We start from the raw sequence: 137,507 nt of genomic DNA on the forward strand, positions 1-137,507 counted from the left end.
ATTATTAAGGAAAAGTAGTTATCTTACAGGAAACTTTTAATTAACTGGTATGAGGGTGTTGCTTGTTTGACAGGCTATGTTATGGTGCTTATGATGACAGGGGCATATCTGTGTGACATTAAAGACAACTTTCAACACTATGATCTCTCCTATTCCTCAAATTACATGAAGCCATGGTGACAAAGTCCACTGGTGATAGGACAACAAACAACAGCATGGCACACAGCACTCTTTGACCTATTAATCATCGCACACACACCAGCCACAAACTTTGTTATCCGTAAACTGAGATAAGTCTGTCTTTATGCTGTATGGGCTACTATAGATTACGCTGTTGCGTGGTGCTGCGTGGGTCCGTGAGTGCATGCACGCTTGCTTTCCATCGACTGCAGATTGACCGCGATTTAAAAAAAAAGAAAGAAAAAGAGTCACTGTCCTCTGTCCGCTCATGTTTGTTTTTCTTAGCAGCCTTTTGGTATCACCGGGACTGCAAATATGGTTTCTCTCCTGCCCTACACACACTCCTCTGTAACAAGCTCAGCGCAAGAAAGCCTGTTTAAATTGTATGCTGCAAAAACATAAAGAAAATAAAGCAGGACCCAGCAGAGACATCTGAAGTGTTAAGTATTCACATGAAGCCCTTTTCACACCCATGTGCCTATCACCATTTCTAAATCGATAAGGAAATACTAGCCTGTAACCATGCATTTGTGCAGACATCATGTCTTTATTTGCATATGTTTTGTTTTGAGGTAATCCGAAAGTAAAGGGACATTATCAAATCATATTGCCTTATATAAAAAAGTAACTCTCCCAGCCCTTGATATCATGAAACTAGCCAATTTTCTGCCGTGTCCCTTTGTCCCCCCTTTTTCTTTTTTTTACTGCGTTCACACTTCTTCACTAATTTAACCATCTCCAGTGCGCCGTCTTCACACTGAGTTGCCCTTTGATTCTGTCGGCCTTTCATGCTCTCTGCACCACAAAAGCAACTCGGCTACAGGAAGAACAGAAAATAATTTCCTCAGGCAGAAAACAATGCTAATAGCTGTCCCAGAAGTACCACAAGGAGCATTATGAGGATTGATAAGACAATAAGACATCTGTAAAACTGAAGAATGTACTGTATAGAGACTCTGTGACTGTGTGTGTGTGTGTGTGTGTGTGTGTGTGTGTGTGTGTGTGTGCGTGCGCTGAGTGATCTCCTCCTGGCAGGTGACCATTGAACTCTCAACCCTGTCCCCCCGCTGAGAGAGACAGCAGGGGGGTGAGGTCCACCTCCACGGAGACACACAACCCTCACACCTCCACCCCCCCGCCCCTCCTCCCCACATGGACTCATCCCTCGCCCGGGCACTATAAAAAGTCCGGTCTTGCTGAAGTTGTTCAGTCTCGTCAAGAACTCCACCAGGTAAGACAAACAGCTGCTGCGGCTCCAACAGGGACTGGGAAAACTTAGACTAGGTGGTGACAGAAGGGTATCTGTTGAAGAGCTTTTTTTTCTGTCATCTGCCATTGTGAGCTCTGCAAACTTTGATGAAGTTGTAAACTGGGGCCAGAAAGATGTTTTTCTGCTCAGAAGAGAAGCTGAAATATAAATAATTCTTTTTTTTTCTTTTTCTTTTTTTTTTTCTCTTGACTTTGAGATATTTCATTTTATTTATTGGAACTTTATGGCTAATGGTGTTTAGCCTGTTATGGTATATGAGTAGTTATCCTCAGTTCACAGAGATCAAGAGATCCCTAAAATGGAATTGCTCCTGGATTGAGCTCTTCTTTAAAACCAGACAGATGATTTGCTAATTCTATGACTGTAAAGCAGGATTACGTAGCAGTCCAGAGCTAATCTGCTTGAGCTGACTCTCTAATTTGTTGTCTGAACCTGATCTGCCCAGATTAAAGGTTCTTCTTACAAGCAGCCGTATGTTGAATGTGAACTCATCTGGGCCAGTATAGCATTAATACCATATTTGCACAATAGGACTTCTTTCTTTCAATCATCTGGCCTCCATGTTGCATTACTCAGGAGAGTCAAGATTGGGGGTTTCATTTATGAAGTGTTTTTTTCATTCATTTTGGAATTCAAACATGGTTGGAACACCTTTAACTGCATTCACTGAATAACCGTTTCCCCCTTTCTTTCCAATCTAGACCACCATCATGAAATTTGCGGCTCTTGCTCTCGCCCTTCTGCTGGCTGTCGGTAAGTACTACATTTGCTGTTTCTTGATTAAGGGGAACATTTTACCTGCATGGTCAACTTTGCTCAGGCAGTAGATGGATTTTACAAAAGATGCGTTTTTGACTTAAAATACATCATCTCTCCTACCCACCTTTCCTTTCCTTTCCTTTCCTTTCCTTTCCTTTCCTTTCCTTTCCTTTCCTTTCCTCAGGCTCTCATGCCGCTTCCATGCAGGCAGATGCACCCTCTCAGCTGGAACATGCCCGGGCTGTTTTGGATGTCTACCTGACTCAGGTGAAAGACATGTCCCTCAGAGCCGTGAACCAGCTTGATGACCCTCAGTACGCCGAGTTCAAGTAAGGCCTCATCATTCCCCCCCAACCCTCCAAGCATTCTTTCTTTCTGAAGCTGATACCTGCTCCCTCACTGGTTCTGTTATCCACTTTTCACATTTCTAAGCTAACATGGTTTTGCTCCCCACATCTCTCTTCTGTTCCAGGACCAACCTTGCTCAGCGCATTGAGGAAATGTACAATCAGATCAAGACTCTTCAGGCTTCCGTTTCCCCCATGACCGACAGCTTCTACAGCACCGTTATGGAAGTCACAAGGGACACCCGTGAATCTCTCAACGCTGATCTTGACGCTCTGAAAACATCACTTGGGCCCCAGCAGGAACAGCTGAAGGAGGTCATCGAGAGGCACATCAACGATTACCGCACCTTGCTGACACCCATCTACAATGACTACAAGACCAAGCACGATGAGGAAATGGCAGCCCTGAAGACCAAGCTGGAGCCCGTCCTGGAGGAGCTGCGCACCAAGATTCAAACCAACGTGGAGGAGACCAAGGGTGTCCTGATGCCCATGGTTGAGACCGTGCGTTCCAAGGTCACCGAACGTCTGGAGAACTTGAGGGAAGTTGTTCAGCCCTACGTTCAAGAATACAAGGAGCAGATGAAGCAGATGTATGATCAGGCCCAGAACGTCGACACCGACGCGCTCAAAGCGAAGATTACGCCTTTAGTCGATGAGATCAAGGTTAAGGTGAACGCCATCTTCGAGATCATCGCTGCCTCCGTCACCAAGAACTAAAGCCTCCCTACCTTGTTCCTGTAACTAACCTCACCCACCTGTCTCTCCTAGATCCGTTCCATCTTTCTCTCCATTCCGCCTTTGCTTACATGCACACACAGACCACTTTTCGAAATGAAGCCGAGGCCTTTCTGATGCACTGCAACAAAATGACAGGACTCACGCTCTCTTTCTTTCTTCCGTGCAAACACCTTCGCGCACGCCCGCTCAAGCACATGCAAGCAAAGACCCCATACAGACACGTACACAAGCACAAACACACATGCATCTTCGCGTTCGACAGCCGACTGCTTACCTTTTGTGTAGGAACTGTATGTGAATTGTCTAAATTGCCTTCAAGTCTGTGCAATGACGCTTGTCTGAAAACTGTGCTTTGATGAAATACAGCTCAATAAACATCTGACTGTTTATACTACTTTGCTCTCTGACTCTAAATGGTGTAAACAGTGGCACATGCCACCAGAATATTGTCTGTCACACACTGCAATTTACTGTGTTATTACGTCCGCGTCTGCCCCATTTGTAACCAACATCATACTATAGCTAATGGTATTTAAACTATTGAAAGACACTGTGTAGTTTCATAGAAAAAAAAAACACCTCTCAAATATTGTCAGCACACCTTTAGCTTTATGCAGCGTTTCTGACCTCAGTGAGCCTCTAAGGTCATATCACACAAACAGCACTTTGAAGGGGTCATCATTGATCAAAAGGTCCATTATAAAGGAGCAATATTAGTACGATCCGTTCTACTTAAGAGGGTCGTCCCATAACATATAATATAAATCTGCCCGTGGTCCTGAAAGCTGTGATTAATGAGCTGGTCGGTGTTGTGAACTGGCCTATTGACAAACTGAAGTCGCGTCGTGCTTTACTGGGGAAAAGTCTGCTTCTCTGCTTCGCAACCCCCCGGGCAGGATCCCCTCAACACTGTCTCATCACCAAGCCACACAAGGCTATACGCACACACGAATATAGACACGGCCCAACCCCACCGGTAAACACTCACATTTCTAATCAGGCAACCTCGATTTCTCAATTTGAGCATCATGAACTACGCTAAGGTCGTCAGAACCTCGCGTGACACACAAAGCGATGGGAAGACACTTTCTTTTTCACATTAACAGTCACGCCAACAGTGGAAATAAGTCCAGGACTCTATCAAAGCACCCCTGTTTATTATCACTCAGTTTCTTTGGCTTTGGACTTTTCATTGTCCGCAAATGATTTTTTCTTTTTTTTTTTTTTTCCGTCCGTCCACTATGCATTTTTATTTGATTTGTATTATTTGTTATTGATCTATTATTGTAGTCTGTCGGTTGCATACAGTATTCAAAATAAACATTTAAATCAATCAAGGTGGCCATTAAACCAAACCTGAAATAATACATAATAAGAGAATAACTGACTCTCTAATTAGTACGGTGTTGAAAACTTAGAGCCTATTAATAATAAAAAGCAGTTTGCTGCTGTCTTCATCTGTCCACACCCAGTAACACTGGGCTGATTAGGGATGTTATTAATGTCCTGCTGGTTGGTCAAGACAAGCTGCACTAAAGACTTCAGGCTATAAGAAACAATAAGAGACGCAAGCAGGGATCTCCAGATGCTCTAAAAAGGTTGTGTGTTGTGTGTGTGTGTGTGTGTGTGTGTGTGTGTGTGTATGTGGACGTGCACATTTGTGTATTCACAATTCTGCGCGTACAGCTTTGATTAGTGCATGTCAGGGGCACTATGAGTATTGTAATGGATGAGACAGGCATGGAGGTCCCCAGTGAGTGCCTCATGGTGTATAAAACCAGCTTGTTCCCGGACACAAACGGCCACTCCCAATGTTTGGATGTACAACTACCACAGCAACTGGCTGCGAGGAAGATTCTCCAGTTCGATGTGGGTTTGATTCTGCGCAGGCCTTGACGTAAAGACGAGGGTTGCCTCTCGGGGTCGGAAGCGGGAGAACAGGCCAGAGTGAGCAGAAGTGCCAACGGGAGGGACAAAACATCAAATTTGTTCTTTTTTTTTATCTTATAACACTTCAAATGATGGCTGGTAAGTGTGTTTTTTGAGATCAAAATTGTCTGAGCTTGGAGAAAAAAAATAAAAATAATAATAATTCACATGGCGATGGTTATAGACAAAACCTGTGATGCAAATATGAAGGCAATTTTCAACAGGCATTACTTCTCTCGTCCCCTCTCTTTAGGTCCTCAGCTGTCCCAGAGCTGTGAACTGTCTCTGCCCTGCTGTGCAGAAAGGGGGTCACTGTCGGGCGCCAAGGCCCCCCAAGTTAGTGGGGTCAGGGTTCAGCTGGAGATGCATGCACTTTGGCAGCAATTTGACCAGCTGGGCACGGAAATGATTGTTACCAAAGCCGGAAGGCAATAATAACTTATTATTATATTTCTATTCCTCACGACTTACCTTGCAACTCCACCTTTCTGTCTCCTCTGATGTCTTTCAACATTATTATGTACACTTGTGTGTGTTCACAACCAACAGGAGGATGTTTCCGACGTTCCAGGTGCAAATCTCTGGGATGGATCCCGCTGCTGAATATGTCCTGCTCATGGACTTCATCCCTGTTGATGACAAAAGATACAGGTAAGACACACAAACAACATAAGGTGTAGTTTAGGCCTATTCCTGATCTGTTCTGGTAGTTCCATCACTTTGTTTTATACCATCATTGTCCACTTATAACCTAGATCTGTGCTAGTTTGCCCTCTGCAAACTACATCGCACCTCACCGGTCACTATTTTAACAATTTGAAAAAATGTGCGTGTATCAGATATGCATTCCACAGCTCGTCTTGGTTGATGGCAGGGCGAGCAGATGTTGTAGCCCCGAGCAGGATGCACTTCCACCCAGACTCACCTGCCTGTGGCGCCCAGTGGATGAAGCAGACTGTATCCTTCGACACGCTAAAGCTCACCAACAACCTGGTGGATGACAATGGACACGTCAGTCAATGTCTTTAACCTGCACATACTTTTACTTATAAGAGACCAGGGTGTCTTTGTCTTCCACCATAGGAGAACATAAATAAAGTACTTCTGACTTCTTTGTTTTCTCCGACCCTCTCCTTGCCAGATGATACTGAACTCCATGCATCGCTACCAGCCACGCTTCCATGTGGTGTACGTGGATCCGTCTCCCAACAGTCACTTGAACGCATACAGGAACTTCTGCTCCTTTTCCTTCCTGGAGACCCGCTTTATGGCCGTCACTGCCTACCAGAACCACCGGGTAGGAAACCCAGGATCTGCAGGCTTTAAAGGCCCATCATACATTTTTTGGACACATTTGTATCAAGCACTCATATAAGCTGTATTCCTGACACATCTCCACTAATGGCAGAAATCTGTCGCTGTGATATGCTGATATGAATGATATGCTGGCGAGCAATTTCCTATTATCTGCCTTCTCTCTCTCTCAGATCACCCAGCTCAAAATTGCTAGCAACCCGTTTGCTAAAGGCTTCAGGACTACAGAGCCCCAGGACAGGTGAGTGTCTATCAGCATATCAGTCAGGTCTGAATACAGTTTGCCTGATGAAGAAACACATCTTTTAGCTGGAAAGACCAGTTGAAATCATGACTAGATCACAGTGCAGCTTTATCGCTGTTATCAGCTGGTACATAGTGATAAGGCAGCAGCCTCGCTGATAGCTAATCTCTGACCTTTGTATGCAAAGAAGGCAAGTTATGGCCACGTAAGGTAAAACTGTGAGAGATATGATTACGATGATTTATTGGCGTTTGTAAATGTATGCGTGGACATGTATACCCATGTCTAGGCTTGTGTGACTATATACGTCTATACATGTCTGTGTGGGGTCAATACTTTTGTTTGTGTGTGTGTGCGTGTGTGTGTGTGTTTAGGGTAGGTAAGTCCGGACATCTAGCAGTGTGGTGTCCACCAGAGGGCAGAGCTGAGCTGCTCATCGCCAAACCTGGAGAGCAGAAAAGCTGGGGCACAAAGACTTCAAGCAGTGAGTATCTTGCCTCACTACAATGAGTGTGAGTGCACCAGTTCAACAAAGTTAGTCACATACAGTTCATGGCATTTCATATCAGTCGTTTTACATTTCTGGAAATGTCAATGGTGAGTAGGCGGAAATTACAGAGAAACATTTCAGAAATCTACTGAAATTACATCCACATTACTTAAACAGTGACCTATTGAAAACTACCCCCATATGGTTTAATAATCATATTCTGCCCCCCCAATAAGAAGTTAATAAACAGCTGATTATTTCTCTCATACATTTCCAGGAGACTTTCAGCTGATCTCTGTTTAACTTCACCTCACCATCCACATTCTCACCAAATCAACAATCACTATCAGCCTCTCTCTCCCTCTCTCTTTCTTTCACTCTCTCTGTCAGACTCACACACACAAACACAGATATAATACGCAGGTACTCAAGCAATAGTAAATATTTGGGTTTTTTTTTTCATTTGTTGATTTATCTTTTTATGTATTGATGTCTCAAAAATATAAAAAGAGTTACATTCAACGTGTAACTTAACTGAGGTGTGTGAAGACATTATTAGGTCTCAATATGTGATTAGGGAACGAGGCTTTTAAAATGGTAAATTAGTCAGGAAATTGGGAAATAATCAAAGGAATTACGAGCCATTTTTTACAGCTGGAAATGAATGTCCACACCCAACAATATCTAATTTACAGACTCATCAAAAGCATTTCCCATATTTTCATCCACACCCACAATTTCCACAACAGAAACGTTTCAAATTATTTTGCAGGTCTACAATTTTCTCAATATGTTTGATCAATTTGGTGATCAGATGCTTCGTACGAGAGACTGGTTAAAGAAAAGACTGGCCAAAGTGGTTTATAATACAGATTTTTGAGTCTCCTGGCATATTCGTAAATCTCACCACTAAAGTGTTTGGAAACTGAATGGGTTGATAGGCAGAGTCTGATGATTTGAATCAGCAGTGGGCTAATGGTTTAGATTTGATAGATGATATAACAACTCTGAGTGCTCATCAATACCTGTCCAACTGTGCTCTCCTGCATCCTCAGGACAGGAGGACCCAGCTGCGCCAGTGGACCACTGTGGACTGTTCCACCACTGTAAAGACTCTCTGGGACTCAACATGGAGATGGAGGATGGCCAAAGCATATTAGCACCTGCTTCCTTACCCTTTGCTCCCTCCTACTGGGACTGTCCAGGATCCTCTCAAGAGAGAGGCAGTCTGCCATAGCTTTGTATTCATTTTGAACTACCACACATTAGATATGATACAACTTTGTTATTATTCTATAATAAATGAATATATACATAGTTTGTCATCACATTTACAATATGAATGCAAAGGGATACTATGTATCAAACAAATGTTCCATCAAAAGAATAATGTCTATTTCAACTGTGCAACCATATGTAATAATACAGCAGAGACAAAAACAAACAAAAAAAAAAACAAAAACAAAAAAACATGAAATACTTGTACACACTGCCGTCATTCCCATTAGCAATATCAAAATCATATGGTAATTTCTTGTTTTGACATTTGTGCAACTGCAATGCAACCGCTTGTCGGCTAATAAAATGACACTCTGAAATTTTGGTCTTTGATTTTCCGACCTTTTAGACATTGATGGCGTGCAGCTGTCCTGAATGAGAAATAAGGTAGCAATGCCACGAAATGTACAGAAGTGATACGGGAGTAGAAACCCCCGTGATCCCCCCTGAAATCACAGCGAAAACTCAATTACCCAGAATGCAGATCGTCGTTTACTGAAGAATCGGTCACCATGACATGCCAACGCTTTCAAACTAAAAGACGTCATGGAAAACGAACAATATACAGCAAGGCGTGCATAGGTTGTATTAAAGGCATGCGTGATGTTTTTCTGATGTAACATGTCCCATTCTATTGCACGATATATTTGCTGAGGTATGGGTGCCCCTAAGGGACAGTTAGTCCATAAAGGGAAACTACTTTGGCTGTTGTGGATTCCTATCGCCGTCTTATTTTGAAAGTGTTTACAGGAAGCAGCGTGGTTTCCTATTGTAACCTGACTGCGGTGATGCTCGCGCTCTCGCAGCTCTGAAGGATGCAGCGGGGTGGATGGAGGAGGAGGAGGCGGAGGTGAAAGACTGGGAGGCGGAGAACAGAATGAGCGGGTCGGGACAGCTGAAGGATGCGGATTACGGTAGCCCGCCGGCCAGCCTGCCTACCGACGATGGTTCCGGTCGTTTGACAAGAGGATGTGCGGAGAAAACGACGCGGGCCTGCGGTTTGTTGATGCACTGAGCCCGGTTGGGGGAGCCTGTGATTTACTACCCGTCGCCTCAAATTATCTGTGACACCGAGGGCTGCCTCATTTAATTAACTAGCTTACATGTTGCACTGTAAAATTCAGTTCTCCACTTAATGTCAAGAGAAAAAAAACACAGTGGACCCGTTCTCTCTTAATGTCTGGGGTTCAGCTGCCATCATGGGTTTAGCCGTCGTTTTAGCATCGTCGCCACCTGATCTCTCCTCCCGTGTCGCTGCGGACTGGATGTCAAATTGAACGGAGTCGAAACACACCGAGATTTACAACTTCAGCGCGTTTCAACATGGAGGCGTCGACGGCACGGCCTCGCTGGCTGACAGCTCTGTTTGTATGGACGACGCTGTGTCTGATCAGCAGCGGTCAATCCGCGCCGGACGCCTCGGGCCTGCCTCTAGCCATCCGCGTGCCACTGCGGCAAGGCGCCCGCGCCGAGCCGTCCCCGCAGCGGCCACCTGCCGCCGTGAACCGCGAGCGCGGCGACGCGGGGAAGTACCGTGCGCGCAGGCGGAGAGGGGCGGCAGCGGGCGGTGTCAGCTTCGTGGACATGATTGACAACCTGCGTGGGAAGTCCGGCCAGGGATACTACGTGGAAATGGCCGTGGGCTCTCCTCCGCAGAAGGTAACACGGCGTGATTAATTAATGTGTTGTCAGTGAACTCCATCATGGACAGCCCACATGAATCTGCTGTAGGGAAGCACTGGCTGACATATAAAACAGATCGATCATAACAAAATTAAACGAATTATAGCCAGGTACATTCTAAAACGTGATTTTGCAATTAACAGCGTCTCTGCAGTTGCAGGATGATGCACGTACAATCAAACAGTATCAAACCAAAGAAAAATCTATAGTACCTTCATATTTGCTTTAGAAATGACTTGTGAGTGTTATCCTTTATTAACTTCCTTGCAAAATACAGTTTTCACCATTGCTCTCAATCTCTCTCAGTTGAGTTGGATCCGGAATGTTGCATTTAATATTAGGTACACGTTGCTCTCTGTGTACCACCTTAAACAAATCAATATTTCTTTTTCTTGTTATGAAAGTGAGGCATTAATATTAAAGACATACAGTTTTCATGAGATGTTGTATCAGTGTGTCTGTATGTATATCTTACTCTGTTTTGAGCAACAACAGCTATAACATTATAAAAACAATAGCTAAATTCAAGTAATATGTAAGTACTACACACACACACTTTACTGTAACTCATAGAGAGATGTCGTCACTATAAACTTTTGACTCACGCTGGTAACACATGTAGAGTGTGTCCTCTAACCAATGGAAATATCCCCCACTTCTAATGTGAGAGTTCTACAATTAAATGTGGACTTCAGAATTAAAGTCAGTCTTGAAGTACTACTTCAAATATATAGTTGGATTGTCCAGTAATGTTGATGCCACTGCAATGACAGATGGCCTGTGTGTATGTGTGTGTGTGTGTGTGTGTGTGTGTGAGAGAGAGAGAGAGAGAGGACTGAATGATACAGACAGATAATGGAACCATTAATTCTGCAGAGTGAGGAGTGCCAGCTGGGTGCAGCTGCAGTGTACAGGCTGGCACACGGAGGGTGACGGGTAGAAGGAGGAAGAGAAAGTGATGAGGCAGTAGAAGAGGAGAAGAAGGAGAGGGAGAAGGTGACAGAGGGAGCGCAGGAAAGAATCAGCGGGGGGTGAATGAGAGTGAGAGGAGAAGACGATGGAAAGAGAGAGAAAGAGACTGAGAGAAAGGGGTGAAAGACTGAAAACCAAGTGTGGATGACAGAGGGGGGATTTAGGAGCGAGAAAGGGAGCTTTTGGTAAACAAAGGAGGGGATGACAAATGATAGAGAAATGGAGGGCCCTAAGTGGAGGTGTCACTCTGCCACTGATGTTTCCTATATCAGACAGATCTGCCTAGCTGGAGCATTAATGCTGGGCACCACATTGAGTACCAGCCAGTTGAGGCCAAGCGGCAGAGACAGACAACACACTGTTGGTAGACTGAGTGTCCTTCAACCAGTGGTCAGGGTTTCATCTCTTGTCAGCCATCATTCTGCTGAAGTGCCCACTGTCTAGACACAGGGTTTATTTTATACTTTCCATTGTAGTGCAGATAAAAGTTTTGGTAGCCTGCTGATATCAAAGCAATGTTTTCTATATATGACCTTGAACAGGCTCTGTGAAACTACTGTGTTGTTCCGGAGGCCGGTTGTTAGTAAGCGACTGTTTCTCCCTGTTAACAGAGCAGAGAGAGGCACTGAAGAACGTGCATAAAGTCACATCCTTTGGACCGTCACAGAGAAATCCACAGTCCAGGAGCTTTAAACAGCGTAAACAAACGCTGGGACAGGGCTGTGTAGACAACAAAAAAAAGACAGGGAAGTGAAATGGCAGAAAGTGACAGAAGCGGTGAACGCTGCAATTTCGGAGACGTGGACTAGAGGAGTTAAAAATAAGTGGTCTGATTTTAAGTGTGAGGTCAAGAGGCGCCGCGCCCAGACATAGAGATCAAGCTAGTAGAGGAGAGGGGATCCACGCGTTCTCGCCGCTTGATGAGCGGTCATCTTCATGGGCCTGAAAATCACTACGGTCCCTGAAAACTCGCTCTTGCTTAAACTAGGCATTAGCAATTCCCTCTTGCAACGCCAAAGCAACTATTGGCACAGCACAGTAGTGTCGTTTAACAGACCTGATCATAGTATTATCTTGAAATTGTATTGCATACTGACAAACATTTTGACAGAAGCCATTAAAAGAAAAGGATTACACCTTGTAGATCAATGTGTAATCAAAGTGAAGGTTTTCTAAAACTACGGATGTAATCCCAACACTCTTATCCTTTTCTGCCAACTCGCAACATCAAACTAACCAGACTGAAAAGACACAGATGTGAACCAGTATGCACAGGCCCAAGAACACTTTCCATGTGTATGCATGGTTTATATATTGGACCTCAGCTCTATGACTTCTGACCTGAACGAGACAATCGAAAAGTTAATTTCATTTTCAAGAATCTGGCAGCTGCTTAATCAAGTTAGTTCTCTGCCATCTCAGAGAATATAACAAGGCTATAAACTGACGGCAAGATGCAACTTTCTTGGATAGGATTCGAGAACAGCACAAAGACTGTAGTAAACGTTAAGTACCACACCTTTTTCAGAATTTCTTTTTCTATTTCGAATTGTCCAAAAACAATGTTTGGGTCAACACACCTTTCTGAGTGAGAGAGATAGTGAGAAAGCACAGCAGGTACAGTTGTGTCAGTGAAAACACAACACACGGATGTTTGCAGGCCTTTAATAACTATGTAGATCTCTTGAATCTATGTCTAAATGTATTTGAGTTTTTGAAAACGTTTTTGTCCCTGCAACTAGATGAATATAGCTTTATATAAATACGTTTGTCACTCTGTATGTAAAAATGATCAAATTATCATAAAAATAGAAGTCATAAAAGGCGTTGAGTTTGGATTGAGATGCTTGGTGGATGCAAAGTTGGTGGAAATGACCTCAAGTTATTGACTTACAACATCTCTCTGATATGTTGCCTTGTGTTCGGGGGCAGTATATTGGCTGGAAAAGACAGGCCCTCTGCCAGGGCTGACAGGAAGACAGAGAGAGAGAGAGAGCAGGGAAAGACATGAGTGTGTCAGGATGCAGCCTTTAGTGTGTGAGAGTGTTTGTGAGGAGTCAGCAAATATCTGGCCAAGAGAGGTAGACAGGGTGTATACAGGGTTGTTACTGACAGTGCTTTGTAGAGACTGTGTGTGTGTGTGTGTGTGTGTGTATATATATATATATGTGTATATATATATATATATATATATATATATATATATATATATATATATATATATATATATAGAGAGAGAGAGAGAGAGAGAGAGAGAGAGAGAGAGAGACAGACAGACAGACAGACAGACAGACAGACAGAATAAGTATATTCTAGGCTTTCAGGCCCTGGCCTTGAGACAGTAGCTCTTCTCTGGATATTTAAAGAGCCAATCCATAATTGAACAGCTTGCTGTGGCTCCATGGCTTTCTGTCTGTTCTGCAGTGTTCTGTTTGTGTGTTTCTCCGCCACACTGTCTTCTGTATGTTTCCTCTGCCAAGGAGCTGTCGGTTTACCTTATTTGTCAATCTGTAAATTATTACAGTAAGTGTTCTTACATCACTGCAACAAAAGAAACATAAATTAAACACACAACCACAACATTAGTACATGTTGGCTAGAACTATATGAATGAAAATGTATTAAGTAGACACAAGTAAAACTGAGCAGTTATGCTGGCATTTAAAAAGTATGGCTGACACATGCATACTTACTGAGGTATGTATCAAAGCAGAAGAACAACAAAGACAGAAAGAAATATATATGACAAACAATACAAGCGATATGTGGCATGCATCGGGTTATCTATGTGTAAGTATAATTTTGTGTAAAATATGATGCATGTAGAGCAGGTGTTGCATATTCCTGTCTTCATCTACCATTGTGCTCCATTCACACATTCAGTGTTTTGACTGATTGCGCAAAATATGATACTCACATAGAGATGCAGACAGAAGAGGAGGAGATGGCAGGGAGAGGGAGTAAAGTGAGCAACCTGAGAGGAGTAGAGGCTCAGAGTGGAGACAGAGAGGGGACGGAGAAGGACGTTTAGGGCAACAGGAAACAGCACGGGACACTACACGGAAGGAGAACTGGATACTGAGAATGACTGAGAGATGACAAAAGGAAATCTGTAAGATGCGAAGCTAGCTGTTTACTGTGATAGCTAACATTAGCCAATAGTCAGACTCAGTGTACAGGAAAGTAAAGCTACCAGTATTAGACACCAAAAAACCCCTCACAGAGGACTGTTTTACAAATGGCCACGTCCACGTCTCTAAGATGGCAAAGATAGATTCAACCTCTGAGACTGAACATAATCAATTTCACAATGTAACCCAATCGTCACTTTTACAAGCCTATTGATTCTTGTAAAAACATACTTAATAAATCTTTCTGTTCCCCCCCCCCCCAATCTGTCCATCTCATCAGTTGAACATCCTGGTGGATACAGGAAGCAGTAACTTTGCTGTTGGTGCAGCTGCTCACCCCTTCCTGCGCAGATACTACCATCGCTCACTGTGAGTAGAGACACGAGGAGAATAAATGCTATAAATTCTATTTTTCTGTATATTTGTTTGTACTCGTCTTTCAATTCCTTGCTTTTCAGTTTTTTACTACAATACAACAACAGTGGAGCCCCTCAAGTAACCAATCCATTTTTCTTGCTCCTCCACTATGTCTATCCCCTCTACCATGCATTCACAGCTCCAACTCATACCGTGACCAGGGCAGGAGTGTATATGTGCCATACACTCAGGGTCGCTGGGAGGGGGAGCTGGGCACTGACCTCGTCTCTGTCCCGCACGGCCCGAACGCCACCCTCCGGGCCAACATTGCTGCAATCACCCAGTCGGATCGCTTCTTCATCAATGGGTCCAACTGGGAGGGAATCCTGGGGCTGGCCTATGCTGATATAGCTCGGGTAAGAGCGACGCGTTGCTTAAATGTCACTTAGAATCCGAAAAACATCTTCTAATGAATTGATGTAATAAATAAATCACACTGACACCTCAGTTGGCAAAATATTAAATATCAGTGCCCAGAAAAAGGGTTCTTGTTTACGCGTCATTTACAAATTGATTTGTATTTTTACATTACTTGACATCTTTCCTACTGCATTATTGAGAAAGAAACAAGCACTACTACCACCAGAGTGAGAAAATTAGTGCTGCCAGAGAGGAAACTGTGAATAAAGAAGAACAGGTCAGTTTGCACTTGAGTGCTTTGATAAAGAGGTTAAACTCAACTTTTTTTTGTCCGGTATTTAAAATAACAAAAATAGCACAGTTAATTAAAAATGACCAATAATTGACCGATCACCCAGCGCTATGATGTTATGGTGTGCATTAACGTTCCAGGCATTGGAAAACTACAGTATTTACTTCTGGGTAAAGTAATATTGTATTCATTGGTAAGGCAATATAGAGCATTGAGATGCATTGCAGCAAGAATGCTGATAGGTCAGGAGGAGGGTGAGGTTCGTTCAATCTTTGGAAATGAAAAGCTGAGAGGTAAAAACCGCAGCTTGGTAAAGTTATCCTGCTCATTCATCTCTTTCCAGCCTGATGAGACACTGGAGCCTTTCTTCGACTCTCTGGTTCGCCAGACTCCTGTCCCCAACCTCTTCTCTCTCCAGTTGTGTGGAGCCGGCTTCACTCAAAACTACTCCCTGGGCAGCGCTACTGTGGGCGGCAGCATGGTGAGACACACGAAGGCACACACACACACATATACTGACTGAGAAGGAGAAGTGTCTGACACCTGTAGACACCCTGCCCACAGCTACAAATCATCTAATATCATTTTTCCTTTTTTTCCCATATGCTCTCAGATCATCGGAGGAGTGGACCCATCACTCTACGTGGGAGAACTCTGGTACACTCCCATCCGCAGGGAGTGGTACTACGAGGTTATTATCGTACGAATTGAGGTGAATGGACAGGACCTCAACATGGACTGTAAAGAGGTATGATGGATTGACAGCTGCAAAAATCGAAGAAAGAAAAAATTAATCATCAGTCAGTGATGCTTAAATATGTGTAAAAGATATCTAATGGGTGTTTTTTTCTGCCTTTGACAGTACAACTATGACAAGAGCATTGTGGACAGTGGCACCACCAACCTTCGACTGCCTAGAAAAGTTTTCCAGGCTGCAGTCAAGGCTATTGAAGCAGCCTCATCGGTCAGTCCTTTTTATGTTACAGATACCTTTATATCCTAAATAGAGTGTGTAAGACTTTTCTGTTTTTGTTTTTCTTCCACAATTGCTTTTGCTTCCCAAGCCATAACTGATATGCTGAGACAGCCAATGAAAGCAGATGATAGTATTTTGCCCAACTTGAAAAAAATGTACACTATATTAGATGGATATTTTTAGGAGGGACTGCTCTAACTTTTGTATTAATGCAAAGGTTTGGTGATATTGGATCTGATAAAATACCACATTTGAAAGGGAATTCCCCTTTAAGAAACTTAAGGTGTGTCAGCATTTCACTGTTTTCAAAAACATCTCAGGATAATTTGATCAAGTTTGCTTTCATTTCTGAAATACCTTGTTTTATGGATTTATAGATGACATACTGTTGCACTGACTGATATTTAGCGCTGAAGTTTTCTTTTTTTAATAACTTAATTAATTTAGCTTTATTTTAACAAAGCACATGAAACAAATTCTTATTTCCACTGATGGCCACTGACCTCATTTCTTTAGAGGAAACAGCTGCAATGATTTGTCAATTAATCAGTTAGTAAACTGAAAGAAGTATTTGGGAAATTAATTAATTTTCAAAGAAAAATGTCAGAATTTGGTTCCAAGTGCTTTTTGGCTTTATACTGTTGGCCGGCCAAGAGAAGCAATTTGAATACGTCACTTTTGGCTCTGAGACTGTGCGATTAACTGTGCAGATTAGATGTGGCCGTAGTCAAAATTACAGAGAGCAGTAATCATACACCATACAGTAATCCTCTATGGGTCTCTGGTGTATCCTTGGATTATTGGAGTTGGAATTTGGGGGAATCTCGTAGTTTTTTCTCACAGGGGATGGGCAGGACTTTTCAAAATCCTATTTTTGTCCTTTGACTATCCAGACACCACAGTGCAGATGAGAGACAATCTGAGTTGATGTGTGTTAATACACTCATCTTAGTCACCTTCAGTGAACTAAGTCATAGTGAGTGATGTGGCTAGTGCCTAATGAACTGTTATGACCTGGCTTTTGCCTCTCAGGCTACATACAGGCTGCCCTACTGGTGAAGGTTATTGGGGCTGTATGTAACCATTCCTGCAGACACTGCTCAGGGATTTAAAACAGAAGTGTCACTGTAGTTGTGTGGAATATTCTTTATTTATCTTATTTTTTTTTTTTGTCCTAAAATTACTCCCTTTGCTATTTGGTTGTTAAGATGCAAATACAACATTACTTATCAGAAACTATTTAATATTTAAGTTGGGTAGTGCATTAACATCACAAGGGCAAAGGTTTAGAACGTGACCATTCAACTGCCAAGGGGCCAGACTTTTACATTCTCTATGTCAGACCTGGAACCACACAATTTAAATGTTTTAAAACACTGCACCATTACCTTTTCCGGCCACGTTATTTCTTTATTTTCATAATTGTAAAAAGAAACATACAGAAAAGTACACGAATAAACAGTGTACCTTTTTAATCTTAGAAGTATTTTGTCAATTTGATTGTCATATAAAAAAAAAACAACTTTCGGTTGAAATAAGAGTATTATTTCACTTAGCATAGACATAACGTTATGTAGCGATCATGAATGAGTCGTCATGGCTCAGAACGTGAATATGCTGACGGGCTGGTGTGATCCCATAACTAGATGGCCTCTAGTTTTCTCTTCTTCTGTCATTATTGTGAGAGCCACAGTAACCAAAGTTATCATTTATTTATCATTTAGCACAGGAAATGAAAGTCTCCTGTATGTATGTGAATAATAAAATGAAACCTGGCTAAATGTCCTTCATAGAAAAAAGTAGGATGGAAAAGCTCTGCTGTTACGAACGTTATTAATGTGCCCTGCTGCCGAGATCAGCCTCTCTGCTATAACACTAATACCAGGGAAAAGCAGTATTGTAACTGGCAGGTGTTTGGAATCAAATAGAATGAAGAGATTCAGTGTGCCTGATCAGAGTCAAGTACTGCACTTTGCTTTATCTGTCTCATTTACTGGTGCTGAAGTTCAATGCTCCGCTCCGCTAACTTTGCTACAGTCGCTCTGGGTGATGACACCCTCACAAAAGACCTTCATTTTGTAAAGCATATTAGAGCGAATTCATTATTCCCCTCTCTTTACTGTACAGCCCACAGTCTCCCCTCACAACCCTGATTTGTAATGAGCATGTATAGGAAAAGGAAAGAATGAATGTTCTCTGTCTGTTTTTCAGACAGAACAGTTCCCCTCTGGGTTCTGGCTAGGGGAGCAGCTGGTATGTTGGCAGGCTGGCACCACACCCTGGCACATCTTCCCAGTCATCTCCCTCTACCTGATGAGTGAAACCCACAACCAGTCCTTCAGAATCTCCATCCTACCACAGGTAATCCGCACGCAGACGCACACACACACAGTCTCTTGTGCAGCAACTGAATGTGCTTGAGTAAAGCAGGTGTTCACTCTATTATCAGGTCACTTCTTGATCATGTATGCCCCATACGACCACATGAAGTGATATCACTTAAAATTCTGTCCAAAGGATCGGAGGCTGTTAGATTTTACTCCAGCTGGGTTTCTGATTGTTTTTTTATCTGGTGCTAAAAATGTATAGTGGCCCATTAAATATGATGAGGAGGCAGGTGTTTAAATCACCCTCTCAGCCTATAATGCATTTGGATATTCAGATTTACAGAAGTCTGTTATTACTATGAGTCATGTACATTCTCTGTAATTCTGAGGTCTTGGGATAAATGCAGGGTTTTCATTTCCCTGTGAGCCCTTAACAGGAAATCTGAACACGGTAAGTCACCTTCTTCTTCAGCTGAACCCTTAGAAATAGTCCTCAATAGATGGTATCCTGGTGAGGCACTATTATGAAAAATAATGGCCACATGTAAAAGGGAAATAACTTTTGAACATTTTTTTAGCAGTGCTTTTTATAAAACCCTAAAAGCTCATTAATTCTGTTTTATTCAGTGCCGCTCAGAAAGGCCTTGATGAAGGTGGAATGGTTTGAAAGTGCGATTTAAAAGCGAGGGGCAGCGCAGCAAACCTGTGGGAGGTTCCTGACTCCAGTGGAGTGAAATGGTTGAGAAACGTTTTTTTTCCCACTTCCCTTGCCTTAGGTTATAATTTCTATGGGAGGTGCAGCATTAAATCCCCAGGCATTAAATGCACACTGACCCTACTTGACTCAGCTTGAAGTCACATATACAGTGGTACCAATGGACTATCAGATTTGAGGTTGATACTGCTTGACTGTTAAAGGGTCTTTGGAATCTGATAGTAAATCAGATCACCGTCTTTATGACTGTAAAGAATTGTGACCGTGGTGCAGTTTTATTTTGACCACTACCCAAATGAGTAGTAAATGTTCGATTTTACCAGCCACTTCTTAAATTACTTTTGTTTATGTAGCTGCTGGGGTGAAGCAATCTACCAGTATCTTGCACATTTTACCAGCATTTGGCCAGTGACACTACCATGTGTGCTCAGTGGGACATCTTACAGATAAAATATAAGCATGTCAGTGCTCTCTGGTGGACAAACTATGTAATGACAGAACATTTCTGTCACGTCTTCGACATTCATCAACTGCAGTTTCTTGTTAGTCATCAGCCATCAAACAGTATATGCGAGTACAATATATATTTGTGATAAACTAAAAACAACCAATGATATCAGCAATGGCAAAGTATCGGTCAGGTTCTACACTGAACATGCAAATTAGCTTTCCACTGCCATTTTCCACTGCACCTTTTCCCCCAGTTTGAGTAAGGTGAGTCTGCAGGAGTCGGAGATACAGTCTTTCAGCACGTTAGTGCAAGCACCAGACATTGAAACAGCATAATTGCTGTGAAATTGTAGAGAAACAAATGATTCACAGGGTCTCTATTGCACAAATGCTCTTTAGTGACTTACCAGGCAATGGTTAAATTCTTGTTATTGTTTGCACACTGTTTGTTCGCTTGTGCTGCTGTGCCAAATTGAATTTATCCTACAGGGATCAATAAAGGTACATCCTATTTTAGCAGGCTTAGCTTAGCTTAGCTTAGCTTAGCTTAGCATAGCTTAGCTTATCGTATCTTAGCTTAGCTTTTATTCGCTCAATTTAACCAAAAGTAAATAAAGAACATGTGTAATGTAATATGCAAGGAGTACCAGGATGATTAACAGTTTTTCCCCCAAGCAGGTAGACTGCTCAAGAAAATCCCCGAGACCATACCTCTCCCACAGTTGAATCCCCCCATCCCTACACAACACCCTACACAGCCACAGACAAGAACTATGAACTACTATTTTTCAACCTATGCTTTTGTTTTTTATTCTATTTTTATTGCGATGCAGCATTGGACCCTCTGTGTGTCTAAAATAAACACTGATGCTGCTACATTTGATGCCAGTTTTATTCTTGGCAGTAAGTTTAACCACAGTATCTTCTTCTGTAACTATTTTATTTTATTCTATAGTCTTATTACTCCTTTTGTCTATATTCTGCACGACACAGCTCAGGGAGATGCTTCACTTCCTGTTTAAACCCAGAACATTTCATTTAACACTCAGAGTAAAAGCTGTTTTGGTGTTAGGCATTAGACTTCATCAACCATTTCTTGTTTGTGATATTCTGTGTCAAACACACTTGTTGATTTTACCCTTATCTTTATCATTTTTCCTGTGCGTATATGCAGCAATACCTGCGGCCGGTTGAGGATGTTGCCTCTGCCCAAGAGGACTGCTACAAGTTTGCCGTGTCCCAGTCTAGCACCGGCACAGTGATGGGGGCTGTCATCATGGAAGGCTTCTACGTGGTCTTTGACCGAGAGAAGAAGCGCATCGGCTTTGCTGTTAGCACCTGCCATGGTGAGGAGGAGAGGGTGGAGGGGATGGGGAGGGGAATCAGAAAGAGTTATAATGGAAGACAGGAAAAGGAAAAGAAAGAAGTATTGTGATTGATGTCACAAAGAAAATGAAGGATTTACTTTACATATATCTTTAAGACCTATTTATATTAATAGTAATTCACAGTATCTGTTATCCCCATCTTTGTGTTTCACGTATACTTACAGTCCAATCTTCCCGTTTTATAGTGCACGATGAGTTTCGCACAGCCTCTGTGGAGGGACCGTTCCACGGTGTCGACCTGGACGACTGCGGCTACAACATCCCTCAGACGGACGAGTCCACTCTCATGACCATCGCCTACATCATGGCGGGAATCTGCGCTCTCTTTATGCTGCCGCTATGTCTCATGGTGTGCCAGTGGCGCTTTGCCCGCTGCCTCCACCCAAACGGGGACTTTGCTGATGACATATCACTCCTTAAGTGATGGGCAGGGGGCTCGTAGAGACCCACACTGGAAATGTAGGACAGAGATGGATTGTGATAAAAGGGATGTACTTCGTTACAAAATGTTGGTTCTGTTGAAAGAGAGTTTTGAGAATGTTCTTCAGGAATATAATATTTAAAGTATAGAAAATGCTGACATACAGTGAATACACAGCAAACCGTGCGGCCCTCAAATTGGAAAGCACTTGAGGATAACTAGAGCCATCACTAACCCGGAGGACAAACAAGAGAAAGTTGGCATCAGCAGCGTCAACTTTGCCTGTTTAAGGCTCCTATGCAGATCAGCCTGGTGGAAGGAACTGTACTGGGAAAATAAAAAAAAAATCTTATAGATAGTGTATGAATAGAACACAGACGTGGACTGGATATTGAAAGATTTGTCTTCTAACACTGAAGAGCCCCACACAGAAAATTAATTTAAAAAAGGAAAAAAAAAAAAAAACATGGCTAAATGAAGAAAACGGTGAGCTGGATGTGAATACAAGATGGGACGTGGGTTGCAATGGTATGATTTGGACACGGGATTGTGTGGGTACATGTGCGTTTGTTTATAGACCTACTGTTTGTGGCTTCTGAGTGAATGAAACAAGGTCGATATGTGTGAGCATGCCTGTACGTGTGCACAGCTGTACTGTAAGTGAAGAGTATACAGACAGATTTAATGAAAATGATACTACTGAATATGAATAGCATCTATGAAATTACACTGTTTTGCAAATGCCAGCAAAGAATTCTGCAATGCAAATTAAGTCTGCATAAAGAGGATACTTTGATGAAAAAATCAGATTGTAACAGCATTTACTGCATAAAATCAGTTTTGCTTTGTGTGAAACTGTGACTACTGACCACAGTTCAGATGTCACATTTTCTTCTTTTGATTGATAGCTTAAATATATCTATTGAACACAAAATCTGTGCAATCCAGATCTTCTATTTGCTCAGGCACACACACACACACACACACACACACACACACACACACACACACACACACACAAAATACACAGTGCTTATCCTACTGCTGCACCATCTGATGATTTGTACATGTAACACATTACATGTTAATAAAGCAAGACTTAATAGGGCTTCTTTCACAGATACAGAAACAGCCTAACTCACCACATCTTTCAATGGGGACCATGTATGCTTGGACAAGGAAACCAGCCCAGAGTATGTTACACACTAAGGAACACTATGTATGTCTACAAGGGGCAGTTTATATTGTCTCTCAGCAAGCTGTAAATAGATTAACTCAGAACTGTATATTTATCTGTCAGGCGCTGGCAGCACTGTTGAACCAATAAAGTACTTATTGTAACTGTAACGTGGTGTTATTTTCTTTTCCTCACACAAACTATCACTACCACTAAATCTAACTTCCAGAATTACGTTCTTTATATTTTTGATTGACAGAGGACCAACATTCCACAATAAATTCTTGATTTTTGCTTGTGGTGATTAAAATAGTTTTGAATTCTGATGAAAACATACACCATTAATCTACAATATAAACAAGGTATGCAGACATTTACTGGATACTTCTTTAGTCCCTGTGTTAATAACAATAATAATAATAATAATAATAAGGATTTGTTTTTGCAATCTTTATGATAAAAAAGCAAAAACACAGACAGCTGTAACATTAATGGTACCAGCAGTAGTAGGAGGTGTAGGAAGAGTGGCAGTAGTTGTAGTATTTGTACTTTTTTCGAAGCAACTAATAAAAAGTAACCTGTGTTCCAAAATGTGTTCCCGCCTCAAGAAAAACGATGTCATACATTTTAAATTCATTACTGTACAACTACTATATACTACAAAATAAACACATTTGACAAGGAATTTAAATTTTCTTTCAATTTTTCTTTTTTTCTAAATGTTTTTTAAAATTGTCAAGAAACCGGAGCACTCCGGGGAAACCCACAGATGCATGGGGAGGGCATGTTAACTCACACACATATAGCCTGTCTGAAAGACACAGCATGGGGAGCATTTCTGATTAACTCCTCTTACTCTGTCTGCAAGACTGTGCTGCTGTTTGGAGGTATTGGTGATAGAGTGCCCCACCACTGCCTGACCACAGATGTCATGTGGTATCTACTGGCTGCAGTAGAGATGTCCTTGATGTTGATGTTTGATGGCGAATGTGACAGCTTGAGTTGTTGAAGCCATCTTACTTCTTCCACTTCTGTGGTTTCCTCAATCCCAGAAAGTGATGAGCTCTTTTCTAGGAAGACTGTTTTGGTTTGCCTGGGTGAGTCTCCTCAGAGACTTGAGTCACGTCCAGAAGTTCAGGGGCCGGGGCAGTACTGATGGACTCCTGCTCACACAGCTTCTCTTCGGGGACTTCAGCTTCCTTCAAGGCCTTCAGTTCTGTGGAGAGCTCAAAGCTGGCAGAGATCTGAGCAGCAAGCTGAGTTTTCAGCTCGTCCAGCTGTCTTTCATAATGTTCCTCCTTCTCCAGGGTGTTTTGCTGGAGGTGGCTGATTTACAATATAAACAAAGTATGTAGACATTTACTGTGTCCTCCTTAAGTCCCAATTTTGTTGATAATAATAAGTACTTGTTTTTACAAATGGGTCTATGGGTACAGTACCTATTATTCCGCAAGGCTCCAGCCCAATCAGACAGCACGCAGGACGTTTGCGCAACTGCGTGACGTAGGACGTTTGAGTTGAGACTTGTGTGGCATGGTAATGAGATGACAAGCTCAACGTTACTCACAAATTCCACGAGAAATAGGTGAGAACAGCGAATTCAAGTTAAAGGTAAGATGTAGACGTATACTTACATCGTTAATTAACCACGGATACTTACTCGTATTGTCATATTCCGCCAAAAAACAGCGAACTTAATAGACAGCGTCAGGATACTAGCTGACTTACTATGACAACAACATTGCTTCCGGTGAAACTGCAGTCACTGTCGTAGCTATCGCTAGTTGTTGTGACTTTATTCCGTTGTTTTTTAAGTTTAGTAATCATTCACTAATTTTACTATAGCTGTAACCTTGTGGCGGCAGTTCACGAAATAACTAACCTCAGCTAGCTGCCCAACCAGCTAGGCTAAATATCTGCTGGCTAAATAGAAACTAAGCAATCAGCAAAATTGAAAGCTAGCTGACATTAGCTGACCAGGAAGCCTACAGGGTTGATTAAAGCAAAGACAGTAACGTTATATTGTAGGAAATATCAGGCGTTTTCAGCACACGGCACAGGAAAGGACGCAGAATTTAAGCAGGTGAATGCCATTCAAATCTGAGCTGCTGTTGTAAATATTTGAAGGGGCATCTGTTGCCAAACACTCCCTCTTAATGCCATGTGTTTCTGATCTGGACCTATTATTATAACCTACTGTAATAATTACATATAGACAGATTTTTGGCTACTGAGCAGCTGGCAGAGGTTCGGCGTTTTTCTAAAGGACAGTTTACAAGGTAGTCGTTAGATATGACGCATGAGACCTGGTCCCGCTGGTCAACAGACTATTTCCACTAACTCTTTGAGAAATCCTTATTAACTCTATGTAATTAACTGTTCATATTTAGTAAAAGTAATCGTCAGATATGATGCATTTTCTTATAATACAGGTTACTATGTTACTGAGAATGAAAAGGCACTTTTTTAGGCACCTAGCTGTGGGTTGGGGTAGTTTTGACATTTATATGACCTTATTATGATCTTAACTGCCCCTCTTTATTTACTGTCCATAGTCAGGGTGTCAGAGGCCGGCTTATGTCATTGCTGACATTTGAATCCCATGTGAAATAGCTGACTAAACGACTATTCATTTTACTCTTACTACTATCTGTATCTACTATCTGCATCGCTCAACAATGTTGTATGGCTTGCATTCAACAATGGGTGTACTGGTTGGTTCGGTCCTTGAATCCACAGCTGTGCTTGATGGTGACAGGCTACATGCACACCCCTAACAGGTTCATCAACTTGCGCATTTGACTCCAGGATGACTTGGATCCTTTTTCCACTTTTTCAAGTCAGAACAAGGCCATGGGAGTGTCATTAGCAGACATTTGGGTATTTCACTTGAACTCAGGCTGTTCTATACTGCATATGAGATTTTCAACATTAAAAAAGAAACTATCAAGTATTTGCTTTGTAAAGACATAGTGGAGTAATGGCGTCCTAATGTCACACTCCCTCAATGTGTCTTGTAATCTGAGCTTCTGAGCTTCTCTTGTTTGTTATGGTAGGCAGTCTAGCCAGGCACGTGCTGGTGCAACATCGAAAAAATGGCAGAAAATGTCATATAGAAGCTTTAATTTTCTGGCCCGGCAGTGCTAATTGAATAGCATCCATCCATAAAAGTGTCTTCACAGTAGTCACTACAGGAACTTAGATTTAACCACAGAGTGTTAATTGGACATGCGATGGCCACAGCTCTCTGAACCTGTGTCCAGTTAGCGTGACACTGTGAATTTAATAAGTGGCCTCTGAATGCCGCGTGCAGATGATAATCAACCGGTCACTCGTTCTCAGATTGTCCTCACTACTCACAAGACCTTGTTTTCTCTCTTTATGTCTTTGTCCCACATCCAGGTTGCTGCTCAGATGAGGAGGGCTTGCCTGATTGACCTTGTGTGTTGCCCTCTGTTGCCATGGCAACACCCTATTTTCCCACAGTCCTGATCCTCCTTTCCCTGTCGTCCTTCACCTTCTTGATTCTGAGCCTCCTGCCCACCGTTTCCCCTTCCGTTCCCTTTTCTTCGTCCTCTCCTCCGTCACCTTGGCCATCGCCATCCTGTGGCCTGGGTCAGTCCTGGGCTGTCCAGCTCCATCCTGTCCCACATGATGAGGAAGAAGACAGTGAACAGGGTTCTGTACACCTTGATGTGATAGCCAACATGGTACAGAACTTCATGAACACTTTCTGCTGATACAACTTAATCTATAGATATGGTCTGAACAAAGCACAGGGGCATACTTCTCTGTTCTGATATTTTGATATTCAGATTTCATTTTGGAGAGCTACATTATTTGGTTTTCTTGGTACTAATGGTGAGACTGTGGTTCTTGATAATGGTACCATTGGTAGTTCCTATTTTATTACTTTTACAGACAGCTTTTTCTTTCAGTTTTCTTTCTCTAAGTATGTCTAACACAGTCATTTAGCTTTTTTCAGTCCAACAAATATTTTATATTTTTGTTTAATGCTTGTCATTTGTATCTTATTTTATGTGACAACCCACTTCTCAACTAAGAGGTTTCACCTAATCTATTCTTATAGTTGTCAAGGTCAGTGTAGCATGCTAGAGTACTTTTTTTGTCCTAAATAAATGTGGACTTATCATCAATATTCTCTACATGCCAGGTAGCAGAGCAGGCTGGGCTGCAGAACCAGGGCCAGATTGGGCAGCTGCAAGGCCACTATTTGATGTGTTCTGTCCAGCCTGGACCTGAATCTGTTTGGACCAAGGGTGTTCATCCTGGGGACGTCCTAGCATCCCACCCTCACGTCCTGTGGCACTCCCAGGAGAGAGTGCTTAGCCGCTCTAAGAGATCAATGGCCTTCAATGACCCCCGCTACCCTAAACAGTGGCACCTGGTGAGAATTTTTGGCTATTGTGTATCTATTTAACCATCTTACTCACTGACTTGTTGTTGGTATTACATGAGTACCTAAAGTTAACTTAATGACTGTCTGACAAAATAATTGGAATGTAATATTCATATCTATTTATTTGTTTACTTATTAACAGTGCTGTCAGCAGCCTGACATGTGTCTATTTTACACAGAGCCATTTTGTGTTTTAATTTACTTTTTCGTGCTTTAATTTACGCTGAGTTCTGATTCAGAGAAGAAGAAGTAGGAGTTGCGACTCACAAGTCAGTATCCTGATCTGGTATCCTGGAATTTTGGCTTTGTTCTGCAGAATGTCCACGCCTGTTATAAACCATATCCTGTTATTTTCCACTAGTGAAAATGCCTTTTGGAAGGACAAGTTAAATTACCAAGATGACTTCTCTTGGTGAAGCATAGATATATCAAACAAATGCAGGCGGTTTAGATTGATATTTGTTGATGCATTTGTGTTCTAATAACCATGTTTTCCACACACATTGTCGTACTCAAGTATTCCATAAGGCTTCTTTCAATTAGACCTGGGCAAATTTACATGTGACAATAATATCAGTGCTGCCAAACTAACCAAATTACTAATTTCCCCATGATAGTCCTGTTTACACGATTACATGATTACAGGAGGTTATCACATTTCCCACATACAGTGGTCTGTGTGTGATTGCTGAGGCAACAACATGAATGTGGTTATTTTGCAGCAGCCTGCAGATGGTTGTACATGATTTAGGTAAATGCGGTAGATGCTGCAGATGGAACACACAGATCACTTCTGCTGCCCGTAAATAGCTGCAGAGGTTTGAGCTACTACAGATGGAGACTTTAATGCAGTTTTAAAACTGTAGAGGACACAGATACTGTTTAGCATCACCCATTTATGTTGGACCCAGCACAGACCACTTTACAGGCATTCTGGTTATGGTTTATATTAGACGTGTGTTTAAAGCTTATTGTCCCTCCTGGTTGCACAGTGTGTGTCCTGTGAATACAAACACATCAGACAAACAAAGTGCATTTTTTTACATAATGAATATACTTTGAATGTGCTTATGCAAGTATTTGTGCTATCTCTTTACATGACTTCAACCGTTCTTTACTCTGCTTGTTTCTTGCAGCACAATGACCTCAATAAGGGTATGGACATCAACGTGACAGGGGTGTGGGAGCACAACATCACTGGCAGAGGAGTCACAGTGGTGGTGGTAGATGACGGGGTGGAACACACCCACAAGGACATCCAGCCCAACTATGTGAGTCAAACCCAGCTCCATTTTGCAACTGGAGGCCAAAATGTTGGGACAAACTAACTGTGTTTACCAACAACAGTTTTACAAAGTGTTTCCTTAGCTAATGTAGCAATGTTCATCATACAGATGTGTTTCACAAAGTGGTGAACCTTGACCCACGCTTGCTTCTGAGGAAATGCTCCTTTCATACCCAATCATGATACTATAACCTATTACCAAAGAACTTGTCTACTTGTGGAATGTGGAAAACAGGTTTTTTGAGAATTTCACCACAAAAGCTTGATTAATTGATCAGTCGATGGAAAGAAAATTAGTTGCCAATTACTCGATTTCTAACTAATTTTTCAAGCAAAAATGGAAAAAACAAAAGCAAAAACATTTGGCTGTTCCAGCTTCTTAAATGAAAGGATTGGAAAGAAGCAATTTGAAGATGTCAGTTGGGGCTCTGGGAAATTGAGATGAGCATTTTTTTGAATATATATATTTCATAAGATAAACGATTATTAATAGATGTGAAAACAAGCTGCAGATTAATCGGTAATGAACAATAACTGTCAGTTGCAGCCCTATCCACAATTCTAAGTTTTTTGTTGCCCTTGTCCTTACCAGTTTGAATATATGTCCCAAAAGGATTAGCAGATTTTAAATCTGTCTTTTTTATTATGTTTTACAGAGCCTCTGAACTTTTTGGGAATTGGATTTGTATGATTAATTGATTGTAGATGCTTTCTTCGCCTACTCTTAAACTGTGTGTCTCACTGTCATGGCTGAACTTTTCAAAAACAAAAGGAAAGAAACTGTTTCTATAATGCACAAGAAAGGAAAAGAATAGACAAAAAAAGGAAGAAAGTATAGACTGAAAAGGTGACTAAACTAGACCTCTTTATATTCAGTAATAATCACAGTGACTGTGTTGTGAGAGTTTCACAGAGCAGTTTTTTTTTTCCAATTGTGTCAGTACTGCACCTAATTTGAATGGGATGCAACAGTAGTTTTTCAATTGTTTATTAATTTTTCTCTCTTAGAGTCCAGAGGGCAGTTACGATCTGAACTCTAATGACCCAGACCCAATGCCTCATCCAGACATCCGCAGTGACAACCACCATGGGACGCGATGTGCTGGTGAGATCGCAGCCGTTCCCAACAACAGCATCTGTGCTGTAGGAGTTGCCTACGGCAGCAAAGTGGCAGGTACAGACGAGAAAATTGAATTTGGAACTGGATGTCCCAGTGATAAAAACCACTGAGGCAGAAGCTGACACTGTGGCTAAATGTGTTTGGTAAAATGTCCCTCGCTTGTTGCTGTCTGTTCAGGTATCAGAGTCCTGGATGGCCCGCTGACAGACAGCCTGGAGGCCATTGCCTTCAACAAGCACTACCAGGTCAATGACATCTACAGCTGCAGGTAACAAATGTTTCTCTTTCTGGTTCTATTAGAGGTTTCCAGTAGAAGAGTGGCATTTATAAACAGTGAAAAAATATCACAGATGTGTCTGTGTTCATGTGTGTCTTGTGTCTTTGACAGCCTTTGTTTGCCTACTTACCATTTAAAGTTTGGTTTGTATGTCCTGTGATTTGGTGTAATATTTTTCTATGCCATAATACCTTACAGTAAAAGTCATGCTTGGATTCTGATTTGGACTCTTCTTTCTTCTAGTTGGGGTCCAGATGACGACGGACACACTGTGGATGGACCCCATCCTCTGGGCAAGGTACGAGAAAGTCAGTCGTGACAGTTTGTGGTGGGCACTTTTTTTGTCCTGCAGGGGGCAGTGCACTGCAATGGATCAGAGCAACATGCATGTAGAAACACTGGAAGTACAGTTGGTTCACTAAGTTGACTGTTTTATGTTTCCTCCACAGGCGGCGCTGCAGCACGGGGTGATTGCAGGCCGACGAGGCTTCGGCAGCATCTTTGTGGTTGCCAGTGGCAATGGAGGTCAATACAATGACAACTGCAACTATGACGGCTATGCCAACTCCATTTACACCATCACTATTGGTAAGACACACAGATTATCAGGTGTTTGAGTATCTGCCTCTGTAAATTCATTTGTGTTTTGGGTGTGGACATGTGCACATGGGGCTATAAATGATGTGTGTGTGTATGTGTTTCAGGTGCGGTCGATGAGAAAGGCAGAATGCCATTCTACGCTGAGGAGTGCGCGTCCATGCTGGCTGTCACCTTTAGCAGTGGAGGGAACAAGCTGAGGAACATTGTAGGTCTTACCAAAACACGTAAACACATGCACTATCTTGTACTTCTTTCATTGTGAGGACCCCCATTTGCAATTCATTAGCCTAACCTTAACATTCACAAAAACCTACCCTAAAATGCTAACCTAAAACTTAAGACCAAGTCTCAACCCTCAAACAGCCCTTCAAAGCTGTGTCGAAATGTAAGGACTGACCAACATGCCCTCAATTTCCAAAGATATCCTCACTATGTTGGTTAAAAATGTGTTCGGTCCTCATTATGCAGGAAGTAGAGGTACAGGCAAACTCACACACACACACACACACACACACACACACACACACACACACACACACACACACACACAAACAATGGATGACTTTAGCTTCAATTAGCTGCAGGTGGACGAACAGGAGAGAAGGAAATCAATGATGAGCTAGTCTTTGTAAAAAGACATTAATAGATTATATCATTATATTGTAGAGATGGTCCAATCTCAATGAGTTAAGGAGCCTTTCACGCATAACGCATCGGATTTGGTTCAAACAAACTCTGACCTCAAAACGATGCACGTCTGATTCCTGTTGGACTCTGACACAGTTTGTGGTGTTAAAGCAAGGCAGACCAACCACAGTGTTCTGTTACAGTAGATATGTGATTTTAGCATAAATTCCAAAGCTAGACCATTAAAATGCTCAACCAGGAAGTGTCCAGACAATAGCAAGCTGTATATGTATCTGCCAGCATGTCTTTACTATTCAGCTGGAGGAGAACTCTTGAATCCTGCAGATACTCCACATCACATGTAAAAAAACATATCTAAACTTTAAGTGTTCTACAAGTTTTGAATTCACTGATTGTGGTAGATGTTTGAAAGCTCATGAAAGAGCAACTCCACATGAGGAGAAGCAGACTATTTTCATCTGATGAGAGGAGTAAAGGCCTATTGAAGCCACTGACCTCTATTTGCTGCTGTTTGTGGTTGTCACCATGGCAACAGAGTTTGGACCAGGGATGTCATCGCCTTGGGCAGAATAGCTTAGCCAGGATATGCTTTCTCTGGAGAGGACTTATCCACCATTGACCACAGTAGACACGAGGCCAAGTGCTCACCACACACTGCATGTTAGTGTATTATTCTGGTGAATCCATTTAGAGTATACCAAGAACATTTGCCTTCACTGATGCATTTTGTTGTGGGGCTCTGAGTCCACAACACTGGGAAAAGTCACAAAATGTGAAATTTCACAATTAGTTATTGATGTTTCAAGCTTGAGGTCTGGAAAATAGACAGTAGCTTGTGGATCTTATTTGTCCATCATATGTTTTTGTTGATTGATTGATTGATTGATTGATTGGGGTTATTCTAGAGACTAAGTTGTTGATGATGTAAGCCCTAAGAAATAACTGTTGCTAACCAAAACATGACACATGATTCTAGATTTAGCCATTTTCCCAAAGACTTTCAGTAGCCTGATTCGCATTGCCCCTTGAGTGTGGGGATCTCGCTCGACTCTTGATCACATTTCTGCCTGAAAACAGCCCTTCAGACCGAGACTTCAGTGAACTTTCCCCCAGAAAACAGCCTCCCTCCCTGCGAGTGAGACAGTGTCCTGTTTACTGATTGCGATTATGTAATTATGTCAAATAGAGTGAAAAACGTTTCCAGGATGCATGGTGGGTCAGGACCTCAATCAAAACATTATTATAACAGAATCCATATGATTATAAACAGTCAGCGGGTACATGTTTAGATTGACAAGATGACACCGGGGGAAAACAAAACACAGACGTCATCATCATGACATGTACCGTCATTGCTCCTTTGGATCTACAGCGCCAGCTTGTTGATGTGAATTAAACACTGGTGTGTCGTTTTGCTGTAGCTGCTTGGTTCTTTGTGAACAAACAACAGCAGAATATTGGCAAACCGCCGCTGCAGTGATAATGTAGAGTCTGTGTGAAAAGTGTTTCTAACTGAATATAAGGTGACTCTTATTGAAGGATTATATATGAAAAACTGAATATGAACCCACACATGTGAGCATGTTAGGTTACAGAGCTTGACTCCTGATGATACCTGTATACTCTAAGTAGAGCTGCAACAATAACTTTATTGGTTGTTAAGTACATTTTTTTAAATTGATTAATTGGTTTGTGTATTTCTTGTCAAAAATCTCTGATTTCACCATGTTAAATGTGAGTATTATATATTTAGGATCTGGACAAAACAAGACATTTTTAGCATATCATCTTCGGCTTTAGGAACACTTGGTGACATTTTTACCTTTCTTTCACAGCAAAACAAACAATGCAGAGCAAACAATGTAGATAAATGACGAAAAGTTGTGAGTTACAGCCCTGACTCTAATTAAATTGACAGCTGCTCTGGATGAACACGGCCAGCTCGGTAACCTGCTGCATGCACAACACTGCACACATAGTAGCTCTGAACTTTCTACATGGCTTGAACAGCTGTTGGGAGAGACCCACATGTCATCCGCATGTAAACACAGAGATCTGGGAATTCCTCAGTCCACATCTCTGTGGTCCTTCTGTCAGACAGGCTGTCATTTGTGTGTGTAGAAGCGGGTGGTGTACATGGAAGTTACTGTATAAGACACGTTTGCAGTTGAGTACCGGCATATGAATAGATTTGAATGTGCACTACATCCCATACACACAGTGATGAGAGACAAAGTTGTAAAACCAACATATGGTCTCTTTTCACTCGCTCATGAAGTTAATCTTCTCTATAAATCTACCTACCTCCTTTCTCGTCACCAGTCGTCATCAGGATTTCTAACTCCTCTACATTTCCATTCTCTGTGTATACACTCTTTTTCTCTTCAGTTCCTCTCATCTCTTTAAAAGGTGAACCTCTCCCTGGCTTTAAGCTGTGTGCACAAACAGTGTTGAACTCTGGCACACCCACAGTAAAGATGTCACTTTGTCATGATGGTTCTAAGACACTGGCACCTGATGAAGTGTTTAGTTAACAGAGCCTCCATGCTCAAGACTTGGATAGTTTGTGTTGAATATACCCTGTGGAAGGCCTGTGTCCACTCTGCTAATGTACACTTACATATGTGAGTATTTGGCCTCCTACCAGAGCTGTTACCACTGTCACACTGTTTGTACTGTACATAAATCTCCGTGGTCGTATCCTCCACACTCATCTGTCCCATCTGTCTGCCCATCTCTGCAGGTGACTTCAGACTGGTCTATGCAGAAGGGCACTGGCTGTACAGAAGGCCACACTGGCACATCTGCTGCGGCCCCCCTGGCAGCGGGAATGGTAGCTCTCATGCTGCAGGTGCGTCCCTGCCTCAGCTGGAGGGACATCCAGCACATTATCACCTTCACCGCCACCAAGGTAGGCCCGGTTGTATTAGTTATTGTTGTAAACAGGTCTGTGTGTGTAGCTTTTTTTGTTTGTTTAGTAAACAAGCAGGTAAGGTAAGCATGTTAGAAAACTTGACAGGGGAACCCTTAAGTCTGACAGCTGTTTATTTTTCTTGATTAACTGATAATTCTTTAAAGTTAAAAAAGATATTAAGATATGAGATTAAGGTGTGGATTTGCTGGGAAGTTAAAAGAATTGGTACTTTTGCTCAATAAATGACTTTGCGGGTCTGCTAATCAATTAATTGATTGTTTTAGCATTACTGGTACCATTGTTACGTACTGGTTAGTGTATTTCAGGAGATAACATGCTGCATTTAGCTCTTCTCCATTAAGTTGTTTTGTATCATTCCCAAGCAATAGTAATAGGTAGCAGAGTGATACTGATAAAATAAAAAAACTGATCACCCGGGGAGCACATGGGGGCTACGGTGCCTTGCTCAAGGGCACCTCGGCAGTAACCCAGGAAGTGAACTGGCACCTCTTCAGCTACCAGTCCACTTTCCACATTGTGGTCTGTAGCTGGACTTGAACCAGCCACCCTCCGGTCCCCAAGCCAAGGAGAAGAAGGTGAAGAAGATAGTATTCTCATTTCTTCCCACAGCCAACAGCCAGTTGGCTTTACTGAACTGCATAAAGACTGGAAACAGGGGAAAACAGCTACCCTGGATAAATGTTTCCACCAGCATCTCTGAAACTCATTAATGAACACATCTTAACCCAATCCAAAGAAAGACAGCAAACTGGAAATGTCTGGTGATGTCTGTTTTTGTAAATGCCATTAACAACGACGATGACGAATAAGGGTTTTGAGGGGTTGTCCTATTTCAGGGGCCCATTTTATTTTATATATATACTTTATATTACTGCATAAGGACATCAAAATAAAGTTAACATGGCTGTGTGTGTAATCTGTGTATTCAATCCAACAGTGTGACAACAGTGCAGACTGGAAGATGAATGGCGCCGGTTTCTATCACAGCCACCAGCACGGCTTCGGTCTACTCAATGCATGGAGACTCGTCAATGCTGCCAAGGTCTGTGCATGCGCTCACAGGAGCAGCTTTAACCACTCGCTGTTTTGATGTTTGATTGATCTGTTGATTATTACATAAATGCATCACTTGGTCTAGGAAATGACAAACATGATTTTATCATCCCCGTCACACGTTTTCTCTCTCTCTCTCTCCATTTTCTCAGGTGTGGGAGTCGGTACCGTTCCTCGTGTCCTATCAGAGCTCAGTGATAAAGGAGGAAGCATCCATCTCAACTTATCCAGACGAGTTGATCCGTACCTGGAAAGGTAACTCTCTCTGCTATTCTCTCATTCCCTCAGCTCTGTATTGGACAGCTGCTTGTGGATTTTACACACTGCACTACGACACTGGCTCCCTCCCTGCCCGCCTGTTCCCCAGTCGGTCTGCCTTTCCATATTTGGTAACGTTCTCTTGTTGGTGTGTTCTGCGTCCACATTGAAATACTGGGGGAGACTTTTCCAGATAGCCGCCGTTTCTTTCTTTTTTCCCCCCCTCCTTTTCCTTCATTTAATTCCCAAATCTGTCTCTGTATTCAACAACCTCTCTCAGTAGCTTTCATTCCTTTCTCACTTCTCACCTCACTGATCCTCTCATGTTCCCCTGTCTGTGTATCTGATCTGTGTGTCTTTTTCTTCCTCACACACGCCTTTCCACATAAGCTCATGGTGACCTCAATCTAGCAGAAACGTATCTACTGTCTCATTTCCTCTCCTCCCTCTATCTATATCTTCCCTCTTTCATGGCCTCGTCGCAGCCAGGAGCACGGCCCGAGACAAGAGTGTGTGTTGGTGTGTGTGTGTGTGATCTCATGCAGCAGGAGTTTCTTCAGGACAAGTCAAAAAGTTGCTGACAGTTACACAGTGTGTCTGGGCTTCATTTCAATAAGAAATTAAATCAAATGAAACTACTATAATACACATTTTATCACTTAATCCTCTATTCAATCAGTCTTTGTCAAATTGCAGAGAGGCTTTTTGTCACTGACAGAGCTCAGGTCTGCCTGTCATACTGCTCAACAGAGTTTGTTGTTGTAGTTTCTATGTGTTTTGGCTGTCTTATTGGCTAATGCGCTGCCCCTTAGGCATCTCAGACTGCTGGCTTCCCATGTGAACACAGTGGCCACAAATGTGTGTTCATGCACATGCTCGGAGTGATTGGCTTTGACCTAATAATGACCAGTCACTTCCCCATGGTACTGGCAATGCACGCCGGGTGGGAAGTGGGTTGAATTGTTTTAGGAAAATGTGTGGCAGTCATCTGTGTGTTTGCGATTGAAAGGCCTGTGTGCGTGTGTGTGTGCACAGATGGTTTCAGGTTATTGTGAAGTGAAGGAAAGCAAAGGAAAAAGAATTTCTTCTGTAAAGGGGGAAAAACACATGAGAACAAAATGTTCAGCTACAGTGAGCATTAAGTCCCTCCTCTACTGTCCACAAGTATGCTTAGAGTTCATATAGAATTTTTATGAGCGGCCAACCCATAGAAATTTCTCCCAACCCAAAAAATCCTTTGGTACAAATTTGGATAACTGTTTTTTTTTCCTTTACACATTTTTGCATATACAGATCGAAGTGATGGTTACAGATTAAAATGTTTACACACCTCCTCCCCACCCATGTCCTCCCTCCTCATGGCAGCACCCCCTTTAACAGCCTCCTTCAGTTTGAGCAGTTGACAGTTAATGTAATGCAGTATTCTAAAAATATGTCGGCAGGTTTGTGGTGCAAAGTTTGCCGGCACATTTTTATCAACAGAATTTGGACGCAAGTTTTTTTTTTTTCAGGCACCAATTTTTCCCTCATTCAGTTCTGATGTAGACATCACTGCGACGTAATTAAAGTCGCTTTGTGTGTCTCATGTCCTTGCCTGTCAACTCTTCAGATACTCAGTCCCCAAAGTGTTGAACAGATGACATTCCCTCCTCATGTTTTTATTGCTTCCCAGTAAATCATTTGGTTCATATTACAATTTGGACTCCATACTTACCTCATTTAAAACTCATTTTGTGAGAACTTTGTAACAGAACTTTGAATGAAGAAGCTGTTGGTTTTGGTTCTTCGAAAAGTGGACGTTTTCCATGCATTGCACTAAGATTAACAGACTTGTCAATGTCCCAGACAAATAAGAAGTATTCTGGTCAAATATTAGCTGTGATTACTAATAGTGTTTGTTCACGGAGAGTGCTATTACTGTCCATCACCAAACCAATGTGTCAGTATTTGACAACCTGGGAATGAGTCTCAACCATCCACTGTCTCTGCTCCGCCTCTTGTACAATTTAAGCTGTGCTTGTGGTCTCACAAAAAGTGAGTTTTACCACAGGATAATTTGTGTTTATTCACCTCAGTCAGCCAGAACACCCTACTGTACATTAGCTAGCAAAGAACTACAGATACCTAGACTATGTGTTTCTGTCTACGTTTACTCCAGTCCTTGACTAAATTCTGCACTCACCAGTCTGTTTTTTTTCCTTCCAGTATCTTATTTTTCTCCTTTCTGTCATTCACGAGGTTCAGTTCATTTCTGCTTCAGTCAGAGTTTTACAAGGATGGAGACAATAGGCTTCATTATGACACACGGCAGTGGATGTCTGCACCTCTGCAGTTCATGCTTGCAGAGAAGCAAGAGTGAAGTGGAATCTACTGTTTAAATCACAAAAAAGATCACAAAAAAATGTAAACACTGAACTCTCTTCCTGACAGTGAGCGGCTCCACACCAGAGCCAAGTACGCTGTGATTGCAGCTGTCTAACCTAATCCTAACCCAGCTCTACTCTCAGCAGCTTAACAGTGGCACTGTCTCTCTGCTCCGCCATGTCCTTCACAGACAACACTCTGTGAGAGATTTAAAAGAGTCAGACTTTAACATGTTTTCCTGGTAAAAACAAAAACTACCAGAAACCCTGGCCCGAACAACAGTTGAGAGTATGTTACTGATACTAATGCCCCTCAAAAGAAAGAGCTGAAATCCAGTTGTTTTCGTCTGTCTTTAAAACTGTAAAAGAATGGTGCATTCATAGGGAATCCTATTGAATACATTACTTTTAACTAGGAGTAGAATCAACTCTGCAGCCAATTCACAAGTATCAGAGCCTCTTGACATGCACATGAAGCCTCAACATACCGCCACAGTTGAGTCTTTTTTTCCATGTAGCTCAGCATCAATGTCAGAAATGCACCTCCAACAAATTCTTTCCTCTCTACTTCTCCACCTTCATTTCCCCTCTCCCTACAGTTAGATTTTCTTAATCCCTTCTTTTTTTCCTGTCCTGCTTTCCTTTTCCCCTCCACACTTGGCCTTCCCTTTTCTCCTTTCACATCCACTGCACTCGGCCTCTCAGTGCATCCCCTTCACTTGTCTCCATCTTTTGACCGCCTCGCCCCTCCCCCTTTCTCTGCATCTGTCCCCTGACTTAAGAGTCTTTCCTTCCACACCTCTGTTTACACTCCTTGCTCCAACGTCCCTTTGCGTCCCTCCCTGCCCCGAGGATGTGTGCAGCCCTACATGGTCAGAGAGCACCACGGCCCATTAAGAGTCAGAGCCCAGGAAATACCGAGAAATTACCAGACACTTACAGTGGGAGGTGGCCAGGGAGATCGACTGATAACAGTTTCAAGGAGAGAAAGTGGGGAAGAAAGATCCATAATCTGATGGGAGATTGAATTTTCACAAAATGTTTTAATTCTCATTTTCCAAGCATGTAACTATCTCAGTCTAACCCTGATTTATTCCTTAGCTAGCAACTTGTTTTGTCTCCTTATCACATTACAGACAACATACAATGTGTAAAATAGTCCTGTCAAAATAAGATGGGTGTAACAAATTCATTTTAAATTGGCGTATTTTAAGTATAAAAGGTTTATAATACATATCAGGCTGTGTGTATATTTTGAGAATTATTATTTCATGTTAAGTCCAATTTTATCTCATTACTGCATCAGTTTGAATATATTGCTTCTACAATTTGCAAATATTTGAAAAACGGTGTCTCTGCACGTCTTAAAAAGTCTTAACTCCATCAGACCAAGTGAGCACTGTTACTACTGCTACCTTGCCATGTGTTGATTTTATTCAAAATCTAAATGAAAAAGTTGTATATATTTTTTTCTATTTTTTTACATTGCTCATCTGGATTAAGATTAAACAAATGAAGCAAATTACAAATTAGAGGAAGTGCTAAATAAAGTGATAGGATAATAACAGATATTTGTCTCTACTTTCCATCACACTTTAATACTTAGTGGCTGTCATTGTTATTCCGATGTTAAGTTGCATCCCATGTGGTATGAAACAAGGTCTTTAAATTCCTTAATTTAGCTGGGTCAGCCCTGCAGAAGCCATGTTAAATTGTTCACATTTTCATTTGTTATCATGAAGGGTCAAATTCTCCCTTTCACAGGCACATGACTACCCTCATGAATCCAGTAAATGGTCAAACACACGCACAGACACACACACTGAACTGCTCTCTCTTCTCCCTCAGTCTCTGCTGCTGACCTGAAGCGGTCTGGAATGGAGACACTGGAGCACGTGGCCGTCACCGTGACGATAACCCACCCTTGCCGTGGTAACCTAGAGATTGTGTTAGTCTGCCCCAGTGGTATGACATCAATCATCGGGGCACGCCGTGCCATCGACAGGTACAGCACACACATACAAATCCATGGATTGGTATTGAGCATGAAATTAGTATTTAATAAAGCAACTGCAAGTTAATTTTATTTTGTATTGATTTTGGCGGTCCTTGTAGACTAAAGCAATAGTTTTTCCACCACCCTGTGTTATAAAGATCTTGATCTGGACAGCATGTGCATTTGGTCAGGAATTGAGCATACATACATACTTAACAGTACCTCAGATGTTAATTATAGTCATATAAGAATAATACTTTGACTGTAGTGTAATTAAATAGTGTCATTTGTATTTGGTACACAGAGACCCAGCAGGTTACCAGGACTGGACTTTCTCCACTGTGCGCTGCTGGGGTGAGAGAGCCCAAGGCCAGTACACCCTCAAGATCTCTGACCACAGTAAGAAGCCGCCCACCTGTCTCTTGTATGGTATTTTGTTTCCTTGTGACCTCATGTACCTCACCTGTCCGCTCTGACACTGCTCTGTTCTCCTATAGAAGAGCCATCGTTGGAGCAATGTGCCACTGTGGGAGTGCTGAATCAGTGGGCGTTGACCCTGTATGGTTCATCTATGAACTACGGCGAGGTCAAGGACAGACAGAGGTAAGACATCACACCTGTTATTCGCTGCTGTCTGCGTGGTGTTGAGATGTTCTGTTGGGTTGAATGCGTGTATCTTCTTTCCTGAGGCCTGTACCACAAAGAAGGATTTAACATCAGTGAGGTAACTTTAAGTTGAACTCAGGGTTTTCAGGGTTACGACTGTGATTTACTTCTTACCAGGGTAGATTGCCATGGTATCTCATGCTGCACAGCAGATACATATCCTATACGTAAATTATACATAAAAGCATCACTGTCTGACCAGTCAGTCCTCTGGAAAATGGCATCATCATTCAAAGAGGCTCCCATGGCGCTCAGTGAGCGGGTCCTGATAGGTCCCCTCCTGTCGTCTTCATTTAGCTTTTTTCCTGTTGGCTGCAAGCAGTGTCTACTAAGGCTGTGTCCGAAATCACCCACTCATTCCCTACTCCCTCTGGATTCGGTGTTTTAACTTCTTCTAAGATAATAGTTTGTTGTTCTTTATTAAATGTTTCTGCTGTACTGCCAATAGAGTTGTTCATGTTTGCAACTGGTCAAATGTCGCAAACACTTGGTAACTACCCTTTTGTGACTGCTGAGCATGTTCGTGATTGTTAGACTTAGTGAAGCCAGATAATGGAAACACATCATGGGTATGTTAAACTTACTTTGCAGTACAAGCCTTGGTGGATAAAGACAGCTTTCTTGGAATTTCGCTCCGTTTTCATTCCCATTCTAATTACATGTTGCAGGTTTTTATAATACTAGCTTCCATCTTAGCGTGATGGTGACTGATGAGACCTGTGGCCTCTTCCAACAGTGTCATACTGAATTAATCAAAGTAGATACAGTATAAATATACTGTAACCTAAATGAAATTATAATGATTGGCTCAACGTGTTGACAGACATGAAAGCTGTAAAGATGTTCTGCTTGCTGATTGACTATGCGTTGAATGGCAGGCTGGTGGACGAGGCTATGAGTGGCAGATATCTGGACAGCAACTTCTCTCTGCCATGCCCTCCAGGCCTGGACATCCCTCCAGAGATTGTCAGCCCCTTCACCTCCAACAGCCTCAAGGTAACCTGTACAGGACCAGAACCCAACACCTTAAAATGTTCCTCATGTCTGTCTCTTCTCTCAGCCTGGGTTGCTGTTGTTTTCTTGAAATTCATTACCTTAAAATCACATGCTTACCTTTCCCATAAGGATGAGATGGAATTGTATATATTTTCTAATATGTATTTCTGTTAACTATGCTAATATACACACTATACTATGAAAGGGAACATTACTGCCCCAAGTTTAACCTCAGAGGCAACACTTCCTCTCAGGCTGCACTCAAGTCATGCCTGTTTCATTGGGGATTGTCAGACCTGAACCCCAGATATTTATGCATTATCCATATGACCATAACTTCTCATTTGAAGACTTTACCTAAACATAATTATTGAACCTGAGGAAATGATCTGGTAGGTATTACATTCTGCCTCTTTCATTCAAGAAGTGAATATGAAATTTGACCATGATTACTTTGTTAAAAGCTAAGTTTGCAATGTGACTTTGTAACATGTACAAAATACACGCATCTGTTGTATTTATCTAAAGTACCTTAGCAAAGATGCCATGTATGCTTATCATTCTAACTGCATTCACATAAAAAATAATAAATATACAAATCTTGATAAAGCTGATGCAAGACATTTTAAATTTTTTGTTGTTCCTGGTGGCCCCTGTGGACAACAGTTAAGAATGTTTTCTTGCTTTACCCCGCCACCGGACTACAGAGCAGCTTCTTTCCTCAGGCTGTGAGAACTCCTAATTCATCCTCAGCATTAAACTATAAAAAATAGTTGTATGACTTGGCTGATCAGAATACATCTGATAAGAATAACTATAATAACATACAGAAATAACCAGTCTGCTTGCTGATGGTCATCAATTCCACATTCATGTACTCTCCTCCTGCTCTTGCTTTTTCTTCTACCTCATCCAAACATGTATCCAGCTGTTATCAAGAAAACCCAGTGACTTGTTATTGACCTACTCTGTCTTTCTCCTTTGGCGTCTCCTCCAGTTCCTGCTGTTGCTGGGCTGTTTTGCTCTATTCTGGTCTCTCTACTATACACTGGAAGTCACACTGGCCCACCTGGACCTCAGGGGCCTCCTCTGCCTTCGTAGGAGACGGGGTGGTTACCGGGCCAGGAGGGGGCACCGAGGCAGAGGAGTGGAGGAGGCTTTGGTGGAGGGGCAGGATGATGAAGAAGAGGAGCGGGACTCAGGGGTGGAGTTGCACGCAGTGCTGGACTCCGAGGCCAAACAGACGCTTTTGAATGGCGAGCGGCTGGCAACATAGCACTGAGCCGTGGTCTGAAACCTCTCACTGTCTGTGCTCATGAGACATCTCAGGCTTTTCAACCTCTACTTGCAACCCACTCGTCTCCCAGTCAAGTCTTATCTGTGATGGTTGGGGGTCACAGTGTGGACTGTCGCCTGAAGAGCAGACTCTATGTCCTCATCTGCATTCCCCAAACACGTGGCCTTGTATGACAATCTGTATTTGTGCCGTGTAAGTATGGTTAGGAGTGTGTATGTGTGTTCCTGTTTTCCTAGCGGTCTCATTAATGTCTTTAAGAAGAAGAGAACAAATTAGCAAATTCCTTTTCAGGGGCTGTGATTTTCATCAAGATTAGGTTTGGGTTCAAGGAAACACTGGAGAGGGATCTAATAGTGTTTAATGCTGGTACAGTTTCATGTTTGCATGTGTGAAAGTCTGCATACAGACTGTCTGTATGTAAATGTGTGGCAAGACACAAACTGACTTTACAGATCGGAGGGATTCACTTTTATGGACACCTCTAGGGTTCCTTAAACCAAGAGAAAGATAAAAATACGATGTGCACTACAAAGAACAATATGCGTGCGTGTGAGTGAGCGTGTGCTCGCTTGAGTGTGTGTGTGCCCTGTGTGTGTGGTGTGGCATGAGTGGGTGTGCTTGTGATATTCAAGGTCTTCCTTGAAAGGTGTCCTCAAATGTGAGGCTGCACGACAGTACTGATGTATTTTAAGAATACGGTTTATTTTCTGAGCTGTTATTTGATGCCCTTTATTTTTAAGTCTGGGGTTATTATCTGTGGGTTATCAACCAACTACTGATAAAAACTTGAAGTGGGATTTTCAAGTGTGGGATTTGTATATGTATTTTTTTAAGAACTGTAATATATACACAATGTGTGCCTGCGGTACAGATATATATATCAACTGTGTTAAATGATTTCTACAAAGGGTTTTTAAGAATGTATTAAAGAGTTTTAATTTTTTAATGTAAAGGAGTGTTTGGAGTGAAGTTGGAAACTGTGTTTTGCTGTGCAAGTCACAGGTGAACTGAATGATAATTAAAGACTGTTAGAATTAAATATCCTCCAGTGTTGTTCATGCGGCTCACACCAATTCACACCCTTTTAGAGCCAGTGTTATTCTATTGATATTATGGTATTGTTACATAATTGTAGTTGTCAAAAATAGAAGTTTCTGGGTGCATGATGGAGCATAAAAAAAAAGAGATTCACCTAAAAAACCTACATACAGGAGTTTAACAAGATTGAGTTAGCTGCTACGTCATCATGCTAACATAACACCAACTAATGACCTTGCTAAGGTGCTTATTTTTGCATGTTAGTGCTTAGCTGTTCATGTTTACCATGGTCACTATCCTGTTTTAGCTTGTTAGCATGCTGTCATTCACTAATTATCTATAATCCCCAAGTACACCTAAAGTAGATGGGAATGTCATAAGATCGCCTTGATTTTGGTCGTCAACCAAAATATTGGCAGTACTTTATTAACAGGTAATTTGCCCCATGAACTGTTTGTCGAAAGAGTTGCTGTGTGGGCATTTGAGTATTGTTTAAAGACACACTTGTGTGCCGTTCCTATGTAAGTGGTAAAAGAACGTTCCAGTGTATGGTGATATTTTTCCCCAATTCCAAAAACTACCCAGAGTAACAAAGTGAATTCAGACAGATATTTTAAAGTCATTTTTTAATAAGACAATGTACAAAAATATTGGCACTGATACAGCAGGCGAAGCGTTGATGGAAGTGTTGGATGAAAACTGGCTGGATGGAACTGCTCAGCTTTCTGTTATACAAGTGCCGTTCCTTGAACCTTGTAGAGGGAAGGAACAGCTCGACTTTGGCACGTGGTGTTTTTGGTGTTTTTACCTCCAATGCATTTGTCAATTTTATGACTACAATTTCAACTGAAGACTACAAACATTCAGTTGTGCTGGTCCTAGCTGTGGTGCGGAGGACTAAGCATAGTGAGCTCTGCACTAGTCACCGGAGACCAAGGAAGTGGGGGGCACTTATTAGAAAGTAACTAAACTCTAAAGCAGACAAGGATTTTAAAGCAGAGTTGTAATGGACCAGTTAGACGCTTACAGGCGATAAGAAGGTGCAAGGGGCATGAAGAGGTTTTGAGTACGTGTGTCACAGTGATTTTACAGGATCTGTCGGGGTCTTCCATAGCTCATGCCCTCCTGACTGGCTCCCTTATTGGACCCCATCTGTAGGCCAATCACGTTCTTGCCCGCCTTCAGCTGGTCATCGCTGAACTCTCGCTTGTTCTCCTGTGCTTTCCTGCAAAACATCATGGGAAATGTTGCTTAATTAGTCAGCCAAACTCTGCTGTGTTCCATGAAAACCGCCGCTTCTCTTCGCACTGGACTCACTTGAAGAACCAGTTAGGGTCTCCATTGTATGTGCCTTCATCCTTGGTGATGGCCAAGCTACCCAGAGCTGACAGGGTCCTCTGCACCGCCGCCAGATCCTTAGCTGTCCACAAGCACACATGCAGATAGCATTGTCAACCGTAGCATGATTCACATTATGAAAACTTATCCAAGCGTTTTGTTCCCCTGTCAAAATACCAAACATACGACTCAAATGCCCAGCAATAGCAAAAAAGCCTTTTTGGTTGTTGCTAAAGGATCTACTGAAAAACTGATAACCAGCAGCTTTGTGATGAACATCTAGACTGGAGCCACGTGCAGCTCTGAGAACAACAACGGAGGCCAGTTACAGTAGCGTGACTGAGGACTTTTTGGGGGATAAAAAAATGTCCCAGCACTCAACTTGGACTATGGTCCCTGCGTTGAGAACACAGAGATCCTACTCCCTGGGAAGAGTTCCTGCACTGGAAACGCAGCTCAAGTCTCGTTTTTCTAGCGTTAGATTTTTGCAATAGCTTAGGAATGAAGACCATGAAACCCCTCTGACCTTCCCATAGGTCCACGGTCTGGAACATGTCGGTCTTGGTGACACCATAGTTCTCGGCAGCAGTGAGGAACTGGGAGATCTGCTCCATCTGTTTGAAGGCCATGGATGAGCTTGCGATCTTCTTCACAGGTTTGTCTCCGGCAGACAGACTGTTGATTAGTTCACTCAGGACCTGGGCAGGTGAGGTCCAGAGACAGAGGAGGAGATGACATAGACGGAGAGGCAATAAACAGATCATTAACCTGAGCACGTCATGATGTCTTAAAAAAAAACCAAGCAATCCAACTGTTGCACTCACACATCCGTCTTTCAGCCAGGCCTGGAATCCCGCTTTGCCCGCCTCTGGCCTTCCCACGCCCGAGCCGCACTGACGGCAGATCCACTCCACCAGGATCAGCTCCAGGTCAGGGTCGTACTTGCTGTCGATCTTATCCTGAACCTGCCGGCTCAGGCCGAAGGATGGACCTTTGTTAGCCATGCCGACTCCCTGGGAGGTGAGAGTGTGAAATCGAGGAATGGAGTAGGAGAGGGGCGGTGGACAATACAGCGGAGGGAGATGGGAGAGCGAGGCAATGTGGGGAGGGAGACAAACAGAGAGGCAATGAAGTAAAGTGGGGAAAAAACACAAAAACTGATCTCTGGAGAAAGAATTTAATCTAAGTATGTGATTAATAGAAGTCAGATTTTCACCGGTATCACCCTTCCTTCCATCTTGGCAAATTACAGTAGTGTGTATATTCATGACAACATAAGGAGTTAATGAACTTACTTATTTCTAAGGAGTTAAAATCCCAGTATTGCTACCAGTTTGGTCCAAAAGGGTTGTTTTTAGGCAATGCAAACATTAACATTAGCACTTACATTTAGCTCATAGTGGCGTAGTGTGTGTATACAGCCTTTATAAACAATCATGCACGTGTGTGCGAATAATCCAGAGGAAGACACATATACTGAATATACAGCAATAAGGACACTTCTTCTATACTGTTCTGCATATAATATATGCTGGTACAAACACCGAGGACATGCAGGTCAAAAGCGTGTATATATAAGCGTAAATGCTCTTGAACACATTTTCCAGAACAGCAGCGTTAACAAGCTGAGTCTCTCCTTCTGCAGACCATTTAGCCCTATCAGGACCTGTGTCCCAGGCAAAGTGGTGTACAATGGGAGCTCTTGATGCGCCAGTTGATTTTTTTTTTTTTTTTTTTGCATAATTTCACCTCTTACACACACACACACACACACACACACGCACTCGCTCTCTTTCCCCTGGTCTCTGTCAACACATTGCCAGCACTTTCTTTTTTTTTTGCCTTATGCTTCTGTATTGCCTTTGGGCCAACAGCCAAGTGCAAAACCTGATGTCAAAGTGCTGTCTGCACCATCCAACCTTTGTTGCCATCTTGATGTCAGGTCACTTCAACTTCCTGTTCCTGGGGAGGTTCAAAGTTCAAGTGTTAAAGGTCAGACCCAGGAGTCTAATAGAGGAGGCTCTTCTCTTGCACAGGACCGGGAATGTTGTTACCACCGGCAACAACAAACGTCTGTCCAGCAACAATACACGACACTTTTGTACATTGTTGAGCGCATGGAGTTGTTTTCCATCTGTCACCGTGATTTTTTTGGCTGTAGCGTTCATCGCATTGTTTTTTGTTTTCAATACACAAGCTAATACTCTTTTTGTCCTTTTTGTCCTTCTTTCCTTCACCTATTACCTCGTGTTCCTTTCCTCTGTCTTTCTGTTCTTTCCTCCTTTTCTTTCACCTCGCTCTGCTTTGCTTTATAACATCATTTCCATGTTTTTCTTTTTTTCTACTTAACTTCAGACTAAACTGTATATACAAAGACTTCATTGGAAAACAAAACTTGTGCCTGCGTGAGCACAATGCTGGCACACATGCTTTGTCTGTGTACTGTTCGGGTGTTGGGGAGGTGATGTACAGAGGGTTTGTAAGAGTGATTTCACCACAAACAGCTGTCGGCTACAATGATCTGAAAAGAGCGGTAGGAATGAGGCTATGAAAGCGCTTTACTTCAAATCATACCAAGTTACATTTTGAATGCAGGACTTAAAGGTGCAATATGTAAGATCTTTAGTTGAAAACGTCCAAAAATGACCAAAAATAATCAACACAATGTGAAGAGATACCAGTCTGGACAGGATGATGTCTGTGTGTTGCGTTGCAGAGATATCTATTTAAGTTAGCATGCTAACCAGCTAGCCCTGGACCGTCTCGGCCCAAAGCTCATTTGCTGGCTGTAAAAACACTTGAACTCTCCACGTCTCCAAGCCTCGAGTCTAAACAGCTAGCTGCACATCTAACTGAGCTAACCAGCTTACGACAGCTGCAGCTGGCAGCATTTTGCGGTAAGTCTGGTGATGCGCTGCCCTTCGTTTGTTTTGGGTATGAATGTGACAGGTGGCCAGTTCTTAAATATTGCACCTTTAATACTAGTGTTTTAATGCCAGATGAAGCAGGGTTTTCCACCACTGCAAATGGATAGACAGCCCGTCCGCATATTAGAGTCTGTGTGCCAACCGCATTGATGGGTTCCTGCCCAGAATGCGGGGCCTGTCCAGACCGCAAGAAACCAAACACACATGCTGGGCAACACGCTCACTTACATACAACCGCAAGTTAAGATTTTAGAGGACTTTATTGTCTCTTTGTCTGTCTGCCATTCTCTCCCTCCGGCGCAGACAAACACGGGCATAGCCCTTGTTATTCTCACTGATATGCATCATTATGTAATCTTTATAGCAGCGTAATGTTTGTCTGGTATGCCGTTTACTTGTCCTTTTTTTCCCCACTGGCCTCAAGTTCTTAGTCTTATAAACTACTCCCTGACCCACAAGTGCAAATCACACTCACAGGCCTCTTTGTAGGCAAAAGAAATAGAAGTTATGTTCACCACATTTTGCATTCAATGCCTTCTCCTGTCTTGAGAGAAGAGAAGAGAAGAGAAGAGAAGAGAAGAGAAGAGAAGAGAAGCATGATCTTCCGCCTTCTATCAGTCGGCATGTTTGTCTTCCATGACAACCATACAAAGATCACATATTATTTTTGGAGGTTAAATAAGTCCGTTAGGGCCTGCTCTCTATTTCTGGTATTTATGTGTATCTGGGGACCTGTTATCCTTGGGACCCGGCCCAGGTCCAGTAACTCAAGACTATCTGCTGCTAAACCAGCTTCTGTGCTGTCTGGCTGCCTCTCCTTAAGTATGTAACTCAGTGTTCATGAGACATATGATATAAAAACACTCTGGAGAACTGCATTTCAACATACAGCTTGAGACAACTATTGTGGTATCAAACAAGGGATACTACTGTACACTGATCTCTGCAACTTTTCATACCAGCACAGTTGTTTCTACAGGTACACCTGCTACACATAACAACTTTTACAACAATTCATAAAATCTGTTTTGGCAACATGTATAATATGTCATATAGAATATGCTACTATTACTATATAGGACAAAAGAAAAGTGAGTGAGCAAAGAAATAAAGTAATCCTCTTGCATATGGAATATGGAGGGGAAAAAGAGAGATTTTAAGTAAAATAAGGCCTAAAATCCTTACTTTGTTACTGTACTGTATCCCACAAACATGACTTCACCTCTGTCTTTCACAGTTGTATTTTCCCTGCTCTGTTTCTCTATTACCATGGTAAATCTGCCTAATGCCAGAACAGGAAACCAGTGTGAGGGCTGTGGCTGCTGTGGCAGCCTGAGGGGATATGCTGTCATGCAGCCTCGTCTCCTCTACAGTCAACCAGCCAACCGCCGTATAATGAATTGGTTTAAATAAACTCCCGGGGACTTTACAGTCACTGTAATACGTGTTTTTTTTTGTTTTTTTTTTAGAGATCGAGGTTAGTTAAGTTGATGTCATCGGAGTCAGCTGGTTGAAGGTGCTCTACGTCCTTAACCACATCCTTACATTAAGAGCTGTTTTGTTGCGTGGCTGTGCAGAAATCTTGGTTTGGAGTTGTCCTACTTTTATGAGTGATGAAAGCTTTTTTTCTGAAATCGCTGCCAAGACCTCTGATCATTCTGACAAACTTTATATCTGCTGTGTGTCTGAGCTGATGTGTTTCAGCTGTAAGTGTGTGTGGTGCTGTCCAGTGCAACTCAACACCGGAGCCCCTGCTTCGTTGCACGGATGTGGTTATCTCCTGGTTCATGTGCTGCCACAGGATTGGCAGTAGAGATTGTGTTATCTGCCCCTGCTGTTAACACTGGTGCTTCCCTTCTGGTACTGCTGGCCCAGTTTTTACTGGAATCACTGGGTGCGCTGCCATCTTTGAAGCAACATTTATATATAACTTCTTTTTAAACCTCAAAATAATGACTTGCAATTGTCCAGTGTCTTGTAATGTTCCTGAACTGTGTAGTGAACTGTGTACTGTTTTTTTTTTTTTTTTTTTTTACAATTTCTTCTTAATGTTGCTTTAATGATTACATGACAGCAAGCTTTGAGATATGGCAGAGCTTGTCTCATCATAGCACACCCTTAATCCCACACAGAGAATGAAAGTTAGGGAGAGCCGCCTCGCTGAAATATCTTTCATCCATCCCTCTGTATCTGTTTCCTCATTAGGAGGTGTGGCTACCTCCCATACCTTGCAAATTCACAGGCTTCCAAAGTCCATGTATGGCAGTGGATCATTTGCTTGTGCAAATAAAAGTATGTACACTGAGAGAGATATGAAACGCCGTCTGGCTCAGCCTCCCCAATTCTCCCCTCCTGGCTGACATGGAAAAGCATATTAACCCCTCAAACGTCATCTGAGCCATACTGAGGGTAAACACTGAGTCCATTTGCAGTGAGACAATCCTCCGTCAACTACGTCATTCAGGAAATCTCACTAAAAAACAGAGACGATTTGTGTTCAACCAGACTACATCAAAAAAAGAAGCTTTTAGCGGATGATTATTCTTATATACTGAACAAGTGAATAATAACCAATGGATCACGTGTCACTAACTAATAGTAATCTTAAACAGTGAAGCAGGATCGTATGTAACTGCAAATCAAACAAAATATAATATACTAATATATACTACAGATACTATATAAGATATAAAATATGAGATACTAATATAATTTGCAACAGAAGCTTTAAATATTATCTCGGTATATATATATATATACATATATATATATATATATATATATATATATATATACATATATATATATATATATATATATATATATATATATATCTCAAATGCAGATGCATCTCAAAGTGTATATATTTGCATACAAATCTTTCATTGGACTTTTGAATGACTACATTGCTCCTGTTTTGAAACGACTACAACTTCTGCTATGGTCACCTTATATTCAAACATGGGAGATGAATGACTCGTATGCATATTTTTTGATAAGAAGTTAAGAAAACTCAAATGAAAGCCTTCTGTCAAGCCATCTGCCAGCTTGGCTTGTGCCAAGTCCGGCTCCGCAGCGTTATCCTATGTGGAGGAATGAAATTAAAGAAGTATACTCACTGTGTGAAGGAATAGGTCAGATCTCTGCTGGCTACTAGTGCAGTGTGAGGGGTGAGTGTGGATGCTTGACTGAGTGTTTGTATATGCACCACAGGGACCTCCCTCTCAAAAATGCCGGCTTAAAAGGAACAGACGAGGCAAGATGACTTCACTATCCTACTGAAAGAGAGGGAGAGAGGGAGAGAGGGAGGGAGGAGGAGGGAGGGAGCATGACAGAGAAATAGGGGGGAGAGAGGGGAAGGGAAAAAGGAAACTTCATCCTTAAAAGGGCAATGGCCTTTCAGCAGCTCCCTCTCCCTGTCTGCACGTCTCTTCCCCCTCACGTCTAGTTAAAAAGCCCAGCCTTATTTGGGTAGAGCCGTTCCATGTAGAGGAGAGCCAGCAGCCAGGCAGCGTTGGTTTTGGTCAGCAGGAATTCTCCAAATACTTTCACCACATCCCTCCTCGCTCGAAGTGGCAGCAAGGTGGTGAGGGAAAAGATAGGGGCTGATGGAAAGGGTGGAGAGGGAGGAGTGGAGACGGGACTTGGACAGGAGATGCCGGGTGTGCAAAAAAACAGAATGTAGGTATTGGTCCTGTCCTGTTGTAGAGAAGGAGCGATGTCAGAAGTGGCTCGCTAATCTCCAAAGTTTTTAGACGGCGAGGGAGGGAAGGAGGATGAGATGACATGAGGCAGAAAGAGAGAAAGGCATGCATGAGAGAAAGAGGAGAGGAGAGGAGAGGAGAGGAGAGGAGAGGAGAGGAGGAGTAACAGAACCACCATAATTCAGTTGAGAACTCCATGTATGTCGGGTCCTTTTCAGTAGCTGCACCCAGTGCTCGTGTGTGTGTGTGTGTGTGCGTGTCCATGTAAACTCCACCACCACCACTTATGACATTTCCATCCCTTCCATTCCATTACAGACACTTTTTGGCACAGCAGTCCTGCTCGAATATATGAGGTGTTGAACATATGCTTATAACTGCAGTTGGCTCTTCTCCCTCAGTGGAAAGTCTGAGGTTAGATAGATCACACTCACAGGATGAGAAGCTCATACGTAGACGCCCTTAATATAACACATACGTGGGATTAGGGTTTGGCGTTGCCGCCCTAAAATAATACGGCAACATCTCAGGATACTTCTGCAGGATGCTAATCTTGATGATCTGACAAAATACTGAAAAGGATTGTTGGTTTAGGACTCAAAATAATGCTCTCCTTGGGGTTTGTTGTGTAGCTCCATTTTATGGTCACAGCCCTGCACTTCTTACATATTACCTTTGGTTTGTTGCACAGCTGATCTTTTTTAACTAAACCATACCCACACTACTCTGGAGAGGTTGTCTCGTCATTTTGGAACTAATGCTGCCTTCCAGGCAACTCAGAACTCAAAACTCTTGAAACTCCATCTAGAAAAAGTGCGATGGAACACTGGTCGGATTCCATCTTGGAAATTTGGGGCAAAATAATCTACCTCGACTTCATGAGGGAGCAGCTGTCTGACGGCATACAACAATGGCACCACCCATGGGAGGGGGTGGGGTGTCCTTGTAGACAACTGCTACTTTTACTTTCATGGTATGATGTCTTTACATCACCAAGTCAGAATATTAAATAATAAATGCTACACTGGTATTATTGTGAACGATATGATATACCACACCCAGTAGAGAAATTCATTTAGCTAAAGTAGTTACAAAAAAGGCTCTCAATGGCTCGTTAGTTAGCAGTAACATATCAAAGTTGCACAAGTCTACTCATTTTAATAATAAGTCTATATTATGTTGAGTACTTATCAAACATTTATCTCTAAAAATAGCTTTCAAAGCCAGAGAGAACGTGCTTGTGATTATATCTCAAGTCTTGTTTCCTCTTGGCTAAGACATAAGTCTGTATCGTTGCCATGTTTACACAACTGTGTTCACATGTGTGAGTCTACATGATGCACATTTGCCTCATAATCACTGAAACGTTCCCTTGTTGCATCTTTTGTTTTGTCTCATCTGTCCTCCCATTTTTGGTTCTGTAATATTAAAATGCCATCTGGCTGTAGTCCTCTCATTAAATCTCGCTTGGCTCAGCCGCTCCATCGACCAGAGCCAGATGTTGTAGTACACACTCTCATGTGTTTTATTAGGTGTGTATTTATCTGATTGATTTTCCTTTGAGAGGTGACCCTGAGGAGAACTGTAGGAGATTAAAAATGCCTAAATGAAAACAAATCAAATAAATAGATAATGGAATGCAACATCAGGGCTCTAGAAACACAGTGTATATACACTGTGCTATGTATATATATAAAAATATAAATAACCGCTTATCCCTCTCCATGGGGTTGCGGGGTGTTACTGCTGGAGTCAATCCCAGCCTTGTCTCAGGGCGAGGGCAGGGTGCTCCCTGGATAGGTCGCCAGCTCATCGCAGGGCCCTCACTAGTGAGCAATGTGGGGTTCAGTATCTCGCTCAAGGACACTTCGACATGCAGCTCAGCCCTGCCCAGAGCTGGGATTTGAACCAGTGACCTTCCGATCACTAGTCGACCTGCTCTACCCGCTGAGCTATAGCCGCCCCTTCTCTAAAGGAGAAGGCAGGAATCGAACCACCAACCTCCTGAACAACAACCCAGCTGCTGCAGCACCTAGCCACAGCAGACACTCTGAGAAATCTTAACCAGTCAAATTTGCGTAACCATTCTTCACAAAAACAGCATTTTCTGACTTTTTTCACGACACTCTTCAGACTTGCACTTACGCTTTGACTTTGGCACAATGCCAAGTTTAACCGGGAGAAAATAAGCATCAAGAGTTAGTTCATTTTGTCATTCCATCGCCCTCTCACACATATTGGCCAACCAGCTGTGATTCCAGATTCTTTGATTGGCCCCTTCCACGTACCAGTGAAAAAAAACAAAAAAAACACTGGCAAATTCACTACTCACATGTGCGACTAAATATAAAATTCAGTCACAGTCTCAAATTTTGGTCGCAAAATGCAACCATTTGGCCGCGGTCTGAGGCCCTGAACATATGTCAGCGCAAACACTGTAAAGGGTCCGAGCCGTTGACCGGGCCTCCAAATTCCCCAAATCCCAATCTGATAGAGCATCTGTAACACATGCTGGAGCAAGTCTGATCCATCGAGGCCCCACTCCCGAACATACAGGACACAGATGATCCACGATAAAACGCCACAGGCCCCCCTCAGAGGGCTTCAGTCCATGTCCTGACAGGTCAGAGGGTGAGTGGTGTCTCTGTCTCAGCCACTCCGCCTCCCTATGACTTGTTCCTGCACCATGTAGCTTCAGTGAGAGGGCAGGATCACAGCATTACATACATGTTTACTTCATCACACTAGTTTTCAAGGCATCACATTGTTATGATGTAGTGAGTTTTGTTTGTAGTCAGCACCAACATTACATCTGTTAAACTGTAACAGACCTGAGAGATAAACACCAGATGATACATCAGAGAGTGAGCAAGGAAGTCGGCGTGACTAAATGCAACGTGGGAAAAGCCTGAATAGATGATCTCATCTATCAACATTTTTGCCTGCACCACGTCAGATACATTCATCAGGCAGTGGTGGTTGTTTTTCGGCTCCCATGATGCCCTGCTTCTTCAAAAAAAAATCATCAACGTCCTTCATGTTTTCATTCTTTTGACTGAGAGACCCTAAATGGCATAGATTACATATTGCGCTTTTGAAATAATTATTATGGTGATCATACTGTTCTACTTCCAAATGCAATATACAGTAAACTCATCAACGCAAGACATTAGATTGCAATGTGGTAGTTTAATGCTTAGGTGTGTTTTAGTGCATCCCTGGACTTATGAATGGATTCCCTTTAAAATCCACAATGTAGCACTTTTACCGAAAAAAGGAAATATATCCTGGTGTCATCTCATCCTCTTCAGTGAGTGAGACTGTTATCCTTATAAGAGTTAAGATGTGCTTTATGGCCAAATCAAGATCAACACCACTATTATGTGTTAGTTAGTTTAAGGTTATAAGCAGGTGTTTAGCTCAGCATAAACACTGGAAAGAGAGGAAAGAGTTAGCCTGGCTCCGTCCAAAGGTAACGAAATCAACCAACCACCACCATCTTAAAAGCTCCTTAATTAACAAGTTGTCTCTTTTGTTTCGGACACGCAAAAATAACCCCAGCAGACGAGCAGTTGGCCGGTCCTTTCTGCTAACTTCCAGAAGCCTCCTACTGGAATGACTGGCATGTCTCAACTCTCATAGTGTGTGTGTGTGTGTGTGTGTGTGTGTGTGTGTGCGCGTGAAAATGTGGCCAGCATGTGTGTAAGCTGCTCCTACATCATGTGTTTATTCCACTGAAGGAATCTACTTAGCCTGCCTGCGGTTAATCAGCTTCCATGCAAGGCTCTTGTTTACAGTATTACACAGTACTGTCATAGGCCTAATGCTAGCAGCAGCGGTGCTATGACCCACTGTTATCATTCCCAAATGATAATAAAGCCTCTCACTGCTAACTTTTTCCATTCATGGCCTGAGTGGACAGTTCAACTAATGCTGTAATGGCGGGCTGCAAACTGACCAGTAACAGCCTCTCGTCTTTACATTGGTATGCATGGTTCATGTCATAGCATGCATTCTATAAAAAGTTGATGATTACTGTTTCATTTTTCTTGGTCTGTAGTTTTGTAAAAGATTTACTGAAAATAGTTCAACCCAGCTCTTATTATCACCAATCATTTACTGTGGAATTTCGGTCCTCTGTTGTCTGACTATGAACTGGTATTTTTCTAACTTACCTTCCAACATTAAATGAAATAGACTTCACAGAGAAAGATGCTGAATCCTTGTGGATTCTCAACATGTGGAACATTGAAATATAAAGCAGGTCAGTATGTAAGTTAGTTTTTGTGTTCATATTGTGAGGAAAAGAAAATAACACCACGTTACAGTTATAATAAGTACATTATTGGTACAACAGTGCTGCCAGCACCTGACAGATTAATATTATACAGTTCTGAGCTTATCTATTTACAGCTTGATGAGACAATATATGCTGCCGCTGCCCCTTGTAGACATGTATAGTTTTCTTTAGTTCTTTAGCATATAATATGCCCTATGCAGCCCTATTAGTCTTGGTTGATTAACATTTAAATTGTGACGTGCAAATCATCAGATGGTGCAGCAGTAGGATAAGCACGGTGTATTTTGTGTGTGTGTGTGTGAAATCAAAGCAACAATCAAAGCCAAATAGAACCTCCACAGCAACATTCCATTCCGGGCCTATATTAAGGGCAGGTTCACAGGACAACAGCTCTTCAGACTGACTTTTCATCGAGCACAGACACAGTCGTGTTAACGTGAGAAAGAAAAGTGAGGAACAGCGCAACAATATCTGTTCATCAGAGACAACAACAGCATTTTTCTGAGACAGAATATACCAGCCAAAATAAATGGAGTACTCTAGCGAGCGCCCCACAGACATGTCTCAGGAGAGACTTATCCAAGAGCTCGAAGAAACAGGAGCTGAGCTCCAGGTGGAGGAGCAGAAGAACAAGCTTCTCCACGAAGAACTGGACAAGATCAACGCTTTACATCAAGAGATCAGCCAAAGGTATGAAACTGTCAACACTGTCAGACAGCAGGCTGAGACTCTCCAACATGAGCTTCAGAAGGAAGTCCAGCAAAGAAAGCTCCTTTAACAACAGCACGAGGAGCTGAAAATGGCACAAACATCCAGCCATGAGGAGTTCAGTGCTGAGCTCAGAAGAACAACCTTCTCCAAGACAAACTGGACAGAATCAGCCACTGAAGCTGAAGTCATCACTGTGAGACAGCAGGCTGAATCTCTGCAGCGGGAGCTTGAGAAGGAAATCAAGGCTCACACAGACACAGTGTTAAAAGTCTTGCAGATGATTACCAACTTGAGGGCTGAGCAGGATGACCTCCGTCACAGGATGGCTGAGGAAATCAGCCATCTCCAGCAAAACACCCTGGAGAAGGAGGAACATTATGAAAGACAGCTGGACGAGCTGAAAACTCAGTTACCTCCAAACAGCAACACACTCTTGCAGACATAGTACAAGGAGCTAATAAGAAATGCTCCCCATACTGTGTCTTTCAGACAAGCTATATGTATGCTATGTGTGTGGACTTAACAAGCCCTCCCCATGCTTCTGTGGGTTTTCCCCAGGTGCTCCGGTTACTCATAATTTAAAAAGAATTATATATATATATATATATATATACTCATAATTTAAAAAGAATTATATATATATATATATATATATATATATATATATAATTCTTTTTAAATTATGAGTAACCGGAGCACCTGGGGAAAACCCATCGAAGCATGGGGAGGGCTTGTTAAGTCCACACACACAGCATACATATAGCTTGTCTGAAAGACACAGTATGGGGAGCATTTCTTATTAGCTCCTTGTACTATGTCTGCAAGAGTGTGTTGCTGTTTGGAGGTAACTGAGTTTTCAGCTCGTCCAGCTGTCTTTCATAATGTTCCTCCTTCTCCAGGGTGTTTTGCTGGAGATGGCTGATTTCCTCAGCCATCCTGTGACGGAGGTCATCCTGGAGGATGGAAAAAAAAATCCTCTCAAATGGCTTTATGTTGTAGTATGTAGTAATTGTACAGTATTGAATTTAAAATGTATGTCATTATTTTTCTTGAGGTAAGAACACATTTTGCCCCGCATTGGTATTAGATTTTTGGTGGTATTAAACATAGTCTGTCAAAAATCCTGATCAAGAGGGACATAACATTCTCTGAGTAATACAAACTAATCAACAAAATCCTCTCAGAGCTATGCTTGCTCTTTGAAGCTGTTTAGGCACGATGTATATAACACACTTATCAATATCAGCATGCTAACATGCTCAGAAGGAGAAGGGTAGTATGTCAATACAAAGTTAAGTTTATCATGTTCAATGGGCATACTTTATTAATAATAATAATAATAATAATAATAATTGATATTATTATAATAACAATAGTAAACTTTATAGCACCTTTAAAAAGAGAGTTTTCAAAGTGGTAGCATTATCAGGTGGTTTTGTGTTGAGGATGTTGACTTATTCTTTGTTCTAATAATAAACACGAAAACCTTGCAGTCCTTATTGTCTTCAGGTGCTGTCGGAAATAAATTGGTGTGTGTGTGTGTGTGTGTGTGTGTGTGTGTGTGTGTGTGTGTGTGTGTGTGTGTGTACCCAGTTTGGAAAAAATGGTTAAGGTGAGGTTAGGCAAGATGTTGTTAAGATAGTCAAGGAAGTGACACATTTCAGACAAAAGAGACAAATTTCAGACTACAGACCACTTACTCTGGGATGACTTGTCCACTTGGGGACAAAAAAACTGTGTCCCCAACTTGGGAAAAGCTTTATGTGGGTCAGTTGTTAAGGTTAGAGACGGGGCAAGGTTCAGGTTAGGTTAAGGTTATGGTTAGGCCTCACTCAGAGGGTGTGGCGGAGTGTCATTGCATGACATGATGGTGTAATGTTTAACCCCCGCTGATCCAGAAGATGGCTATAATGCACCTGAAAGCAGTTTTCTGACTGCTATTAAAAAAACAAAGCAGAAGCTAAGACGTTGCTCTACTGTTGGCACGGTGGTCCTATAAGTGACGCTCCTACAAAATCGACAGATTAAGAAATAATAGTAAACAATGATGAAAGTCATCAGTTTGGTTTTAAGCTGGAACACAAAGCCAGATGAGAGAGTGCACATTGAACATTACGTTACATTCCATCATGTTTTTGGTTGTTGGTGCTGCTTAATTGTGTTTTAACTTTTTTTCCTTAGCTGGGTGTGACTTTTTTCAAAAACCCCCTGCAGTCCACATCGCCGCAGCTAAAAACCCTACCAAAGACAACAAAAGGCAACAAAATTACAAGAATCCTGAATCCTGTCCTAATTATTGATTAGTTATTCCCTAATAAATCAGTAAATACTATTGTTTTTTGGCTGTGTACAGTAAATAATAAATAAAACATGAGGGTCTACTGTGAGAGGTGACATCATGAAGTTGTTGAATTACAATAGCAATTATGGAGGGAAATGAATCCGTCTACTCTGCATACAGCACAATAATTGTGGGGTTTGTTTCCACTGACAGACAGCAGATTTCATGGATAAAAAAATGTTTTTGGCGTTGACCTTTGTGTCTTTTACTGGTCACTCTTACCAGAGTGACCACACCCACGCCCAAATCCCCTGTCCCAGCTTTCACCCATTCCCAACTGGTCACCCTACCCAACCCTCAATCAAATGAAGGCGAGGACTGGAGTGTGAATGTGCCCATGGTTACAGTAAATCTCCAGGTAATGTACGTAGTGTATGTAACATCCCCAATAGTGACATGAATCAACTCTGTACACAGACACAATCATGGTGGTGTGCTCATATGTTTTTTAATGATACGAATATTTCCAAACATGTTTTTACACTATGCGAAAAATAAAATCATGCCTCCTTTCTGATTTATCACAAATGACTGCATACACATGCACCAGTCTATGTATGTAAGACCTGTAAGGTGTTATTTATCTCTACTGCAGGGGTTCTTAAACTACAGGACCTGTCCCATGATAGGTCACAAACCTACTTCTGGTGGGTCCACATATAATAAAGTATGCTTTGTTTTCGAAAGTCAGGATCACAGTCGAATGAGGATAAATGGATTCAGAAAGTTTAAAAGGTAACTCCAAGCAGTATAAAGTCTTTTGTGGCTCCAGAGGAAGCTGCATGTACTCTGCTAAATTGCCTCCAGTGATGTCACTCTTTCTTGAATTATGGGTAACGTAGGCACCACGTTTTGAAAAGTGGTCCACTGGTCTAGCATCGCACTCCTACAACTGTGTTGCGCTCGTGATGGAGAGTTCAAAACAGACGATCAAAACTGAGCCTGAGATATTGCCTTTCTTATTCCTTGCGTAGTTCTTCCCTTTCAAAACCTGACGCCTGCACTACCCACAATGCAACCTTACCACAAAGTGACATCATTAGAGGCAGTTTAACCCATTACAAAAGCAGCTTCCAATGTTCAGGCTTTATACCGCTTTATTTTACATATGCAGTACTATGCCCCGAGACCTGACAACACACTTCAATGTGTAAAATTGGTGCAGTTACCCTTTAAGTAGCTCAGATCTCCAGCTAGTACTCATAAACGTACTCATGCTCATACTCCTCAGTTTTAGGGTACAACATGTAACCTGTAAAGATATTGTACTGCAGGTCTGAACAGAGCTTCCTCCCACTGATCAGCTCCATGTAGACCTGATCGCCCTCATTCATCATCACCATCACAACCTGAAAGCATGGACAGGAGTCATTAGAAAACCTGTCATGGTCACATAGTATGTTTTTTTTTTTTATCATCTAGTTTGCAATTTGGTCACTAATTGTTTTCACTTTTTACCTGAGTGGCACTGTCTTCACCATCTTCTCGGTTGTTCTCCCACACACCAACCACGGGCTTCCCATTCTTCAACATCTGAACCTGCAGTCACAACAAAACACAAACTGAACCCTTCTTCTAAACTTATGGGACATATTGCTTGCTGTTAATAGGCAGGTAAACCACAGACACATATGCTGCAGTGATATATTTGTCAAGTCTAACTGGTTTGTTTACTTTATGGTAGAGGCGGTCATCCTGTTCCACATATGAGTAGACTGTGTAGGAAAAGGAATAGTAACCGGCACAAGGAGCAGTGAAGGTACCTGGAGAGGGAGGTGAAGAGTTAGCTGAACTGGAATGATATGGGTCTTACATAAGGCTTTAATTCAGGATGGAGAAAAAGGCATGTCACATTTAATTTTACTCCCTCTGTGTGTGTGTGTGTGTGTGTGTGTGTGTGTTTCCTACCCAAGGAGGGGTTATATCCGCCCCCATGGTTAAGAGTGACGTTGGTGTAGGGAATTGACACATTAGTATTGAAAGGACCAAAGCACTTCTGAGAGGGTGGGATAAGATCATCTGGGACGATGGTGGCTGTGAAGGAAACCTTGTGGCACTCTGAGAGTAAGAGAGAGAGAGAAAGATTTATTATACGTGCAGCAAAGCTCAGCATCCAACAGGTATCTTTGAAACTTAACTTTTGTGCGTTTATTACCAGATATGTTGGTCACTATCAAGGCTGCACAATGTAAACTGCAGTTTATGCTTTTATTTTTGTGTGATGTAAAAGTTGCTTTAAATATGATGTCACTTTGTGCAGGAAGTGAGTCAAACACAAGGAACTTTGGATCCTAGTACCATTTTCATGTTAACACTATTAAACAATAGACCCCTTGGCTCACCATTAAGTTGCAGTTTTACCCCTCAAAGGGAAAAAGTTGGGGAACCGCTGGTCTAAACCAACCATCCATCACCCTAAACATGTGTTTACCTGTGAGGCTGTGTACTTTGTGTGACAGTGTGCTGATATCATGCCACAGATATTTAATCCTTATGAAGGTTTCCTCTTCTACTTTGTACATATCATTGGCTGCACAGCAGCAGCCGCGCTGGTGGTTGAAGGCACAATTGCAGTCCATCCCCTTGTGACAGGTCAGCGGTCCCTCATATTGGACTGGATGAAGAGGTGGTGAACAGAAAGACAGAAAACAGAAAGGGGGTGGGGAGTATGTAAGGGACAAGTTCAACATGAAGGGCTAAGGTGTGTGACTCTCTCTGCATGGAACATGCTTGCTCTATCTGAGAGAATTCAAGTTTCAGAAGCACATATGTTGGATGCATAGCAATCATAAGATGTTCAGCTGCATAATAAGCACCGTGAACATGAAATATATGCTGCATATATGCTGTGTGACTGACTGCTGGAGGGATGAAATGTGCCAGTTAGTGTGGCTTACGTGCAGCCATTTTCAGCATCTCAATGGTGGTGCTGGGCTGGCTGGCCTCCACGTGACCACAGAAAAACAGCGACCCCAGCAGGAACAAAACTGGTAATACAAGCATCTGAAAAAAAAAAAATGCTCAAAGCTGTGTCATGAGGAAATTTACACGTAATACTGTTGCTACACTCCTTGAATTTAACTCAGGGTCGCATCTATCTGGGGTGATCATAACAGAGCCAGTGTCTTGTGACCAGAAGATCGCTGGTTCTCTTCCCCTGGTCTGCATGTCAAAGTGTCTTTGGGCAAAATACTGAACCCCAAACTAGTCCTGATGTGCTGGTCAGCATGTTTCATGGCAGCCACCACCATCAGTGTGTGAATATATGTATGAATTACTGTAAGTCACTTTGAACAAAAGCGTAAATGTAAATGAATTTGTGAAATTCAGTCAGTTTGATGTTGTTTTTTGGACCTGGTGCTTGTGTGCCAAGTCAGAATTCAGTCTGTTTAAATCTGCATTAGGCAATATTCTTATTACTATTATAAAGACTCAAGTCTTTTTGTGAGACTTTTAGCCTGGTGTTTTGGAACTCCAACCACAAATACTGGCTATGACTGCTCTCATTAACTGCAGAACATGCAAATAATTGAGGGCAGCCATTTTTACAAAAAGACCCAAACAAACAAAAAACACAGTATGCAGGTAGGTTATTAATGATTAATAACGTCCTTACAGTATTGATGGAACAATGTTTTATGTTACCTTGGCGTCTACAAATTTAGCCTGGTATCTATCTTTGTTTTTTGAGGCAACTTTGACCTGCATATCATCAAATCAATCCTTACAAAATCTAGGATTTACCCGAACTGGGCAATGTTAGCTATCTGCCAGACATTAAACAACAGAGCGCCGAGTCGACTACCAGCCTGCAGTTTTTCAAGATATTCAAACACATCCAAGCAAGACACCCACATGCTTGTCTGGGCGAATGACTGAGCTAAAAGATGAGTTCAAAGCTGTCAGAGCGCACCAGAAACACAACTAACAGTAGGAAGTTTCTGTATCTGCTGTGCATGTAAGTAGACACTATTAACAAATTAGTCTCATGAGTTTTATAAATCATATTTTTTTGTAGCTTTGTTTTTGACTCCTCTGCCCCCTAGTGGTCAGAAATATATTTTGTCTTTATCACCAAGAACAATACAGTAACTGATTTGAAGGCAATAATTCAAAAGTACAAATAACACAGCTGACGCCAATCGATCCCCATGCTTAACCAATTACTGCGCTGTGAGGTTTATAGTCCAATGATAAATATATTTTGAGAGAGAGCTCTATTAAACTAGTCCCAATCTTGATCAAGGCACTCCATCGGTTGGAAACAGCCAGAGTTTTTTTCAACAATATAATTGATGAACAATATACATATATATTTGTATATGTATATAGTAAGGATAGAAACATAAAACTTACTGTTTCTTTTGTTCCTCTCTCTCCTCGCTCTGAAAGACTATGTCACGTTCTAGTGAGTTTGTCAAACCATGGGAGAGGGTTTTAAACGAGGAGCGGTTTTGGTGTCTCATTGATGAACTTCAGGTGACCCTCCCCTTGAGGTGGTATGTGACAGAAGCTCCACCCCATCACACACACACACACACACACACACACACACACACACACACACACACACACACACACACACACAGAGGCACCTCAACTGACACCTCAACTTCCTCCCCAAAGACAGTCACGTATGTCCCTGGTAATACATCGCAGTCGATTGTTTTGCTTTAGTGTGAGAGAACAAGTATTGATCGCGTTGCATCTCTCAGCACCCCATTGTTGGGACCATAATACCCCTTATTAGGACAGCGGTGTCGTGTTGCAGTGATTCTAGAGGACACCAGCTGCTCAGAGAAAGGTACGGAGAATATTGTTGTTAGGTCCCTGTGGATAGAATGATCTACAGACAGGATGACAAAAGAAGCTGATAGGAAAGCATTATCGGTCCATCGATGAAGGCCTAGATCTGAGAACAATGTACTGCAGCCTGGTTCTCATGCTGAGATAGAAGGAATAGAGAAGCGATACTGTGCTCCCATGATTACTTTCCCCTCAGATATTGTTGGAAATTGATTGTTGCTGGTTGTGATAAGTGATAGTTACTCGTCTAAAGTGGACTCGATGTTCCTGTGAGCAAATAATGTCTTATGGGCCATTATTTATTTATTATAAGTCACAAAGAGGAACTACTAGGTGTTGCCATCTTTCATCTTGTTTTGCAGCTACAGATTCAAAGGAAGTCCATGTGTGAAAGACAGGCAAACAAAGAAGCTGGGAGCCAACCAAAAACAGATTTTGAGATTTTGTCACGTGGGTCTTTCATTGTTCATATATTTTAATTATGGACTGTGGAGCTGTCGCTAATAACTATGTCTATGTCTAGAAGAGAAATCACGATAGCCATTTTTTGGGAGACCTTTGTGACGGGGGCACTTTGTCTCCATTATGGCTAATAAACTCAGAGCCATGAAGTCACAGAAAAAAATGACTGGATTAGACTATAATCGCTAAATCTTCAGAGGATTTTTATTGATCATTGTTATTTTTATAAAACCAGGATCCGTGCTAAATAACAACTACGTGTACAACTATTCCTGCTGTATTCATCTCTCCTGGTTGTTTGTAACCAAAGGGTAAACAGTCATTTGCTACTGTCCTTGATGTTCCTTTACTCCTATTAGGTAACAGGGTGTTTCCTGTGTTGGCAGACACCTTTAAAGTTGATTCGGCTCCAGGGGACAGCACATTGTCTGTGTGGTTTTAATGGCCATCTGCGTGTATGGTGTCCCAGGTCAGCTGCCCTGGTTCTTCACACAGCCTTATCTGCTAGATTGAGGCCAGGCTGTATCAGGTGTTCTATGTCTGCTTTGCAGACCTCTCGTCAACACACATGAGTCCGTGAGATGAGTCCCAAAACAGCTTGGGACAAAAGTGACATTCTCTGCTTGCTGACCTCAGATATGATTTCAAACCAGAGCTTTGAATTACAACTTAATGGTGAGAGAAAAAAAAAAAGGATTTGTCGTCTTTCTGAGATATTCAAATATTGAGGTGATAAGGTAATTTCCCTGTGATGAATGTCAGTCAGCAGTCAGAATCTGCCCATGTTTTGCTAATATGACATAAAAGAATCCAAATAATTTAAGATTACTTTCTGAGGTTTGAGATATTTGTATTGGAACTGTTTCTTCCTACCTCCTTGTTTGGCTGTACAGATCCCACAGATGTATGTGAAAACATAATGGCATGATAATAATGGTCGATATTTAGAAAAGTATTGAAAAAGCCTTTCCTTTGCTGTTAACTGTGTTCACACATTTGATGACGGTGACATAACACATAAATGACCATAAAGCACTACACCAAATGAGGAACTATGTCACATTGTAAATTATATACAGTATGAACTATGAATGAGTTAATATATAGTTGTTGCATGTGCCAAAACATTCACAGTTGAAGAAATGTACAGTATGTTAACCTACATAGAAGTAGTGCCAGCCTGCCCTCATCAGAAAAATGACCATTTAAGTCATCAGTGAAAGCAGCTTATTATGAGCCATATTAATGTTTCTTGTTAGGTGGCAACCTCTATCAGCTGTATTACTTTGAACAACATCAAAACAGGAGATGATGCAGAGCATTATAAAGAACAAGAAAGTCCACATGTTAACAATACATTTTATTGTCTACCATGACTGTAACGGAACTTGTTGTATTTACCAGGAATTCAGTAACCGTAAATCATGCCAAGCATCTCTCTCTGCATTATAATCTTGAAAGAGTTTTCATATCAGCACATACTGTATCGGCCATCATATACGCTGATATATATCCATGAGAGAGCCATCCCGTTTTCCCCTTCTATTACCAGTTGTGCCGAGCTGATGGACCATCTCTTGAGTGCATCCTCCTCCTCTAACTAGTGTCTGCTGCACCTCAGCTCATGTCTGTGCAGGAGACCAGAGTGAATGATGTTTTTAAAATGATCTGTGTCTGTCGGTCTCAATTCTCAGTACTTTTGCAGCTTCTAACATTGTCTGTGGTTAGAAGTTTAGTTTCTCTCCAGCATCCCTGTTTGTGCAGGAGTCGTTTCAAGCTGTTGCTGCTGCAAACTGAAGATTTCCCGATTTTGCTACTTTATAATAAAAGAGCCTTTGAAAAAGAAAATAACAGGAGATTTGTACTGTGAAATGAAATGTGTTTATCCACCATTTTACAACCGCATCTTTGACCACTAGTTACAGATATGGATCAGCTTGCTGCACCTGAATATCATCAACTCAAGTCAAGCTTGCCATCAGTTACACACCTTAAAGTGGGAAATGAAGATGCAAATCCCTGCTGCCCTGGTCTCAGGCACTAATTCTAACCAAGTCAAGTCAAGCCGAGGCATCAAATGCATATAGACAAGGACTACAGGCCAAAGAGCTGTTGAGTTGTTAAAGAGGATCTAGGGGCTGACAAGGTTGAACATAATGTATTTAGGGATTTACATGTGCAGCAGCTTAGTAGGTTAGAACTGTGTCCCCTTTGCACTTCTTTTTGCTGATGTGCCTCTCTGGACCAAACTGTTGAATAATACTCAATCACTGCGATTTAATGGTCCCCAAGTTTTTTCTGTCAATCTCCCGTTCAGAAGCTAAGAAAAATCCCCTTTTCACCAGCAGGCAACATGGCTGTTGTGTGTGTGTCTGTGTGTGTTTTGACCATTCAGAGTTTGACCAGGTGTGTGCGACTTGATCAGGCCACATGCACCTCTCAACTGCAATGGTCCTTCACCCAGTTTGGGAACCACTGCTGTGTGCCTACACGTAATGTAGGGTAAAGTAACGTAATAATTCAAGTACCCCAAGAGAACATTACCAAAACTTTATTTGGTTTGTTAAAACTGTTGCACACCGTAGGTCATTTTCTTACATATGTGCCTCATAAACTCTGCGGACACTTAATGTTGTCCCCAGTATCCTGTACTGTATTAGGGATTCTACTGCACCGGGCGCATCATGTGGCTTTCCTTTTCATTTCACGGCACAATGTTCTGTCAGGAAGGTTCATACACAGAGTAAACCAAATTGTGAATAAAGTGCTTTTATTAAAATTGAAATATGTGTTAAGGGCTAACATTCAAATGATCGAACACAGACAGCAGAGTAAGGGTTATGTTTCAGTTTCGTCGACAATCTCTTTAATGCACACATCACACATCTCAGTTGAAACAAAATCAACTGTAATGACAACTGCATTTTGCAGATTTATTTCCTTGACATTTTACAGGTGACTGGGTGGAACACGCATTTCTCCCAAACATTACATGACATCATTACACCAGCAAGAAAAACACAAGCTGTTACAGGTTTGAGGTTTTTTAAGCTTTCAAACTGCTTGGGTTGCACCGAGATGTGACTGATTTAAAAGACAGCTAAAGTAGATTTAGATGAGTCACCACAGAAAGATTTCATTGAGCAGACTCTAACCTTGCCAGTAGGCCAAGAGTTGGTACCAACACCAGTACACTGCACCCATTTAACTTACTCATTACAATAAAGCAGAAAGGCACTGAAAGTGTTATAGTGGCTTGTGTCATCGCAGAGAAAACAACTGGTGGGCAGGCTGACAGTCACCTCGTCACCAGTGTTCAGCTCCAAGGCCACGGCAATTGTGAAACTGTCCTCTTGGTCTTGCGTATTGATATCTGTAGACCCAGTCACCACAGTGCCGTTGACCTGCAGATTGGCACAGATGGCCAGTGGGGCACCGCGAGAGCCAGCGTCACTGTAGGCTGTGAGGGCCAGGCTGTAGACTCCGGAGTGGGGAACAGTGAAGATGCCGGTAGTCGTATTGTAGCTGTTGCCCAGGTTTAGGAACACGTGTTCGTAGACGACATCCCTGGTGTTAGGGAAGGGACCGAAACACTTAAAATTACCGCTACTGAATAGAGCGACAGAGAAGGCAGTGCGGCCGTCTGGGGAGGCAAATGGTGGAGACAACAAAGGGTTAGAGAAGTAAAAAGTAGACTGGTGTCACTTCATTGTCATTGAGAACAGCTTAAAGTGCATTTTCCCTCTTCAAGATCTGCACTCTGCCCCGCCTCGTGTGAGCCGCGGGTTTGTCCCTCACCTTTCATGTTGCTGAAACTCTGGACCGTCTGCGAGTATAACACGTCCAGCTCGTTCAGGCTGGTGTTAAAGTACGTCCTCAGCCGGTGCACCTCCCGCACAGTATGACAGCAGCTGCAAGAGCCCCGGTCCAGTTCACACGCTGAACAAAAAAGCACATAAAAGAACGGAAGAAAAAAATATATGAGTATAAAAAAAGAATACACATAGACACAATCATCACACGCCCACAGTTCCTCACCACTGTCTGCATTGGGGCCTTGATTCGGGTCTTCAACTGGCTCCCAAAGATAATCCTGTGTTAACACGTCAGGTTCAACAGTCTGGCCGTAAGCTGCATGCAGCAGGCACAGCAGTACAATAGCTGGTGGGCAAAGAGCAGAAGGATTATAGCATTGAACCCAGAGGGAGCTTAGCATTCGTTGCCTGTCACTGCAGTGTTGCACAGTCTATCTGAACCAGTGCTACTTCTGTAAACAAATCAAGTCTCACCTCTCATGTTGACACTTAGTGATGCTAGCTTCAGAGGGATGGAAGGTGTGACGGACTGATCAGTAGAGGAAGTGTCATGGATATATAATTTTCTCAACGCTCCTCCCTTCCTACCTCTCAGTTTGATTCCTTATCATCGCTCCTCCCTGTTTTTTTTTTTTCTTTTATATTTTCATTTTAATCATCCGCCCTATTTAGCCTTTATAACTGTATAACTTTTATCATTATCATCAGGTGCTCTCACTTTCTAGAATCACACGCAGGTAGACACACGCCCTCCGGGGCTTTGTGCAGTTGGTCACACGCCAAGGGCAGGTATCATGTGTCGTCTGGACAGATGAAGCGTCTCAGCAGCAGGACACGTGGTCTGAAGAGCTGCACGACAAGGAGAACAATTTTTGCGTTTTTCTTGGCATTGACAAATTAGGGATGCATGATGTGGGTTCTTTTTCAGCAGATGCGAGGACCGACAACTCCCTGCTTCTCGTGGCCAATACCGATAACTGATGACTTCACATTTCTGTATTTCAAATATAAATTCTTAAACTGTAGTTTAGGCACACTTGAAGGTTAGAAGGGCTGATATGTGGTGAGGAAAGGTGGATGATTTCACATTCTATAGCTCAATAACATTTGTCGTGTTAAAAACGTGTACACTTGTACTTGCGCTGTGCTTTTTCTTCTCCTCCTCCTTCTGTTCACTGTTTACTGGCAAATTGCAAATAACGTGTTAAGGTGCGTAATGTTATCTACAGTATCAGCGTGTGGCCATCACATCTGTTAAGTCCATGAAAGCAAATTGGCTTTTTGTTTTTTATATTTATCTACTATCATTTTATGGATCTGATAAATATCCGATGATATAAATGTTCTAATTGATATACAGTATATACCCCAAATGTCCTCCCTGTGTCAGGCAGATGCCCTGTCCTGCTGTAAAAATGAATCCAATCTGCTCCTGCTGCTGTGTTAAATAATGAAAAGGGGGATATTCAAAATGGCTCTACAAGTGGTAGAAATATTGAATGTGTTATAGGTCACATCTCATTTCATCCTGATGCCGTCTTCTTCACTGTGTTCATTACAGAAATGGTGTGATGCACAGACAGACTTTTAAAGAGTCCACATTCTCTAACTAAAGACTGTAATGAGAGGCATGTTCCTGTGGTTGCACTTTACTCATGATGGATTCTGTTTCATCCATTTTATTTTAAAGGAACTTCAGTTTCTGTGATGGAGGTAGAGACATTGGCAGTGGATGGTTTGTTCATTTTTCAAAGGTGGCATGGACCCAATTTTTTTCATGCACGCGTGACTCATAAACTGACTCCTTCGATTCTTTTGGTGTCATAACTTCTAACTCGCACAAATCGACATCAGATAGTCAGGTTAATCATAATATCATATCCAGTAAAACAGACCCTCCCCTCCCCGCACTTGCTCTGCTGCTTGGGAAATGGAGAGGTTAACAAGAGGAATGCATTTTGTGTGATTTTGCTAACATGGGGTGCTTCATCCCTCCTCAAATCACCTAATGGACATGGGGTAATTAAAATAGTGACATCAGTGGTTGATCAGTGGTTGATCATCTCAATCCTAGAACAACTTTATTAATTATAAATCCTGTTTTGCCAAAAACACTGTCTCTAATGAAGACCTCTTCGGCATCTTTGGTTTCGTTAATGGAGACCGAAACAAAGTAAATCAGAATGCAACATTTGATTACAAGTCTGTTTTATTTTGATGGCAAGTTTCTGGTACATTTCTAACAAAAATGACATCATTTAATTTCAAGATCAACAGCTCTAAGAAGAAGAACATACTGCAACAGCGTGGAATGAAAATACAACAGGTTTGACGGGACATTTACTCAGGAAGAAAAGAGAACCATAATGGAATAAAAACAAACAAACAAAACAAGTTTGGCAGAATTGTGTTGGGTGATGAGTATGAAAGAGCTGATCAAGATTACGAATGATACCACAGCAAGATTTCATCTAACTGACTTAAAAACTGTCAGCATGGGGACTGGTGCAAAGCCCAACGGCTAACATTCGCTAACTTATTCAGTAGCATACAGCAGGAAGCCAGTGAAAGTGTTAGAATGCTTTTTCTCACTGCAGATATTACATCCTCTGGGCAGGATGACATCCACCCGGTCTCCAGCCTTCAGCTTAATGGCCATGACAACGCTGTCACTGTCTACGCTGTCCTGGCCGTCCTGTCCATGAATCTCAGACACAATCTGGCCGTTAACCTCTAGATGGGCGCACGCTGACCTGGTCATGTCAGAACTGATAGTGTAGGAGAAGCTGTAGACGCCGGCGCGGGGTGCGATGAAGATGCCGGTCATCGGATCGTAGTTGTTGCCCAGGTTGAGGAATTCATGTTTGAAGACAATGCCAGTGTCTTCCCTGAAGGGGCCAAGGCATTCTGTACTGGCATTCTTGTCGAGAGCAAAAGAGAAGGCGCTGCGGCTGGCTGGGAATGCAGAGAAGAAGAAATTGTCAGGGCAGAGGTATAGGAAGTGGATCAGTTTTGATGATGGTCTCCCTGTATGTGCGACTCACAGACGTGCCGCTCACCTCTCATATCTTCAATGTACAGCTTTGTCAGCATCAGGTCCTTCTTCAGCTCCCTCTGGGTGAGGTTAAAGAATGCCTCCATCCTGTATATCTGTTTCTTCATCAGACAGCAGCCACACGACTCCTTCTCATAAAGACACGCTGGGTTCGCACACGCACAATACATTAGGAAGCAGAAGAAAGTACGTGCAAACACACTGGCTATGTTTGACAGAAGGGAAAGGCTTATTTCCTTAACAACCTCTCACCTTTGTGCTTTGGTTTTGTGGTGGTGAAGCCAGGGGGGTCCCAGAGATAATCTTTATCGTCCCACATCTCCTCATATTGACCCATTGCCGGAAGCAACAGACACAGCAATACAAAAGCTGGGAGGGGGGAAGAGCAAAGTCACACGGCATTACACCTCCCAAAAAAGCTTTTCTCAGGCAATGATCTCCGAATTTAGATTTTTAAAATGTTCCCAATTTTGACAGCTCCACTAAAGGACCATCCTCTAAACATGTCGCCCAGTTCTTCACCAAATGATGTTTCTTTCTTGTCGTTAGGTAGAAAATGTTTTATTTTAAATCCTATCCTACCAAATTATTACAATTACTGACAATTCTAAACCATTCAGTCGGCCGATCATTCTGGGGTCCCTGTGGCTGTTGCCATCTCCCTCTGTCTAAATATTATGCCAGCGTAGTTGTCGCTTATCTCACCTCTCATGTCGACGCTGGTAAATGATGGAAGGCAGGCAGACTGATCATAAGACAAAAGTCGAGGATATATATATTTCTGAGAGCCCCTCCCATGTGACCACTCATTTTTATTCCTCCTCTTTTGATATCGCTCCTCCTTTTTCATTTTTTTATTTTTTTATCGCCTGCCCTATTTGCTTCTATATCTTTATAACCGGAGATGTATTTCTTCATCACTAGGGGCTCTCATTCTTTTTTTTTTAAAATCACACACACACCATCCTGGGCTTTGTTGTTGATGCCACCAAGGTATCACCTGTCGCCTGAGATGAGGTGTTGTGACTGTGGAGTGCAATTTTATCACCAGCAGCCAGGCATAGCACAAAGGGGCTGGGTCTGAACACAACATGGCCAGCCAGTCCATAGAAATGCATTTTAGCCGATGTTTGCTTGTAGCTATAAATGTGTCTATATATGTTCATTTTAACAAGGCCGTAGTACAAAAAGTCTGGGTATTCTACGTATCCATTCTCTGCGGGCCCCGCCCCAAATCCTCAGCTATTCAGTCTAGTTTCTTTCGGGTCCTCTTCACATTCAAGCCATGTTTACTCAGGCCGCTCTTTCGTCCTCTTTCTTTTCTTTAAATTTTTTTCAGCATTCGGCCCGTTCCGTTGTATAAGCCGCGCATTTCCCGACAATTACTACATTTTGGGCATCACTGTTTCAGGGGAACTCCAGTATTTAGACCCATCAAAGTCTGTTTATGTTATATAAAGATTTTTGTGAGAACTAGTGATAAGTGGTGTCGACTTTGTCAATTTGTATCAATGTATATTATATGTTTCTATCACAGTTTTGATGAAGTGTGATGTAACTTGAGCCAGTGTCTGTTGGGTCTGAAGACCACACGTTTGAAAATGAAACAATTCTGAGGGCGTGGAGTCAGAAACAAGTGAGTCCACCAGACCTCTGTAGCCTCATCTGCTGGAGGCTAGAGGCTCAAGGCCACATTAGCCGCTGCTAGCATAACACACCCAAATCACTGAACAAACCATTGTGGTTGAATTGCCTTATGGGTAATGTCTACACAAGGTGTCAGCGAGGAAGAAGAGTGCATGGGATAAAAGCTGCGTCCATTCTGTCCTGTCCATCTACAATCTGACAATATTCTGTGTGACTCTCCAGTGTGCCATGTGGATATTAAAACAAGTCAGCTCGTAATATTCTGTTGGAAATCCTGCTTTATTTTCTTGTAATTGTACAGGTATATCACATATTTTTTTCAATCATGTAAAATCAGCAAGTGACAGATAGACACTCACAGGAGCATTGATTCTCAGTGTGTTTGACATGAATCAGTCATGAAGAAAGTTAGAAAATGGACATACAACCATTTTGATAAATAAAATAAGCAATATAAAGAGGAGATTATCGCGTCTGAGACAACAACAGAGCGGATATAGATTAATTTACGGGCTACTAAGCACAACTGTACCACTACGAGGTTTCAAGTATCAGACTCAAATCAGCAGGGCAAGTCGTTACAGATCCCAGAGCAGCTACATGTCTCTGGCTTAGTCAGTAGAATAAAGCAGGAAACCAGTGAAAGTGTTGTAGTGGCTGCTGTCGTCGCAGAGGAAACATCCAATGGGCAGGTTGACGGCCACGCGGTCGCCAGCCTTCAGGTGGACGGCCACAACAATAGTGGAGCTGTCCTCTTGGTCTTGCATGTTCATCTCCCTGGGTCCGGCCAACACTTTGTTGTTGACCTGCAGCGAGGCGCAGGCGGCCAAGGTGTTACCAGGAGAGCCGGCGTCGCTGAAGATGGTGAGGGCGAGGCTGTAGACACCCGAGCGGGGAACGGTGAAGATGCCGGTCTCAGGACTGTAGCCATCGCCCAGGTTGAGGAAGATGTGTTTGTAGGGTATGATCTTGTCGTCGCGGTAGGGGCCTATGCACTTCAAGCTGCCTTCATTGGTCAGAGCGACGGAGAAGGCACTGCGGCTGGCTGGAGACGCAGACAGGAAAAGCAAAACAGTGAGCTTGTATGAAGTGTAGAGGGAAGTATTTCATTCATTCGGGTGTGTTGATGACCTTCACCCTTTTCTGGTTTGTGTTACTCAAGCGCCCCGTCTCACCTCTGACATTGTTAAGGACGGTCTTCGTTTTCGTCAGCTCCTTCTCCAGCTCATTGAGGCTCGTGTTGAAGAACTGCTTCATCCTGTGTATCTGTTGCTGCATCAGGCAGCAGCCACAAGACGCCGGGTCCGTGAGACACACTGAACACACACACAAGTACAGCAGGTTACAAATGAGACGAAAACACACAATGTCCCATGAGCTGGCTTAATCAGAAAAAAAAACCTCTCTCACCGTTTTCTGTACTGGATCTCACGTCATTTTCAGCGCCATTTCCGTTCCAGGAGAACTCATCAGCCCGGCAGATCGCTACTTCCAGCAGACACAGGATTATTATGGCTGAGGGAAGAAGAGCAAAAGCAGAAAAGGATCATAACATTGACCATTGAAAAGATTTTACCGATAAATCATAGCACGCCTTGCCGCTATAGTTCTCACTAGTTATATCTAGTCTCACCTCGCATGGTGATGCTGTGCTGGCAACTGCTGATGGCTTCAGAAAGGTGTGAAAGACTGATGCAGGGTCAAGAGTTAAACCTATATATATATGATCCTTTTGGCTTTCAAGCTCCTCCCTATAGTATGACCTTATTGCCTCCATACCTGTATATGTATATACCTGTATTCCTTTTCTTTATGTCGGGGCTTCACAGATATAACACACACAAACATGGATGCACATACAAGCACACACACACACACACACACACACAAACACACACACCCTGTAGGGCTTTGTGTTGTAGATGTAGGTCAGGTATCACCTATCCTTCAAGTCGGCTTGTCCACACGGTTCCCATCAGCACGCAGCAATAACGTCTCTGATTTGTGTTTGCAAGTAGTAGAGTATAGTATTAAAGTGTGTTTGTTTGCTGTGTATGTTTTGGCTGTCTTCTCTTATTTTGACCCCGGATTACGTGGTGTTTGGAGCACTGGAACCAAACGATTGTCCCGATGTGGGAAGATGTGGTTGATCTGAATCTGAGTATTAAAGAGTTTGCAGTGCTGAAAGTACTCTGGAGCTCAGTTCTCATGAATCTGTTTAAAAGGGGAATAACAGGAGCGTATCTGTGTGTTTCATCAATCCACTATATATGGAATACTGCAGAATTGTTTTCCATACCATTAGATGACATTTTTTGATTTACGTTTTTCACCCAGACGCCGGCCTGGATGAACGCCGCTTCCAGCAGACATTATATCTTCATTATTTGTCCAGCTTTTTCAATCAGGCCAGGACACGACAAACCATCGTAAAACGATAGTTTCATTGTCCTCGTGTGAATAGTGTTGAATTTCGTGGGTTTACAAGCACAAAACAAGGCTATGCTTGCAATGGCAGCAAAGCGACTCTAAAAATCCAAGTTCAGGAGGGAGAAAATGAGAATTTCTGTTAAAATAAATCTCTGATTGAACACAATTATCTACTCAATGAATAACATCTTTGCTGTGTCAAGAGGAATGAGTGGTTGGACAATGAATGAATGTAAAAAATAGTTCTTACCAAATCCACAAGAGAACACTACAGATGTGACAGATAACTGATGAATGGAGATGAAGTTTAAAAGGATCCAGGTCACCGAGGTGTGGAGGATCTCAGAGAAGATCAGCAGTAAGATACTCTGGTTTATCCCTCAGTTACAAGAGGTCAGTGTTACACAAAGTACCCCAAAGTCATGTATGAGTAAAAGTAAAGGTGTGTTGTTACAATATGACTTTGGTTTAAGTGGAAGTCATCCAAACAAGTAGTACATAAAGAAAAGTCTCAAAGCATCTGACATTAAATATTACTACTTAGCAAGTAATTTTGTCTGTAACTGTATTCAAAAGTAGAACAAGTTTAAGTGAATTGTGAAATGTTTTTACATGTGTGTATATAATGCATACTGTGGTTTGACTGATTATCAGATCAGAAATTCAGCATTTATCTTGATGATTGGAATCAGTGGATTTTTGTTTAGTTTTTTTTTATTTGCTAAATATTTTAAAGTCATTTTAAAATGAGCTGATTTTGCTTTGATACAGCAATCTACATAGTAAGTAGCAACTTAGCAACCAGTTATCAAATAAATTTATCGGCGTAAGGCGTTCAATACTTGCCTCTAAGGTGTAGTAGTGTAGAAGTATGTGCCAGTAAAGTAGCAGAAAATGGAAATACTCAAGTAAAGTACGAGTACCTCAGAACTGTACCAAAGTACAGCACTTGACTTAATGTAGTTAGTTACACTACATCATTGCACAAAGTTAAAAGTGTGCTTCCGAAGCTGTCATTATAATATTCACACTTTACACTGTGGGTCACTAAAACAATAAACGCGTTTCCACAGAAAACTTAAACGCTTTGAGATGTTAACCTTCATTCCAAAAAAACAGTGTGTGAAGAATAAGATTTATAGATTATATTTGTGTACTCCTTTATTGATGTATAAAGACACTTTTTAAGTTTTTTCACTTATATCATCTCAGTAAGGGTCCGTCCAAAAAGACAAGTAAACAAGACATTCCTGATCATTTTTCTTTTTGTCATCACAAGAATCTCAAGAGCAAGAACACATTCACTTCCTCATTAAAATGTCATAATGTCACATGCTTCAAGCAGGTTGTATCAAAACAAAAAACAAAACAAAACAAAGAGGCAATTTATTAATTTACAATTCAATCCAACTGGCAAATGGTCACTGTTGCCCCTAACCCTGCCCAGAACCTGAATCCTGGGTACAGTGGCCCAGTGAACTGGCTCTGGTGCCGGTGGATGAGATGAGCCTGGTTGTTGGCGATGCGGTAAAAGGCCAGAATCCCTGCATGCTGGTCCAGAAAGACGCCAATCCGTCGGGTCTTAGGTGAGCCCAGCTGTTTCTCCTGGCCGTCGTGCCAGAAGGAGAAGCCGGTCCCGGACCAGTACAAGCTCCAGGACTGAGCGTTGTGGCCCAAACGGCTGTCATCATCGGAACTTTTACGTTCAATTTCCTTGTAGGCCACGCCGATGGTGATCTGTGTGGTGGGACAGGAAAATATAGGTAAGGACAGGAAGCTAATCCAGGTGTTTCTCACATCTTCAAAAGGTTTATACATGCCTATTACTAGTTGGATTTATTTAATAAGTCTATGAGTTTATATTCATTCTAAAGGCTTTGAGGTTGCTTGTAATGACATTAGTGCCCTAAGTTTAGCTGATATGCTAACACATTCAGAATGACAATGCTTACACGCTGATGCATAGCAGGTAGTGTTTACAGTATGTTAGCATGTTAACTGAACACAAAGTATGCCTGAAGCTGATGGAGATGTCAATATTTTTGCAGGTTTGCAGTCAACAAATTATCATTTTAAACTGATGAGGATTTTTTCGGCTAACTTCCCTTTAAGGGATCTCTCAAGTCATTATAATCCATCCAGACATTTCAACTGATGCCACAAATATGAACGTCGTAATGATGCTAGACGACAAGTCAGGGGACATCAAAGTCATTAGGATTCATAATTTGGATACCATGAATGTCTGTACTGGATTTCAACCCATTCAGTAGGTGGTGAAAGTGGTGGGCTGACTGATTGCCATCACCAAACCAACCAGCTAGTAGGGCTAGCAATAAAGAATACAAAATGTGGTTCAAATCAGGTGTTAGTGGAATATTAAAAGCTGCTGCAAAAAATGTGATTTTATATAGAGGCTCCCCTTGCAGTGCAAATGCTGAATGTTGAATGATTCAGTTGAAGGAAATATGGTGCATAATCAGCAGCGTATTTGCATTTTCCTCCTAATTTTGTCTTGATGAAAGGATTTAAAAAAAAAACAAACAAACAAACAAAAAAAAACCTCTGATCAGTGATTTCTTGCAGCAGGAAATGCAACATTTTTGGGGTGCGTGAGCAAATATATCCCTGATCAAAATCAGTTAAAACCGATCTTTAAATATCTGGGTATACTTTGATGAAAACTGTACATTTTTTTATCCAAGTTTACAAAAGGGAAGTAGAGATATAATACTGGAGTCCAGCTTTGTGTGACACTTCTATGTTGCTCTTAAATATTAAGAAAATTACTATTGTCACGTTCTGTGGCTGGAGAGCTATTTCATACCTGCCATCTGCCTCAAACAGGACCCTGAATCGACAGGTAACAGTTGCTGTTCAATTTAGTGCCACAAGTTTACATGAAATTCTTACAAATATAACAATGATTTCCATCCATGTGCTATATGAAGCACATATCTAATTAAAGCCACCCGTTTCCCCACTAATATCCAAGTATCCACCTTCTGGCCAGTCCACTCCACCTCCCAGTAGTAAGGGCTGCCTGCCAGGGGCTCTCTGCAGAGAACCTGTCTCCAGAAGTGGAAGCGCTCCGGATGGTCTGCTGGGTTCACATTCTCAGCCCGCATCGTCGCCTTATGACCTCCATCTGACAGATACACGTGGCGATACACCGTGTTGGGATCCATGGTGGGTTCGAAGCGAACTGAAGTGGGAGGATGCATTTTAGTAAAGACTCTGCGCTGAAAAGGACTTGACACCAGGTTCTATAAATGGTTTCATATTGTCGAGTGTCATAGACTCACACTTCAGCATTTCTTCTCTTGTCTTTGGCTCCGGATTAACGAGACCCGATGTTGTTACAGGCGTCGCTAGGAGGAAAAAACAAAAATGAATATCAATCAGAGATCAAAATGTGTTGTAGTTGATTGCTAAATCCAGGCAGATCCTAATGCTTCTGTATTTACCATGAGGCAGAGGAGGGGAGGGTGGAGGAGGGGCAGAAGCTTCAAGTCCAGAGAGAAGGGGTGAGAGGAAATCACACAGAATATCAACTACATGACATCTAACACAAGTGAAACTTTGTTCATGTACTGTAGCCTTTTCTCATTCTTACCTTGAGGACCTGCAGGACGTAGAGATGGAGATTTGGATGAATCTCTGTGCTCTTGGGGAAATAACATAAAGTAGATGAAGCTAAATATTAACACGGCGGGGACAAAATGTATGAAGTTTACAAGGTAACTTACTTTGAGGTCGTGGAGGCGGCAAAGGTGGAGGGTCTGTCATCATTTCATACACTGCAGGAGAGTGGAGGAATTGTGAGAAACAACTAAAAAAATCTGAGGGGATCCTTTTCTTCACTTGTTCTCAGCTTGAATTTCTGGTTGATTTTAAGTGAACCGTACCTGTGTTTTCTGCTGTGGCAGGACCACTGATGTTAGCTGCTGTAGTGCCTGCTGCTGCTGCTGCACCATTAACTGTTGGAGCTGCAGGGTCTTGATTCACTACAACGGAAAGGAAAAGTGTTGAGAAGAGAAGAGAAGAGAAGAGAAGAGAAGAGAAGAGAAGAGAAGAGAAGAGAAGAGAAGAGAAGAACTGACCTAGTGTGACGATCTTGGCCAGGCTGGCTTTGCAGAGGTCCTGTATCGACTCCTGTAGTTCTCTCATGGCTGAGCGGACAGAGGCAACCACTGCCTCTTCCCGATTCAGTATTGACTCTCCGGTGGCACCCATCTCACCCAGCGGCTCCATGATAAGAAAATTCTTCAGAGAACACAAAGTTTAACCATAAGGGATCTCATTTTATTGATGCCGGACCTTATTCTGGATTTACCCAGAGACCAGCAACGCCCTGCCTCACACTCAGTACCTTCAAGAAGCAGATGTGGTCCTGCATGTTGGCCAGTCTGCTCAGCTCCTCACTCCTCCAGCGCAGCTGTGCCACCTCCTGCTCCAGGCTGTGGATCTGCCCCTCGACCTGGCTGCCTAAGGCGGTCTCGTGGGTGCTGAGGAGCTCACCGACCTCGTCGCCCGTTAGACTCATGTTCTTGATGAGCGCTGAGAACAAATCTGTGCTCTCTTGCTGCAGAGCCTGCACCAGGGCCTGGGAGTGTGCACAGGTCAAGGATGAGGAAATGATGACAAGAAAGTGCAAAGGATCTAAAAACTACCACAAGGAAGACATCAGGAATGGTGACTTGGCGCAAAGATTTCGACACCATACGGAACAACAACTAACCTTGTGTTGGCGAGCAGCGTGTGGAATCTCGATAAGCTTCTTTTCAGTCTCCTTTATTCTCCTCCGTACGTCTTCCTGCATTTGAACGAGCTCTTTCTACACACACGCACACATACACACATCATCAATGGCTTAGTATAAAAAAGAGAGCCACACATGCGCTGTTATGGCACTTTTGGGTGAGTCATTTTTTGATGTTGCAACATATATTGGCCAGAAAACACAAATGGCTTTGAATACATGGTAAAGGCAGTTGTTGTACAAGTATTTCAAGTTCAGGTACATTTTGGAAATGCTACACAACTCTGGATTCACTTGTATTTCATTTCAAGACCAACATTAGAGGAAAAACTACTAAGGACCACCGATGACATTGTCCTGGTGATATCTGCCTTATCCATTACATACCTGTCTCTCCTTCCTCTCTTCCTGTGGTTTGAGCACATGGTGTCCCTTGTGTCCATGCTGGCAACACACCTCACACACGCACTCCTTGTCTTCATGGCAAAACAGGTCCAGAGGACGGTTGTGTTGAGGGCAGGGTCTAGGTTCCACAGTGGGAAGCTTAGGGTACATGCTGCCTTGACGCGGCACTGTATCAGGTAGGATCTCCAGGTAGATGGGCATCGAAGGCGGGGCAGAGGAGACGGCTGCAGAGGGGCTCTGCTTGATGCTGCTGGTTCTCAGTTTCTCCATAGCCTCCACTAGCAAAGTGCTCCTGGCCAGCGAGGGACGAGGGTTGAAAACCTGCCTACACTGAGGGCAGCTGTACTGACCCTTGCCGTGTCCCTTGTCCCAGTGGCTCTGGATACAGACCAAGCAGTATGAATGTCCGCAAGGTAGCGTGGCCGGATCCTTCAGGGTGTCCAGGCATACTGGGCAGGCAAAGGTCTCCTCTTCAGGCCAGGCTGAGGCCATGTGGTGCCGCTTAGAACGGAGAAGGTTGAGCTATAGTTTTGTCGGAGGTCAGACCTGGGTGTCTGGACAACCTCGAGGTTCCCTGTTTGTCTGGGTGATAAAAGCTAGAAATAACCCAAGCAAGCCTGGGAAATTAAAGCAAGGACACCCAAGGATGGCTGGGCTGAAATGCCAGTTCACATGAATGACACGCGGCTTTAAAGCAAGAGGCAGGTTGGGAGTCAGGGTGCGGCTGGTAAAACAGGTGAGGCGAGGAGTTTCTCTCGCTTACCTCATTGGTGCTTAACCGGTTTCTCAAACGGAAAAATGTGGCCCTCCTGAATAAATGCCAACTTTGCGTTTGTGTGAAAATATTAGAAAAAGTTATTAACAACAATGAAATCATATAATGTTAAGAATTTGAACCAGACAGTGATGTTAGGCTCTTTTGAAACTAAAGCTACAGTGATCTCAGTTTTGGGTAATGCCAAGTCCACTGAGGACAAACTGGTTTGTTCACCTCTGAGGACGTGACTAGTGATGTAAACTGCAGAGATGGAGGGGTTTCCCCCCAAATGACTTCATCTGTAAACCATGTAAATATTTCTGGCTCACCCCCACCCCGCCTTTACTTTCTGTAGATACCAGCTGTGGAAGAGTTGTGAAAGAAGTTTGGCGTCATCACAGCGCAGTGAGGGCAACACTGACGCGCACGAAGCTGCTCTCCGCCATATTGACTAGTGGCAGCCGGCTTGCTGGGCAACAGGCCAGCTGCAGTCCAAGTGTTAAGGTCAGTGTTTTCCGCTTTCAGATCACATTTTGATTCTGAAAAGGATCAAAATGTGATGCGAGTGGCGTGTGTACTAACTTCGTGTAGAATATGTCCAGTGCTTACCACTGACGCAGTTTAAATATCGGACTACGACATTAATCTCGCTTTGTTTTTGGCCAGTTGTATGCTAATGTGTTAGCAGGCTAGTTAGCCTGCGTGTACCCCGACAGCTGATTTCGTAGCCTCAGATGGTCTTGACGACCACAAAAAACAGCTTTTCATAGTTCTAGTCGCTAGCGGAGAAGCCGCAAACCCGACACTTTGACGTATGTTACTTTTTTGTACACTGTCAACTTAGTTACGCTTGCTAACTACCAGCTGTAGCTAGTAAGCCGAAGTTTGACAGTGATGGAAGTGATGGACTAACTACAGACAACTTTTCAGGACTAACCGCTGAAATGTGTTGGTTCTGGGATTTGAGGCAAAGCTGAAGGTATTCGTCCAGGTCGGACTTACAGCTTTGAGAAACTCTCTAAGGTTAAGAAGTACTACAGTAGTGATTTCTCAGCACAGACCAGCTGGGACCCTTCTGCTCACCGGCTCTGTTATCGGTCTTCCTCTGCAGGTAGAGTTAGGTGTTAGATTGACCGAACTTCACATGCAGTCACATTTTGGTGTAAATCGCTGGTGAGCACAACGATCCTCATTTACCATCCTCACACTGTCCTTGTCTGTTTCTGTTTTTTTTTTTTTTGTACAGGATGTTTAGGGGCCCTCAGATCCTGACTTGTCCCTTTAGGTCATTGTTGCTGTTGAGAGACTGCCACCTTGCTGCTCTCTCTGAGAACACTGGTGCTGGATGGCAAGGTGCATCAGCCGCCAAAGAACGGTGGTATGAAGGCATCCATGGAAGCAAGGAAGCTACATCATCGTCCACAGAGACTGTCTCCTGTTCGACGCAGCTGCCTTTTATTAGTACGGACTGTGATAATCGGCAGCTGAGAGAGGGTTCGTTTCAAAGCCTCCTGTCCAAAGCCATTTTATCCAGCCATCATCGTCACCCCCCTCAGGCGTCTGCTTTTGCTAAGGCAACACAAGCGTCTTCTTCGTGGAAATGCACTACCGTGGAAGATTTAGGTAAAAACCTCAAAGCTGCGAGCACTTACAAGGACTGTTTAAACAACACACCATGCCTTCAATCCCGCAGAAGTCCATGGGACATTAGCCAACCTTCCCTCAGTTTCACCAGTCAGACTCAGTGTAACCTTCAGTGTCATTTAAATCACAGACGGCACTTTGTGAGATCCTTCAGCTTGTCGAGACATCAGCCATGGATTTTGAACCACTCTGACAGTACACAGCATCCCTCCAGCATCTCCTTTGACCAAACCAGAGCGCTTCATCAGGCTGCCCCTCTCGTGGCAGAAGCCTGGAGAGGCTGTCTATCTCTAGGGAATGAAAGCAGGTGTCGACAGAAGCTGGGGCCCAACTTGAAGCTGTACGAGGCAGAAAAGGAGAGAAAAGCGTCGAGTCAGAGCCAGGGAAAGAACCAGGCGAAATGGGCGGCGGTCCTGGTCTCTCTCTGTTCTGTTGAGGGCGAGCCGGCATTTCTCTTCACTCTGCGCTCCAGCACACTGAAGGGCAGGCACAAGGGAGATGTCAGGTGAGTGGAGGGATAGAAATAGGCCACACTATTATAAAGTAAGTATTAAGTAGAATACGGCATATGTTCTCATTTCCAGTCATTTCCAGTTTTGCAGGAGGAAAGAGTGATCCATCAGACAGAGATGTGGTGGCCACGGCGTTGAGGGAAGCCAGGGAGGAGCTGGGCGTGAATGTGTCAGCCGAGAAGGTCTGGGGCATCCTGAAACCTCTCAGGGACATGGTAAGTGCTGTTATGTCTGAAAGAGTTTAAGTTTATAAAAAAATGAAAATAGTGAATAATTTCAATCACAAATTTCAAAAGGCCACGGTAACATCGGAAACAAGCTTGTTTAATCTGACAAGCGATCCAGAACTCCAAATTTATTCTGTCGATTGCAACTTGATTGATACATTGTTCAAGCACTTGCCTTAAATTTGGCATCATTAGGTCTTCATGTCCACTACAAACAGACTCAGGTTTTACCATAAAGTTAAGTCAGGGACTCATATATCTTCATGATAAATAAGAGTTGTTGTGTCACTTAGACAGACTCTGGTCACTGTTAATACAAGGCTTAACAGTTCATTCTACTTCTTTCAACTAAATGTGAACATTTCGTACTAAATCTGTGTCTGAATGTGACACTGTTTCTGTCTTTTGTCTCTCTCACCAGTCAGGGATGTTGATTGCTCCTGTTCTGGCCAACCTTGGTCCCTTGGAGGAGTTATCCTTCAAACCAAACCCTGGAGAGGTACAGTCATGGTATTTTTTTTCTTTGGTTTAAATGGTTTTGACGTGTCTAAATGACTGGAGGTTTTGTTTTTGGGACACAGTGGAGATGTTTTAACCTATATATCAAATCATGTTTTACACAGTTTATGCAAGTCTCTGTTTGTGCTGCTATGATGTCACACCACACCTGGCCCTAACATACACAAAAGTTCACATCAGAATTTCTAGTTTCTGCTTAAAGCCCAAGTTAAAAGTGGGATTAATTGGTCTGTTTCTGTCTCAGGTGGAGGAGATTTTCACCCTGTCCTTGTCCCACTTGTGCAACCCTCAAAACCGTGGCTACACACACTTCCGCACCGGTGACAAGTATGGATACACCCTCCCTGTGTTTCGTAACGGGAAGCATCGAGTATGGGGCCTGACGGCTATCGCCCTAGACCATACCCTGAAACTTGTTGTTCCTCCTTAGCAGTGTAAAGTACTTCAGCACATCTTCCATGTGGTGCAAACATTTGATTATGTCAAACATGCGGTCAAGCTATGTGCCGCAATATCACATCAGGATTCAATGTGAACACAAAATGGTTTAATTCACTCGTTCTCATTTATGAAGGTAATTTCCTTTCAGGGAGTATCAGACTCAGGAAAATGATTTTTCCACTCGTGCAACTTCTGAGCCTCTGTTTTTTTTTTTTAAGAATCTCTGTTGAATGGATGAGGTGTATAAAAGTTGATGGCCCACTGTGCTGATGGCACTGATTTAAGACCGGGGGTTGGAAGTCCTGGCCATGGATTTGTAGAACTGCTATGGAGCAACATCAAGAAGCCGTGTCAGTGCTTTATTACACCTGATTGATTCTTACCTGAACAGTATCGGTATATATTATGGGCTGCTTTTATTTATATTCTTACAAATCCTTCTTTTATCAGCTCTAAATCTTCTGTACCACCAGTTACCAAATTAAACAGATTTTATCAAGTTAAATTCATGAGTCAGTGAGATGACTTTTGCCACATAGGTTTTACATGAGTCTTATGTTTCTTTCATTTTAACATGTGGGCTCAGCAAAGCACAGCTCTGAGAGACTTCATAATTTCCAATGTTATTCAACTGATGCCCATGAATCATTTATTTGATTTGGTAATTCTCACGCTCAATCTAATCAGGACTGTTATAAACACTGAAACGATATTAGCACATCATGTGGTGTGTTGATGAACAATGCAATAAAGGTTATTTAAAGGTTTTCTCTGTATTCGTTCAGTCTTCATCGATGAGATCAGTTTTTACATGATTGACATCAAAGCAATAAATAGTGCAAAAAGACAATTTCCAACAGTTTGATTTCTACAGGAGAGGGAGATGGAAACCCTTCATTTCGTCTTGGTATCTGAATCACACAAAAAAACCTGAACATTTCATTTACATACTTATAGGCTTTTAAAAATGTCTGCTGCACCACAGTTATCTGCATGCACCACAGGTGTTATAGGCAGCAGTGTGTGATGAGAGTTGCAGCCGCGCTATAGTCAAAATGTGTTCTACAACACATCTCTTGAAGGCCGTGTCCAGAAAATCAGCATCCAGTTCTGTGAAATGCGGGCTCATCAGTCCTCAAACACCGAGGGTGCAGAAGTTCATCTCTTAAGAACAACGCAATTGAGAATTCAAACTCTTGAAGCCTCAAGGCAGGGAGCACTCCATGGGGTCCTGTGAGTCGGGCAGGAGGTGGCAGTTGAAGGGCCAGCTGAAGGAGAAGAGATCCAGGGCCTGGCTGCACTGCTTCTCAGCAGAGGAGCAGACCGAGCGACAGGGCTGGAGGACGCCACCCTGTGGGCTGCACTGGGGCAAAAACATTCCACACACCAGCCTGCGCAAGGGCTCGAAGCACGCCAGCTCCATCAGCACCTGGATGGCAAAATGGAGAAGAGAGGAGTGTGTGAGGTTGAACATCTGGCTGGTTTCTCTCTAACAAGTGGCCCAACAGCATCAAGGAAATAAAAGGAAATCATGTCAGTTTTGAGGGTGGCTTCTTTACCCGGTACTGTCGCAGGAGTGTGGCGGCTTCTCTCTGATCAGCAATGGACAGCCAGATGTTTGGGAACGAGGTGAGGTTGTAGCTCAGACCCTGACACATCTCTACTTCGATGAACTCGCACGACGAAGCTGAGAGCGTGGAGAAACAGAATCAGTCCTGTTCTTATCTTTCTAACTTCCAGAACTTTCAGTCTCTAATATGCAACATAGATTATGATTGATAAGTGCCTCAGTGTGTCTTTTTATTATTATTTTTTTTTTAGTTTGACCTCTCACCTTTTTGTTTGTTGCAGGAGCGATTTCAACATTGAAACAAAAACTACAGTATCTGTTACAGCGAGACTCTGATCGGGGTCAGAGATAACGGGGGCTTACTGAAGGGAGGGTAGGTGGAGTTTCCACAGCCCTGCTCGTCTGCTCCATCGGGGCAGTCGTTCCATCCGTCGCACAACCACTGCTGCTGAAGGCACCCCCCTGTGCTGCAGGCAAACTGACTGGGACCACATGTCCCTTTGAATAAGGAAAACAAGCAACACTGGGTTACAGAGAGCAACACACCACTATGTGAAGAGCAAAGGAGGAGGCATAGAGGCATTGGGACAGGATGAAAGTACTCTAATAAGAAAGAATGTGTCAGGTATAAACTATCATGTTCTGAAGAGCAGATTTAGGTCCGAGAAGAAAGGAAAATGTTCAAAAATTGATAATATTTGATTCAAGGAGGAAAGAGGAACAGCAGACAGGAGGTTAAAACGAAGGGAGAAGTGAGGACATAAGCAAGGACAAGAGAGTTCAGGGGACAAAGAAAGGCACCAGTAGCTCTTTGATATAATATGAACTAGGTTTACAATAGCAAGAACTCACTGTCCAGTACGGACACAGCCTGGTATGTTGCATTGAAGCCGCTGTCAGCCACTCCCTCATCAGCCACAAACACCACAGTCATGTGGGGTCCGGAGGAGGTCAGGTCCGGGGGGAAGGTGGTACCACAAAACCTGAGGCAAACAAGCTGCTTCAGAACACTGTGGTTATATAACTCCCATAAAATGTGACACTTTTTTTTTTTTTTTACCCTCAGTGACAGTTACTGTGAACGCGGGTCTCACCTTCCCAGCACTCTCCCAGCTCCAGTATCGACGCTGTCGTGCACCTCCACGTAATCAAACTCACACACATCCTGAGTCTCCAGGCTGAAGTTCCTGAAGCTCAGTGTGATGACGTGACCCTCCTCAACAGACACATACCATATGCACAACTGATGGGAAACAGAACATAAGATGAGTGGAAAACACACACGCACACGTTATGGCCACTTTGGAGTGTGTCACGCAGTCACAAATGTACCTGGTGGTGAGGATAAGGCCTGGGATGGTTTGGGCTTGACAGGTAACCGTTTGGCCCGTTCTTCTGCCCGCCACATTCTGTGAAAGGTTTTTTTGTTTTTTTGTTTTTTTTTTTGTAGAAACAACGGCCAGTGTTAACTTTGTCTGCATTAGGGCTGCAACAAATGACTATTTTCATTGATCTGTTGATTATTGCCATGATTAATCCATTGGTCTATTAAATGTATGAGAAATGCTCATCACAGCTTCACACAACCCAAAGACTCTTTATTTATTATCATATATAACAAATAAAGGCAGCAGGACCTTATATTTAAGAAGATGGAACCAAATGTTTGATGTTTATGCATGAACAATGAAACGATGAGCACAACAGCTACTAATTTTCTTTCATTTGAGTAATCAGCTATTCGATGAAACGGGCAGTTGTAGCAGCTGTAGTTCTCACCTTTGTGTTTATGGCTGCAGTTGGCCTCGTCTGTTTGGTCGTGGCAGTTTGGATGACCGTCGCACACAGACACAGGCAGCAGACAGCGGCCACTGTCGCACATAAACTCCTCTCTGGAGCAGCTCTCTGAGAAAACACACACAGGTGCACATGAATACAAATGGTCATGAATGCGAGGGCACGTGTATTTGCAGACACACACACACACACACGGGGGGAACTAACTGTGTCCGGGCAGAATGGCCCTGTACTGCGCAGTGAAGCCGCTGCCTGCGATGCTGCCATCAGAGTGGAAGGTGACCCACACTGTGCTGCTGTTTGTGTTCACTGTTGGTGGCGCCACGTTACCGCAGAACCTGCAGGAGGGAGGGCAACAACCTTTAATAATCTGAACCTTTCATTTGAATAATCTGCTTTTATCTCCAATTACGGCTTTGGAGCAGCCACTTGAGGGTGAACTTTGCACAGCAAATTCTCAAAAGGATTTGTGGGCAAGTGGTGCAACATTTTTTTTTTTTTTTTTTTAGAATTTCATGAATCATGTTACGACACTTTCCAAGAATGCAAGTAAGCAAAAAAGGTCAGAGTATTCTCATGCACTGAAATCTTTCCAAGAGGCTTTCAGTACCTAGAAGTGCTCTACGGTTATAAACAAACCTTTGGTGCCATCTACCAACAATTTAGGGTAATGACATAAACCCAGATAATGTTCCTTTAAGGAGGACATGTATAGAAATAGTTGCTTCGACAAGCTGGTTTCACAAAATGGACCAATCGAGACAAGCGTACGGCTTAACTTGAGTTGTTTCTCATGTTTTTATGCACTCAACTGTGTATTTACCAGAGTACACATCCATTCATTGCCTCCCCTGAAGTAGTTAAGTCCTGCAAAACACTGTTACTACCTGGGGATAGAAAACTTACAAAACACTACAGGCACTTTTGTTCTCTTCTCCAGAGTGAGATTGAGTACAATGCAAAGCTCTGACCAACCTGGTGACCACTGAGGTCTGCTCTATCTGCTCCTGCACCTCGAGCCAGTCAAACAGACAGGGCGATGGTCCCTCTACAGCCAGAGAGGACACGTGGATCTGGACCAGGGAAGTGGGTGGGACTCGGATCACCCACACACACAGCAGGTTTGGAGGGTAGGAGCCGGGGTGGTTTGGAGAGCTGAAGCTGCCCTCTGAGTCGGTCAAAACCCCTCCACACCCTGAGAGAGGGGAAGAACAGAGAAGACGATTCCACTGGGTGAGGATGGACGTAAATTACAACATGCAACCATTTTGCTTGAATCGCTTACGTGTTTCGGATGGTGGGATCCTAGCGGGCTGTGGCGCGGCTGTACTGTTCAGTTGACTCCTGTTGGCGGGGATTGTGGGTAAGGTGTGGGACGCCCCATCCCCTGCACTCAGCAGGTCTGGAGGGTTAGTGGACAACAGCTGATCCTCCACCGCCTGGCCTTTTATCTCTGAATCAGGGACAGAAACAGACAGAATGGAAACATGGGGACTAATCACAGAGAAGAGGCTCGTTTTAGACAGAAAGATTGAATGTACTGCTCAGAAAGAAATGAATAAATAAGCAAAAAGATGCATGTATCCTATGTTTTTACCTACCAAGTACCTTTCCCAGTAATAGCACAAACAGGGCAAGATTAGCAAACAGTGATTCTTGATGTTTTCAGTTAGTATGGAATCTGAATTTAACGTTAATCACTCTTAAATCTCTTTAAATCAGAGTGAGGCTTTTCTTTTTCACTGTGATGACAGATGAGGGGTGCAGCAATGACTCACGTGTGAGGATTAGGGCCAGCGCCAGTCCGATGGCCGCCAACAGGAGCAAGGCAGCAGCAGAGACCACCACCAACCCCCAGCCACCCGGGGCCCGCAGACGCATCGCACACACCCCGAACACACTCCAGCCGAGGCCTGAATGAGGGAATGCACACAGAACATAAACATGTGGGTATGTGACAGGATTCTGCAAAGCTTAAAGAAATATTGCAGTTATGTTAGAAATTGCTTCCCTCGCACAATTGAAAATGAAATAAAATGGAAGCTTATAACAAACGTCTGTTTATTTAGTTTGATTATGTATTTGTACACTTGTGTTTTTTCTTTATTGCCCTTGCATAAAGTTGTTGAACTTTTGAGAGACAGATTGTAAATAAGAACAATCTAAATCAAAGGAGCAGAAGCCAAGATACTTTTAGTTACTAGTAATCAAGAGCTGAAAACGCAGAACCCCATGAAATCACCTTTGTATTTAAACATCCACACCTCCAGTTTTTAGTAACAGGCTTCCTTTTAAAAATGTATAGTCCCAGATAGAGGCTGAGATAACCCTGATGAGATCACTATGAAATCATTAGAGTTATCTTTTGTTTTTCAAGAAGTCTCCTCCAGCAGTAGGATTAGCCATTACAGGCTAACTTATCTTTGACATGTAGAATTGGTGGCTTGCCCCTTTAATCCTTGGTTACAGTCAACTATATTAACCATGTTTTACCAACACTTCCTGACCATTCCAGCTGAGTGTAAGTGATGCAACTATGTTACCAGCACACAAAATACAGTTCAAGGATGGTGAGAGAAAGCAGCATGCTGATAGGTCGACTCACTGGCTGCTGGCGGTTTGATTGGTTCGGGGGTGGACGAGGACGTCCTGAATCCCTCTACCTTCTCTTCGCGTTCTCCCTCCAGCTCAAAGGCAGGGTTACAGAACACGTTCTGGGGAAAAACAGATCAAACAGAAGTGGAAATCACACTATCAGTGAAACCACTTTGCTTCAAGAAATAGATACATACATGCTTCCTCTTTCAAATGAAAAGCTGAATTCATAAACAACGAACCTCGGCTCATATAAACACACTAAGGGCCTCTGCTGCTACAGCCTACTGGTATGACTGGTTGCTTGTGGTTGCACACGTTGGGTAGATACTGCTGCAAAAGTTTTCTAACTTTATTTTCTGTTTATTGTCTAATTCCTCTCACGCGAGTTGTGAACTCAGCACGCCACACTTGAAGTGAACGGACACATCATTAACCCTCAACAATGTGTTCAAGTTGGTTTCACATTCTTAATTGATACATTGTTATTGGTAAAACATATTAATTACAGCCACTTTTAAGCAACAGATTGAAGATAATCATGGGAAATGTGGTTGAATCCATTGTGCTTTTATCACCTAATTGCAGTACGTTGACATTTAGGCCAGTGATGTACACGCGAGAGACAAGTGTATGTTTACAGCCTGAAAAGCCCACCAGCACCAAATCAGCTAAGAAGGAGAATTTGCACAATGCAAGTCAATAACTGTAAACTAACCCACATGCAAATACAACTGGAAAAGCAGCATTTCTGGTCCATGTGGCTTGAAATGAAGTAAAACAGTGCTCATAAAAAAAGAACCTTTCACTCCCTGTCAAGAATGAAGTGTAAAGCCAGCTATGCAGACACAAAAGTCAGTTTCTTTGATGAGCACAATGGACCATGACCAGTCTCCTGCTAAATGTCTTAACTTTGTGACGTGCATCACTTTTATTACCCGCCATCATCCATCTCATCAGCCTCACTCACCTTATAGATATCTGAAGAGTCTGAGTACACTGCCACTTGGCTGAGGTCTGACATCTTTGGACCACTGTCACTCTTTCACCGCGCCTCCTCTTATAATGTCAGGAGTGACAACGCCGAGAGAGCTGTTTCTACCTGAGGGACGGACAGATCTAGACTTCTCGGTTTTCTCTACATGGTTCACTTCTCTGCTCCCACAGCAAACTTCCACTGAAGTGCAGGAAGCTTCCAGCCTTCCCTTCCTCCAGCCCTGCAGAGCCCTTTGTTGGACATCCAGCAACGTAATCCAGGTGAAAAGGACAAAATAACGCAATGTAATTCACAGCGAACACTTTTCAGACTCAAAAACGATCAAATTATCAAAAGGACCCCTGCCTCCCCTCTGCTACCGCTGTCTGTTTTAACGGCGTCAACCTGCATTTCTCCTGTTTCTTGATGTTGTGTGAGTGGTTACAAAAGAGTTTTAGAAACTCCTGCACAGTTCTGAACAAATCCGAGTCAGCTGAGAGGACTGAGCCCCCCAGGAAGGAGGGAGGGGGGGAGGGGAGGGGGAGAAGGGGTGAGGGTGGAGGTAGGGGTCTCTGTTAAATCTCTATAATTCCCTGTAATGATCTTTTAAGCCCCTAAAATGTTTCATTCACACGCACGCCCATATGCCCAAACCCGGGCGAGCAGGTGCACAAACACAAATACGCACCGTTTGTCGAAACACTGGCACAGGGACAGTGCAGTCTGAGCGATTTAGTAATGATTGTGGGTAATTATGCATCAAAACAACAACAGTGATTCCCATGGTGAAAAAACAATGAAATAAAAGGAGGTGTTAAAGAGATTGTGAGATTTGAAATTGCATCAGTTGCCTAAATAGATTTTTTATTTAGATAAAAAAGTCACCAAAGAATCATTAGACCTCACAGAATCCTGAAAAAGAAGAAGCAGAAGCAGCTACAAAATGAGTGCCACCAAAGTGAAAGCAAGAGCTCAAATCTGGCGTTTGTCCTAAATTGCTCAATCCCTCCTTCCCGGTTTCCGTGCTGCCGTGTTAATGGGTAATCAGACATCAAATAAAACATTTGACTGCAGGTCGATACAGACACTCTCGCTGTGGCTTCTGTCACTCGAAGACACAAACACTGCTGACACAGACGGCGTACGGTCATGGATGTCAAGCCCGTACTATGGATCCTTCTCTTCACCTCTGCCCAGAAAGGTGAGCAATTCAACTTTTATGTTGCACAAACTACATCTGAGTGTGATGATCTGAACATCATATTGATCCCTGCTGTGTGGTGTCTGTGTTGGCCTGTGTGTGTGCATGCTGAGATGCATGTTTATCACATTCAACACTGTTACTGTTTCTGCTCCAGTGTCCCTGCAGGGGTATGAGGATAGTTATGAGTATGCAGCGTACGACATGCAGCCTCTGAACTGTTCGACCACCGAGAGCATCAAAGGCGGACATGTCACTTACTCACAGGTGAAAAATAATACACTGGACACCGAGAGCTGAGATTGGTTGATTTACCCGTCGGCAGAAAATGCAATCATTTTGCAAAAAGCACCAAACATTCTCTCGTTCTAGCTCCCCCAAAGTGAGGATTTGGTGCTTTTCCCTCTTCAAACTGTTTTTGGAACTTGTTTCTTAGGTTGTAAAAATTGGACTGCATGTATAATAGTACATTAGTGCATTCATTTCAACAGGCCAATATAATACATTTTGCAGAGTGTTTAACAAACAGGAGAACAGGGACACAATGTGGAAGGAAGAAGGTATATTCAGACTTCACCTCTAACCCCACATAGCACTTATGTACTTAAGATCATCTACTGTGCTCAGGTGAGGGCTTGAAAATTTGGACAAATGTACTTATTATAAGTTGCTTTGGACAAAAGCGTCTGCTAAATGCCCTAAATGTAAATGTGTTACATATATTTTAATATAGTTGATAATAGAAATATAAACACTGTCTGACCTGCAACATGTGCAAGTACAGAAAATAGGAAAGGATGTGACAAAAAAAAAAGTTTTTAGCTTAAATCACACAAACTGAAGTGAGGGGAAACAGTGAATTAGCAGGCTTGTTTCCCGAAACTGAATGTTAAGAAAGCGAAACAAATCAAGCACCCTTTTACTGGCAAACTCCACGTTACTAAATTAGGCTTCAAAACTGACCATGTTCCCTCAACAGGGAGGGCTGGAGGGCAGCGTGTTGACCTATCACTGCAGCCTGGGGCAGTACCCTCACCCTGTCAGCAACAGGCTCTGCAGCGCTGATGGGGAGTGGTCGCCCATGAGATTAGCCAATGGCAGACAGGTGTCACGGGCCACATGCAAAGGTAATATTTTGGATGATGTATTTAAAGTCACTTGTCCAAAAAGGGCTCTTGTAGTTGCTGTCTGTGATTTTAACCCTTTGCTTCAAACCTCTGTCTTTTCTCCCTCTGTCCTTCCGTCTCTTGCTCCAAGATGTGTTGTGTCCGGCTCAGCTCCAGTTGGATAATGGTGACTTCTGGCCAAGGGACCAGTGGCTCCATGTTGGGGAGACGCAGAGCTTCTCCTGCCAGGAAGGGTTCACCCTGTACGGGTCAGCCCAGAGAAACTGCACCCTCTCTGGGGAGTGGACGGGAACCACTCCTGTTTGTGACAACCATGGTGAGCACAGACGACATTCAAAAAACGGCTTCACGATAAAGCATCAAACGTGTATTATTAATTTATGATGTACAACACATGGGTATATTTTCTCCTCTTCCGTCAGCGCAATAGAGACTAACTGAGAATAATTCAAGAGGCCCTGAGCCCAGTTCATCAGGTGTATCACATCCTGTAGTAGAGTGAGCATGCACTGACTAAGCTCCTGCTTACAGGGGTTTCCTTTCTAAAGCAGCTTTTGATGAATATAGATGATCCCTATAAACAGATTTCACTGTTTTGCAGTTTACTGTGGTTAAAACAATAGGTCACTAAACATGTTTTAGATTTACTCCTCTCAGCTTTCTTATTCAGCCTTTTATCACATATGACTGCAATGTTTTTTGCGTGACTTCAGTGTACTACATAGTTAATTTAAACGAAGATATATTATGCATTAACATTTATCTACAAACAAAATCATTAAAAAAAAAAAAAAAAAGATATTGATGTTCTCTGTCTTTCTCTTTTTTCTTGAATACAGCTGATGACTGCAATGACCCAGGGGTCCCACCAGGGGCCCAGAGGTCAGGGGGCCGGTTTCACACTGGAGAGAAGGTGATCTACCGTTGTCAGGCTGGTCTGGATCTGCTCGGGTCGGCTGAAAGGGTTTGCTTGGAGAACAGGGAGTGGACTGGCTCGACACCGCGGTGCCAAGGTGCAGGGTGACGACTTTATACATGTAAAATAAGTTCACATTTAGATGTTTTTTTTCCCTTTAAAACTGATTGATTTTTAACACTGAAAACTACAGCAACAGGGCATTAAATCAGTGCCAAAACAGTCATGAACTCCCATATTATGATAAAACACCCATGAATGACATCCTCATTTCTGACTGCAGGTCCGAATACCTTTGACTCCCCCAGCACCGTGGCAGCAGCCATGGCAGGGTCACTTGCGGGAATCATGGATGTACTTTCACCAGACTCCAAAAAGAGTGTGTATAACTTACACCTGTGTCATCAACTTGTTGACAGGGCTGCAGCATATCAACATCAATATATGTAATTGTAAAGACAGAAAAAAATAAGAGGAGCAACAAACTGAGGTCAACTGCAATAAAACAAACAGTAGCTTGTGTTCATGTGCGTAAGGTGTAAGGTCCTTCGGCCGATCCTTCCGTGTGGCTGAAGTCAGCCGTATGAATGTCTACATTTTACTGGATACTTCGGGAAGCATCGCAACGAAAGACTTTGAAAAGTCCAGGGAGGCCACCGTTGCTCTCATCAGAAAGGTCGGAGTCAAATACTTCACTAAAAAGGTTTATTATATACTTTGTCTGTCCCTGGTTGTGAAACCTACATGTCGTCCTCATTTGCCTTCTAGTTGGACAGCTACGAGGTGCAGATGAACTTCCACGTGTTGTCATTTGCCAGTGAGGCTATAGACATTGTAAACATCACAGATTCTGATATAAGTGGTAGCAGTGACGACGTCATTTGGAGTCTGCTGGACTTCGACTACCACCGTAGGACCCTGCTTGATTTTCCTTCTTTCGTTTAATTTTTTTTTCTCTCAGTGTGATTATATGTACCGTGGGCCTTAATCAGCACCGCACGCCACAACTGTGATGCACCAATGTGTTCAATAGATCATTAAATCACTTGTCAGTTTACTTCTCAACCGTTTCACCTTTTCGCATCTATTCTTCCTCTGCAGGCCATGGCAAAAAGACGGGCACCAACCTGTACGCTGCCCTGCGACGTGTCAATGAGATGATCGGCTACTTAAAGCAAAACAGCGCCGAGAACCACTTTAACGAGACTCAGAACATCATCATCATAGAAACAGACGGTGACCACACAAGAAATGTCTCACAAACTCGGGCTGGAGAAGCATTTCCACCACAAAAAGAATCTTCTCATTTGAGCTCTTTCAATATTTAAAAAGGGAATTGTCTTCATTCCGTCTATCTGTCTCTGTTGCCTGCAGGTTTCTCTAACACGGGGATGAAGCCTCAGATTGCTCTGGCCCGTATCCGTGATCTTCTGGGCTACCAGGCCACATCACCCGATCACACAGATGAGACAATGCTGGGTAACGTGACAGTTAAAAGGATTAAATGTTGTTATACACCATGTACAGTACATTAGTTTTTTTTAACATACGTCCTGTATGTATATTATAAGAACATTTATGTGTGTGTTTTCAGATGTCTATGTGTTTGGTTTGGGTGAAGACGTCAACAAGGATCAGTTGAACGCCCTAGCATCTAAGAAACGCGGTGAGAATCACGTCTTCGTTCTGAAAGACTACGATACCCTGGGAGAGGTGTTCAACAGCATCATTAGTGAGTAGATTTTTTTTTTTTCACAACAAAAACAACTCTTAGCATGCTTCTCCAAGTACATCTATGTAAACAGTTCAGTTGTCACACTAGATTTAAGCGAGACTGTGTGTAAGACGGCAACATTGCTTATTACAAGTCATTACCCACATGATACCGAAGTATAAAACGGTGTGGTTTTATCACACAGGTGACAAGAGTGTGACGATGTGTGGGATAGCTCAGGAGCACATAAAGGATCCAGAGGAGAATAAAGCCTTCCACACCAAACCCTGGCACGTCAGTGTGACTGTGACAAAGGTGAGAGCTTTGCATAGTCTGTCACTCCACCTCTCCATCTCTTCATGTTCAAGAGTGGATTTTCACACATGAACATTTGCCTCCCTTACAGACTCCGCTCTGTTTCGGATCTATTCTGAGCCCGAACTGGGTGCTGACAGCTGCTCACTGTTTTGCCAAAGCGAGCACAGACAATGTCCCTCAGGAGGTGTCAATACAACACGGTAAGGTCAGTCAGGGAATTTTTTTTTCTACGTCAGACAAAAATAGCAAGGAACTTTCAGCATCGGGATCAAAATGATGGTTAAAAAATTTAACTGCATGTTCATGTTATCCTTATCAAACACCATAAGCTCAGAACATGTCTGAAAAAGGTAGCACTGCTTAGCTATGGTACTAGATTGTAGCAAACAAGATTGCTTTTATCCATCATCCATCTTTCTGAGGTCACAGTTTTATGTTGAAATAACAAGCAGCTTCTTTGGTTCCCCAGGTGAGGGCATAGTGTTATCCAAGAGGGTGATCATGCACCCAGAGTTCAACACCAGGGCGCTCCAACACAGGAATGTGTCTGAGTTCTATGACTACGATGTGGCTCTGGTACACGTGAACAAGAGCATCCCGCTCTCCTGGAAAGCCAGGTGAGACAGCCCGAAATAAAGGTGCGTAACTGTTGGCCACCAGGGATACTCCGCACATGAGAGCTTATGAGTTTTGGGTTATTCCCTTTCCTCAAGTGTGTTATGAAGCTGAGATTTTTTGTGCCTGTAAAACATCTGCAAAGTTACAAGCCCTAAGTCAAAGGAGGATGTTCTGTCCAACAGAAGACACTGCTCCTAAACCATCTGAACAACTCTTTTGTGGTTCAGCCTCTACCTCTATAACTTATCTTTGTCATTATGGACAACTTAACAAGCTCAAGAATGTGTGAATTTGACCTCAACTGCACTTTCAATGACAGCTGGTAAAATGATAAGCTTAAGCATGGATTCAATCACAGCTGTCTGTGATCCGACTTCAGACATTGAAGCTGTGTATTTTGCCATGTTGAGGCCAATGCAGATCGTACTCCTTCTCCAACACAGGCAGTTTATTTTAGTAGTATTTGGTTGAGAAGCTGTTCTCGTGGTGATATTCACAGTGGAAATGCAGCAAACTGGAAGCTAAAAACACAGGAACAGCTGACCGGCGACTTGGTGATAGCTCAGGCCTGTGTGAGCTGACCAATCAGAGCAACTTTGCGAGGGAGGTCTTTAGCACAAACAGGCTGAATCAAAACATGTCGGAAAGAGGGTGAACACGGTGCAGCAGCAATAGACAGCAAGAGAAATGTTATGAATTTTTTTTTTGAAAAATAACTTTTTCAAGGGGTCACAGGATTTACTGGAGCCAATCCCAGTCGTCTCTCGGGGCGAATGCAGGGTACACCCTGAACGAGTCGCCAGCTCATCGCAGGGCCCTTACTGATGGCAGAGGCCACCATGCAAGGTGCCAACTGCACATCAGGAGCAACTTCTGGGGTTCAGTATCTTGCTTAAGGATACTTTGACATGCAGCTCAGCTCCGCCCCAGCAGAGCCTGGATTCGACCCACTGACCTTCCGATCACTAGCGACTTGCTCTACCTGCTGAGCTACAGCCGCCCACAAAAAATGAAAATATTAACATGAAAATGAGCAAAATATGTTTCTTTTAAAAGGCATGGATTTTATTTGAGTAGAAAACATAACGTCAGTGTGTATACTGTATTTCAAACAACAGACCAATCTGCTTGCCGTGTACGGTGCCAGCCAGCCGAGCAATGAAGAGAGTCAACTCTACCTGTCAGCAGCACAGTATGTAACCTTCTCAACTTTCCACTCTACATCATTCTCATTATTAAGACTACTTAAGGACCATCTCCACATTTTCCTGTTAACAGCATTAATACTATGACATAAAACTGAAAACATTCTTCATGTATTCTCAGTGGTATTGATGTGTGTATACAGGGGAGGAACTACTACCAACAAAGGAGACTGCCGCCTTTTTCATCCATGACCATAAGGAACCTGAGCGCAAAGAAACATATATTCACACACAGAGTGAAGTGAGTGGATTTTCAGACCGGGAGATGCTCTCCTGTTGGCCCGCAATCATTTGGGGAAAATAGATGTGTTTTAATATAAAGTAGTGATAAGCTGTAATTACTTTGCTATCTGCAGAGGCCTAGCTGTGTGGAGAAGGCGATGCAAACACTCAAAGATCCCACCGACGTGACTTTGGATGAGTATGTACCCGTCAGATTCCTCTGCTCCGGGGGATCTTCAGGATATGAGTACTCTATCTCCTGTAAAGGTCCGGACTCTCACCGTTTCACAGCCCCCACAGTTTGACCGACATGGGATTTACAATTACAGTTACAGGCTGTCTCTTTTTCTACAGGTGACTCTGGTGGATCCCTGTTCCTACAAAAAAGAAAGCGCTACTTTCAGGTCAGCAATTCTACCGCTTAAAAAAGGCCTCTGTGCAAACAGTGATGTCAGAATCACATGGACATTTTTCTCCTGTTTCATCTCCAAGGTGGGAGTGCTGAGCTGGGGCACAATGGACGTATGCAACCCACTCAACACAGTTCGGGGAGTGGACAGGAGTGTCAGGCCGCATCCTGATGCTCGAGACTTTCACATCGACCTGTTCAAGATAATGCCATGGCTGAAGGAGCATCTGGGGGAGGAGATCCAGTTCCTGCCTGACGTTAACTGAAAACCTCCATAACCAGTCAACTGAGGTCTGGTTGGATGAAGCCACAATAACAGTGCACAACAGAGTTTTACATAACTTTATCGTCAGACAGAATACTACTGTTTTTTTGTATAGCTGTGGTGCAGTAAACTCACTTGTAGAGGAAGATGTTTAGTTAACAAAATCTTACACAACATAAAAAAAGTAATTATTCTTGTGCTTGCACTGTATTCTTTCTAAACACACGCATAATCAGTTCCCGAGCCACATATCTCTCTTCGTTCACTGAATTGTTTGATCAAACACAGGCTCGGAGTAAACATAATCAATCTTACTTTGCGGTTGGAGGCCATTATCCATGCAGAATTAGAACATTTCAACACTGCGCAGATGACAGTGGGAAGCTCATACACCAATTAGTCCATCAGTTGAAATAGTTTGTGTCTTCCTGACTAACTGAGTGTTTTTCTATAACTGTTGCTTGCTGGTTGGATCTCACACCTCAGCTGCTTCCACGGCGACCATCTGTATCTCTTCCTTCTGTGTGAACGTGAAAGTCAAAGGTGTGAGAGAACCAGCAGTCCAATCAGCCTTCAGAAAACTGACGGAACAGGGTCTCTGCTTGGCTGTCTTTGAAATCCGGGACAAAGTGGATCTGGAGGATCTCGGAGAATCCCTCAGACAGAGCAGGAGGCACAAAGTGTTTCCTGTCAGAGGGAGAGAGATGAGGGCAGATTAGTGTGCAGAGATATTACTATCAAGTCTTTTTATTACTAAAAATGATAAAAAGTTGATGTGGCAGACTGTCATTTTAAAGTAACAATTTTTTTTATACATATATTTAAATCAATGTCTGTTAGGTGACTTACTGGTGATCTACTGTCAAATAAAGGAACACAGCCTATGGTCCACCTATTTAAGTATTGCAATGATAATACATACAACAACTACTGCTGCAGCTTCACACTGAGAGAATATAACTGCTAAAACAAGAGTTGAATTTTATTATGAAGCAGTCACAGAGATTCTGCTCCCCTTACTGGAAAAACTAATCTACAAAACAAGACAACAGTGATTTTTGGATCAATTTGAAAGATTGCAGGAAGTAACGGAGAAAGAGGGGACACCTGCAGTCAGCTGGTAGATGAAGAGCTGCATCACACATTTCCAAGTGAGACTGACTGTGCCCTGCTGTTGCACAGATTACTGCCATGAGCAGCATACAATTAAATCACAGTTGCTCACAGAATTATGTAAAATAAAAAATAAACATGTTGTGAAGCTCTGTGTATAAGTGTGGGTTTTGCGGCACAAGAGACAAATATATTACATAACATGATAGAATGTGGCATGAAAGGTTGCTCTTTCTTACTTGTAGCTGTGGAACACCATGTCATTGACCTTGGCGTGTTTGCTGTTTGATGGAGTCATCTCACGGAACTGGCAACAACAACAACATACATGACATTTTTAAAATGTTGTTAAATTTGTTGTAACTAGGATTAAACAAAACAAGGTGACAGTGAGGAGAGGTGAGCCATACTCTGTTGTTGTGTTTGGCTTGCTCCAGAGAGGCAGAGAACTGGAAACAGCGACAGGGCACTCCGGCGGCCTTGGCCACGTCCACATAGCTGGAAATTACACACAGAACATTGGTTATTCAAACAGAGAATCATAAATAAACAGACAAGCAGGAGGCAGCAGTTGGAGTTTTAATCATGCCACAAAAACAGAAGCACAGTCAGTACCCACATTATTAATTGCACCAATTTAGTGGTGCATTATTTAGTTAGTTAAAACTGTGGCAATGAAGACAACAGAGGAGATTAACCTGGCCAAAAAAAAGACTATTCTGAGCATTTTTTTTTTTTTTTTTACGAAAGGGTAGAACTGTTCCATGTTAATTTTAGATTAAATAGCCTGATTTTATCTTTGGCTGTAAAAAGTTTTCATGTTTCTTGACAAAAAAACTGAAACACTGACACTTTTACTTTAAAGAGGAGGATGAGACAAGAGGGGTTCGGTTGTTTGGAGTATGCAACCTCACCACTAGATGTCAATAAATCCTTCTCACCTGACCTTTAAGCAATCTATTAAACAGAGCTCGTACTTGCAGTGAACTCCAGTCTTTCCCGTCTGGTGTTTTGTCTCCGCCTTGCCAGAAAATACACCTGCCTCTATTGTTAAATTATGCATTAAGCTTTCTGAAGCTTGTTTGCTGAAAGGTTTAGGTGGAGCCTTAGCACGCATGCATGCACACACACACACACACACACACGCACAAACACACACACACCCTGATAAAGCTGAGCTTACCGTTTACGAGATTCTGGGTCCGGGTTGGTGTTGTCTATGGCGACGCTGTGACCCTCTTTCAAAGCACGTTCACATGCTGACACACAGTTCTGCCATGAGCCGAGTGTGTCCTGATACATAGATACATGTGGTCACTATCTTCATCATTACAGTGAAACGATAAAACAGATACAAACTTCATCAAATACACTGAAAATGCGGTGTAGCAACCATCTAAAAAAAAATCTTATTTTCAACAGTCAACCTCTTGTTATGAATAAAACCAAATGTTCTGGATTCATATACAAGTAGGGCAGAACTGATGCACTGTTGACTTTGAAATCCCACTCACCCTGTTGACATACGCATAGCCTTTTGGTATGATGTGGGTATGGAAGAAGGTGGATTTTCCCGCTGTGGAGACAGAAAAGAGGGAACAAGTTCAGAGGGATGTTGCTGGGAGGGGAAATTATAAAATAAAACAAGCAGTCTACTTTTTCTTACATGCAGGGAAGCCCACAGCAACAATCACTTCTGTCTGGCTAGAGGTGAGGGACGCAGACGGCGGGTCGTAAAGCTTTGCAGTGCTGTCAATCTTCCTCTAGAAGTTCGGATAAAGAAGTAAAACAAAATAATAAAGAGTGAACCCCTACAAATATGCTCTCGTACACTGTAGGATAAACAAACAATACATAGCCAGTATGTTTACTGTACTCACAGGGTCAAAATTGGGCAGATTATAGGGGGCGCGTTTCCAGCCCAGGAAGTACTCCTCTGGTGTGTGGAACTCCAACCCAATGTTCAGGGCAAACTACAAAGATGAGAGGGAAGACAAAAAGACAGACCGATCTAGCAGTGAAGTTGCAGATTGCAACATACAACAATTCTTGTTTGACCGTCACCTAAGATGACCGCTCAAAATGCAAACAATGCAAAACCCCCCTGAAAAGTGAGTGTTTGGTTTGTCTATTCAGAGCTACTGTAGAAAGCTGCTGGTGCAACATGGCAGACTCTGTAGAAAGGACCCACTCCCTCTGTCGGTACGGAACGGCTCATTATAAGGTAACCAACATACAACATTTTTTAGTTTCAGGTGATTATACACTAATAAAAACATAATTTTGAATGTTACATTCCATTTCTACCAATAAATCCTGCTACATTTGTCTAAATCACACACATTTAAGACCTATTTAAGGCCACTTAAAGTGACACAAAAGCAATACTTGAGCACATATAACAGGTGAGGGCAGAAGGAGGAGGAGGAGGAGGAAGAGGAGGGGGAGTGGCACAAAGTAAAACTCTGAGGTCTTACCAGTCGGTCACTGCTGGAGAAATCCTTCTTCTTCTTCCCTGGAGCCCAGTTCTCTGGCCTACCTGCAGCATCTTTGCACAGAGGTAAGATCATAAGCTGTAAGCTTAAGTTTGCATGTCTGTGAGCTCTGTTACTTCTCCCTTCTGGACATCGAAGTTCGTAAAACACTTGTAGGATTAGCAAAACTTTCCAATTGTATTTTTTGTTACATTTAAGCACTTTGAAGATGTTCATTCTAGATCAGTTCTGAGCTTAGTTCAGATCTGGGCACCCTATTGGCTTGCTATTCAGGTTCGGGAGTGGAATTAAGCATGAATCATTTGAATTTTAGCAGATTTCTGTTAGTTAGGGACTAATTATTGGGACTTTTTGGACTCATTTTGAAGTTCATGGAAACAGGATTTAACAATATTTAAACATAAGGTTTGTTTTCTCATTTGTAGATGAATGTGTGTGAATGCGTGCACCTCTGTGACACTAGATCAGATAACTGAGTACACATATCCACTGTTAGGATGTTTATCACTACGGCAACAACACTTCATTCCCAACACCACTCACCTCCGACATAAAAACTCTGCGTCTGGTCGACAGTCACACCATCATTTGCCTGAGCAGGAAACACATGCAGGACACTTACAATTAGAACTAAAATAGACTGTTTATTGTCAGACATGAGGGAAAAAAAAATCAATGAATAATGCGGTGAGGAAAGATAAAAGGGCATCTCCTATGACTCAGAATAATTAGAGCAGATTAAAGCATACTTTCATCTACCTCGGTGCAAATATTAAAAATGAGGTGTGGCTGTTAAACAATAAAGGTGTGTCCAGCTACCTTCTCACACAAGTGATTCCACATTCCCATCACTGGTTTCCTGTAGATACCAGGACCGGCTGCTACGAACACCTGAGACGCAGACCAGGAAGAGGCACAAATATTAGCTGTTTGATTAAATAAATAGGACAACAATGGGTCAGCCTCAAACATGACCCACCTGCACAGGGAGCTGCAGCTTAGTAAGGATGTCCTCCACCTTGGACTTGAACACCTCTGGTCTCAGTTTGCCTCTAGCGATCCCCATCTGGTTGGTGAAGAACACCACCTACAAGCAGAGAGCAAGTGGACGCAAAGAAATGCAGTGATCAGCACTACCAGTGCAGACACAATTTTCCTAGAGTCTTGCAAATATCACTAGATAACAACTTCAACTGTTGTATTTCACTCCCTCCCACCTTATATCCTTTTCTGAGCAAGTTGGCCAGTCTTGGCTGAATCTCAGGGTATAGAATCCTGCACAATAACAACAAATGATGTAGATATTAACTCAAAGCTTTATAAGATGCTGGAAACATAGATCGGGAAAAACAGAAGCTTTAGGTTTAGCAAATGTTTAAACAATTAAAATGAAAAAGTTCAGGAGTGCAGTCATACTTCCAGTCATCCGGTGCAGTGGGAAAGACTTTGCCAGACTTGGTGGTGATGATACAGCCATCTATGTCAAACCCAGCAATCTGAGCAGGATGAAAAGAAGAAGACATCATTAGAAATGTACACAAGAGCTGCAATGATTAATCAATTAATCACAGACCTGGAAACCAATAAATTAACGGACGTAATAATCAACAGATTAATTGGCAATGAAAATAATTGCTTGTTGCAGCTCACATTTGCATTGTAGCTGCATGAGCTCACCACCTTAATACTTATGTGTAACAGTACCATCTCTAAACACCTTTAGAGCAACCAGAGTCTGAAACTCATGAGCTTGTTTTTACCAGATTACAAAAACATGATATTAGTAAACCTTAACATAACACCATTGTATTAATATGAAAATAAAACTTGTTTGCAAGAGTGAAAAATGATCTGGTTTCTCTTAAAGGAGTGCTCCTCACAGCGGTTAAACAGAATGTTGGTTGTGATTTTTTTTCACTTCCTGTGACAGGAGATGAGGTAAGGCCAAACTCAACTTCAGAAATTAAAGCCGCAACCACATTTATTATTCTTAAGAATAACATTCGGAGATTATTTCCTTTATTACTACATTCATCATTTTGATTCAAATTGTGTTGTCCACCCAACATTTAAAAAAACTCAAACATTTTCAACTTACAGAAGGTAATGATTTAAATTTTTGTTATGTATATGCTTATATATGTAACATTCCTGCATTAAAATGTCTCAAATCTATTTGATCTTTGTTGCCTATTTTGTTGAGTTGTGTATTCACTTTGCCACAAAGGTTTCCAACAATGTTCAAACCCAGAGAAATAATTTTAATGAAAATAACATTTCATTAACATTTCAGCTCCCATGATCCCAAACTATGACATGATCCCATCCAAGTGTGCCTTTTATGCTCACTGTTTAAATTAAGAGCAGAAATGACTTGCTGTGTGTTTAAATGGTTACTGGAAAAAAAGAAAAGTCAAGTAACCAACCTGTCCTGTGCAATTCTCTGATCTCAGACACGGAAATAAACAAATAAACCTGAATAACCAGGCCCTACCTTGTCACTCCCTTTGACACCAGCAGCAGTGTAAAGCATCAGGTTGCCTATCTGCTGCCAGTTGCTCTTTAGACAGCCCTTTGAGGACGATGAAGATGATGAAGCCTGGGCACTGCTACTCCTCTCTGTCGTAGACTTCTCCGCCAACTCCTGCAGCTGCTTGAGCTTCTCCTCTGCCAGTCTCTCCTCGTCCTCCTCTTCTTCTTCATCTTTCATCTGTCTATCTGAGGCCTCCTCATTTCTTCTTTGACGCTTCACCGCAGGGTGCCCCTTGTCTGGGCTCAGCTGTCTTTTCGGTCGCTGAAAAGAAAAACAGACCGTCTCTCAGTTTCAGTTCCATGAGTTCAACTTCCTTTAATCAACATCATTTCAGTTGTTACGTTACAGGAACAAGTGAATATGACGTATGGAATAAACCGACCAAGTTTCAACACAATAAACAAACAAATCACCTTCATGGGAGAGGTAGGAAAGAAATCCTTGATACTGCGCTTGGGATTTGGACTCGACTGTGCCTCCTTTTCTTTTCCATTCGGTCCTCCCTTCGTCTTATCTGTTGCTTTAAGTCCTGCCCGCACAGTGCCGGAGGCCACTCCGTTTGAGCTCAGGGAGTACTGCAGTTTAAACGGGTGGTTCTGGTTAACCAGGTAGAGGGTTCCTCCATGGCTGAGTTTACCAGACTGGCCTCGAACAAGCTGCTCACTGTCCAGGAAACTGGGATTTGGGCCCAGCTGTGAAAAAAGAATTAGACATGTACGGACATCGGACTTCGGTATTTGCCACGTCATATTTTGTTTATAGGATGTGAGATAACAGGGTATGTGTAGGCAACAAAGAAATAGGTGTGACGTCATGAGTCTTATAATGACTGACATTTTGATTGTGTGAGGTCAAACATTAACTCTCTCTGGTGGTGCTGCATGTCTAGCCTGCTCCTTTCACTGGGAGACTAGCTGAATAAACTGTGGAACTTGGCTGGGTGTGTTTGTTTTCATACCTGAGTAACAACCGCATCCTGGTCTGCATAACAAGCCACCACCTTCACTGAAAGATAAACAAGGATTACCATCCATTATCGTGCGTACTGACAGACACATGCATGCGCATATTACGTCATGTATAGTCATTCGGAGCTAAAACAATTAGTCGACAAGTTTGCAACGATTTTTGTGTTGAAATAATAGTTTAAGAAATAACGCATATACAAGCAGTTTTTAGTGAAGCTTAAGCTTTTCTAAATTTGTTACTGTTTTCTTCACTGTGCAGACCTGAGGACTAAACAATAAGTTGTTGGCAGATTAATTAAAGCAACACTACGTAAAAAAATGGCATTTTGTGCGATTTGGCTCCACCCACAATTGAGTGGAACATCACTGTCGTTAATTTAAATCCCAGGTCTGTAACAATTTGTCAGACGTAATGTAGGTTTTAACTACACACAAACTAATTACGTCGTAAAAATGTTATGTGGTGAAAGGTTATAACTTGAAGTAAACATGTGACCTCTCACTGAAGTTACATAGTGCAAAAAACAAATACAACTTTATGACTAAAGCGAACCAAGCGCTGGTTCTACCTCTGGTTGGTGCAACCTCTGAACCACAAATTGCCTCGTTTAAGTTAGTTACAAACATTTTACATTAGAACAATAAAAACCACCTGTTATTTAGTAACTTAAAGGCTTTTATTATGAAGCAGTATTACAGGAAATGTTGCATTTTCACTACCAGTAACTAAATATGACTCCTGAAACAGCTGAAAGCCAGAGGTCAGAAGTTACAAAAGTCCTGAGAGTTGAACACACTGACTTTTACAACATCTCTCTCTCAGGTTTCCTGCACAGAGATGAGTTGAGAACTGATTTAAGGGGGAGATGATGCATGTTAGGGGTTGGCTGCAGTTGCCAGATTGCTGCGGTCGCGCCTCAATTCCGTGCAGTCAGACTGGTAATGGAAATCCAAATAAGCTTGGATTGGTGAAGCCAAAAATGCCAGTGGAAAGATGGCATTAGTTGGTCCTTGGTCACGATAACCCCACCCATAGCCCCTGACATGACTCTGGAACCAGTTTTTTCTGTCGAGAAGCCAGTTCTTTAGCTGCAGAAAAGCAAAGATCTGGTTCCACACTAGACACTGGCTCCGAACCGTCACCTGAACTGCCTTAGTTGAACAGAGTTTAGAGCCACCATTCACTGGGTTACAAGAAATTGTGCTATCAAAATGATTTTGAAGCTGTTATTTTATGAGTTTAAAAAAGTTACATAATGCTGCTTTGACAATGAAAATAATTGCAGCCTTACATTGATCATATGCACAAATAATGTGGCCTACAAATGTTATTATACTCTGTACTAAATTCCAAGATGATGATGCCGATGAACGACCCACACGTGCAACGTCATCAATGTCACCGCTGTATTTGTGTCGCACTCTTGCTCACCCTGGTGCCGGGAGCATTTCTTATCTGCGACTCCGGTGTCCGGACCTCGGCCCAGAATCACAGCCCGCCCATCCTCGAGGGAGACCCGGGCTCCATTGGCGCTAACCAGCGTACAAGACATCAGAACGAGCGGCCACAGCTAACTCGGACTGCTTTACTTCAAGCCTTGCGGTGTGTTTGTGGACGGCTCGTTTTGTAAAAGTATGAGCCGTAACACTAAAATGTAACACTTATTGCACGACGGGTACTGCGAATAGTTTAAATATGTAACGCCACACTTTTAACGCAACTTCTTTGTAACCGAGTTGGTTGCTGAAGTGCACTATAAACATAAACCCGGGGTTGTTTTGCATCGTACCACGGTCCGTCAGAAAAATACGCTCGTCTAGAAACGTGTTCGCCCTGAAGATTCCGCTCGTGACTATTATTACTTTTCCGGGTTTCCATTACATAGACTTTCTTTATTTTTTGGCCGTTGAAATTTCACGGAATAGCAAGTCCTCATGGTGAAGAAAACTTTTTTTCCACCATTTTTTGTTTATAACATAACATGTCATTTCTTACATTTAAGGAGTTTCGGGTTTGAATACCGATGAGAACTGTAGCCTAACTGAGTGAGTCACCTATTTGCTTCTCCACCCAGTCGGTCAGAAATAAGAAAGCAAAGACACAAGCGGGGAGGCAGGACAAGCCGAAAGTTGCTGGTATAGCGTGTTTGTCACCTTTTTTATTATACTGTCTAATGACAAGAATAACGGATTGACGGTAGGTTAGAAATGGACACAGGTTTATTTAAGAGTCGCGATAGAAAATGGTTGAGACGTTGGTTCGTAAGTTACGGTATGTGAATCGACCCCTGCTCATAGGGTAGTGGTGTTTATATGGTCTCGGTATTAATGTTGTAGTAGTTCTTCCCCGCTCTCTCCCACCCATCCAGGTAGATGGCTGCGCATCACTGAGTCCTGTTATGCACCAGAGGTTCTGCCTGTGAAAATAAAGTTGTTTTCTCGGCCACTGTCACCAAGCTTGCTCATACGGGAAATACTGGGTCTGTCTAGATGCATTAATCAAAGAGTATGGTTAAGACCTGCTCGATTTGGGGAGTGTCTAGAGATTACTTTTGTTGTATAACTGGCGCTATACAAATGCAGATTGATTAATTGCTTTTCAGTATTGATTAAGGTACTGCTTTCCAGACCAGCAGTCCTTAACTGAAAGATATTCAGATTCAGATTAGATGATACCTTACCTGTCAGGTAAAACAAAACGTAACGTAAACACTGTTTTGGTCTCTGAACTAATGTATTGAAGTGTGAATGTTTTGTCATTAGAATGTAACTCATCAAACGCCTATACTACTTTTATTTGTTATTCAAATCTCTGTCTTTTTTGCCCAACAGGACAATCGTCTGACATAACAGGTGCAACTGTTTAATGCTATTCACTAAACCAACTTGTATCTGACTTAATACATCTTTAAACCCTTGGAGCATCGATCCCTCTCACCATGTCCTACCAGCCCACTCAGAACCAGCATGAAGCGGCCTACCTGTCTCTGATGAGAGGCCTGAGAGAGCTGGACCTCCGGGGCCCCGCTGTTCCCAGTGACCTGGTTCTGATTGGAGACCATGCCTTTCCTTTGGCAATGAACAGCCGAGGCCAGGTCCTGATGGCTGCCTCTCTGTACGGCAGTGGAAGGATTGTGGTCCTGGGTCATGAGGCCTACCTGACCGCCTTTCCTGCTCTGGTAGAGAACGCTCTGACCTGGCTGCGAGGAGATGGATCTGACAGCTTGTCTGTTGGCGTCCACAACAACGTCAGGGCAGTTGCTGATAACCTCAGTAGATCCAGCTTCAAAGCTGAAGTTGTGGGGGCCTTTAGTAAAAATCTGGGGGTGGGAGTGTATGTGACTGATGCCTACAGCGTGGGTGCACATGTGGATCTGGTGGCGTTTATGAAAGCTGGAGGAGGAGTGCTGATAGCGGGGCAGGCGTGGAGCTGGGCTGGAGCTCATCCCAAGGAGAACACGCTGCTTCTGTTTGATGGAAACAAGGTTTCTGGTGTGGCAGGGATCTACTTTTCTGACCGTCACAGTGAGGTAGAGTGCCTGCCTGTCTACCCACAGATCCCTTCATCCTGGATGTCTGTAGTGTGAGTGTATGCTGTCCTGCACATTTCCACTTTCCAAAGATTCTTAATTTGATTACATAATAAACTGTTCTTCTGTCCTTCTTGGCTTCTCTCTTTCCCTCTCTTTTTCCCTACAGAACTGGTAAAGATTTTGAGGATGACCTAGAGTTCTTACTCCAGGGGGTTTCAGAGTTTGACCTCCAGGGTGGAGCAGTACTCTCTGAGGTTCTGGTCCATGGCTCGCTAGCCTTTCCCATCGGCACCACAGGTGATAGACGGGCATTCTTGGCAGGAGCCTACTACGGTCAGGGACGGGTTATTGTGGTTACACATGAAGGACTTCTAGGACGAGAGGTAGAGAATTTGCTTGCATGATGCATTTCATACCCAGATTTTATGACAAAATTGTCTCTATTTGCTATTTGTTTGCTATTTGCTTTGCAATTTCACTTATGAAAGCAGAAATTTGGAAACCAATATGGTAACTTTGCCAATTTATTCTGATCTGCCCAGTCTTTTTATGTGATTAACAAACTACTGCCTCTCTTTCAATCACTATCTTATGGCAGACACTGGCTCCATTTTGGATCAATGCCCTTCATTGGCTGGATGAAGGCAGACAGGGGGTCGTGGGCGTCGTGCCAGATCACGCACTCAAAGTTCTCAGCAAGTCAGGGTTAAAGTGTGAGAAGACAAAATTCAGGAGTGACCTGAGTGTGTTTGTGTGCACCGCGTACAGTGATGATCATGCAAAGGAAATCCAAGACTTTGTGGCAGAGGGAGGAGGCCTGCTGATTGGTGGACATGCCTGGTACTGGGCACAGACTCACCCTGGGCAAAACCCATTAACTGATTTCGCTGGTATGATAATGCTTTATAGAATGACTACATGAAGGTACACACAAATGAAAGACAGGAAAACCAGCTACAAGTTAAATACATTCGACTGCAGATTAACAGGGAGACTTGTTCAGCTGTTGTGCTGTCTGAGATAAACAAGGAAAAAATGCTTCTGAGAAATCAGTTGACTGAATAACAAGATAAGGAGAGCGGGCACAGATAAATAAAGGGCAGGCTTTCAGGCACCAGGGAACAATACCAGAGAGACCGTCATCCTAATTATGGACAAAGGTGATATATGATCTAAAATGGGATTGGCCAAAAGGCTTTTTGCAAAAAACAATGTTCTCTGCTCACACAAGGCACACAAGGAAGTTAAATAATCACATTCACATTCTAACTGGTGAGAAAGTCAGAACAAACACATTTATGTTTTACAGGCTACTGCTTTACTGCAAAAACTCTTATCAAGTATGTTTGTCTAATTTATAATCAAAATTTTTTTTTCATAGGATACAAAGAAAGTAACATTTCAGTAAGATATATGGACTCTTTGATTTTTTTTGAAGTTTTAACTTATTGGAAGATTTGCTTTACTTAGGTCTAGCAAGAAATGCCTTTTATTTGATTTTTTATATACGTTTAATACTATTTTTTTCAGTGAGGAAAAAAATATTAAAGTTTGCTTGAATGTCTTTCAGGGAACAAGATCCTGAACAAAATGGGCTTGAGCCTGTTGGCAGCAACAATTGGCGGAGGTATATACAAGGCCCCTGTGCCCAGCCAGGCTGTCAAAGACACCGACCACTTCCGCCACCTTCTGAACCGCTTTGCTGGTCATGTTACCCAGGGCGGGGAACTTAGCAAGCATGAGGAGGAATGCCTTAAAAAACTGGGCCAGGACTGCGCCACTTACCTGAACATGAAGGCTCATGACTGCTCCTCCTACACACAGGTGGTGTCCACCCTCACTGACATCCTAATGAAGTCGGGCATGCCACAGGTGAGTAGACGAAATAATATGATCACTTTATAAAGCTTTCCAATAGAACAGCACAAAGCTTCTGACCAGTCAGATGTCTGAGAGCAGCGTCCTTAATAATATTGTACCTTTCTTTCCAGGTGTGTGACAGCTGCCCTGTGAAGAAGCCCAAAGACCACCTGCTCCTCAGTGTGGGAGCAGAGGTGTACAAGGTCTGCCCAGATCCTGATGCCCTCCTGCCCTACCTCATCAAGCATAACCCCTTATTGCCAGTTGTCTACAACCACAAAATCAAGATTAGTGCAAACACAGCAGGTCAGACATTGTTGTTGTGGATCAATATTTGAAATACAGTATGTCAATAAAGAGATGTGTGAAGTATATTACTTGTATAATGTGTGTGTGTGTGTGTGTGTGTGTGTGTGTGTGTGTGTGTGTGTGTGTGTGTGTGTGTGTGTGTGTGTATGTAAGGAGGGGAAGAGTGGATCAGTACAGGCCTCTACCTCTCTCCTGGTATGAAGACCTACATATCCCTACCAGATGAGATTGTCAACAAGGGATGGCAGGTAGAGTGCATAAAATCACGTAATTGTAACAAGTTCATTTTGTTCTGGTTAATGCTGCACCCCCAGTGGACATGCAGCAATGTCTAGGCACTGTCCCCTCATGCTCCCCTCAGAGATGTCAGCAGTCCCAAACCCCAACCCCTGTCATAATCTTGCATCATTTTATTCATACAGTAGAGCAAACTAATTACAATCAGTATAACATATGTCTTCCTCAGATACAGATCGGCTGCCAAACAGACCGTCTCAACCATGCAGAGTTGAAGAGAGCACCATGTGTTCATGAGCGATTTCCTGTGACCTCAAACATGATGCAGGTGTGGAACCTGTGGGGGGGACTCATCTACCTGTTGGCCCCGCCCAAAACACAAGTGGAGGGCCTAGAGGTCACAGTGCAGATGGCTGTACCTGCACCATATTATAAATCTGGTGAGTGTGTGGTGGGTGAAAAGAGAAGGTGTGTAATGATTGTTGTTCTTTAAAGTTGAGAATAATGTGGATTTTATAACACAGAGCAGCATCCTATTAACATTAACATATTAACATTGAAAAGATACCTCAAACAAAAGTTTCAGAAATTATTGTATACACGTAATTATTGAAGCACAAGTTTGAACAACTGTGTTCTTTTGTTCATTTCAGGTTCAACAACAGCAGCTGAGTGGTCGCTGCTGCGCACAGCTCCTTCTCCCTGGGCCGAGTTGGAGTTTGACAACATCATCCTCACGGTGCCGTCAGAGGCTGTTCGGAACCTGGACCGCCCTGATGAGTTGGCGGCACTTTGGAATGACATCATGAAGGCCATAGCTGACCTGGCTGTCATACCACACAAATTTCCGCGCAAAGAACGCTTTGTAACTGATGTGCAGATTTCCTGTGGTAAGTATGTTTAGATTTGACAGTGCAACTATTTCTTACTTGCTTATTGTTCTTGGGGACATGGGGCCAACTCGAAGTTGGTGAGAGACGAGGTGTGTTGTAGATAAATCACCAGTCTGTCACAGAGCTAACACAAATATAAGACTATACGCACAAAGTTTCCTATTCACCAAACCTGCACATGCATGTCACCTCAACACAACAAGTGATGCCATGTGCTTAATGCTGTATTTAGATTATTGTGCATATTACATACAGTACATTAAAAGTAAACTATCAGGGACAGCAGATGAAATTGGGTGTACACTGTGTCCTACATTTTTGGATCACATTTTGGTTGAAATTACCAGTTAAGTGAGGAGATTCTTCACAACACATTAGCGCCCAACCAATTTGTTGGTCGGTGATATTAGGCATTTTCCAAACTATTGGTATTGCCATTTTTAATGGCCTAAAAATTAATATTTACAAAATAATAATAAAAAAAAAAAGCAGACAAAACACGCCTCAACCACGTGAGTGTTGGCAATGCATTGTTTGCCCACCAGAGGACACTCTACAACAGGGGTGCCCAATAAGTCGATCATGATGACCGGTAGATCGCAAAGGTGGTGTGGGTAGATCGTGTGACATTCCAATTTTTTTTTAGATTAAGCGGTAAGAAAATGAATGAATGAATGAATGAATCTCTAAAAAGCTAAGTCGAGTCTATGCCACCTGATTGATGTACAGGCCAGTCTGAGATCTCTTCTTGTAGGGTCATGTGTCACCATGCGTGCGCAAATGCGCTAGCTACTGCAAAACAGACGCAAGCTAACTGTCCTGTTTAGTGGCTTCCATTGATATCAACAAAAGAGGGGATATAAAAAAATATGCATTTGTCTGATTTGTCAAACTACCATCGCTATATTCTGAAGATGGGGAATGTTGAGAGGCACTTTCGAACTGTTCATAAAAAGTACAACACAGACTTCTCCCCGAAAAGTGAGCTGAGAAAGAGAAAGGTGAGGGAACTAAGATCACAGTTGATCGGACAAAAGTTGTTTTTCACACAGCGGAATTCACAAGCAAAGCATCGTTATTGGTGTGTCACTCTATCACTACCCATAAGAAGTCCTTCCAAGATGGAGAGATGATAAAAGAGGTCTTTGTTGAGGCAGCTGACTCCTTGTTTCGGGATTTCAAAAACATACTTGAAATATTATCATCAATCAAAGCTCTTCAGCTATCAAGAAGTACAGTTACACAGCGCTGTGAAGTAATGGCCAAGGATTTGATGCAGCAGCTTTGGAGAGACATTGCAGACTGTGAGTGTTTCTCAGTGCAGTTAGATGAGTCTACAGACACCAGCGATACAGCCCAGCTGTGCATTTTCATTCGGATGGTGTTTACAGATACGACTGCAAAAGATGAGTTATTAACATTACTGCCCATGAAGGAGCGCACGTGCAGAGAGGACATTTTCACCTTTGTGCATTACTGCTGTCAGTTTATGTGCAATACCAAGGGTTACATTACTCTCTCAATATCGGTTATGCATCGTGTTATATAAAGTATACTCAGTGTATGTATAAATAAATAGATGTTTAGCATTTTTTATGTAGGTAGATCATTTTGACCGGGTAATTCTGAAAGTAGCTCACAAGCTAAAAAAATGTGTGTCCCTCTGCTCTACAACATCCCTGTTGGCAACACTTGTGTTTAGAACACCACAAACCCTATAATATATTCTAATGTTTCTCTGTTCTGTTGTGACAATAAAACAAACAAGTTTATCTTTAAACTGCATTATCATATTATTTCAGTGAGGACTCATAAATAACTACAAATAACCAATGTTACGGAAATCTGTTTGTTTTGTTATGCGTTTCTGGATTTTTTTTTCTATATATGTATTAGCCGATATATCGGAATATCGGATTTCTAAATCACCAGATATTTGTAGCAGTGTTGGCCCTAAAAATCCTTAATCGGCCAGGCTCTATAACACATGCTAATATGAGGCTTTCATTTTGTGCTTTTCTCACATTCCATGCACTTCCATTACAATGCAGTGTTTTTATAGTGGTCATGAAAGGCCGAACGATCTGCGTATCTGAAATGGTTTCCAAATTTGGAATACAGAAGTACAATAATGCTCAAGCAAACTCAGCATGTTTTCCTGTAATGCTATCTGTTTTCCAAATTCGCAAAGGATATTTTGGATATATAGTTCTTTCAACACGTCACGGCCACCGGATATTTCTCTTCCAGAGCCACATATTAAGACATTGATATTTATTAGTCAGAAACGTGTAGTTACCATTCACTAAATATTGTTTGTCCACCATAGAGACAGAGCTCTAAAGATCTGTTTCTCCATCCAGGTTGGATGCATTCAGGTTATCCGGTCATGGCACACAAGGCCTCAGCATCCGAGTTGGTCAGCATCAACCATGCTAAAAGTAATGGCCTGTGGGGCCCCATCCATGAGCTGGGACACAACCAGCAGAGAGGCTGCTGGGAGTTCCCATCACACACTACAGAGTGCACATGCAACCTGTGGTCAGTGTATGTGCATGAAGAAGTGCTGGGGATCAACAGGGCACAGGTGGAGTAACTGACTTGAGATCATTGGCAACAGCAAACTAGTCTTGAGGGGTATTGTGAGTTGTTATATAAATAGATGCTGCAAAAGACAGCTCCTTTTATCTTATGTTCAGAAAAGTATTTGGTTTTCACTGGGATTACATAGTTTTACAATTGTGCCATTTTATCTTGTGCAATGCAGGCTCATCCAGCCATGACTTTAGCTGGTCGAAATGCTCGAGCGGCAGAGTACGTCAAGGGGGGCAGGAAACTCAGCGACTGGCACATGTGGGTGGCCCTGGAGACGTATATGCAGGTGAGGTTATAAATTCTCACCTACACACCACACAAAGGTAAATGTTTAATAGAGTGAGGACACTGGTGTTTTATTTCAAATATTCTTCTACCTCTGTCTGCTTCCATGTAGCTCCAGGAGAAGTTTGGCTGGGATGCCTTTAAGAAGGTGTTTGCTGCCTACCACAAGATGAGCGACTTTCCCCATGACAACAAAGGAAAGATGAACCTGTACGCTGAGACTTTCTCCCAGATTGTGAAGATGAACCTGGCAGGATTCTTTAAGGCCTGGGGTTGGCCCGTCGAAACTGCCACTGAGGAGAAACTCTCCAGCCTGCCGCCCTGGAGTGACCACCCCATGACCCAGTTTGACTGAACTGCACACCGCTGCTGCTTACAAGTGTAGAGAGAGATGTGGTTCAATAGTAGCATATTTTTAATATTGATTATTCAGTGGGAAATTCAATTAACTGACTTTTGTTTCTATTTCTGGTCTGTGTATTATTGTATCATTAACTGCCACATTTGAAAAAGGAGAGGAGAGTTAGATCTTTAATCAGATCCATACAACTTTTAAATCAGCTACATTTAATTGTAGATATTTTGGAGATGAGTTCGACAACAGTTTGATTTGAAAATGAGGGATTTATAACTCTGCTTCAGTTTAACTCTCACATGTAGCCGCCTCATATCTGCTTCTGGACCTTCTGCTTCACTTCACCTGTCTCAGTTACTAGCATTTAACAATAACACTATAACCTGAGCTGTATTAAGAGGTTACTTAATTTTGTCATGTATATGTTTATATATGTACCATTCCTGCATTAAAATGTCTCAAATCTATTTGATCTTTGTTGCCTATTTTGTTGAGTTGTTTATTTTGCCACAAATGTTTCCAACAATGTTCAAACCCAGAGAAATAATTTTAATCAAGGTAGCGGTGCATTTCATCTCCCATGATCTCAAACTACTACATGATTTCATCCAACTGTGTCTTGTATGGTCACTGTTTTGATTATGAGACACCTATCAGCAGAAATAACATACTGTGCGTTTCAATGGTGATTGTAAAAAACTGAAAAATCAAGTAAGCAACCACACAGAACACATGGAATAACATTCTAAACAAATGGTTTGCAGGTGGACACATGACAGAGGACAAAGAGTGGGGGAACGTGAGAGCAAACAGCTTCTCTGGGCTTAGATTATAATAATGTAACATTATGGGTGTGTTATGTGTGTGTGTTGGTGTCTGTGTACGTATGTGTGTGTGGGCATGTTTCTGTGTGTCTCTGTTTATGCGGGTCAAACGGACCCGAAGACCTATGAAGGGTGTAACTGTGTAGTGTATAGTAGCATGTGTGCTCAATAATTTATTTTTGCTTGAACATGTTTACCACAGAAAATAAGCAAAGGCCATTCAGTTTCATTTAGAAAATTGCATACTTGTACCATTTTTCTTATTGTAAAAATTGGTTAAGCAGTTTCTGTTTTGAATACTGCACAGAACAGTTGCCTAACTGAGCGAGCAACCTATATGCTGATCCACCCAGTGAGTCAAATTAGAAAGCATATATGAAGACTCAAGCTAGGAAGCAGGACTCACGGGGAAATGTTGGGTCTCTGTAGATAAATTAATCAAGGAGTATGATTTAGACCTGCACAATTTGGAAAGTGTCATGAGATTACTACTGTTGTAAATTGGTGCTATACAAGTACAGATTCAATATTGATTAATCTACTGCATTCCAGACCAACTGTAATTTGTGCCAAGAAAACATCTTCCTCCTCAGATGACACTTTCCTGATACCTGCGGTAAATATAATCTGCATAATACTCCCAGCATGTCACATAGAGTACATTTAAACTGGCTGGTTATAGTCAATTCTATACAGCATGAGTTGCATTTTCACATTAAGCGGCAGGGATAAGGCAGACAGAGATTGAAAATCTAGTTTGACATCAGGGTACCAGTTACAGTCCTCCCCTAAATCCTCATTTCTTTGAAAACTATGATTGTATAATCATGCTAACGGTGACAAAATATCTTCTCTTCCACAGAAGGAGGAAGCTGTGGTGCGTCCCACAACTGACAACGAAACTTCATGAGTTACAACGGCTCAAGAAGGCTGGGACGAGCGCGATGGTTAATTCCTGACCTTGGAGACGGTAGGACAACAGAACAGTCCAACTCAAGGTCTGTTTTGGTCTCCGAACTAATTGTATTGTTTTGAAGTGTAACTGTTTTGTCATTACAACATAACTCATTAAACACTAATAGTACTTTTATTTTATATTTAATCGCTATCTTTTTTACCAACAGGACAATTGTCCAACACAACAGGAGAGGAGAGTTACATCTTTAATCAGAACCATACAACATCGGAATCAGCTACATTTAAACGTAGATATTTTGGAGATGAGTTAGAAAACTATCAGACGTGTAGCCGCCTCATATCTGCTTCTGGACCTTCTACTTCTCTTCACCTGTCTCAGTTACTAGTACTTAACACTAACTCGGTAATATGTACTGTAGGAGGTTACTTAATTTTCACAGTAACAGTAAAAATCATTCGGAGCAACAAAGTTGCATATTTTTTCACTTCATTTTTGCTCGACAGCCGTATCTAAATACCACATCTAACAGGAAGTTAATCGAGCTAATTAAGATGAGGACATCTTTAATTTCTCTACGATGACATTTGCCTTCACTGTCAATGTAAAAAGTTCAGTAATAAACATTAATCTTTACCCCTCTACTACTTCTATCGTTTGTTGCCGCTCGCATTGACATGGTAGCTGCATGATCTCACTACCTTCATAACTTGAGCATAACAGTTCCATCTGTTAACAGCATTAGAGCAACCATAGTTTGAAACTCAAAATCTTAATTTCCAAGATTTCAATAAACTAATATTAGTAAACCTTATTATAACATTGTTGTATTGATATGAAAATAAAACTTGTTTGCAAGAGTGAAAAATGATCTGGTTTCCCTTGAAGGAACATTCCTCAAAGCTGTTAAGCAGAATGTTGATTGTGATTTTTTTCACTTCCTGTGACTGGAGACGAGCCAAGGTCAAACTCAAACGGACCCGAAGACCTATGAAGGGTGTAACTGTGTAGTGTATAGTAGCATGTGTGCTCAATAATTTATTTTTGCTTGAACATGTTTACCACAGAAAATAAGCAAAGGCCATTCAGTTTCATTTAGAAAATTGCATACTTGTACCATTTTTCTTATTGTAAAAATTGGTTAAGGAGTTTCTGTTTTGAATACTGCACAGAACAGTTGCCTAACTGAGCGAGCAACCTATATGCTGATCCACCCAGTCAGTCAAATTAGAAAGCATATATGAAGACTCAAGCTAGGAAGCAGGACTCACGGGGAAATGTTGGGTCTCTGTAGATAAATTAATCAAGGAGTATGATTTAGACCTGCACAATTTGGAAAGTGTCATGAGATTACTACTGTTGTAAATTGGTGCTATACAAGTACAGATTCAATATTGATTAATCTACTGCATTCCAGACCAACTGTAATTTGTGCCAAGAAAACATCTTCCTCCTCATATGACACTTTCCTGATACCTGCGGTAAATATAATCTGCATAATACTCCCAGCATGTCACATAGAGTACATTTAAACTGGCTGGTTATAGTCAATTCTATACAGCATGAGTTGCATTTTCACATTAAGCGGCAGGGATAAGGCAGACAGAGATTGAAAATCTAGTTTGACATCAGGGTACCAGTTACAGTCCTCCCCTAAATCCTCATTTCTTTGAAAACTATGATTGTATAATCATGCTAACGGTGACAAAATATCTTCTCTTCCACAGAAGGAGGAAGCTGTGGTGCGTCCCACAGATGACAACGAAACTTCATGAGTTACAACGGCTCAAGAAGGCTGGGACGAGCGCGATGGTTAATTCCTGACCTTGGAGACGGTAGGACAACAGAACAGTCCAACTCAAGGTCTGTTTTGGTCTCCGAACTAATTGTATTGTTTTGAAGTGTAACTGTTTTGTCATTACAACATAACTCATTAAACACTAATAGTACTTTTATTTTATATTTAATCGCTATCTTTTTTACCAACAGGACAATTGTCCAACACAACAGGAGAGGAGAGTTACATCTTTAATCAGAACCATACAACATCGGAATCAGCTACATTTAAACGTAGATATTTTGGAGATGAGTTAGAAAACTATCAGACGTGTAGCCGCCTCATATCTGCTTCTGGACCTTCTACTTCTCTTCACCTGTCTCAGTTACTAGTACTTAACACTAACTCGGTAATATGTACTGTAGGAGGTTACTTAATTTTCACAGTAACAGTAAAAATCATTCGGAGCAACAAAGTTGCATATTTTTTCACTTCATTTTTGCTCGACAGCCGTATCTAAATACCACATCTAACAGGAAGTTAATCGAGCTAATTAAGATGAGGACATCTTTAATTTCTCTACGATGACATTTGCCTTCACTGTCAATGTAAAAAGTTCAGTAATAAACATTAATCTTTACCCCTCTACTACTTCTATCGTTTGTTGCCGCTCGCATTGACATGGTAGCTGCATGATCTCACTACCTTCATAACTTGAGCATAACAGTTCCATCTGTTAACACCATTAGAGCAACCATAGTTTGAAACTCAAAATCTTAATTTCCAAGATTTCAATAAACTAATATTAGTAAACCTTATTATAACATTGTTGTATTGATATGAAAATAAAACTTGTTTGCAAGAGTGAAAAATGATCTGGTTTCCCTTGAAGGAACATTCCTCAAAGCTGTTAAGCAGAATGTTGATTGTGATTTTTTTCACTTCCTGTGACTGGAGACGAGCCAAGGTCAAACTCAAACGGACCCGAAGACCTATGAAGGGTGTAACTGTGTAGTGTATAGTAGCATGTGTGCTCAATAATTTATTTTTGCTTGAACATGTTTACCACAGAAAATAAGCAAAGGCCATTCAGTTTCATTTAGAAAATTGCATACTTGTACCATTTTTCTTATTGTAAAAATTGGTTAAGCAGTTTCTGTTTTGAATACTGCACAGAACAGTTGCCTAACTGAGCGAGCAACCTATATGCTGATCCACCCAGTCAGTCAAATTAGAAAGCATATATGAAGACTCAAGCTAGGAAGCAGGACTCACGGGGAAATGTTGGGTCTCTGTAGATAAATTAATCAAGGAGTATGATTTAGACCTGCACAATTTGGAAAGTGTCATGAGATTACTACTGTTGTAAATTGGTGCTATACAAGTACAGATTCAATATTGATTAATCTACTGCATTCCAGACCAACTGTAATTTGTGCCAAGAAAACATCTTCCTCCTCATATGACACTTTCCTGATACCTGCGGTAAATATAATCTGCATAATACTCCCAGCATGTCACATAGAGTACATTTAAACTGGCTGGTTATAGTCAATTCTATACAGCATGAGTTGCATTTTCACATTAAGCGGCAGGGATAAGGCAGACAGAGATTGAAAATCTAGTTTGACATCAGGGTACCAGTTACAGTCCTCCCCTAAATCCTCATTTCTTTGAAAACTATGATTGTATAATCATGCTAACGGTGACAAAATATCTTCTCTTCCACAGAAGGAGGAAGCTGTGGTGCGTCCCACAGATGACACATTAGATCTGTCATGAGTTACGGTTTAAGAAGGCTGGGATGAGCTCGATGATTAATTCCTGACCTCGGAGATAGTGGGACAACAGAACAGTCCAAAAGGTCTGTTTTGGTTTCTGAACTAATTGTATTGTTTTGAACTGTAACTGTTGTAAATCTCTGTATCTATTTCTACAGGAAAATCATCTGACACAACAGGTGCAACTGTTTAATGCTATTCACTAAACCAACTTGTATCTGACTTAATACATCTTTAAACCCTTGGAGCATCGATCCCTCTCACCATGTCCTACCAGCCCACTCAGAACCAGCATGAAGCGGCCTACCTGTCTCTGATGAGAGGCCTGAGAGAGCTGGACCTCCGGGGCCCCGCTGTTCCCAGTGACCTGGTTCTGATTGGAGACCATGCCTTTCCTTTGGCAATGAACAGCCGAGGCCAGGTCCTGATGGCTGCCTCTCTGTACGGCAGTGGAAGGATTGTGGTCCTGGGTCATGAGGCCTACCTGACCGCCTTTCCTGCTCTGGTAGAGAACGCTCTGACCTGGCTGCGAGGAGATGGATCTGACAACTTGTCTGTTGGCGTCCACAACAACGTCAGGGCAGTTGCTGATAACCTCAGTAGATCCAGCTTCAAAGCTGAAGTTGTGGGGGCCTTTAGTAAAAATCTGGGGGTGGGAGTGTATGTGACTGATGCCTACAGCGTGGGTGCACATGTGAAGGACCTGGTGGCGTTTATGAAAGCTGGAGGAGGAGTGCTGATAGCGGGGCAGGCGTGGAGCTGGGCTGGAGCTCATCCCAAGGAGAACACGCTGCTTCTGTTTGATGGAAACAAGGTTTCTGGTGTGGCAGGGATCTACTTTTCTGACCGTCACAGTGAGGTAGAGTGCCTGCCTGTCTACCCACAGATCCCTTCATCCTGGATGTCTGTAGGGTGAGTGTATGCTGTACTGCACATTTCCACTTTCCAAAGATTCTTAATTTGATTACATAATAAACTGTTCTTCTGTCCTTCTTGGCTTCTCTCTTTCCCTCTCTTTTTCCCTACAGAACTGGTAAAGATTTTGAGGATGACCTAGAGTTCTTACTCCAGGGGGTTTCAGAGTTTGACCTCCAGGGTGGAGCAGTACTCTCTGAGGTTTTGGTCCATGGCTCGCTAGCCTTTCCCATCGGCACCACAGGTGATAGACGGGCATTCTTGGCAGGAGCCTACTACGGTCAGGGACGGGTTATTGTGGTTACGCATGAGGAACTTCTAGGACGAGAGGTAGAGAATTTGATTGCATGATGCATTTCATACCCAAATTTTATGACAAAATTGTCACTATTTGCTCAATTTCACTTATGAAAGCAGAAATTCGGAAACCAAACTTTGTTATAAATATGATAACTTGACCCATTTATTCTGATCTGCCCAGTCTTTTTTTATGTGATTTACGAAATACTGCCTTACTCTCTTTCAATCACTATCTTATGGCAGACACTGGCTCCATTTTGGATCAATGCCCTTCATTGGCTGGATGAAGGCAGACAGGGGGTCGTGGGCGTCGTGCCAGATCACGCACTCAAAGTTCTCAGCAAGTCAGGGTTAAAGTGTGAGAAGACAAAATTCAGGAACGACCTGAGTGTGTTTGTGTGCACCGCGTACAGTGATGACTATGCAAAGGAAATCCAAGACTTTGTGGCAGAGGGAGGAGGCCTGCTGATTGGTGGACATGCCTGGTACTGGGCACAGACTCACCCTGGACAAAACCCATTAACTGATTTTGCTGGTATGATAATGCTTTATAGAATGACTACATGAAGGTACACACAAATGAAAGACAGTAAAAGCAGCCATAGGTTAAATGCATTCGACTGCAGATTAACAGGGAGACTTGTTCAGCTGTTGTGCTGTCTGAGATAAACAAGGAAAAAATGCTTCTGAGAAATCAGTTGACTGAATAACAAGATAAGGAGAGCGGGCACAGATAAATAAAGGGCAGGCTTTCAGGCACCAGGGAACAATACCAGGAAGAGACCGTCATCCTAATTATGGACAAAGGTGATATATGATCTAAAATGGGATTGGCCAAAAGGCTTTTTGCAAAAAACAATGTTCTCTGCTCACACAAGGCACACAAGGAAGTTAAATAATCACATTCACATTCTAACTGGTGAGAAAGTCAGAACAAACACATTTATGTTTTACAGGCTACTGCTTTACTGCAAAAACTCTTATCAAGTATGTTTGTCTAATTTCTTGTTAAAATATTTTCATAGCATATAATCACCTAAAGTAATATTTCAGCAGTACACATGGACTCATGGAAAATTTAAACTTGATTCATTGGAAAATTTGCTTTACTTAAGTCAGGCAAGAAATGCCTTATATTTGATTTGTTATATACATTTAATTTTTTAACTTGTTTTCTTTCTTTTTCAGTGAGGGAAAAAATATTGATACCTGTGCTCTTAGAATCACTTCAACAATAAAACACAGTGGATTAAATCAAGTTTGCTTGAATGTCTTTCAGGGAACAAGATCCTGAACAAAATGGGCTTGAGCCTGTTGGCAGCAACAATTGGCGGAGGTATATACAAGGCCCCTGTGCCCAGCCAGGCTGTCAAAGACACCGACCACTTCCGCCACCTTCTGAACCGCTTTGCTGGTCATGTTACCCAGGGCGGGGAACTTAGCAAGCATGAGGAGGAATGCCTTAAAAAACTGGGCCAGGACTGCGCCACTTACCTGAACATGAAGGCTCATGACTGCTCCTCCTACACACAGGTGGTGTCCACCCTCACTGACATCCTAATGAAGTCGGGCATGCCACAGGTGAGTAGACGAAATAATATGATCACTTTATAAAGCTTTCCAATAGAACAGCACAAAGCTTCCGACCAGTCAGATGTCTGAGAGCAGCGTCCTTAATAATATTGTACCTTTCTTTCCAGGTGTGTGACAGCTGCCCTGTGAAGAAGCCCAAAGACCACCTGCTCCTCAGTGTGGGAGCAGAGGTGTACAAGGTCTGCCCAGATCCTGATGCCCTCCTGCCCTACCTCATCAAGCATAACCCCTTATTGCCAGTTGTCTACAAGCACAAAATCAAGATTAGTGCAAACACAGCAGGTCAGACATTGTTGTTGTGGATCAATATTTCGAATACATTATGTGAATAAAGAGATGTGTGAAGTTTATTACTTGTATAATCTCTGCTGCTGGGGATGTGCGTGTGTCTTCGTGTGTGTGTGTGTGTGTGTGTGTGTGTGTGTGTGTGTGTGTGTGTGTGTGTGTGTGTGTGTATGTAAGGAGGGGAAGAGTGGATCAGTACAGGCCTCTACCTCTCTCCTGGTATGAAGACCTACATATCCCTACCAGAAGAGATTGTCAACAAGGGATGGCAGGTAGAGTGCATAAAATCACATAATTGTGATTGTGATAATTTTGTTCTGGTTAATGCTGCACCCCCAGTGGACATGCTGCAATGTCTAGGCACTGTCCCCTCATGCTCCCCCCAGAGATGTCAGCAGTCCCAAACCCCAACCCCTGTCATAATCTTGCATCATTTTATTCATACAGTAGAGCAAACTAATTACAAGCAGTATAACATACTGTATGTCTTCCTCAGATACAGATCGGCTGTCAGACAGACTATCTCAACCATGCAGAGTTGAAGAGAGCACCGCGTGTTCATGAGCAATTTCCTGTGACCTCAAACATGATGCAGGTGTGGAACCTGTGGGGGGGACTCATCTACCTGTTGGCCCCGCCCAAAACACAAGTGGAGGGCCTAGAGGTCATAGTGCAGATGGCTGTACCTGCACCATATTATAAATCTGGTGAGTGTGTGGTGGGTGAAAAGAGAAGGTGTGTAATGATTGTTGTTCTTTAAAGTTGAGAATAATGTGGATTAAATTAAATCTATTTTTTTTTTTTTTTAATTTTTACAAATTTTACAATCATTAAAAATGTTTGAAAAGATACCTCAAACAAAAGTTGGAAATTATTGTATACATGTAATTATTGAAGCTCAAGCTTGAACACACGTCCTTTTGTTCTTTTCAGGTGTGACAACAGCAGCCCAGTGGTCGCTGCTGCGCACAGCTCCTTCTCCCTGGGCTGAGTTGGAGTTTGACAACATCATCCTCACGGTGCCATCAGAATCAGTTCGGAACCTGGACCGCCCTGATGAGTTGGCGACACTTTGGAATGACATCATGAGGGGCATAGCTGACCTGGCTGTCATACCACACAAATTTCCCCGCAAAGAGCGCTTTGTAGCGGATGTGCAGATTTCACATGGTAAGTGTTTGAATTTCACACTGCATCTGTTTCTTATTTGCTTTGTGCATAGTATATGCAGTCAGTTGAAATAAATCACCTGGACTCTGAGGAACTTCATATGACATTGGGTGTATAATGCTATTGATTTGTAAATTCACCATTTATAAGAGCTAGCTTAAAGTTCATTTGCATCACATTGGACAAACTAGTTCACAGTAATTCTTTTACAGTCCTTTATATTCTTCTCTATCATTCTTAGCAGTAACAAAGTAATGTTAACATGTTACTAATTCGATTTCAGAGCTAAAATTGCATTTGCTATGTCAAGTAATGTGTTATCACCCAACCTATGACATCAAAATTGTCATATACAACATATTAAGACATTGATATTTATTAGTCGGAAATGTGTTGTTACCATTCACTAAATATTGTTTGCCCACCATAGACAAAGAGCTCTCAAGATTTGTTTCTCCATCCAGGTTGGATGCATGCAGGTTATCCCATCATGATACATGACACCTCAGTAGGTGAACTGATCGACTTCAACAATGCAAGGACTAAAGGCATTTGGGGCCCCATCCATGAGCTGGGACACAACCAGCAGAGAGGCTGCTGGGAGTTCCCATCACACACTACAGAGTGTACATGCAACCTGTGGTCAGTGTATGTGCATGAAGAAGTGCTGGGGATCAACAGGGCACAGGTGGAGTAACTGACTTGAGATCATTGGCAACAGCAAACTAGTCTTGAGGGGTATTGTGAGTTTTTATATAAATAGATCCCGCAAAAGACAGCTCCTTTTATCTTATGTTCAGAAAAGTATTTGGTTTTCAGTGGGATTACGTAGTTTTACAATTGTGCCATTTTATCCTGTGCAATGCAGGCTCATCCAGACATTACTTCAGCCCGTCGAAATGCTCGAGCAGCAGAGTACATCAAGGGGGGCAGGAAACTCAGAGACTGGCACATGTGGGTGGCCCTGGAGACGTATTTGCAGGTGAGGTTTTAAATGCTCACCTACACACAACACAAATGTAAATGTTTAATAGAGTGAGGACACTGGTGTTTTATTTCAAATATTCCTCTACCTCTGTCTGCTTCCATGTAGCTCCAGGAGAAGTTTGGCTGGGATGCCTTTAAGAAGGTGTTTGCTGCCTACCACAAGATGAGCAACTTTCCCCATGACAACAAAGGAAAGATGAACCTGTACGCTGAGACTTTCTCCCAGATTGTGAAGATGAACCTGGCAGGATTCTTTAAGGCCTGGGGTTGGCCCGTCAAAACTGCCACTGAGGAGAAACTCTCCAGCCTGCCGCCCTGGAGTGACCACCCCATGACCCAGTTTGACTGAACTGCACACCGCTGCTGCTTACAAGTGTAGAGAGAGATGTGGTTCAATAAGTAGCATATTTTTAATATTGATTATTCAGTGGGAAATTCAATTAACTGACTTTTGTTTCTTTTTCTGGTCTGTGTATTTTTGTATCATATTTACTGCCATATTTTAAAAAGGAGAGCAGAGTTATATCCTTAATCAGATCCATACAACTTTTAAATCAGCTACATCTAATCATAGATATTTTGGAGATGAGCTAGCAAACGGTTTGATTTGAAAATGAAGGATTTATAACTCTGCTTCAGTTTAACTCTCACATGTAGCCGCCTCATATCTGCTTCTGGACCTTCTGCTTCACTTCACCTGTCTCATTTACTAGCATTTAACACTAACACTGTAACCTGAGCTGTATTAGGAGGTTACTTCATTTCACAGTAACAGTAAAAACAATTTGTAACAACAAAGTTGCATAATTTCTTACGATATCTTTGCTCTACTGCCATATATTCTTAACGCATCTAACAGGAAGGGAATCAAGCTAATCAAGATGAGCACATGTTTTATTTCTCTACAATGATATTTGTCATTACTGTCAAAGTAAAAAATACAAAAATAAACATTTTACCCCTCTATTACTTCTTTTTTTATACAGTATGGTATGGTATGGTAATATACTCCATATGTTCAAGTGAACACAATGATAGCACAACATGGAAGGATGAAGAATGATAACTTTCCAAGGTTATACAATGTTAATGTAAAATGTCAGTGAAAAAACACCCGAACAATTTCTTTCACTGTTCCCTCATCTAATCTTTTGTCTTGCAGTTGTTGTCAAAGAGCTCCCCCCTTGGTTGAGTGGAGAACTACCAGGACATCAACACATAACATTACCAGGTCACACACATAGCAGTACTGAGCCTGTCATACATAAATAGTCTCAGATAATGAAGGGCCAGTTCCCAGCTGGAACCATAAATAGGTTTTCCTTCACCTGAATGAGAACTGAAAAGGACGTGTCATATTCCAGAGGTTGCATTGTCAAACATCCTATGTAGCTGGCCCATCCTTCATGACAATCATTTAAATTCACTGTTCGCTGATTCACTGGATATCGCCAAGTTTTCAAGAACCAGAGCTAATTGGGTGGAGAAGGAATGGCAGAGAGATTCTCCACCCACACAGAGAGAGGGAGATCTAAATAATCCGGCAGAGCACTTCTCCAGTGCCGTCTTATCCATTCTTACACGCTGTTTGAATTTGTTCACCAAAATTGACCTCTGAAATTGTTGGTTGATTACATGGAGGGATTTAAGAAAGCAAGAATATCCACATATTCACAAACATTAACCAGATAGACTGTATGATCGTCTGTACTTATCAACATGTGCAAGCACGAGCTAAGCATTTACTAACAAGCTCGTTTTCTTGCTTGTCATCACAAATTTAGCGATCACGAGATGTTTTTGTATGCTGAGATGCTGTGTGGAGATGATAAAATTGAAAGAATTAGACCTTTCTCATTATCACAGAGCAATTATCTCTCTATAAAAGCAAGAAATCTCTGTCTGTCTGCGTGTGTGTCTGTGTGTGTGCCTCAAATATCTCTGCAGATCAGGATCAGATTGACCTGAGATTTTCAACATGGCTGCAGCGTGGTTGAAGGGTGTGCAACATCGGATTTGTTTGGACTGCAATGATGCCGTTAATAAATTATTTCATGAATGATTTATGAATTCCTCTAGCATTGTCAACCATTACCACCATAGCCACATGCGCTCCAGAGCCAATCACTGCAGAGCTCACCCCCACAACACACCTTAAGAAACAAGCAGATTTATAACAAGTTCCTATTGGTGAAAAAAGGCACCACACCACCCAATCACAAAATCATATGGCAAACCACGTGATTTGGTTGCTGAGGGACAGGGGAAGTTGTGGGAGGTACGGCGGCGGAAGATTGACAGCAGCAGTGATGGTGACAGAGACAGCGACAGAGACAGCGAGTCTTCAGAGTTGAGAGATTTGTGACATACAGCGTGTTTGGAGTGTTAGATAGTGTGTTATGTAGTGTTTGGTGTAGTGTGTTTAGTGTGTAGTGTAGTTGTTTTTTTGTTTTGTGAGTTAAAACAATGAGGAGATGGCTGAATGTTGAGCAGGCAGGGAGGGGCTGAGGGAGCCCTGAGCCTGGGGCATTACCTGCATTTAAATGTAAATAGTTACATATAACTTTGTAAATGTCAAAAACTCAAATTTAGCAAACAACAATTTGTATTTGCATTGTAAGTAGTAAAATGGGTTTGTTAAACATATTTGTGGTTTTCACAGTTAAAAATCTAACTTTTTCCTACTCGGATCTTATGTTTTTTGTGATTTTAGGTCAATTGTGTTAATACATTATTTCACAATGAAAAAATAATTGTACAGTCGCACATGTGAGTTTGTACTGAAAATAATGACACCAAACAAGGCAAGGTAAATAGTTTTTGTGGTGAAATATAATGGTAAATCAAAAGGAGTCAAAAACGGCCAATTATATGATGTCCCACCTTCAAATACAGCCTCATTTGGCCATCCGTGAAAAAGCTACTTAACCTCCCACTTCTATAGGAACACATACTTCCTATGGACAATGCATTGTTGTTAATTCAGAATAACACAAGTGACCTGAATAAACTGAGTTTGAGTCAAAATAATACTACGTATTGTTACACTTAACCTCCAAAATCAAGGAACTGAACTTTATTGTTCTCACAAATCAAATCAAAATCAAATCAAATCAAACTTTAAGAACTTTGTTGTTCTCACTTGTTGCTGTCACTGAAAATCCAATTCAACAATGATTGGAAAATGTTGATTATTAATAATGTATTTATTATGTCTAACTACATAATTTAATTTGAACACATTTTTACACTGAAACAATTTCCATTTTTAATCAAAGATTGCAAATTTGTACCTATCATAGTTGACTATATATAGTACTGTACTCTATTTTTTCATTTATTTTTGATCTTCTTTTGATGTTTATAAAGTGTTTCACTTTATTAAATCATCAGGAGACCACCAGCAGATGCACACTGTGCTCCAAAACATTTTTGAGTTTCACTGTTGTATCAGATTTCCAATTTCCCAGAAAAATGTATACAGTGAAATCACCTGATAGATGTGCAGATACTAGCAGAGATTATCTCTTATGATTCTTTTACTATCAAATAAATAAAAACATGGAGTGTGTGTCACATTATTGCATGAATTGAATCAGATTTATCCAGGTCGACATAAAATATACAACATAGTGTAACATAGTATAAACATAGTGTTCCTCAAGAAACAAATACATGAATGTAACATTTCCCAGTCAGTATATTATCATCATCATCTTCTCACCATCTGGACAAACAGGTTTCTCGGTCACTGTCAGGGTGTATTCCTGTTTACCCACATACGTAGCCTGTGGTCTAACAGTTGTTGTGACGTGAAACCTCCCCCTGAATCTCAGTTTAGCCTCAACCATTGGGTCGTTCTGCCTGAGCAACCCTCCTCTTGTTGTTTTTCTCACTTTTCACTGAAATACTTCCGCCTTCTCTTGCTCCCATTTCTATTTGCTCTTATCTCCTGTCCGAACCTGTTCTTGGTGGGTTGACTGCTCTGGGAACTATTGTTCAAATTATACACGCAGGAAGGAAACTTAACTTCCAGGTAAAAATGTAACTATCTGCGTTATGTTGGTTTTGTTATCTGTACCTTGTTACAGGACTGAAAGTTTGTCTCTGAAGCTGAAGTTGTAGATTGACAGCTTGTTCTTCTACATATATTGATATAGATGTGTAACATAAGGAGAAAGCCGTCAGCAGTACTTTTATCTTTGTTTTAATCTCCATCAACTCTCTTTCTGTTCCTGCAGGACAGCCTGGCTGATACAGCAGACATCATCAGATACCAATTGTTAAAGCTAATGTTCTAATGCAGTTTACATTGGACTCAGTGTAGCTTTCTTTTGCTCCACCTTCCTCGTCATCCAGTCCCTCAAAGCATCAATCCTTCTCACCATGTCCAACCAGCCCACTCAAAGCCAGCATGAAGTGTACCTGTCTCTGATGAGAGGCCTGAGAGAGCTGGACCTCCGGGGCCCCGCTGTTCCCAGTGACCTGGTTCTGATTGGAGACCATGCCTTTCCTTTGGCAATGAACAGCCAAGGCCAGGTCCTGATGGCTGCCTCTCTGTACGGCAGTGGAAGGATTGTGGTCCTGGGTCATGAGGCCTACCTGACTGCCTGTCCTGCTCTGGTAGAGAACGCTCTGACCTGGCTGCGAGGAGATGGATCTGACAACTTGTCTGTTGGCGTCCACAACAACGTCAGGGCAGTTGCTGATAACCTCAGTAGATCCAGCTTCAAAGCTGAAGTTGTGGGGGCCTTTAGTAAAAATCTGGGGGTGGGAGTGTATGTGACTGATGCCTACAGCGTGGGTGCACATGTGGATCTGGTGGCGTTTATGAAAGCTGGAGGAGGAGTGCTGATAGCGGGGCAGGCGTGGAGCTGGGCTGGAGCTCATCCCAAGGAGAACACGCTGCTTCTGTTTGATGGAAACAAGGTTTCTGGTGTGGCAGGGATCTACTTTTCTGACCGTCACAGTGAGGTAGAGTGCCTGCCTGTCTACCCACAGATCCCTTCATCCTGGATGTCTGTAGTGTGAGTGTATTCTTTTTTTTCAATGCACTTCTGAAAAGATTTGAAGTTGTAAAATAACTGCACTTCTGTCAAACATAAAACTTCAAGTAAGATCTTAAGCATAGGACAACAGGAAGACTCTACAGCCATGTCAGTGGTTCTATGTGTTTGCATTTAAATAGGGTCCCAGAGATGTGCATACCAAATGCCATAGCAAGCCATGCAACGGTGGTGAAGACACAAACAAATGAAAATATCAACATCATAGTGGCATTACAGGAAAATTAAGACTGTCATTTGATTGTCGCCAAAGTCAGCAGGACTCATCCTGTAATCACCATGAAAGCCTGCACAAACTTTATAGCAGTCCATTAAATAGTGGTTGAGATATTCCAGTCTGGATGTGGTGGACTAACAAAACAGATGATGGACAGACCAATATTGCCGACGGCATTAGCAGACAATAGCCTAACAAGGATGAGTACAACTTTTACTGAAGTGGAAATTCCCTTTTGCCACCTCTCATCTCCCTCCGTGCCTCCTTCTTGCTTCTGTTTCTCCATCTTTAAGAAAAAAGATGGTCAGAGGTTGGTAAAGGCGACAGGATTGGAGCTTATCCAATATATGGGTTACTAAGAAAACTGTTCATTTTCATAAATTTAGAAGACAATTTATCATGAAGTATGCCTTTTTCAATAAAAGCAGAAATGACACACGACACATTCGATGTAGCACCCTACCTTGATGTAGCACTGGTGCCTGAGACAGAATGAAAGAGAATAAACTGTATTGCTCACACTTGACACCTCTTTCTCACCCTCCTCTTCCTTCTTCCATGTTTAGAATCGGTAAGGATTTTGAGGATGACTTGGAGTTCTTACTCCAGGGGATCTCAAACTTTGATCTCAAGGCTGCATCACTTTCTGAGGTTCTGGTCCATGGCCCGCTAGCCTTCCCAATTGGTACCACCAAGGGTGGACAAGCGTTCTTGGCAGGAGCCTACTATGGGCAGGGACGGGTTATTGTGATCACACATGAAGGACTTTTCAATTGGGAGGTACGGTCTGGACCAGTGAATGATGTTTTTTGGAGATTTTAGTAACAGCATACTTCATCACAAGTGTTCATCCCTCCAGTAGAGGTCAGGAGACTAGCATACACTTTACTACGATCCTTTATATTGTTTGTTTGTTCTTTTTTAATTTTCATTTCTACCCTTCCGAAAATCAAATATAGTACATTTTCTGGGAGCTCAATTGGGAAATATCAGTTAGATGAAATAACCAAATGAGAACATCTGGTTTTGGCTTGTCAAGTGAATTTACGTCTTAACAAATCATCTGATTCATTTGTGACCCCCAGCTGTTGCTATGTGTAGTGTGTTAAACAACGGGTCATGTACTTAAATTGCCATATGTTTTTCACATGATTAACACTGCTTTCTGTTTTTGATAACCATTATCACAGACACTGGCTCCATTTTGGATCAATGCTATTCGCTGGTTGGATGAAGGCCGGCAGGGGGTTGTTGGTTTGGTGCCAGGCTTCGACCAAGCCAGGGAACACTTTAGCAAGTCAGGGTTAAAGTGTGAGTCAACATACTTCAGGGAAGACCTGAGTGTGTTTGTGTGCTCATTGTATAATGATGGTCAAGCGGAGAAAATCCAAGAATTTGTAGCAGAAGGAGGAGGCCTGCTGATTGGTGGACACTGCTGGCACTGGGCACAGACACACCCTGGGCAAAACCCATTAACTGATTTTGCAGGTATGATAATGAGCCACAAGAGTTTCATTCTATACTGCCATTTTCAGTTATAGTCTGTAATAATGTATGTATTATATTTTTTTAAGGGATCATGTTAAATGTTAAATATAAATATTACTGTTTACTGTTTTGTAGCAGAGTAACCTTAAATCTTATTTTCACCTACAGTCTCTCAGCAAGTCATCATTAAAACAAGCACAGTGACAGAACACTACAACAAAGTAGTCAAACAGGACTCGTAGTACAAAGTTACATTCATTCTAGTGACTGTGAACAATGACACATACCATAGACAGACCTGAACTACAGGTACAGCAACATTATATTGACTTCCACAGTACAGAGTGGAAGTTAGAACACAGGCTTGGAGTAAGTCATGAAAGACATAGACCTTCTGGTGAATGTATCAAAAGAAGACAAACTATTACTAATGACATAAGAGGCCCTCAAAAACTTACAAAAGGTGTTGTATATATCACCACCAAATGACTAATACCTTAAACCAGGCAAAACACTTGCACTTTCTTTCAGGGAACAAGATCCTGAACAAAATGGGCTTGAGTGTGTTGGGCAACATCATTTGGGGAGGTGTCCATGAGGCCCCTGAGCCCAGCCGGGCCATCAAAGACACCTACCACTTCCGCCACCTTCTGAACCGCTTTGCTAGTCATGTAGCCCAGGGGCAGGAACTTACACAGCATGAGGAGGAATGCCTTAAAAAACTGGGTTCGGACTGTGCCACCTACTTGCACATGGAGGCTCGTGATTGCTCCACCCACAAACAGGTGGTGTCCACCATCACTGACCTCATAAAGAAGTCGGACATTCCACAGGTGGGCAGTGAATGACTTTATTGTCTATTGTCTTTATTGTCCTTGAAATAAGGAAGCTCTGCTTTGTTCAGTGACCCTCTACATCAAAGCTGGAGGGGCAATTAATATCACATTATCTAGCTCAAATAAGTGTGCCATATAAACAACCAGAAATATGATCAATAAATGTCTGCATGGGTGCTGATGTTGTGATATTGTCAGCAAGCTCTCTTTAAAATATGTATTGTTAATATTCAAGGTGCGTGGCAGTTACCCTGTGAAGACTCCCAAAGACCACCTGCTCCTCAATGTGGGGGCAGAGGTCTACAAGGTCTGCCCAGATCCCGATGCCCTCCTGCCCTATCTCATCAAGAATAACCCCTTGTTGCCAGTTGTCTACAACTACAGAATCAAGATTAATACAAAAACAGGAGGTCAGACCACACTCTTATGGGTTAAAGCATGACAGAATTTCAAGATTATTTTGTAATTGCAGTTCTGTTTTTTTTCCACTGACATAATTTGTGTGCAGAACTGAATATAGTGAAGCCATTTTTTGCAGCTTGGTCTAGTGATTTATTTTAGAAGCATTTTTTTTGTTATAGCCTATGTATAGAATATCTCTTTACAGGCTCTGACAACATAAAGTCAAAAATCTGGTATCTGTGGCTGTCACCTGTGTTAAACAATCTCATTTTATTCAAATGAAATTATATATTGGACCAGAATCTTCCACAGGGCTCTCCATGGATGTACTGCTAAAGCCAATAGCGAGTTAGTCGTATAAGAATGGCAGAGAAAGTGCAGCCAAAATGTCCCAAATCTAGCATTCTGACCTCACAGCGATGAGTACTGACATGAGTTTTTTTTGTGTAGATGAATGGAACAATTTGACGCTTCAGAGTCCAATTTTACCAACCCGAGCTTTGATCTGCCTCATTGTGGCAACAAAATAAAGATCTTGTGGTTGTGTGTGTGTCAGGAGGAGAAGAGTGGATCAGTACAGGCCTCTACCTCTCTCCTGGTATGAAGACCTACATATCCCTACCAGAAGAGATTGTCAACAAGGGATGGCAGGTAGAGTGCATAAAATCATATAATTTTCCCCTCATGCTCCCCCCAGAGATGTCAGCAGTCCCAAACCCCAACCCCTGTCATTATCTTGCATCCTTTTATTCATATAGTATAACATATGTCTTCCTCAGATACAGATCGGCTGTCAGACAGACTATCTCAACCATACAGAGTTGAAGAGAGCACCGCGTGTTCATGAGCGATTTCCTGTGACCTCAAACATGATGCAGGTGTGGAACCTGTGGGGGGGACTCATCTACCTGTTGGCCCCGCCCAAAACACAAGTGGAGGGCCTAGAGGTCACAGTGCAGATGGCTGTACCTGCACCATATTATAAATCTGGTGAGTGTGTGGTGGGTGAAAAGAAAAGGTGTGTAGTGATTGTTGTTCTTTAAAGTTGAGAATAATGTTGATTAAATTAAATATATTTTTTTTTACTATCATTAAAAATGTTTGAAAAGATACCTCAAACAAAAGTTGGAAATTATTGTATACATGTAATTATTGAAGCTCAAGCTTGAACACACGTCCTTTTGTTCTTTTCAGGTGTGACAACAGCAGCCCAGTGGTCGCTGCTGCGCACAGCTCCTTCTCCCTGGGCTGAGTTGGAGTTTGACAACATCATCCTCACGGTGCCATCAGAATCAGTTCGGAACCTGGACCGCCCTGATGAGTTGGCGACACTTTGGAATGACATCATGAGGGGCATAGCTGACCTGGCTGTCATACCACACAAATTTCCCCGCAAAGAGCGCTTTGTAGCAGATGTGCAGATTTCACATGGTAAGTGTTTGAATTTCACACTGCATCTGTTTCTTATTTGCTTTGTGCATAGTATATGCAGTCAGTTGAAATAAATCACCTGGACTCTGAGGAACATCATATGACATTGGGTGTATAATGCTATTGATTTGTAAATTCACCATTTATAAGAGCTAGCTTAAAGTTCATTTGCATCACATTGGACAAACTAGTTCACAGTAATTCTTTTACAGTCCTTTATATTCTTCTCTATCATTCTTAGCAGTAACAAAGTAATGTTAACATGTTACTAATTCGATTTCAGAGCTAAAATTGCATTTGCTATGTCAAGTAATGTGTTATCACCCAACCTATGACATCAAAATTGTCATATACAACATATTAAGACATTGATATTTATTAGTCGGAAATGTGTTGTTACCATTCACTAAATATTGTTTGCCCACCATAGACAAAGAGCTCTCAAGATTTGTTTCTCCATCCAGGTTGGATGCATGCAGGTTATCCCATCATGATACATGACACCTCAGTAGGTGAACTGATCGACTTCAACAATGCAAGGACTAAAGGCATTTGGGGCCCCATCCATGAGCTGGGACACAACCAGCAGAGAGGCTGCTGGGAGTTCCCATCACACACTACAGAGTGTACATGCAACCTGTGGTCAGTGTATGTGCATGAAGAAGTGCTGGGGATCAACAGGGCACAGGTGGAGTAACTGACTTGAGATCATTGGCAACAGCAAACTAGTCTTGAGGGGTATTGTGAGTTTTTATATAAATAGATGCTGCAAAAGACAGCTCCTTTTATCTTAT

General features: G+C 42.3%; 17 protein-coding genes across 25 annotated transcripts in view; 9 read left to right on the forward strand and 8 right to left on the reverse strand.

Annotated features, from left to right (window-relative positions):
• Positions 1-1,307: 1,307 nt before the first annotated feature.
• On the forward strand, positions 1,308-3,691 carry apoa1b (apolipoprotein A-Ib). Its single transcript, XM_037076346.1, has 4 exons — positions 1,308-1,411; positions 2,152-2,203; positions 2,394-2,538; positions 2,682-3,691. Exons 2-4 carry the CDS (start codon positions 2,161-2,163, stop codon positions 3,274-3,276), a joined length of 783 nt encoding a protein of 260 aa, XP_036932241.1. The 5' UTR covers positions 1,308-1,411; positions 2,152-2,160; the 3' UTR covers positions 3,277-3,691.
• Positions 3,692-5,703: 2,012 nt separating this feature from the next.
• Positions 5,704-9,208, forward strand: LOC119007034 (T-box transcription factor TBX1). Its single transcript, XM_037076331.1, has 6 exons — positions 5,704-5,877; positions 6,066-6,237; positions 6,368-6,523; positions 6,714-6,781; positions 7,159-7,268; positions 8,330-9,208. Exons 1-6 carry the CDS (start codon positions 5,780-5,782, stop codon positions 8,509-8,511), a joined length of 786 nt encoding a protein of 261 aa, XP_036932226.1. The 5' UTR covers positions 5,704-5,779; the 3' UTR covers positions 8,512-9,208.
• A 181-nt stretch (positions 9,209-9,389) lies between these two features.
• Positions 9,390-23,031, forward strand: bace1 (beta-secretase 1). Of its 2 annotated transcripts, none has more exons than XM_037076320.1 (9): positions 9,390-10,211; positions 14,619-14,707; positions 14,895-15,111; positions 15,751-15,888; positions 16,021-16,155; positions 16,270-16,371; positions 18,604-18,744; positions 21,050-21,221; positions 21,449-23,031. In XM_037076320.1, the coding sequence occupies exons 1-9, from the start codon at positions 9,876-9,878 to the stop codon at positions 21,685-21,687; spliced, it is 1,569 nt and encodes a 522-aa protein (XP_036932215.1). In that variant the 5' UTR covers positions 9,390-9,875; the 3' UTR covers positions 21,688-23,031. The 2 variants fall into 2 exon arrangements, with proteins under 2 accessions (XP_036932215.1, XP_036932206.1); XM_037076311.1 differs by having other exon boundaries at positions 9,393-10,211; positions 18,595-18,744.
• A 1,288-nt stretch (positions 23,032-24,319) lies between these two features.
• On the forward strand, positions 24,320-43,818 carry pcsk7 (proprotein convertase subtilisin/kexin type 7). 2 transcript variants are annotated; one of them, XM_037082244.1, is made up of 17 exons: positions 24,320-24,446; positions 26,264-26,571; positions 27,036-27,269; positions 28,418-28,552; positions 29,575-29,740; positions 29,864-29,954; positions 30,207-30,261; positions 30,413-30,551; positions 30,668-30,768; positions 33,955-34,122; positions 35,084-35,188; positions 35,352-35,454; positions 39,669-39,825; positions 40,121-40,215; positions 40,314-40,419; positions 41,361-41,478; positions 42,476-43,818. In XM_037082244.1, the coding sequence occupies exons 2-17, from the start codon at positions 26,323-26,325 to the stop codon at positions 42,752-42,754; spliced, it is 2,301 nt and encodes a 766-aa protein (XP_036938139.1). In that variant the 5' UTR covers positions 24,320-24,446; positions 26,264-26,322; the 3' UTR covers positions 42,755-43,818. The 2 variants fall into 2 exon arrangements, with proteins under 2 accessions (XP_036938139.1, XP_036938133.1); XM_037082238.1 differs by having other exon boundaries at positions 24,329-24,472.
• Positions 43,819-44,420: 602 nt separating this feature from the next.
• Positions 44,421-51,348, reverse strand: tagln (transgelin). Of its 2 annotated transcripts, XM_037078406.1 has the most exons (6): positions 51,198-51,314; positions 47,071-47,113; positions 45,976-46,164; positions 45,678-45,849; positions 45,131-45,233; positions 44,421-45,038 (listed from the first exon to the last, which is right to left on the reverse strand). In XM_037078406.1, the coding sequence occupies exons 2-6, from the start codon at positions 47,080-47,082 to the stop codon at positions 44,900-44,902; spliced, it is 615 nt and encodes a 204-aa protein (XP_036934301.1). In that variant the 5' UTR covers positions 47,083-47,113; positions 51,198-51,314; the 3' UTR covers positions 44,421-44,899. The 2 variants fall into 2 exon arrangements, with proteins under 2 accessions (XP_036934301.1, XP_036934310.1); XM_037078415.1 differs by lacking the exon at positions 47,071-47,113 and having other exon boundaries at positions 51,198-51,348.
• Positions 51,349-58,319: 6,971 nt separating this feature from the next.
• cbln18 (cerebellin 18) lies at positions 58,320-63,580 on the reverse strand. Its single transcript, XM_037078395.1, has 7 exons — positions 63,491-63,580; positions 62,032-62,137; positions 61,566-61,748; positions 61,043-61,192; positions 60,809-60,897; positions 60,593-60,673; positions 58,320-60,483 (listed from the first exon to the last, which is right to left on the reverse strand). The coding sequence occupies exons 2-7, from the start codon at positions 62,135-62,137 to the stop codon at positions 60,328-60,330; spliced, it is 765 nt and encodes a 254-aa protein (XP_036934290.1). The 5' UTR covers positions 63,491-63,580; the 3' UTR covers positions 58,320-60,327.
• A 3,684-nt stretch (positions 63,581-67,264) lies between these two features.
• Positions 67,265-68,698, reverse strand: LOC119008812. Its single transcript, XM_037079485.1, has 4 exons — positions 68,692-68,698; positions 68,441-68,563; positions 68,201-68,341; positions 67,265-68,045 (listed from the first exon to the last, which is right to left on the reverse strand). Exons 1-4 carry the CDS (start codon positions 68,696-68,698, stop codon positions 67,612-67,614), a joined length of 705 nt encoding a protein of 234 aa, XP_036935380.1. The 3' UTR covers positions 67,265-67,611.
• Positions 68,699-70,438: 1,740 nt separating this feature from the next.
• On the reverse strand, positions 70,439-72,095 carry LOC119010141 (complement C1q tumor necrosis factor-related protein 3-like). Its single transcript, XM_037082066.1, has 4 exons — positions 71,978-72,095; positions 71,525-71,641; positions 71,277-71,417; positions 70,439-71,172 (listed from the first exon to the last, which is right to left on the reverse strand). Exons 1-4 carry the CDS (start codon positions 71,982-71,984, stop codon positions 70,754-70,756), a joined length of 684 nt encoding a protein of 227 aa, XP_036937961.1. The 5' UTR covers positions 71,985-72,095; the 3' UTR covers positions 70,439-70,753.
• A 1,435-nt stretch (positions 72,096-73,530) lies between these two features.
• Positions 73,531-74,559, reverse strand: LOC119008822 (complement C1q-like protein 4). The gene is made up of 4 exons (XM_037079498.1): positions 74,553-74,559; positions 74,330-74,434; positions 74,095-74,235; positions 73,531-73,964 (listed from the first exon to the last, which is right to left on the reverse strand). Exons 1-4 carry the CDS (start codon positions 74,557-74,559, stop codon positions 73,531-73,533), a joined length of 687 nt encoding a protein of 228 aa, XP_036935393.1.
• Positions 74,560-76,484: 1,925 nt separating this feature from the next.
• Positions 76,485-81,041, reverse strand: ftr86 (finTRIM family, member 86). The gene is made up of 11 exons (XM_037080657.1): positions 80,499-81,041; positions 80,091-80,186; positions 79,722-79,955; positions 79,453-79,615; positions 79,258-79,356; positions 79,099-79,149; positions 78,966-79,016; positions 78,817-78,855; positions 78,655-78,720; positions 78,352-78,554; positions 76,485-77,086 (listed from the first exon to the last, which is right to left on the reverse strand). The coding sequence occupies exons 1-11, from the start codon at positions 81,006-81,008 to the stop codon at positions 76,751-76,753; spliced, it is 1,848 nt and encodes a 615-aa protein (XP_036936552.1). The 5' UTR covers positions 81,009-81,041; the 3' UTR covers positions 76,485-76,750.
• Positions 81,042-81,126: 85 nt separating this feature from the next.
• nudt8 (nudix (nucleoside diphosphate linked moiety X)-type motif 8) lies at positions 81,127-85,383 on the forward strand. 2 transcript variants are annotated; one of them, XM_037080689.1, is made up of 6 exons: positions 81,127-81,777; positions 82,204-82,384; positions 82,520-83,422; positions 83,512-83,644; positions 84,078-84,155; positions 84,420-85,383. In XM_037080689.1, the coding sequence occupies exons 3-6, from the start codon at positions 82,521-82,523 to the stop codon at positions 84,603-84,605; spliced, it is 1,299 nt and encodes a 432-aa protein (XP_036936584.1). In that variant the 5' UTR covers positions 81,127-81,777; positions 82,204-82,384; position 82,520; the 3' UTR covers positions 84,606-85,383. The 2 variants fall into 2 exon arrangements, with proteins under 2 accessions (XP_036936584.1, XP_036936576.1); XM_037080681.1 differs by lacking the exon at positions 82,204-82,384.
• Positions 84,820-92,031, reverse strand: LOC119009413 (membrane frizzled-related protein). The gene is made up of 13 exons (XM_037080669.1): positions 91,549-92,031; positions 90,589-90,697; positions 89,762-89,896; positions 89,269-89,436; positions 88,959-89,178; positions 88,191-88,321; positions 87,966-88,091; positions 87,519-87,595; positions 87,281-87,429; positions 87,039-87,169; positions 86,550-86,684; positions 86,176-86,303; positions 84,820-86,045 (listed from the first exon to the last, which is right to left on the reverse strand). The coding sequence occupies exons 1-13, from the start codon at positions 91,600-91,602 to the stop codon at positions 85,821-85,823; spliced, it is 1,788 nt and encodes a 595-aa protein (XP_036936564.1). The 5' UTR covers positions 91,603-92,031; the 3' UTR covers positions 84,820-85,820.
• Positions 92,032-92,581: 550 nt separating this feature from the next.
• Positions 92,582-99,742, forward strand: si:ch1073-280e3.1 (complement factor B). The gene is made up of 19 exons (XM_037120332.1): positions 92,582-92,755; positions 92,913-93,022; positions 93,735-93,882; positions 94,013-94,198; positions 94,722-94,895; positions 95,082-95,177; positions 95,335-95,474; positions 95,567-95,708; positions 95,900-96,034; positions 96,173-96,277; positions 96,393-96,530; positions 96,718-96,827; positions 96,919-97,030; positions 97,300-97,447; positions 98,567-98,640; positions 98,797-98,894; positions 99,010-99,142; positions 99,230-99,279; positions 99,368-99,742. The coding sequence occupies exons 1-19, from the start codon at positions 92,704-92,706 to the stop codon at positions 99,548-99,550; spliced, it is 2,334 nt and encodes a 777-aa protein (XP_036976227.1). The 5' UTR covers positions 92,582-92,703; the 3' UTR covers positions 99,551-99,742.
• LOC119031702 (polynucleotide kinase 3'-phosphatase) lies at positions 99,613-108,426 on the reverse strand. Its single transcript, XM_037120346.1, has 17 exons — positions 108,091-108,426; positions 106,649-106,695; positions 106,104-106,382; positions 105,652-105,951; positions 104,574-104,653; positions 104,375-104,432; positions 104,137-104,244; positions 103,977-104,048; positions 103,701-103,749; positions 103,140-103,210; positions 102,543-102,635; positions 102,329-102,425; positions 102,177-102,238; positions 101,846-101,955; positions 101,073-101,160; positions 100,902-100,969; positions 99,613-100,236 (listed from the first exon to the last, which is right to left on the reverse strand). Exons 1-17 carry the CDS (start codon positions 108,209-108,211, stop codon positions 100,116-100,118), a joined length of 1,824 nt encoding a protein of 607 aa, XP_036976241.1. The 5' UTR covers positions 108,212-108,426; the 3' UTR covers positions 99,613-100,115.
• LOC119031667 (TRPM8 channel-associated factor homolog) lies at positions 108,123-117,192 on the forward strand. 5 transcript variants are annotated; one of them, XM_037120280.1, is made up of 12 exons: positions 108,123-108,261; positions 109,491-110,241; positions 110,358-110,574; positions 110,790-111,081; positions 111,762-112,063; positions 112,183-112,357; positions 112,514-112,608; positions 112,827-113,037; positions 113,251-113,487; positions 115,854-116,077; positions 116,258-116,371; positions 116,483-117,192. In XM_037120280.1, exons 2-12 carry the CDS (start codon positions 109,598-109,600, stop codon positions 116,723-116,725), a joined length of 2,754 nt encoding a protein of 917 aa, XP_036976175.1. In that variant the 5' UTR covers positions 108,123-108,261; positions 109,491-109,597; the 3' UTR covers positions 116,726-117,192. The 5 variants fall into 5 exon arrangements, with proteins under 5 accessions (XP_036976175.1, XP_036976156.1, XP_036976166.1 ...); XM_037120261.1 differs by lacking the exon at positions 108,123-108,261 and adding an exon at positions 108,488-108,596; XM_037120271.1 differs by lacking the exon at positions 108,123-108,261 and adding an exon at positions 108,567-108,704.
• A 5,064-nt stretch (positions 117,193-122,256) lies between these two features.
• LOC119031659 (TRPM8 channel-associated factor homolog) lies at positions 122,257-128,237 on the forward strand. Its single transcript, XM_037120241.1, has 11 exons — positions 122,257-122,935; positions 123,052-123,268; positions 123,482-123,773; positions 124,518-124,819; positions 124,939-125,113; positions 125,294-125,388; positions 125,613-125,823; positions 126,050-126,286; positions 126,751-126,974; positions 127,155-127,268; positions 127,380-128,237. The coding sequence occupies exons 1-11, from the start codon at positions 122,289-122,291 to the stop codon at positions 127,620-127,622; spliced, it is 2,757 nt and encodes a 918-aa protein (XP_036976136.1). The 5' UTR covers positions 122,257-122,288; the 3' UTR covers positions 127,623-128,237.
• A 3,422-nt stretch (positions 128,238-131,659) lies between these two features.
• LOC119031709 (TRPM8 channel-associated factor homolog) overlaps positions 131,660-137,507 on the forward strand; it is a 6,509-nt gene continuing 661 nt past the window's right edge. The window contains exons 1-9 of the mRNA XM_037120360.1: positions 131,660-132,300; positions 133,123-133,336; positions 133,747-134,044; positions 134,576-134,877; positions 135,116-135,290; positions 135,839-135,933; positions 136,062-136,272; positions 136,477-136,713; positions 137,178-137,401. Of these exons, the coding sequence (XP_036976255.1) occupies positions 131,660-132,300; positions 133,123-133,336; positions 133,747-134,044; positions 134,576-134,877; positions 135,116-135,290; positions 135,839-135,933; positions 136,062-136,272; positions 136,477-136,713; positions 137,178-137,401 (2,397 nt within the window). The remainder of the gene's footprint in view (positions 132,301-133,122; positions 133,337-133,746; positions 134,045-134,575; positions 134,878-135,115; positions 135,291-135,838; positions 135,934-136,061; positions 136,273-136,476; positions 136,714-137,177; positions 137,402-137,507) is intronic.

The sequence above is a fragment of the Acanthopagrus latus genome, chromosome 2, assembly GCF_904848185.1.
Source record: "Acanthopagrus latus isolate v.2019 chromosome 2, fAcaLat1.1, whole genome shotgun sequence".
Lineage (NCBI taxonomy): Eukaryota > Metazoa > Chordata > Actinopteri > Spariformes > Sparidae > Acanthopagrus > Acanthopagrus latus.

Coding starts and splice junctions, on each gene's coding strand:
- apoa1b (XM_037076346.1), top strand. CDS start 2,161: ATGAAATTTGCGGCTCTTGCTCTCGCCCTTCTGCTGGCTGTCG. Junction 2,204..2,393: donor CGCCCTTCTGCTGGCTGTCG/GTAAGTACTACA, acceptor TCCTTTCCTCAG/GCTCTCATGCCGCTTCCATG. Junction 2,539..2,681: donor CCTCAGTACGCCGAGTTCAA/GTAAGGCCTCAT, acceptor CTTCTGTTCCAG/GACCAACCTTGCTCAGCGCA.
- LOC119007034 (XM_037076331.1), top strand. CDS start 5,780: ATGTTTCCGACGTTCCAGGTGCAAATCTCTGGGATGGATCCCGCTGCT. Junction 5,878..6,065: donor GTTGATGACAAAAGATACAG/GTAAGACACACA, acceptor TGCGTGTATCAG/ATATGCATTCCACAGCTCGT. Junction 6,782..7,158: donor ACTACAGAGCCCCAGGACAG/GTGAGTGTCTAT, acceptor GTGTGTGTTTAG/GGTAGGTAAGTCCGGACATC.
- bace1 (XM_037076311.1), top strand. CDS start 9,876: ATGGAGGCGTCGACGGCACGGCCTCGCTGGCTGACAGCTCTGTTTGTA. Junction 14,708..14,894: donor AGATACTACCATCGCTCACT/GTGAGTAGAGAC, acceptor ATGCATTCACAG/CTCCAACTCATACCGTGACC. Junction 15,112..15,750: donor CCTATGCTGATATAGCTCGG/GTAAGAGCGACG, acceptor ATCTCTTTCCAG/CCTGATGAGACACTGGAGCC.
- pcsk7 (XM_037082244.1), top strand. CDS start 26,323: ATGGCAACACCCTATTTTCCCACAGTCCTGATCCTCCTTTCCCTGTCG. Junction 30,769..33,954: donor GGAACAAGCTGAGGAACATT/GTAGGTCTTACC, acceptor CCATCTCTGCAG/GTGACTTCAGACTGGTCTAT. Junction 35,455..39,668: donor GTTGATCCGTACCTGGAAAG/GTAACTCTCTCT, acceptor CTTCTCCCTCAG/TCTCTGCTGCTGACCTGAAG.
- tagln (XM_037078406.1), bottom strand. Junction 45,850..45,975: donor CCTGGCTGAAAGACGGATGT/GTGAGTGCAACA, acceptor TCACCTGCCCAG/GTCCTGAGTGAACTAATCAA. Junction 45,039..45,130: donor GACCCTAACTGGTTCTTCAA/GTGAGTCCAGTG, acceptor GATGTTTTGCAG/GAAAGCACAGGAGAACAAGC.
- cbln18 (XM_037078395.1), bottom strand. CDS start 62,137: ATGCTTGTATTACCAGTTTTGTTCCTGCTGGGGTCGCTGTTTTTCTGT. Junction 61,749..62,031: donor GATGCTGAAAATGGCTGCAC/GTAAGCCACACT, acceptor CTCTTCATCCAG/TCCAATATGAGGGACCGCTG. Junction 60,674..60,808: donor ATGACCGCCTCTACCATAAA/GTAAACAAACCA, acceptor TTGTGACTGCAG/GTTCAGATGTTGAAGAATGG.
- LOC119008812 (XM_037079485.1), bottom strand. Junction 68,342..68,440: donor AGGCCCCAATGCAGACAGTG/GTGAGGAACTGT, acceptor TTTTTTGTTCAG/CGTGTGAACTGGACCGGGGC. Junction 68,046..68,200: donor GAGTTTCAGCAACATGAAAG/GTGAGGGACAAA, acceptor TTGCCTCCCCAG/ACGGCCGCACTGCCTTCTCT.
- LOC119010141 (XM_037082066.1), bottom strand. Junction 71,418..71,524: donor CACAAAACCAAAGCACAAAG/GTGAGAGGTTGT, acceptor GTGCGAACCCAG/CGTGTCTTTATGAGAAGGAG. Junction 71,173..71,276: donor GTACATTGAAGATATGAGAG/GTGAGCGGCACG, acceptor CTGCATTCCCAG/CCAGCCGCAGCGCCTTCTCT.
- LOC119008822 (XM_037079498.1), bottom strand. Junction 74,236..74,329: donor GAGATCCAGTACAGAAAACG/GTGAGAGAGGTT, acceptor GTGTGTGTTCAG/TGTGTCTCACGGACCCGGCG. Junction 73,965..74,094: donor CGTCCTTAACAATGTCAGAG/GTGAGACGGGGC, acceptor CTGCGTCTCCAG/CCAGCCGCAGTGCCTTCTCC.
- ftr86 (XM_037080657.1), bottom strand. CDS start 81,008: ATGGCCTCAGCCTGGCCTGAAGAGGAGACCTTTGCCTGCCCAGTATGC. Junction 79,616..79,721: donor ACCACATCTGCTTCTTGAAG/GTACTGAGTGTG, acceptor TGTTCTCTGAAG/AATTTTCTTATCATGGAGCC. Junction 79,150..79,257: donor TGCCACAGCAGAAAACACAG/GTACGGTTCACT, acceptor ACTCTCCTGCAG/TGTATGAAATGATGACAGAC.
- nudt8 (XM_037080689.1), top strand. CDS start 82,521: ATGTTTAGGGGCCCTCAGATCCTGACTTGTCCCTTTAGGTCATTGTTG. Junction 83,645..84,077: donor TGAAACCTCTCAGGGACATG/GTAAGTGCTGTT, acceptor CTCTCTCACCAG/TCAGGGATGTTGATTGCTCC. Junction 84,156..84,419: donor TCAAACCAAACCCTGGAGAG/GTACAGTCATGG, acceptor TTTCTGTCTCAG/GTGGAGGAGATTTTCACCCT.
- LOC119009413 (XM_037080669.1), bottom strand. CDS start 91,602: ATGTCAGACCTCAGCCAAGTGGCAGTGTACTCAGACTCTTCAGATATC. Junction 90,698..91,548: donor ACTCTTCAGATATCTATAAG/GTGAGTGAGGCT, acceptor GTTTTTCCCCAG/AACGTGTTCTGTAACCCTGC. Junction 89,897..90,588: donor AATCAAACCGCCAGCAGCCA/GTGAGTCGACCT, acceptor TCCCTCATTCAG/GCCTCGGCTGGAGTGTGTTC.
- si:ch1073-280e3.1 (XM_037120332.1), top strand. CDS start 92,704: ATGGATGTCAAGCCCGTACTATGGATCCTTCTCTTCACCTCTGCCCAG. Junction 94,199..94,721: donor TCCTGTTTGTGACAACCATG/GTGAGCACAGAC, acceptor TCTTGAATACAG/CTGATGACTGCAATGACCCA. Junction 98,895..99,009: donor ATATTCACACACAGAGTGAA/GTGAGTGGATTT, acceptor TGCTATCTGCAG/AGGCCTAGCTGTGTGGAGAA.
- LOC119031702 (XM_037120346.1), bottom strand. CDS start 108,211: ATGTCTTGTACGCTGGTTAGCGCCAATGGAGCCCGGGTCTCCCTCGAG. Junction 102,426..102,542: donor ATCTGCCCAATTTTGACCCT/GTGAGTACAGTA, acceptor CCGAACTTCTAG/AGGAAGATTGACAGCACTGC. Junction 101,161..101,845: donor GACCCAGAATCTCGTAAACG/GTAAGCTCAGCT, acceptor TGTAATTTCCAG/CTATGTGGACGTGGCCAAGG.
- LOC119031667 (XM_037120280.1), top strand. CDS start 109,598: ATGTCCTACCAGCCCACTCAGAACCAGCATGAAGCGGCCTACCTGTCT. Junction 112,358..112,513: donor GATTAGTGCAAACACAGCAG/GTCAGACATTGT, acceptor TGTGTATGTAAG/GAGGGGAAGAGTGGATCAGT. Junction 113,038..113,250: donor TGCACCATATTATAAATCTG/GTGAGTGTGTGG, acceptor TGTTCATTTCAG/GTTCAACAACAGCAGCTGAG.
- LOC119031659 (XM_037120241.1), top strand. CDS start 122,289: ATGTCCTACCAGCCCACTCAGAACCAGCATGAAGCGGCCTACCTGTCT. Junction 122,936..123,051: donor TCATCCTGGATGTCTGTAGG/GTGAGTGTATGC, acceptor TTTTCCCTACAG/AACTGGTAAAGATTTTGAGG. Junction 125,824..126,049: donor TGCACCATATTATAAATCTG/GTGAGTGTGTGG, acceptor TGTTCTTTTCAG/GTGTGACAACAGCAGCCCAG.